This window comes from Cupressus sempervirens, chromosome 5 (assembly GCF_028749045.1).
Source record: "Cupressus sempervirens isolate cs-2001-9-10 chromosome 5, ASM2874904v1, whole genome shotgun sequence".
NCBI classification, from domain to species: domain Eukaryota; kingdom Viridiplantae; phylum Streptophyta; class Pinopsida; order Cupressales; family Cupressaceae; genus Cupressus; species Cupressus sempervirens.
In genome coordinates, this window is record NC_143122.1 from 943,097,243 (window position 1) to 943,241,421 (window position 144,179).

General features: G+C 36.0%; 1 protein-coding gene across 5 annotated transcripts; it reads right to left on the reverse strand.

Annotated features, from left to right (window-relative positions):
* Window positions 1-29,820: 29,820 nt before the first annotated feature.
* Window positions 29,821-114,583, reverse strand: LOC149559077 (protein XRI1-like). Of its 5 annotated transcripts, none has more exons than XM_089833037.1 (11): window positions 113,903-114,562; window positions 67,715-67,801; window positions 67,422-67,492; window positions 67,125-67,194; window positions 32,737-32,853; window positions 32,421-32,560; window positions 31,464-31,542; window positions 31,275-31,377; window positions 31,139-31,179; window positions 30,808-30,882; window positions 29,821-30,649 (listed from the first exon to the last, which is right to left on the reverse strand). In XM_089833037.1, exons 4-11 carry the CDS (start codon window positions 67,189-67,191, stop codon window positions 30,369-30,371), a joined length of 903 nt encoding a protein of 300 aa, XP_089689163.1. In that variant the 5' UTR covers window positions 67,192-67,194; window positions 67,422-67,492; window positions 67,715-67,801; window positions 113,903-114,562; the 3' UTR covers window positions 29,821-30,368. The 5 variants fall into 5 exon arrangements, with proteins under 5 accessions (XP_089689163.1, XP_089689161.1, XP_089689160.1 ...); XM_089833035.1 differs by having other exon boundaries at window positions 67,426-67,492; window positions 113,903-114,041; XM_089833034.1 differs by lacking the exon at window positions 67,715-67,801 and having other exon boundaries at window positions 67,426-67,492; window positions 113,903-114,583.
* Window positions 114,584-144,179: the final 29,596 nt, after the last annotated feature.

Sequence of the window (144,179 nt, forward strand, 5' to 3'; positions counted from 1 at the left end):
GTTATATTTTTGTGAATGTATGTTCATGGGATACAATTGAGCCAATAGTTTTATTGCATCATTTTGGTTGTGTAATCTTTTAATTTTGGTTTTTTCTATGGGTCTACAAATTCCACTAACGTACTTAGTTCGAGATGTGATCATCATATTATTTTTGCATAGCTTTTCATCTCACATGAGTGTACTTTTCGTGGCCTTGCAATTTGAGGACAAGTGAAACATCTTACGATCATTGAATTCCCATCGACGATTGTATCAATGGAATTAAGGAAGCACTGCTCCTATTTTTATTGGTCATCTACTGATCTTTTCTAAAGCTTAACTAGAAGACGTGTTGTTTCCATAGCTTATGCATGTTAGGATTTACTTTTCATGTTATTTGCTTAAATTTCTTTTTTCCCTATTTTTGTTATCTGCTTTACTAACCCCTTGATTAATTTAGGAATTCATATAGTTGCATTGTTAGATTGCATTCATCATAAAATAGAAAAATACAAAAAATATATTATTTTTGTGTGGTTATTCTTTTTTGAGATAGCAAGTAGATCATACCTCTTATCTAAATCATTTCAGAACTAGCAAAGGCATCCTTGTGAACATTCACATTTACCTTCAATTGAGTAGATTCCAGTAGGTCACAAGATCACCCAAAACCTTGAAGTTGATCCTCAAATTAGCTTCTCAAGAGAGGATTTTGAAAGGATTCTTGCCATTAAGAATCATGTAAAATGACAACTCAAAAATATAGAGGAAGGAGCATTTTTTGAATGGGATGTAGAAATGAATAAAAACTAGTTTAATCTTATAAATCCTCCATGCAAGTATGTTAAAGACAATAAATTAGATAGGAGAAACTCTAAATGGGAACTTCCTCCCACTAGGTGGTCTAAGTTAAATTTTGATGGGACCTCCAGAGGGAATCTAGGCATAGCAAGTTTAGGATGTATTATTTATTCTAAAAAAGGTGTATGTTTATCAAAAAGGGCCAAACCTCTAGGCTTATTATCAAATAACTTAGTTTAATTAGAAGCATTGATTGAGGGTTTAATTGTATGTAGCGATCTAGGAACTAGCAAATTGATTATTGAAGGGGATTCTCAAATCATCCTAAATGCATTAAGAAAAAAAAGATTCCCAATTGAATTCTAAATTCCAAGCTAGAAAGTCCTAGCCATAGTTGATCATTTTGAAGAAATAGCTATAAAACACATTTATAGGGAAGGCAATAAAGAAGCAGATGATCTAGCTACTAAAGGGGCAGATGGTGAAAATATTTTTATAAAATATGTTAATTGATGAAGGGTACACTTTGATACCATTTGATGAAGGGTTCTCCCCTTAATACCATGAACACATAATAGAAACAAAGAAATAATAGCAATTTCTAAGAATAAAATATGGGCTTCTTATTATCATCGTAAATGTGAAATTATAGAATTTTGAAATACAATGTACAAACCTACATGGGTGACTTCCTTACAATAATCTGTAACACAGAGCTGCAAACTATCACCTAGAGTTTCCACCAAGAGATCTTCTACAAGAAGAGTCTTCACACCAAAGAGCTTGAACCCAAAGAGCTTTACCAATAAGAACTTCCCAACTAAGATCTTACGCACAGAGATCCTTCACCTCCAAAGCTTCTACCACATGAGCTTTCTAACTAGGATCTTACAAGCTAAGATCTTTTTCCTTAAAAAACTTGATTATGAATGCTCATATGCCTTGCTTATATAGGCACTTACCACCCAAGATATTAAAAACACAACCAATGTGGGATAAAAGGTAAATGCAAGTACCTTACAAAAAATATTAAATTTCTACTCAATGACAACTAAACATCACCATGTGGTCCAATTAGAAAATTATATTACCTTTATGGATCACAACAAATATTAAATGCAGGATTTAAGGAACTTTCCACAAACTTCTAAATTGTCACCTACAAACCTCAATAAATGAAACAACACCTTTTCATATTTTTTCTTTTATTCCACTTATGCACCTTAGTAAATGAAATGCCTTTTTCCCTCTTTTTCCATTTTCTATTTTCTTCCCCACTAATTTTTGTCACTTTCTCTCTCCTCCATAATTTTAATAATAATAAAATCATGCCCCCTTTTATTTTTTATGCAAGATGATCCTACATAATCAATATTTAAAATCCCTATAGAATTCTTATTAGATAGGTATAATCGGATGCCAATAAATCAAAAGGAAAAATCGCAATTAGGAACCTTCATCTTTTGGATGGACAAAATTTAATTTGTTGGGGCATATAGGGGTTTAGGAGTTTTAGGTGTTTCAAATATTCAATTAAGAGGGTATGCTTAGCTAAAAGGGTCAAATCTTTGGATTTAATGTTAATTAACTTAGTTGTACTAGAGACCTTGATAGGAGGATTAATCTGATGAAAAGCTATAAGTATTTTTTAGATAATGAAGGGTATTCATATATAATTCTAAATGAGTTAAGAAAAAGAGAGACTTCTAAATGGATTTTTATTTCCAAATTCGAATAAGCCTTAATATCAATTGATAAATTTGATGTAATTATTATAAACTTATATATAAGGAAAGTAATAAAGAATTAGACAGTCTAACAAATAAGGAAGTAAAATGGTGATTATATTATTATGACATAAAAATTTGATAAATACCTTTTTAAATTTAACACTTTCTAATCAATTTATTTTAAATAGCCTCCCATAAGGATTATCTCCTTATCTAATTTATAATTAATAGCCTATTAATATTATAATATTTACTATAGATGGTAGGATCTTCATATATACTTATCTTACAACATTATCAATTAACTTAAAAATGCTAGGATAGAGCCTACAACACAACGGTAAATTGTAAGTCTCTTATGTGGGAGATCTTGGGTTTGATTCTAATCGAACTTAATAAATACTAATAAATAATTACAAAATATTATAATAATAATTAATCTTGACTTCAACCTCTTATCAATCAAAAAAAAATAGCTTAAATATATTAATAAAACCTTTTTTTTAAAGAAATCCAAAGTAAGATTAGTATCAATAACCTTATCTTCCCTTTTAATAATTAGATATAACTTATCTGTAAATATATTTGCACTAAGTAGATTTAGAGCTTAATCTACCTAAGTTGATATACATCTCCTAAAGATAATTAAGGCTTCCCTCTTATTATAAATCTTCCCTATTAGGACCTTAATGATACTAAAGTTAGAGGCATTTCTAATTGTTGAGTATTGAATTCTGTGAAGTTACCCATGAATGAGTAATGACCCATAAAGTTCTAGCTTAGATTTCTCACATCTCTAAGATCGGAATAATTATTTCGTAAGGTGGATTTCATCTCCACTAAAAATATTTAATTTTAGTTTTATCAAGAACCGTAGCAATCTTCTTTTTGCTTGAATTAGTACATCTGTCACTATCACCTGTTTGTCACTTATTGAAGCCTGATTTTATGAAATCTTTTTTAGTTACTTCTTGAGCTTTGGAATCATCTTCATCAAGTATCTTGCTTAGGGTCCCTAGGATCTCTAGTTTTTATGGTGAATACTTGTCTGATAGTGTCAATATTCATAGTTGGAGTTAGTACTTGTTTAGTAAGGTTTTGCATTATCGAGTGATGGACATTGGTATAGTTATTTTCCATCAACATGAGAACAATACTATGGTGTTTCTGGGTAGAGGGAAGCCAATACGTACTTCCATCAGCAACATAATTGGAGAAAAGAATAAATTCTGATTGCTTCCAATTTTCAAGAAGGAAACAATTGGTCTTCCTCTATTATCAAATTATGAAAATCACAATGCTTTCATATTTTGTCTCCCTTGACTAAAAAATCAAGTTATATGAAAAAGGTTAAGAATGAAGTAGCTTCAGGGCTAGGATCATTGGCGGATGGTGAAGATACAGATGAAGAGCTTTAACACTCTAATATGTGAAGGTTTTAGGTTTTAGGTTTCGTAGTTGTTTAGCCCTAAAATATTTTTTGGTTTTTTAATTAGATACCTTTTGAGATCTATTGATAATATGGACTATGGCGCTATTTTCAATTAAAGCTCAAGAGTTGTATAAAGACTTAGTAAATCCTTTAGGGGATAGGATCAGACATTGTATATCTTAATATTTTGGCTTAATTACTCTCCTAAAAAGTAAGTTTTTAGATTTGTCCTTTGAAGTCCTTTCAAGTCCTTTAATTTTTTAAAGCTTCAGTTTTTCTCATGTTGGATAATATTAAATTTGATCTTGAATTCATAAAATTTGGAATTATTTAGAATTCTAGTTATAGTTTTTTTGTAAAAGTAGAATCTATGTTTGATTCTAATACTAAATTTAGTGTAGATTCTGGGTTATATTCGAGTTTTGGTTCATTGGTAAATAAGTCAAAGTTTTGATAAGTAGGAGATAATTTCCACAGCAAGTCAAATTGTGATATTGTTATAAGAATAAAACTATGTGATTTTGAGCCAAACTCATTGACCCATGTTTCATGAGTAGTGATTCAACATGAATCCATCTCTCATGAGAATAAATGGAACACTTAGCACTCATTGGATCTAAGTGATGCTCAGAGGGGTGAAGCACCAAGACTTCCAGAGAGGTCACCCATCCTAGTATTACTCCAGCCTGAGTGAGTAGTACTAGGATGGGTGACCTCCCAGGAAGTCCTGGTGCTTCACCCCTGAGAGCATCACCTAGATCCAATGAGTGTTAAGTGTTCCATTTATTCTCATGAGAGATGGATTCATGTTGAATCACTACTCATGAAACATAGGTCAATGAGTTTGACTCAAAATCACATAGTTAAATCCTGATAGCAATATCACAATTTGACTTGTTGTGGAAATTATCTCCTACTTATCAATTGATGAGTGTGGAGGTCACCCATCCGAGGTTAAGCAAGCTCAAGCTAGAGTAGTACTAGGATGGGTGATCTCCTAGGAAGTCCTGGTGCTTCACCCCTATGAGCATCACCTAGATCCAATGAGTGCTAAGTGTTCCATTTATTCTCATGAGAGATGGATTCATGTTAAATCACTACTCATGAAACATGGGTCAATGAGTTTGACTCAAAATCACACAGTTAAATCCTAATAGCAATATCACAATTTGACTTGTTGTGGAAATTATCTCCTACTTATCAATTGCTGAGTTGAAGGGGCTTTCTAATGAATGGTTCATAAGGCACAACACTTGGTGAAGGTTTTACAAATGGGGTTGCAAGCTTTGGGTTTAACCATGGAGGAAACTTTGTAGTTAAGTGTGCATAGGCTGGAGTAGTACTGGGATGGGTGACCTCTCGAGAAATCTCGGTGCTTCACCCTTGTGAGCATCACCTAGATCCAATGAGTGCTAAGTGTTCCATTTATTCTCATGAGAGATGGATTCATGTTCAATCACTACTCATGAAACATGGGTCAATGAGTTTGACTCAAAATCACACAGTTAAATCCTGATAGCAATATCACAAGTCAAAGTTTTGTTAGATCACGTTTATCCCAATTGAATATCGAATTAGTGCATGTAATTAAAAATGTTCAATTCAAGTTATGGAGATTCAAAGCAATTGTAGAATTTATATTGGTCGTAGGTATATGTTAATCTATATAATCTGGTTTATGTTATTAAAAGTAATGCTTAATTTCCTTTTAGATTAACTATACAAATTGTTTATTTAGTTTCATTTTCTCAATTTTGTATTCTTTCCTATGATTGACAAATTTGAATTTTTTGTCTATTTCCATATGTTAGGCTTTTTCGGGTTTATAACAGTAGTAAGGTTTATGTAAGAGTGTTAGTATTTTGTTTAGTTTTAAATCTACAAAATAAAATGGTTCATTTATTTCAACTATAAATTGTTAATTAAGATAGTAGAAACTTAAGTCGGTGTATAGTTTCAAGTCTAGAATTATTTTAAAATGTTTGGATAACTTTCTTCTATATTCAAACCAGATAAGAAGCCTTTAAGTATAGAATTAAAAATATCATTAATTTGATTATCTTTGAGTTTTTTATCAAGTCTCGTTTCCACAAAGGATTCATTCCATCAAGATATGATTGTTGTAATACTATACTTGAGCTCTTGAATTTGGTAAATATAATTGAATCTGGTTCAAACGTGTTATTAGATCAAAATTTGTAAATATAACGGATATATTATGTTTGATCACATTAGAAATGCTAATAAAAAGATAGTTTGTTTTGATTTAATCCTAAGAGAATAATCTCAGCTTAGATTGCTTAATTTTTAAAGGCTAATTAGGGTATTATTTTTTAACTGATTTTGTTAACTATGTTCTAATTTATTTTCATTATTTTTAATATCAAACCCTAACCTAGACTTCAAAGAGTGCTTGTTGATAAAACTCAAAGCCTAATAGTATTAAATTTAGATCAGAAAGAGGGATTTACCCTTTTAGACAGTATAAATTTAAGATAGTTAACTATAAGAAATATATTATTTAAACTCTAAAGGCTTGATATCTCATAGAATAACTTAAAGATAGGACTCCGACCAATATAGAAATGAATCTACTTTTGCAACAAATGATTTGATCTTTCTTATTTTCCTATAACAAACCTCCTTTTTTGAAAAAAAAAATTATTATTATTAATCTTAAGGAACATTTCTCATCTTTCTTCTTGAATTTATTTTGTAAAGTTCTTAGTTAAAGTTAGATCTTGTCATGTAGTCTTGATCCTTTCCTTTTTCTTTGAGATTTTCTTATTTTTTATGGATTGTGACATCTTAGGTTTTAGCTTTTTTTCCTCTCCCGTTCTCAACCTAGTTTCTTAGCCTTCTAGATTTCTTTTGTATCTTGTCAGTTGTTTGTAAATGTTAGTGAACAGATTTGTCTTTTTTGAAAATCCTTCACAAATAAATCTTAAATTCCCAAACTGAAAGACAAACTATAAAACCAACAATTAAGTCACTTACAATTATTTTTTCAAGTGTTCTCTGAATTTTAAAATGAAGGTACAGCTCCCTCCTTTTGATTTATAGTAACTATTTTTCTGATATGCCTTTAACTAGAAGGCAAAAAAGGACCACTTACATTCATTCATCAAAATGATATGAATGTGAACTTTGATTCGAATAATTTAAGAAGAAATTCAAATATATAGCTCATAGGCTATCTAATCAATCTTCCCATTTACAGAGAAATAAAAGGGAGATTTGATATTCACTACATTTATGGTGCATAAAACCTCGAGATTTCATGACACACAAGACACTTGATAAATTCAAGCAAGATAATATTTTGAACGTGGTTAGAATAACCACAAGATCATTTCCAACCAGAGAAACATAAATTCAAACCATAGGATCTAAAAAGTAAATTTCCCTTCATTCCAAATATGTAAACAAAACAATCATATGATCATTTTTTCCTTACAACATAAACAAGTTCACAACTAAAATGCAATTCCTTTCCTTCCTTTCAATGTTTTAAATTTAAAAACTAAAATTGTCTTCCCTTTCCTTCAAAAATGCACAAGCATGTGAAACTAGAGAAGAACCCAGTTACAATAGATTTTGCCCTTTTTAAAGAATTTTCACCCAAGTAGTTCCTAACTACCCATAACACCCTTTATTAAAATCTATTTCCCAAGAGTTTCTCCCCGTACAAATTTTCCATAAAAGGCTCATGTTACAATAATAATTAATTCTTTTAAAGAATTAATTATTTTAAATTATTATTTTTTAATTGATCTTACCCCTATGAATTCACACTATTTACTTATTTTTATATTACAATAATGATAATTAATTCTTGGTAGAATTAATTATATGAGAAATTAGTATAAACTACAAATGGTTTCATATTTAATTATTTTGCATTTAAATTGAATGATATTTAATTCTTTAAAGAATTAAATATAATATAAATGCAAGATCATTTGTAATTTTAAAATTTTTTAATCTCTCGCATTGTTGAGTGAAGAGGGGATACTTAGGGCTTCAAAACCCTAGGTAACAGTGAATATTTGCCTACACTTGTAGTCTTTAGAAGATAGAATTTTCTAGTTTTAGGTTTTTCTAGCTTCTAAAGTTAGTTTTTTCTTTAATTTGGTTTTGTGCTTCTCTGGATTTCATTAGTTTTCTTCTCCAATTATGATGCAAGAGCATCCTAGGTTGACGTGTTATCTTGCTCATTTGTGTTCATTCTGCTAGTTGTTGCCAAGTTTCAATCATTGTCGAGTTGCATCAATCACTAAGTGCCAATGATTTTGTAGTTTAAGCCAAGTTGAGGTTATTCCACATCATGTTAACACTTAGGTTAGTGTGTTATCTCATCTCGCTCTACAATGTGTGCCAAGTTCTATAGTGTGTGCTAAGCTATCCTTCATGTGTCAAGTTACTTAGTGTATGTCGAGTGACCGTTCATGTGTTGAGTTTTCCTGTTTATGTTAAGCGATAACATTTTGGAGGTGATTTCTACATTTTTGGTGTCAGCCAACTTGCGAGATTTTTTATCGCAACATTTATGATAAGATCTTTTCTTGGGATGTGTCTAGACAGTTGTTGAGTCAACCTTTCTATTTGTAATGTTCTAAAATGATCTGTAAGTCATTTTGGCTAGTATAATTAGGTGTTTATGCTTAAAGTTAAGCACCGATCCAAGTTTTTAGAAAAGTTAGAGATTTTGGGTAGATCAATTTGGAGAAGAATTGGAAAGTGCGATTTTGAAGCTAAATCTTAGATCTTGAATGTATTTTGTATCTGGTCATAACCTAGAAGGCCTTACAGCTGGGCATGTATGTTGATCATTTGATGAAATAATAAAGAATATTATTATCTCTTTGTGTGGTGTTGTTCTCTTTGTGTGTTTGTTTCTATTGTGTTTACTCTGTAAGGTTGGTTAGGATTGTTGGGCATGCCTTTGGCCCTCATCATTTCTTTACCCTCCTTGCGGCAAGTGGTATTAGAACGCAATTTTTCCTGAATGTGCAAGCAAATTGCCAAGGTGTGAGGCATTTTGTACCAAGACTTTGGATCATGTAGAACCCTAATTCGGATTTGGTTGTAGGGTTACAAATCTACAGATTTGACCTACAACTTGTAAAGGGTTACTATCTTGCAAGAACATGATTTGCAAAGATGGTTCATGGTAGAGGAAATGTCGATAATGCTATATTGGATCAATTGAGACAAATTGCAGCCAAATTAGATGTTGTGGAGATAGTCCAAAGGAGAGGAGTGCATCTTGAGGATGTGAGTGATGATGAAGTAGTAGCCCCAAACCCTAATCCAAAACTAGAAGAGGATCGAGATGAGGAAAGATTATTGAGAGTATTATCAAGGGCACATTCGAAGCCTATTATAGAATTTGTTCCTTATGATGGAAAGTTGGACACCAATGTTGTGCTGGATTAGATCTTAGATATGGAAAATTTCTTTGAATATGAAAACACTCCTGATAATAGGAAGGTGAAAATTGCAGTTACTAGGTTTAAAGGCCATGCTTTACTATGGTGGGATCATTTGCAAACTGATAGATAAAGGAGAGGAAAGTAGAAGATTAGAACTTGGTCGAAAATGGTGAACAAGGTAAAGAACAAATTCCTTCCTGCTAATTACCAAGTTAGCTTATTGAGAAAGATGCAAAACTTGAGACAAAAAGACATGACTGTGGAAGAGTATACTGAAGAATTCTATAGATTGGACATTAGATCTGGACATTTGGATGATGATGTTCAAAAAATTGTAAAATATCTAAATGGATTAAGATATAGAATTCAAGATGAAATAAGTTTTGTGAAATTAGAAAGTGTGGAAGAAGCATATCAATATGCCTTGAAAGCTGAGGAGATCTTGACAAAGAAGCATGAACAAAGGCAAAGAGGTAGAGGTGGTAGATTCCAAAGAGGCAAAGGTAGATCTTATGGAGAAGGTGGCAGTTTTGATAGTTTTGTGCAAGATAAAAGAAAATATGAATGGAAGAATGATGACAAAGACAAGACCGAGTGGAAAGGTGGTAGTTCTTACGGAGGAGGTATTGATTCTTACCGAGAAAGAGGTAAATCTTATTCTAGAGGTAGTTTTTTGTTATTTGTTTCAGATGTGGTAAAGAAGCACATAAATTTTTTGAATGTAGATCCTCTAAAAGTGGGAAAAATAATAGAAATGATGTGATTCAAGAGGAAATTGAGAGTTCACCAAGTGGACTTGAGGCTGGAGAAAATCTAATGGTGAGAAGAACCTTATGTAATAAGGGAAGTGATGAGGAAGCTATTTTAAGAAGTTTTTTCAAGACTAGATGTAAGATGGCTGGAAAATGTTGCAAGGTAATGATTGATAATGGAAGTTCAACAAATTTGGCATCAGAAGAGTTGGTTACAAAGTTGCAATTCCAGAGGATAAAACATCCTAAACCATATCATGTTTCATGGATCAAAGATGAGCATAAGATATTAGTAAGTGAACAATGTGATGTGAAGTTCAAGATTTGACATTACTTTTATGAAGTGTTCTGTAATATTATGCCTATGGATTGTTTTCATATTTTGTTGGGTAGACTTTGGCAATATGATAGATATGTTGTGCATGATGGAAGATTGAATCAATATACTCTTTAGGTGAATGGGAAGAAACAAATATTGTTGCCTTTGATTAAAAGTCCAGATGAGATTAGTTGTATTGTAATAAAAGTTTGCATGGTTAATGGGAAACAATTTGAAAAAGAAGTGAAGAAGAATCAAGTTTGATTTTCCATAGTTCCTAGAGGACCGAGTGTTGGTATTAATGATCGAGTGATAGTAGAAGTTGGTAATGATCGAGCGCCAGCAGATAGTGGTAGCCAAGTACTAGAAGAAATTATAGAAATGTTGAATGAGTATAAGGAGATTTTTGCTGAGGATATTCCTAATGGTTTACAACCAGTAAGAAGTATAACTCATTGTATGGATTTGATTCCTAGAGCTAGTTTACTGAACAAAACACCATATAGATTGACACCTACAAAGAATGAAGAACTTAGCAGACAAGTGCATGAGTTGTTGCAAAAAGGACTAATCAGAGAAATTTTGAGTCCATATGTTGTACCTACTATATTAAAGCTAAGAAGAATGGAGAATGGAGAATGTGTACTAATTCCAGAGCTATTAACAAGATCATGGTGAAATATAGGTTTTGTATGCCGAGGATGGATGACATAATGGATTGTTTGAGTGGAGCAAAGTATTTTACCAAGATTGATTTGAAGAGTGGCTATCATCATATCAGAATCAAAATCAGAGAAGTTGATGATTGGAAGATTGCTTTCAAGACAAAAGATGGTTTGTATGAATGGTTGGTTATGCCTTTTGATTTAACTAATGCACCTAGTACTTTCATGAGGTTGATGAATGAAGCTTTGAAAAGATTTTGGGTAAGTTTTTTATTGTTTATTTGGATGATATTCTGATATTCAGCAAAACTAAGGAAGAATATCTTGAGAATGTTAGATAAGTATTGCAGAGATTGAAAGAGGAGAAGTTGATGATTAATCTGAAAAGGTGTTCTTTTATGCAAGAAGAGATTGTGTATTTGGGATTTGTGATTTCAGTTGATGGTTTCAGAATGGATCTTGAGAAGGTTAAAGCAATTTTGGAATGGCCTACACCTAAGAATGTGGGTGAGGTAAGATCATTTCATGGTTTGGCTAGTTTTTACAAGAAGTTTATAAAGAATTTCAGTGTTGTTTGTAATGCTATGACTGAGACAATGAGAGGAGATAAAAAGGAATTCAAGTGGACACATAGACCTGATAAGAGTTTTGAGACTTTGAAACAAAACATTGTTGAGTTACCTGCATTGGCTTTGCCTGATTTCAATAAGCTATTTCAAGTTGAATGTGATGCAAGTGATAGTGCAATAGGAGTTGTATTAAGTCAAGAAGGTAAACCTATTTCTTTCTTTAGTGAGAATTTTAATGATGCTAAAAGGAAGTATTACGTGTATGATCTAGATTTTTATGCTATTGTTCGAGCTTTGAAGAAGTGGAGACATTATTTGATTCCTAAGGAGTTTGTGTTGTATACTAATCATAAAGCTTTACAAAACTTGGGAAGTCAACATAAATTAAATCAGAGACATATGAAGTGGGTTGAGTATTTGCAAAGTTTTACATTTGTGATTAAGCATAAGAGTGGAGTTACTAATAGAGTTGTTGATGCATTCAATAGACGACATTCTTTGTTGACCGAAATGAAGGTTGAAGTTCTTGGTTTTGATGAAATGAAAGAGTTGTATGATGTTGATACTGATTTTTCTAAGGCGTGGAGAGATGTAGAGCACCAAATCTAACAGATCACATCAATAAGTATGATGAATATTTTATTCAAGAAAGTATGTTATTTAGAGGTTTTCAGTTGTGTATTCTTAGAAGTTTTATGAGGTTGAATCTGATTAAGGAAAAGCATAGTGGTGGATTGGTTGGACATTTTGGAATTGATAAGACCTTGAGTTTGCTGAAAGAAAAGTATATTGGCCACAGATGTATAAGGATGTTTAAAAATTTGTGTAGAGTTGTGGAGTTTGTCAAGTTGCAAAAGGAGTATGTTAGAATACTAGATTGTATACACCTATTCATATTTTAAAAAAACCTTAGAGTGACATTAGTATGGATCTTGTTCTTGGATTGCCTAAAACAGCAAAGGGGTGTGATTTTATATTTGTTTTTGTAGATAGATTTTCTAAGATGGCTCATTTTATACCATGTAAGAAGACATCAAATGCTGAGCATGTTGCTGAACTTTTCTTCAAATAGATTGTTAGATTACATGGATTACAAGAAGTATTATTTATGACAGAGATAGTAAGTTTTTTGGTTATTTTTGGAGAACTTTGTGGAAGAAGATGGGTACTAAGTTGAAGTTTAGTTCTACATTCCATCCGCAGACTAATGGACAGACAGAGTTTGGGCAATTTTTTGAGATGCTTAGTTGGAGATGAAACACATAATTAGGAGATGGTATTGGCACAAGTTGAGTTTTCATATAATAATTCTATGAATAGGAGTACAAGGAAGACACCTTTTGAGATTGTTACTGGAATGAAGCCTAGAGGAGTATCAGATTTAAGAAATGTTGCTAGTGAAGAGAAGAGACATGTTGCAGGAGAAGTATTTGCTGATTTTATGGACTCTTTGCATAAGGAAGTGAAGCTGAAGTTGGAAAAAATTAATCAAAAATACAAGGAGAATGTTGATAAGTCTAGAAGACATCATGTTTTTGAAGTTGGTGATGAGGTGATGATTCATTTGAAAAAAGGAAGATTTCCAGTTGGAACATATAGTAAGGTGAAGATGAAAAAGTTTGGACCTTATAAGATCTTGAAGAATTTTGACAATGGAAATTCTTATAAAGTTGAGTTACCTGATGACATGGATATATCTCCTATATTCAATTGTGTTGATCTATATAAGTATTATGAGTCAGATGATGAAGTTTTTGTACCTAATTATTATCTTAAGAAGCAGATTGAAGAGGTTAAACAAATATTGGATCAGAGAGCTGGTAAAAGTACAAGAGGAAAGGACTACTATGAATATTTAGTAAAGTAGAAGAACAAACCACTTGAAGATGCTACATGGATTTCTCAATCTGAGTTGGATTCAGCTTAGGTTGTGACAGTTGCATGATTCAAGAGAATCATTTCTTTCTACCTTGGTTGTCCGATGTAGGAGCATCTTGTGTTGACATGTTATCGTACTCATTTGTATTCATTCTACCAGTTGTTGTCGAGTTTCAATCATTTTTGAGTTGCAGCAATTGTCGAGTGCCAGTAATTTTGTAGCTTAAGCCGAGTTGAGGTTATTCCATGTCATGCTAACACGTAGGTTAGCATGTTATCTCATCTCACTCTATAGTGTGTGTCGAGTTCCACAGTGTGTGCTAAGCTATCGTGAATGTGCCAAGTTACCTAGTGTATGCTGAGTGACCCTTCTTGTGTTGAGTTTTCCTGTTTATACTGAGCGACGACATTTTGGATGTGATTTCTGCATTTTTGGTGCGAGCTAACTTACAGGATTTTTTATCATGACATTTATGATAAGATCTTTTCTTGAGATGTTTCCATACTATTTTTGGGTTGACCTTTCTATTTGTAATGTTCTAGAATGATCTGTAAGTCATTTTGGCTAGTATAAATAGGATGTTTATGCTTAGAGTTAAGTAGCAATTGGAGTTTTTAGAAAAGTTAGAGATTCTGGGTAGATCAATTTAGAGCAAAATTGGAAAGTAGGAATTTGAAGTTGAATCTTAGATCTTGAATGTATTTTGTATCTAGTCATAACCTAGAAGGCCTTACAACTAGGCATGTATGCTGACCATTTGATGAATCAATAAAGAATATTGTTCTCTCTCCCTGTGGTGTTGTTCTCTCTGTGTGTCTGCTTCTGTTGTATTTACTCTGCAAGGTTGGTTAGGATTGTTGGGTGTACCTTTGGCCCTAGTTGTTCTTTGCCCTCCTTGCATCAAATTGAGTCTTCTTGGTTTTCTTGGCTCTTCCTTCATTTCTTTGCATTTGGAGATTCCTTTTAAGGGACATTGTATGTTTGAAAACAATTTTTTTTAACATTACAATGTCCCTTAAAACATTTTTACTTCTTGTTCCTTTCCTTCATATCGTCTATCTTCTTTAATGGTGTAGAGATTTTTGTAGCTTTCAGATGTCATCTAGTTTCCTTTCTTTTGGCTTAGATTGTCTTGTTTAGTTTCAAGTTAGATGATGTTTAATTTCTCTAGTTTTGGGTTTGTTTTCTTATCCTTTCCCAATATAGACTTGGTAGTGCTCCAATTAATTTATTTTGGAGGGTAATTACTATTAATCCTAGTATTAGCATCCCATTAGTAGATTATGTAGAATATTTATTCTGGAAATAATAAAATCACTTTGAATTTAGATAATTATCTAATAAATTATAGCCCTTTTGGTTTAATATTAAATGACTCTTCATTTTCTAATGCCACAATCATTTGGGTTGTCTAATCCTTTGTCCTTCATATTCTGGATTTTGGTAGCAATAAAAAGGGCATATAGGTAACTAGATTTTTATAGGGTCATTGGCCTCTAGGAATAGATATGGAAAGTATAATCAAACTTTGTGGGCTACAATTTCAAAAAGCCTTCTATGGGCATATATTAGGCAGTGTGATTAAGGATGTGTTACTATCAATGCATTTCCTGGTAACAAGGGAAGTATATCAAATTTTGGGTAAAGAATTCATCTTTGATATAGATAGATAGAGAGTCCCTATAGATATTACTTCAATGTTTGTAGCTATGATCCACATAGTAGAAGCAAAAAAGTTTGCAATAGAATTGTTATACAAGAGATTGTTCAAAAATATATTCTTAGGCAATCATGAGAAGGTATTGATCAATATAAATTAAAATTGCATGATCCCTAGGCCATGCAATTATGATATAAATTTGATAGGAAGGAATAGTGTTCCTATATTTCCTACCAATTCAAAAAAAGGGAAGAAACATGGATTTTATAATGCACTTTCTTCACATCAAATACCCTCTTGGGAATGATTGGACGGACCAACTTATGAAGGAGGATCAAGTTGTCTTGTGGGAAGATATTGAGAATATTAACATCAAATATTTGAAGCCAAATCATCCTTTTTATAAAATTTATAATTCATAGTCCTACTTCCAATGGCATGTTTATTTTATTCTCAAAATGTAAAGAGAAATATGAATGTTGAATCCTTCTTATTTCCTATGATATATATTGGATTTTGGTAATGAATATAAGAAAGAAAACTTCCTTTTGATGAATGTGTATATAGAATAACCTAATTTGTATAATTTGAATCTTGAATATACTCGCTAACAATGTGATCTTAGCCCATTTTAATTGTAGGATTTTGAAAAAGAAAAATCTTTTAAAATAGAAATATAAAATAGAAGATAAAGTCAAAATATCATAAAGAACACTCTAAGGAGGATTCTCTTGAAGCTTTAAGTTCAACTAAAATGGATTTTTAATTCTCTTTGTTCTTTGGATCTTAAAGGTCTATATTAAAGTAAATTTAATAGACTAAAGATAGTATTTAAATAAAATTTAAATACAAAAGGAAATAAATTTATTTTATTTTATTTAATGAAAAGAAGAATGTAATAATATAGTCAATTAATAAATTCAGTTATAAAGTTAAGGAAAAAGATTAATAAGAGTTAATATTAGAGTGTGAAGGACAATTTTAGGTGTCTACACTAGCAGACAAGAATATGATTGGCATAAAGTGGGTTTTCATAAATAGATTAAATGTAGATGGAGAAGCAATCAGGAATAAGGACATACATGTATGCAAGGGATATGCACAAGAGGAAGGCTTAGACTATGGAGAGACTTTTGCACTAGTGACCAGACTTGAAGGGGTAAGGATTCTACTTTCTTATGCAGTCTATAAAAGGTTTGAAGTTATTCAAATGGATGTTAAGTCTACATTTCTAAATAGTATTGTAGATGCTTAAAATCATCTCAAACACTATATTAATTTATTTAATATTGTCTATGACATTATAATTGATTATTTATTAATTAATTATTATTGTCATATTCTTCTACTTATTTAAATAAATGGGTTCGCTTCCCTAAGGTATTTGAATTTAATTTAAATACATCCCTCTAATGTATTAAATTTATTTGATACAAAGGACTCCACAAATCCCCTTTTAAATAAATTTCATTCATTTAAATTCCCTCCACTTTATTAAATTCTCTAAACCCACAATTAAATTAAATTCTATTTAATTTAATCTTGATCCTACCTAAATCCTAGCCTATCACCCATCACTCTCATCCTCCTAAGGCTACCCACTAGCTAAACTCACTTTATTAACTTTAAACACTCTCTTAAATACCTTTTAGCACCTAAGTGTTTGCTTACAAATGTGTGATCAACTCAAAGCCCAAGGAGCCTCCTTTCATTAATTTCTCCAAAAAGGTACTCTTACATGTGTCCCTCTACTCCTTTCTCCAAGGTTGCTCACACATGTGTGAGCACACCTTGAGCCACTTAAACCTTTAAAGGCTTATTTTGGTTTATGTATGGCTTGTCCCTTAGCCCATGTGTCTCCCTTGTGGCACTTATGTGCATGCCACATGGATGCCACCTCCTCAAGGTCTCCCTCAAGTTTATAAATAGAGCCCTTGTCTCAAGCATTTTTCATCTCCCTTCATTACATTTTTATCATACTAGATTCATGTTAGAGCTTTCTATAAATTTAATGCATTATACTAACCTTTGGTAGTTGTTTGTATATTTTTCTTAGTTTCTTTTATTTTCATGGTAGCATTGCACTCTTAGCTTGATTTCTTGCATCCATTTCACTTCCTTTGAATTTTTTCATGAGTGGCTTCTTCTATAGCCTCCTCTTAATGAATTCTCCACTCATTTAGTTTAGCTTCATTCATCACTCTAATCATCTTGGGATTCAATATTTGTGTTTGGGGAGAACACATCCACATCCCTCCATCTTGAGCACACCAACAAGGCATCTTTGGGTGCTCTTGTTGAGTTGCTCTAAGGTTGCGTGGGACTTTCCTTCTTGGTTGCATTGCTTAGTGAAATTCAAGATTTGTTTAGTTGTTTCATTTGATATATCCATATATTTTACAACTAACATTTACCTTGTTTAAGTGTGCTCCCAACAGGTAGGTTTTTCACATATACATGTATTCTTGAAGAAGTCTACATAAAACAACCAGATGGATTTGCATTATCAAAAGACAAGGACATAGTGTACAAATTGTAGAAATATTTATATTGATTGAATCAAGCACCTTGAGCACAATATGAAAGATTGAACTTTTATCTTATCAAGATTGATTTCAGAAAAACTGGTGATGATAGCAATGTCTACTTCAAGATTGATGGTGACGAGTTATTGCTAGCTAACGTGTTTATAGATGGCCTAATCTTTGGCAGTGATGATAAATAGATTTTGTCATTTATAGAGGGGATGAAGAAAGAAATTGGAATGTCAATAATAGGTGATATTAAGCTCTTCATTATATTTCAAGTTATGTAACTATAGGATGGAATTTTTACCAGTTAGTCTAAGTGTGTAAAGGAAGTACTCAAGACATTTGGAATAGAAGATTTTGAAATAGTTGGAATTCCCATGGTGACTAGATACAAATTATCCAAGGATAAAAAATCAAGTGCAATGAATGAAACTATTTATAGGTTTATGATTGGTGGGTTGCATTATGTTGTTCATAGCAAATTGAATAGTTCTCAAGCAGCTAGGATGCTGACAAAATTTCATCCAAATCCTAAGGAATCCAATATGGAAGTGAAAAAGATATTTAGGTACTTGAAAGGAACTACAAAAAATGGTCTATGGTATCTACATGAATGTGGTTTTTCTCTAAGTATATTCATTGATGTAGATTGGGTAGGAAACATTGATGGTACTAAAAGTAACAATGGTGGTGCATTATTCCTAGCTGGAAGATTTGTATCATTGATAAGCAAGAAACAAAGTTGCATTTCACAATCTACTATAAAAGTTAAGTATGTGTTGTCTTCTAATAATTTTTCATGGTCCATATGGATGAAGCGAGTATTGGAAGGAATCCATGAGAAGGTAATTAAACTGGTGACAATGTTCTATGACAATACTAGTGCAATGAATATTTCTAAGAACTCAATTATGCATCCAAGACCAAACTTATTGCACTCAAATTTCATTTTTTGAGAGAGAAAGTGTGGATGGAATATGTGTCATCTACAGAAAAAGTAGTAGATATGTCTAACAAGCCACTACCTAAGGAGACTTTTGAGTATATGAGAGGTAAGTTAGGGATTATACCACAATTGGAATAGAAATGGATGTTGTTGCAACTTCAATCCAATGGACTCATTGCATATCATTCACATTGTGTTGATGTTTAGGGGAGTACTCCACAGAGGGAGCAATTAGAGGTGAATAAATTATTTATAGAAAAAGGTGACTTGTGTTGTATAGCACCTTTGATATTATTGTAAAATAGGGGGAACACCTGAGAAGACTACTAGGGATAAAACATGAAGACTAAGAGTGCAAAAGAAGAAGATTGCACAGGTTTAGAATGTAGATGAAGTGTCAACTAAGGGTGTCACTTGTTATCAAATAGTTTGTGGTATTGACATTTATGTTGTGATGTTTCCATCAAAGCCAAAGGCATAGATTTTTGGCATAACTGATGCAAATTGTATTAAGGAATATTGTTGTGCAAGTTTGGTGCCCAAGAGATTAGTTATTGTATTGTCATTAACGTCAACTAGGTTTGTGTTGGTTGAAAATTTATAAGGAGAAATGGTAAAGTGCAGAAACTGGTGAATTCGGTGTTATGACAATGTTAGAGATAGAATTGGAGTGTGCAACTCAAATGGGAGACTCGGAGATGCCTCTAGATGTTTTGTGTTAGATTTCATGAGCTAGAAACAAGTATGGATAGTGTTATGATCAATTGAAAGATGATAATGCAATCAGATGAATAGTCAGTGACAAAAGATGAATTATTTGATTGGTTAATCAAATTTGTGTTGACTTAGTTGTTGTGGTTCACTCTAATTTGTCTAGACTAATCTATATGATAATTATTGCAATTGTGTGATGATTAGTGTACTATAATCCATAGTTTCAATAGATTGAAGATCATTCTATGAAGAACTAACAGGGTATTTAGAACAGTTGATGTTAGATCTTAATTGGTGATGATTTTGGTACCAGTGAATCTTCTCATAATCAAGGTATCATGATGCTATGAAAGAATTATGTGTAATGATGTGATGGCCTCACATCAATTGTGGTGATTCAATTCCATAGATCAACTTAAGTATATTGGAAAAAATGAAAAGTTCTGAATTTTCTTGGTCAAATCAATGTGCAATTGAAATTGGAAGCTAGCAAAAATTGGAAAATGATGGATTGGGGTTTGGTAATACATTTGATGGGCTAGAGGTAAAATTAAAATGTAATACATTTTAGTTAAGGTGGTAAATACCCCAACAAATAAAGAATGTATGTATATTGTAGTCTGGTATATTTGTAAAGTTGTAGATCATGAGTGTGTGGTGTGGTCAAGAAGTGTGTTGCTTGTCTACAAAAGAAGTGGAATTTGTGATTAACTGGATCTACACAAGAAAAGGAGAAGTGCTACTCTTAGATCATTTCAATTTTGAATCCTAGCAAGTTCTCCAAGATAAACACTTTAACTAGGTCACTCCCAATAGGGTTAGAAGGATACTAACAAGTCTGAAGTTAAATCCTTTAACTGGGGGGCTCAAGCTTTAAATCCTTTCACAAAGTTACTTCTAAGAGGGTAAAGCTCTTGATAGATCTAGAGCCAAATTCCTTAACCAAGTGACTCTTAACAAGGTATGTTCTTAACTAGCCATTATTGTAAGCTCTTAACGGGGATAAGCCTTTAACTAGATGTACTTTAGAAGAGTAAAAATAATTTTCGGTACTAATTCACACCATGGTTTTTCCCTCTGACCAAGGGTTTCCATGATAAAAATATTGATGATCTTGTGTTGTATTTTGTGGATGGTTTTATGTGTTTTATGTCTTATTGATTCAGGTGTAAAATTTGGATGCATGTCATTGAACGATTAATGAATAGATCTTATGGATTTGAATATTTGAAAAAAGTTTGATTCTAATAGATTATTAATTCACCTCCCCACCCCTCAGTAACCTTGGGACTTATAATTCTTATACTGGAGCACAAATAGATGTGTATCTAGTTGTATTGGATATGTTATGACATATTGTAGCATGATTAGAAATTGTTGAAATGAACTAGAGAAGAGGCTGGCATACTAATGATGCAAGTAATGAAGAAGAAGAACTAGAGATGGATCAGATAAACGATACTCTTAAGAGCCCTAACTAGGGTAAATACCATACTACATTTAAATATACTAGACAATGGTGGTAAGTTAGATTCAAATGAATTGCTTGATTGGTTTATAGTGATGGAGAAATGCTTTTACTTTGGAGGTATAAGTGAAGATAAGAATGTGAATTATAATTGCGTAAAGTTGAGAGGGCATACACCATTATGGTGGGAACATTTGCAAACTAGTAGAAAAATGAGAGGTAAAAAGAAAAGAAAATCATGGGATAGGATGAATAAATTGAAGGGAAAGTTCTTACCTACTAATTACAAAGTAAATTTATCTAGGAAGTTGCAAAACCTAAAATAAAAGGCATATAATGTGAATAAGTATATAGAGGAATTATGCATGTTAGATATTACATTTGAACATATCAAGGATGATATTGAGAGAGTTGCAAGGTATCTTAATGATCTGGGAATATCTATAAAAGACAAGATCATTTTGATCAAGTTACAAAGTGTAGAAGAATCTTATCAATATGCCCTTAAAGATGAAGAAAATTTGAACAAATGCATAAGTAGAGACAAAATGGAAGAAGAGAAAGATTTTTAAGAGGTCAATTGTTTTCTAGAAGAAGAAATTATGTAGATCAAAACAAGAGCAAGAAAAAAATAAAAGAGGAAAGTTCACACCAAAGGGATGATAAAAACTTTCATATGAATGGTGGACAAAATGGATATAGGAGAAATGATAGGAGAATGTTTAGAGTAAATTGTTTCAAGTGGTGGATAAGGCCACCGAGCCTTTGGATGTATTCAAGAAAATTCAAATATGAGGATGGAGAACAATGGAAGAATCGCATTTTTTAGGAAGAACGCTCTAGATCTCTGAATCATCCTAAAGATGTAGAAGCTTTGATGTAAGGAAACCCCTATGTTAGAATGAGATAGAACAAGAACCATTGTAGATGAAAAAAAATTTCAAGACAAGATGCAAAGTTGAAGGTGTTGGAAATCTAATATAGAATTTAAGATACTGAGAGGGGGGAGGGTTGGGGGGTGAATCAAAATCTTTAGAACTTTTAACACTTCAAACATGAAACATATTTTATGTCTTCACATAAACTCACATTTAAACATTAGCCTCATATCAATGTAATCATTCACCTCAATATAACATTAGATCTAACTTCTAACTGCATGAAAGAAAAATCACAAACACATAACACATTAACACAATGATTTGGTAATGCATAAACCCTCCAAGGTGAAGGTAAAATTGCAGTAGGGATGACACCTACAAAATCTTCGCTACTACAACAATAATGTTGTATCAATTAAGGCTACAATGTTTTGATCACTTATGATGATCTAACCTATGAGGGGTCTTCCCTATTAAAGGCTTACAAGACTGTTAAGTCCTACCTTGATTAAAGGGTTTAAACATCACAACTAAGTGAGTACTTTGTTAGGAGATTTACAAAAGCCCGTTAAAGCTACTTTGTTAAGAGATTTAAACCCTAAGACACTTGTTAGAATGTTTAGTACCTGATCCTTTGCTTTGCACTTTAATGTTGATATTAGATCTCCTCTATGCAATGTATCTTCACCTCTTGGTGATTGATCTTCTATAACTTTTCTCAAAATTGTTTACTACATTGTTCGGTCACTTATGCCTTATTCACCTATCTACTTTGCATGCAACCAAAACTCTTAATCACATATGCTCCATACACACTCACACACACATGAACTTGGTCATAAACCCTTCACAAATAGTTGTTTGGGTGAACCTTCTAGATCCTAATCAATGATCTAGATTCATTCATTTTTTCGCTTAGTCCTTGCAATTTTCTAATTGGTGGATTGTCTTACATAGGGATCAATGATCCTCTATTAGACGTGTAATCAACTCCTTGATTAGCTCCTTGATCTATAAAACACGCTTCCAGCTCGACAAAAATGATTTACATAAGATTATGTGTGTCACTCCAAACAAATATGCTAAACTATCTTACTCCGCACTTATACCATACTGAAGCTCGGCATAAAGTATTTTTGTATGTTATCCCTCTACCTTAACTATACTCGGCATATACTAAATTGCTCGGCCTCTGTATCACTCTACTTCTACTACTTCCTCTAAAAAACTGAGCAATCACTGGAGTGCTCAGTGACCTCTGGCTTTCTCAATAGTAACTATCACTTGATACTTAACCTGAAATATATATAGGTCTTTAATACATGGCTCGGCCTATATAGGATGGGTCGGTTGCAGTGATGATTGACAAATCTTGCCTTGTAAATGACTAAGTGTTTAACATTAATAAACAACTTTTCCTTAGGGATCAACAGAAGGTTAGTGTTACAAAGTCATTACTGAGGGTGGTAGATTAAATAACCTAGCCTTGGAGGAATTGGTTACCAATTTGAAGTTGAATAGATTGAAACACCCTAATCCCTATAAGATAGAGTAAATTTGTGATGATCATAAGGTACTAACAAGTGAACAATATTTTCTTATAATTAAGATTAGATCTTATCAGAATGAAGTTCTATGTCGTATTATGCCTATGGATGTGTGTCATATCTTGTTGGGCAGACCATTGAAGTATAATTAACAAGCGTTGCATGATGGTAGAAAGGACATATATAGTATTATTTCAAATGGGATGAAACAAGTATCGTTTCCTTTGGAAGAGACTCCTAAGAGTGAGATTGTATTAGGGTTAGATTTTGTTTGGTTGAAGGACAGAAATTCTTGGATGGTTTGAGAAATGAGAGTATGTATTATGTTTTTATTCTTGAGAAGTCTAATTTAGGATCACATAGAAAACCAAAGGAGATTATAGAGTTGCTAAAAGGAAACAAGGATATAATCTCAAATAATGTACTTGATCGATTGCCACACATGAGGATTATTAGTCATTGCATGGATCTAATTCCAAGAGTTGGTTTTCTAAATAAATCAACACAACATATGATACTTGCAAAGAATGGAGAATTGAATAGACAAGTGCAAGAATTGTTAAAGAAGGGTTTGATTAGAGAAAATTTGAGTCCTTGTGCAATGCCTATAATATTAACACCTAAGAAGAATGGAGAGTAGAGAATGTGTAGTAATTCTATAGCTATAAATAGAATCACAGTGAAGTATAGGTTTCCCTTACCAAGGATAGATAACACATTGGATTTTTTGAGTGGAATCATATATTTCACAAAGATATGTCGGTGAAAAGTGGATATCATTATGCCAGTGTTAGAGAACATAACAAGCAAAAGACTGCATTCAAGGTGTTGAGTGGAAGACTGCATTCAAGAAAAACGAAGAGTTGTATGAATGGTTAGTGATGCCTTTTGGACTAACCAATCCACCAAGTACTTTCATGAGATTGATGAATGAGGTACCGAATGAGTTTTTGGGAAAGTTTGTGATTATATATTTGGATGACATTTTGATTTTTTAGTAAGGTGAAAGAGGATCATTTGTTGCATCTGAGGATTACTTTTGGCATTAGATTCATAAGGATGTAAGAATAGAAGTTTTGGCCTCAAATTCAAAAGGATGTAAGAAGAGTACATGAGAATCACTTTTGGCCTCATATACATAAGGATGTAAGAAATTTTGTGTAGAATTATAGAGATTGTCAAGTTGCAATAGGAAGTAGTCAAAATGTGAGATTGTATACACTTTTGATAGTACAAAATAGACCTTGGGAAGATATTAGCATGGATTTCATACTTGGATCACCTAAGACACAAAGAGGGAATGGTTCTCTACTTGTGGTAGTGGATGAGTTATCTAAGATGACACATTTCATACTTTGTAAGAAGACAAAAAATGCACTACATGGAGTGGACCTATTTTTTAAGGATGTTGAGAGATTGCACAGATAAACTAAGAGTATTGTTTCAAATAGAGATACTAAATTTGTTGGTTATTTTTTAAGGACAATTTGGAAGAAGATGAAGACTCGTTTGAAGTTTAGTTCTACATTTCGCCCACAAACAGATGGACATACAGAGGTAGTGAACAAAAATTAGGGGAATTTTTTAATTATTTGGCTGGAGAGAAAGTTGGAAGTTAGGATTTGATGCTTTCTCAAGCATAATTACATACAACAATCAATAAATAGGATTACATGAAATATACCATTTGAGATAGTCATAGGGATGAATCCAAAAGGAGTATCAGAGTTGAGAGACATTGGTCATGAGGATAAGAGAAGTGCAGAAGCAAAAGAATTTGCAAACCACATGATGTCATTGCATGATCATGTTAAATAGCATTTGGAAGGCATGAATCAAAAGTAAAAGTTGAAAATAGATGAGAAAAGAAGACATTAGGAATTTCAAGTTGGAGATGAGTTGATTGTATATTTGAGAAAGGGAATATTCCAATTGGAACAATCAATAAGATGAAGATGAGGAAGTTTGAACCTTGTAAGATCTTCAAGAAATTTGATCTAGGTAATGTGTATGAAGTTGAGTTGTCAGGCACTATGGATATATCACCTATATTCAACATTTGCATACCTTTATTAGTATCATGAAGTAGAATTTAGTGAAGACATTGTATCAAACTTGGAGCAGTGAGTTCCTAAAAAGCAATTATATGAAATTGAAGACATTTTGGATTGCAGAGTTAGTAGAAGCACACAAGCCAAACAATACTTTAAATATCTTGTTAAGTGGAAGGACAAACCATATGAGGATTTTTTCTTGGATTTATTAAGCTAAGGTAGACCGTCTTGGTTTTCCTTTAGCATCATCAAAACGAGAGGCTCACTTTTGAAATAACCCTACGCATCTCATGTAGGAGCATCCTTGGTTCATGGCAATCTTTCATCAACTAAAAATATTCGATCTCAATTTATTTCAATTCAATTCAATTTATGTGTTTCTTTCAACAAATTTTTTAGTTGGCTCATTTGCTTTTGTGAACCTCGTGGCACATTCCCAATATCAAGTTTGATCTTCATATAGATTCATATATCGAAGCGATTCCTTGATTTGTGAAGCTTACTGATGCATCATCTGATGTTTTTAAGCTCTAGACTAACATCCATACAGGATCTTGCTTCATTTCAAAATCTTGGCATGGAGTTCTTTGTGATTTAGGTCCTGGCCTATTTTTGGCATTATGTTTTACTTTCCTTGGAAAATGAAATCTTTCTTGGTCGACATGTTCCTTGTAAAGAATATATATCGATGTAAGTGATCCTTATTGGGGTGGTTTTTAGAAAGATAATGCTTGATGGTTCAAAAAGACAAACAAGTCAGGATTTCAATTTCAATCTTTAATTAGGCATGAATGCCTATTCTGTAAGTTTGTGTGTTGCTTGCTAGTTGTATTTGATCTCTTAAATCAGTGATAAAATGAACTTATGATCTTGCACTCTATCTATCTCTTGTTGGTATTTCTCATATGTAAATCTTATTGCACGACTTCAACTATACTCTTAAGGGTCCTCCTACCATGACTATGTCAATTATTATCTAATAATTATAATTATAAGATAATATTATATAATAAAGTATTATCTTATCATTATTGAAAGTTAATTAGAGCAATACAATTTTAAATAATTATATCTTTGGCAATTATAAAAGTACATATATATTTATTAAACTATTATTATTATAGTTGGTATTTTAGTTTAAGATTAATAGAATAATAGATAAAATAGTTTATATATTTTAAAATAAATTGTGTGACGCTTTGACATTTAATTGAATCTAGGTGGGTCCATGAGCATAAGGAACTATGATTTGGATCCTAGTGCTCCATTTGCTTCACTGTGTCTTGTTGCTAAGTGAATTGCCTGCAACTTCCAGGGTGATGTTCTGTGGCAGCTGTTAGTTTGCAACAGTATATCCATGTTGGTGCCATATGGCTCTTGGTTTAGTTTATTAAGTACTGTATGATAAGTTGATGTGTGCTCCCTATTTCAAATCCTGGGCCTCAGTACAATTTGCTTCTGTTTGGAAGGCGTGGCAACATTTGTCACATCTTATATGCATAGTCTTCTCAACATGCTTTTAACTCTTCCAGTTCATCTGTTTGCCAGAATCTTTTTTCAGTCTTATGACTTTCGTGCGGTTCGTTGCCGACATAGGAAAGCTGCCTGATTTGCAGATAAAAGGAATTCATACATTTTGTGATCTATGGATCTTTCATGTCTTTGGCTGGAAAATGAAGCAAACTTATCCTAATTGTCGTCTTCTTCCTACTGGTCTTATGCTGATTCGGGAACTTTTAACGCTAGTGTTCCCTACTCTATTGAATCTGATTGTAACGTCTTTTGTTCTTAACTTGCTGGGAAATGGCACTTTGTCAACTAAGTCCTGGTTGTCAAATCTGTCGCTTGCTGCAAAGTGGAATTTTGTTTTGATCTATATCTACTTGGTTGTTCTTAGTGCTCATTGGTGGTGTTCTGCTGATGCTAAGTAGACTAATCTACTAGGTTGGAATCTACTTCATTTAAGCTACCTCCAAGTCGACATTTATGTTTCCTTACGACTGCTCTTTTGCCCTGTTCCTTTTGCAATTTTTGAATAACTATGGAGGAGTGTTTTGATTATGTCCACGTGTGCGTTTGCCGTGGTCTGCTGATTCCTTTGCTTTTGCTACTATTTTCCCTTCGCAATCAGCTCTTTTGGAATTTCACGTTTCCTATGATGTGATTTTCAGAATCTTTTTGTTAACTTATTGTGCAAGTTATCTGGCGTCTTTGCTGCTTGCCATCTTTTTTCATGCTGTGTCACATTTAAAGTAGAATTCCGTATGTCGATTAGCTCGTTGTTCCCCTTCCAGTTATCTACTCCGGTATATAACAATACAGCAGGTCTCGTAAAGCTTAGGACTCGGTTTTCCCTTAATAATGACTCGGTTTTCCCTTAATAAAATCTCAATCCCAAGCATGCTGGTAACGGCTCATCAGTAGCATTACACATGCTGTGTTCAGTTGCATATTCAAGATTGCTTATACTTTTGTTTTTTGGTTTTGGTGCCTCCGGTGAACCTGATATTGACAATAAGCTCGAGGGTTAAGTTTGCCAAGCTGCTAATACCGGTCCCTGAGTAAATTGGAGTTTGTCGAACTTATATGTTCTTTACTAGAGTTGGGTATGTGGCAGTTACATCTCTTATGTCTTGATCCCGGAGATAGATTTATGCTATGTGGCATGGTAGACGGCTTCAATTTTGTGGTTCAGTGAAACAAGAGAATAATGTCTACGATCGTTGGATGATGTAGGCGAGCTTCAGGGAGATGTAACCCATGCCATGATTTTCATGATTTTCATGATGAATAAATGCTTTGTTCCAGCGATCCTGTGACTGACTTCTACAAAAAATGATATTACTTATTCTGTGTGCTTTTGCAGCCTATATCGTATTATTCTCTTGCTCAAGCATACTAAGCTTTTAACCCAAAAAAAAATCGACCTACTAGCCCCTATTCTCGGTAGTTAGTCAAATCAACTATATCCAACTTGAAACACTCCAATTAGGATGATTTTCTAAAAACATATATTATACAAGCTTGCTCAGGAGTTGTAGAGATTAGACTATTCCAAGATGAACTAAATATTCTCAGGTATTTAAGGATTTGGTTCCTAAAAGTGAAGCACAAAACAGATAATGATTTTGTTTGACAAAAACACCAGAAACATCAAGGTGGCAGTTTTAAGAGTGCCATGATTATTTTGGCAAGGAAAATTTGCCCTTCTATCAAAGATAAAGAGGAATAATTGAAAATGGATTCTAGCAGCAGTTTGGTTTTTGGGACTCACGTATTATCCATTTCTTTTTATTTGCATGCATATACAGCCTTGACAACCATTCTGATGGATTATCACCATTTTCTAATTTGTTTATACAAAGATCAAGCGAGTCTTGGAGTTGGTTAAGAGTGCTTAAAGAAATTTGAGTGCTATAAAAAGATGTGCATTTGGAACAAGTTACATAAAATTAATACTCAGGGTGTTGTCAGTATGTTGGTATCCTTGAAGACCTTGAGAAGATACTACGTTTTTAAAGTTTTACAGAGATGGTCAAAAGAGACTGTTACTATTTTCTCTGTCCCTCACTAGGTTTCTCCAAGGTAAATTCCTTGTATCCATTTATCTCTTTATGCGTTTGTTGTCTCAGTTGTTTGTTTGTTTCCATTTCATGCAACTGCCTCGTTATATCAAAATTAATAAAACGTGAGATATATATATATATATATATATATATATATGTTTAACTGGGTTAGATTTACTAATTTAGCACTTGTTCGCAACAACATATCATAGTTTTCCAAATCTTAGCAATTAAAACAATCAATAATTATTGAAAAATAAAATAGTTGCATGTTAGTAGTAAAATTCAATGGACATAATTGCAGAATGATTTAAAAATTTAGATAACAGCCACAGAGCTGTCTTAGCAATAATTTGTGGCCCCAGATAGCTTTTTCGGTAGCTTAAAGTTGGGAACAGCACAAAATAAGCAAATATATGGTGGCGAATTAAGAATTGGAATATCATGGCCAATTACAGAAAAAATGACATGCAAATTACATGAATTTGAATGCCCCGGAAGAATATCTCACCCCTTAATCAATATAAGGAAAAGTGTTTCTTTTTTTTTCTCAATGAACTATTGGAAAAGAAAACATCATTATATTCATTACTACTTTCAGAAAAAATGGTCCTCAGTATTATACATGCCTACCCAGAGTATAGATGCTTAGACGCTTAGACAAAAAGTTTGATACTGACATTTTGAAATCAACATTGCCTAGGTGCTGCCCTCTTTTTCATAAACAAGTTAATTAAGACTCTTCGTTCTTCTCAACTCTAATACTTGGACAAGTCACAAGGCATCGTATTCAGAATTCAAAATGCAAGAGAATACACTAGTCAAGAAAAATAAAGATAATTTTTTTGTACTGAAATTGCAAAATCAATATTATTTAGGTAGTTCCCAGTTACTTTAATAAATAAAATATTATTTTACTAAATAAAATAAAAACACGCCCAGCTCTTCTTGGGACTAAAACCTGGACAAAATATCATGTTCAGTATTTGCATATGCCTACCCAGAGCATAGACTAGACAAAAATAATATTCATAGAACTTTAGAACTGAAGGTTCAAACTAAATACCATGTACATGCCAACCTTCCCATAAAGAGGGTTTCAATAAATAAGAATCCAACAACACTCAATACAGCTTAATTTAGCTCTCCACAAAAGTCAATGTCATTAGATTAGCTATCATGTCTAGCTTTTATATCTAACCCTTCATCCAAAGACCATCAGAGACTGCCCAAGTTCTTGAAAAGCCATTATGAACTTTGAAAATAAAAAATTGAAGTACTGCATTCCAAAAAGTACTCTTGTCAGGAATTCAGATTTTCCATAATGGTTATTGCACAAAAACTATTTTCTTTTGTCTGTTTCTCAGAGATGCCAAACTAAGAATGTTGAGTCTTGCATTCAAAAGACTCCGTGCTCTTTTTGTCCCTCTTTTTCATTCATCCTTTTGTTCTCATGATAGTAATGCTCCCATTCCCTTCTGTGTGGATCTTTGTAAGAGACACTACCGCCTTCCCAGAGTATGCTGATGAAGAAACAGGCTGTGATGCCAATCCATCACAATCACTGCCATGTTGAATTCCTGAGTGAGGTGTAAGAATGCGCTGGTTGATGTCATTGAGTGTAACATCCCCTTGTACACCACAGGGCTTAAGCAGAGTGAAAGGGTAGGCCACTGGGGTTACCAGCCTAGTTGGAGTATGGTGCCTTATTTTCTTGCCTGACAAAAAAAAAAGATATTAAACATTCCATGTTTACATTTTAACTAGCTTATCTGACTGAGAAGCAACCTCCTTTCCTCTTACAGCTATTACAGGCTGAACTTCAGAAAAGAGAATTAAGATAGATAATATTAAATATTAAAAAACAAAAACTTACTGGGTAAGATAGCCTGTGATGGATCAGCAAGCTCTATTTCAACGTCCGATTCAGATGCTTGAAGTTGGCAAAACTCTATAAAATTTTATAACAAAAGAGATTGTATAAGAATTTATGCTATTTTCTCTAAGTTAAAAAAGGGTTAACAACATTATACAATCAAGTGGAACCATTGCTATATGACCGAGTTTCAAAGATAGCACTAATAATCTGGATCCCACCAGAACCAGGGCAGCTGTGAGTTCCAGGCCTCGTAGACAGAGTGTACAATTCACTTATAAAGACAATAACAAACATAAAAGCACTTAGCTCATAATTAAGCACAACTTACCTGATATGTCAATCTGGTCATCAAATTCAACTGCTCCTTCTCTGCATACACAATGTCATCTTTCAAAACTAAACCTATCATACAAAAGGATTCTATGGACAATATTGGTGTTGTTATTCGGTACTTTCAGACTTACAATTCATCTGACACTAATTGCAACTCCCCATCATTAAGACAATTTTCCACCCAACTTGTCGATTCGTGTTTCATGCTTTCACTCACCGAGCTATATGGATCTTCTGCAAGTAGAAGACGACCATTTTAAGGGTCAATAAAAAACACATAAAATAAGATGAAAGGATTCAAGCGAATTCTTATATGGCACCTGTACACAACAAGCCCTGTGAATTCAGCTCAGGGCTATGTACATCCCCACAATCATCAATAGTTAATTTCTTGCAAACCTAAAATCCACAACAAGAAACCAGTGACTTGTCATTAATAATAAATTATGTAAATCTGTGTTGCCTTGTATTCTTGTATAGGTTTATGGTTGCCTCAATTTTTGCATCTCAGCATATAAGCCATGTCAATAGCTGAATGGCTTTCTGATAACTCATTGTAATCCTAACTGGAACATGCATAATTTTGTGAGAATAAGAGCTATCAGAAAAAGTATATGGAAATTAATGAAATTCCAAAATATTGAATCCCAACACAAAGGAAGGTTTGAATACAGATAGTCATACACCATTAATTTATGTAATGTGTAAATTATAAAATGACAATTAAAAACTGCAAGACATCAACAAATTAAACCTGATAAAATGAAATCCAAAAGATGTCCTCAAAGGTTCTTTTAGAATTTAAAGCTAATTCTTATCATAGAGACCATTCTGGATTTGTTTATGTACCAAATCAAGGAGATGGATCATAACAGGTTCCAATGTGAATTCAACAAGCTGAAGCCTTTGAGAGGAACAAAGATATACTAGATTCTTCATTTGGTAGGAACTGGTAAGGTTGTAAGAATAGGAATATAATTAAAACAAAATATTTTTCTATGTATTTTGATGGGGTGTGCTTGAATTTTACTCAATGTGATACACATCCAACTTCTTGTTTATTAATAAGATAAAGAGACTATTTGCTGGGATATGTTCTGCTTTTGTATAACTATTCACGAGTTATATGATCAACAAACTGTGTCTTCCACAGGCTCACCTTTAGTAATTCATTTCCATCATCATCTTTGCTCCTTTAAAAGGTCTTGTGTTTATTCAAATTTGCAGGTTCGATTTTCTTCAAGGCACCATAGCACAAGCAAAAAAAGAAGCCATACCTCAAATGTTTCTATGCTGTGACCATCATTTTCATTACTCATAGTAGGATCAGAGAACTGAAGCATTCGTCGTCTTTTGGAGTGGGGACTGTCCATGTCTTCATGCATCCCAAGGAGCAGAGAAGATTCTTCTCCGTTTCCTGGAAGGCAACAAACCATTGTTAGGTCAGAGAAATATCATGTAGGCACGAAGGGGCCCACTTCCTAAACTATTTTCTGATACTGTAGTAGGCAACTAGTGCAACATGCTTCTGAAATTTAGCTTAACATAATACTGTCAATGATGGCCTTAGAAGCAATTGTTAATCAACAACACCTTGTTTATCCACAGAAGTCGGGGCAAGTTTTGATTCCATACAGTCTTTAGCTGGTGTCGACTCAAATAAATTCCTTGACTCTTCATTTAAATTGTCCCATAAGGTATGCGAAATGGCTGATTTCAGAAAGACAACAAAAAATAAAATTTAGCTCTTATCACAGAGTAGTTTATTGCAATCAGACATTTGTACTCCGAGAATTTTAATAAGGCCCTCTTCCACAGGCCTGTTAGACAAAATTAATTCCCCATCAACCTAGCAATGCAGGCTGTGAAACTTCAGATCATGTATCAGATGTTCGAAAAATAGAAGCTCTTAAGTTTGTATATCCTATATATCAGGGAACAATAAAACAAAGATTATTTGAAATCATGATAAGAGATGAAAAATAGCACACAACTCTTTTATTAACGATGTAATTTATGGGCACAGTCAGTTCTGGATTTAACGATTGTAAATTCGCATGAGATTTTAGAAATCACATAAAACAGAAACAGGATAATATTCCCTGAGATTTTGGAATTACCTTGGCAATCAACCTCAGATATTTTCAAACAGTTTATCTGGTTTAAAAGTATTATGGGTTTGTAACTTTTTATCAAAGCTTAAATATAAAAATTGGTGTTTAATTGTCATATTGGAATTCACATTGGCATAACAGAAGAAAAAAATGTGCAACATTCAATAGTAAATTATAAAATTGTTTCCATAGGATGTTACATTCAGCTTTCACTCTCCAGCACCCTTCCTCTGCCCCGCTGAAAACCTCCTAATGCCACTTCCTTCCTCGGATGCAAGAAATGCTCCCTCATTTCTCAGCATAGGAGAACCCTCCTGGCCTCCCTCGCTAGCTCCCCCAAATCCTTCTGGTGCACTCTCTTTCCTCGCTGCTCCCACCTCCCTCCCAAGCTAGATCACAATCTTTTGGTCTCCCATACCACTGAGCTCTACGATATCCCCAATCAACTCACCTTCCAAGTCACCCCTCCCCCACATTGCCATAAATTCATCTGCACAAATGTCAAGGAAGCAATCAGAAACATGACTAGCAGTAGAGTGACAAATGAGGAAGGGATCCAGAAAAAGCTCTTCAAGCTTGGGTCTCCCACCCTGGATTCCTACCTTACAAATCTCTTCAACCATGTGTTTGCATAAGCTTCCCTCCCTGTTGGTCTCATCACATCATCCATCTATTGATCCACAAGGTTGGGGTGGCCTCTAATCCCAACAATTACAAGACTGCCATGGTGGGACACACTTTTGCCAAGTTGTCTACAATGCTTCCCCACACTCTTCTTTCCAAGGAGTTAGATCTTCAAGGTATTTGGGCCAGAGGGCATGCGAGTTTTAGATCTGATTTATAGAGCATAAATCACGTGTTGACTCTTCATGCTATCATCAAGGAGGCTCGGTGTCGCTCCTCAAATGTCTATTGTTGCCTTGTGGATTTTTGTAAAGACTTGATTTCCTGCTGAGATCGGCCCTCTTCTCGAGACTTAGAGACATTGGTATTTCGGAGATCCTTGGTTGTCTCAACACACCTTACAGGCTTTCTGACTTCAACACAAGTAATATTAGGGTCAAGCATGGTTGTCCCCTTTCCCCGACTTTGTTTGGTATCTACATTGATGAGTCAGAAACTTTTCTCTAGTACCACTCTATGGCTAGCAATGAATGCCTCCACCAGGTTTTGATTTCTATCTTACTCTTTGTGGATGACATGGTCCTCTTGGCCTCCTCTCCCGAAGGTTTACAACATCAGCTGGATGGTCTTACCTTGTTCTACAATTAGCAACATCTCACGGTGAATCTTGGGAAGACCAAGGTTATGATCTTTAATAGACTCAATACATCTCAGCTCCACTTCTTTTTCAGGGGTACGGAGGTTGAGATCTCTTTAGCCATGGATCTCGAAGAGTTATGGTTCTTTGGCCCTACACGAGCAGCAGCATTTTCGACCTCACTTTCAGGACACCACATCCAAGATGAACCTCATGGATTCTCTCATTAGACCTACTATTCTCTATGGTTCTATTGTTTGGGGATCCTCACTTTTGGAGTCAGATAGGGCTTCTATGAAAAGGATTCAAGTTCTTCGACACATCATCAAGTGCAAGCACTTAATCCCGCATGATATCATTCTTCATCTATATCTTTCATCTACTTTGGTTTCTTCACTACCTCAGGGTTTCATTGACTCTAGTGAGGGACACAGTAGGTATCCCTTCCTTGCTCTCTACTCCTCGAAGTCTATTACTGCCTCAGCATCCTCTAGGAGGGCTCGTGGTTTGTTCACGGAGGTCGTTTCCCTTCTTGGTTCCATTGGTATCAAGATTGATTGTTTCCCCCCTTTCCAGTACTCCCTTGGGGCCCCTCCTCACCTCCTCCCCACTAGGCAGGAGCTAAACAAGTGCATCAAAACCAACAATTATAGACAGTTCATCCATACTGCCTAGGTTAACCCCCACAGAAGTGTTTACCGTACAAGGTAAACGGTTTATTAATGCATTCAGACAATAGACAAGAACATGTAACACAGAAGTATTCCTTTTATTATTCGCATGTATACAAAAGATACTACAATATTTGATATGATTGATTCCAATGATGATCCCAAAGTCCCTTCCAAACGGTGTACATATACTTTCCCGAAGGGGTGACTCAATCGTCACGCACCCATTCGGATACTATTCTACCCGTCAGCTACAATATATAATTTACCGACAACATCATCCCCCCAAAAAGTAAAGTCATCTCCAGATGACAATTACAAAATATCCGAGACAGATTAACAAAATAGAATACACTAACTATGACTAACTATAATAGGATAGATCTTTTTCCATTACATCACATTCACATTTCTCTTGTGCCTGCACCAAACTGGTCTCCAAAACACGTTGCATCTGTAGCCTCTGCTAACACAATATTGTCTCCTTAGCCAAGCTGACCTTGATAGCCACCCATGCTGCCTTCTCTGCTTCCGACTCCTGGGTACACTAAGCCAAGTGTCACTCTACTGCCTCCAACTGGATGATCAGCTCCTCCCGAGCTCTCTATGCATCCACCAAGACAGCCTCATGCCAAACACCTACTCTGAGTGCCTCAAAGTGTAGCATCCTTCTTGAAAGGCTTGCTCCAATGCTCTCTCCACCTTTGGCATACAAACACACCATGCCTACAGCAACTCCAGGTCTCATGAACTAGTCACACTTCCCACGACTGATAACTGAACTGACTGGGGGTCTAGGGGGCATCTCCCCCAAGCGGGTCAAGGGACAATGGCCTCGTGATGTCCTGGGGTAGCCAAAACTAAATTAGCACTCTCAAACCCACACAAAAGTCCATGGAATACACCATTTTTATGATTTTCTTCCAATCCCACACTCTTTCTACCAACTGCTTATGTTTTCTTCATTACCTATTTATGTTTGTCCCTCTAGTACCATATGTTTTCCATTCTCAACTGTTTTGATCTGTCGGTTTTTTTCTTTTTTCTTTTTTTTTGTAAACCTCCTATCACCCTTCTTCTGTGTTTACCGGTGTACTGCAATCTGCTTCCCTTCAAGTACGGTGATCTCAAACTTCTATGTTGTATAACCGACTATGCCTATGTCGTATGGTTGGCATCATACCCATACTCTATTGATATACATTGTCTTCTTTGTCCATACAGGGCCATTCTTCCTCTTATAGCCATATAGTGTTTGAATTTACTTGCTTTCGTAGCAATTTATCATCTCCTTGGCCGTACGTCTTTATCTAATGACAGTCGCACTCCTAGTGTGGCCATATGGCTATATAGTCAAGTTTTGCAATGGTGCAGCCGTACGCTAAGTTTCCTTCTGCTTGTGGCCGTACGGTCAGCGATTTGTTCTCCTCAAGGTCGTACAGAAGTGAGGCCATGCAGTTCACTTTTCTCCCTACTGTACGATGATTTCCCCTGCACCCAGGCTGTACGAACGTACAGGCTCTTACAAATTTCTTCCTTCAATCTCTTAGGCATACGATATATCGTGCTTCAATCCCCTGTTCTCAAAGTTCGTAAGGTATGTCGGCTTCCACTTCTATGTCTTCTTATATCGTATAGAATGACTACTTCTAGGAGTCCATACAGTGTACGGCTTTTGGTTCCACTTTCTATCTTTTATATTGCTTGTGCGGCCGTACTATCATCTTCCAACTCTCTGTTGTCTCAGTTATGTTTGTACTCTTTGTTTGGTCGTACGATCTTTGTGATGTTTGCTTGCTTTTATTTTTTATATGGGTTGTACATCATACTGTTTTTGCATTTCAGTTCCCTCCTTCCATACGAGTGTATGGTATGAATTGCCTGTCAAGTCATAAGCCCGTACGTTTCTTCTTCCTTACATGAACGTCGTACAGTATGGTTTGGCAATGGATTGTTTTTAGAAATTGTTCACCGTACGGTTAGCCTTTATCTATTGGTCATACAATGCTATTTCTTCTCTCTGTGTTCACTGTACAGCTACAATGCTACTTTTGTCTCTTTCCCCATATGGTGACTAATAATGACCATACCATGCTTTTTTTCATTGCTTTATGTGAATTCCTGCTTCTGCCAACTATGAAATTTTTAATTCTTATTTACACCTATTTACATATATACATTAATATTTATTATTTTTATACTGTCCCTCAGGTGTTTGTCCGCAGAGGAGGTGCATTATTTCTTTCTTGGTAGATTTTCAACTTCGACCCATTCATTGCGTACTTCGACCCATTCACTGCATCGGCCACTTCCTTTCCGTCTAGCATCCATAGTTTGATTGCTTTGTTATTGCCCACTTCGCGGGTTTTATATGGCTCGACCCACTTTATTTTAAATCTGCCCGGTCTGATCTCATTATGCCAATTATACTTCAACACTAGTTGTCCCATTTGAAATCTGTTCAACTTCAAGTACTTGTCGTGCCATACCTTTTGCCTGTTCTGTGTAACCTTCGTGGCCCATACCATGAATTCTGTTGGCTGCCACTCCTTGCCGTCAATAATTGTATTCTTGATTATAGAACCTTAACTTCGTACAATTGTAGTTTTTATCAAGCCCTTACTCTTTGTTTCCTATGCAGACTGTATGATGTGTTTTCCTTACCACCGATACCTTTCTACTAAATTCGTGGTGCGGCATAACATTTTCTTTCCACGCAGTTTGTTCACCGTGTACCATACGGTGGAATCTTTCCTTTTTTCTGAGTTCGTACAATATGTTCTTCCCTTCAACTTCCGTCATAACTGCCTTTCCTTCTTCCGCTTCTCTGTATTCTTTCGGACATTCATTTTTCTCTCCTTTCTCACCTTCGTCGACCCTTAACATATTACAGCTCAGAAAGAGCTCGTAGTGCTCCATCTACCAGTGGAATAGATCGTTCACCAAGTCTAGGTCATCATCATTCGACCCTCCTAATCTCAACACTCTTTTGTTCGATTCCATTCTCTTCTTTCCTTCATCGTTACCTTCACCTTCAAAATCTAACGACACCACCTCCTCACCTACCAACTATGTGTAAATCAATAATAAATCTCTGTCATTTCCATTGATAGTATATTCTTCTTCCAGTCATGTTTAACCTTTGCTTGTACGAGCCATCCTCGTCCAAGAATGGCATCATATCCCCTTCTTTTTAGCAAGATGACTACAAAGTCGAGCAAGAACGGTTGTGTTCCAATAGTTTCTGGTTGTGCCATATGGATCCCTAGAGGCTTAATGCCATGTTGGTCTGCAGTTAGCAATTGGAACATGGGTGGCCATAGCATCGGTTGTCCCAACTTCTTCCAGGTATCTTTTGGTAGGACATTTACCCTGAACCTCCGTCCACAATTGTGTCTAAGAGGATCGCTCCCAATATACCCATTTGTACAACTATCAGATGCCTTCTTGATGTGAGGGCTAGCAGCATTGGGTCTGTTGCACTTGTTCCGCTTCCCTTTGCCTTCCTAGGTTCTAGTAGTTTAGCAGCCGAAGCCATGTTTGTGAGTGTCATTTGTAGTTGGGGCATTGTGAGGATCAGATCATTTAATTTTACTAGCACTTCAATTTGTAATATCCGCCTTATGATGTTCTGTTTTGCCTAGTTCCTCATTGAGGTACCCGCAATGTCCTCCTTCTCCGTTTGTGATTTCTCTATCTGCATCCCCTTCTCAATTTTTGCCCATGCTTCTTCCAATCTCTTCTTTTCTTCCGTCAGGTCTAGGTACAGCTTTGCTTGTTTACGTGTAATTGCCAGGACTTCCTCTTTGTCTGTTCCCAATTCGATGCTGATCAAATTCACTCCTGATTTCGATTTCGGGCACTTGGCATCTTCATGGTCTCCAAGACCACACCATCTACATAACAACTGCGGTGTGTTCGTCATTGTACAATTTCATGCAAAGTGGCCCCACAAGCTGCATGCCCGACATTGAACCATTGGTCGGTCGTTCGCACCATACTGAATCCGACTGCGGCCCCCATTATTATTGTTATTGTTGTTGTTGTTGGTGTTGTTGTTTTGTCCCCTTTTGTTGTTTCTATACCCACCCGAGGTGGCACCATCATTGTTTGTGTTTTCGTTCCCTCCTGACGTGGATGCTTCCTGTATCAGGAGCACTTGTTGATGCCCTCTTGTTTTCATATTGAATGGGCATTCCTTTCTGGAATGTCTCGCAATTTGGCAGATATCACAAAACTAATTCTTAGGATAGGATCCCTTAGTGTGACCTTCTGTCTTGCATTCTATGCACCATAGCTCATTTTCTTTGGCCTAGCTATTCCCTTTTTGCATATCCTTAAACTCTTTCATCATCCTAATCATATCCTTTTGGAGGGCCCGAACCTTCTTACTGCTCTTTTCATCACCACTGCTATTCTCAGAAGATCTATTTTTCTTCTTTTTTGTCTTTTGTTCACTCTTTAAGTCCATCGCTCGATTGTACGCTTCAATGTACGTCGATGGCCATACAATCTTCATTTTCCTTTTTAACTACGGGCATAGTCCTTCTATGAACCATCTCTTTTTCAGCCCGTCTACTAGCTTACTTTCCATTTTATTTATTAATTCTTTTAGTTTTCTAGTAAATACATGGACTGTTTCATTTCTTCCTTGTTTTGTGGTGTAGATTTCTGCTACTATCTCATTGTCGTCTCGTAGTAGTTGAAACTCTGTAATAAATTCCTTCTTCATGTTTTTCCATGTGGTTAGCTTTGTCGGATCAATGTCCAAAAACCAATCGATTGCTACACCTCGTAAGGTGGCTGAAAATTGCCTTGCCCATTTGTCATGGTCGTTTTCTCCATTCGCTGTCCAAATCGTTTTGCAAGTTTTGTAGTGTCTGATTGGGTCAACCGTGCCATCCCCATCGAACTTTGGTTACTTTTCCTTTGGACCGGCCATCAGTACCCTCTTTTTTTTTTGTGCACTGTTGTCTGTACCCAGGTTGTTTTGTACTCCCGTACCACTCTAAACACCCATGTTACAGGCACCTACGTTCTCGAGTGGTGTGAAGGCTTCCTCAAGTACTTGGTTATTTTGACCAAACTGTATTTGCTTGTCAAGTGTATCAGGGACAAAGAGTTCTCCCCACGCTCGTGTTCCTTCGACACCCCAAGCCGTGTTGGTCCTTTCCCTTCCGTCTGAATTCCCCCTTGGCGTATACCAGTTTGCCAATTCTTCATTTGCTCCTTTAATCACCCTTCGCCTTTCTCGAGCTTCTTCTATCAACCTCTCCCTTGATCGACTTGGCGACTGCACTCCATTCTACAGTACTCCCGTGGTACCGTGGTCACCTCCTGTGATACCACTGTCATACCCTTCGGCAAGTTGTTGGAGTCTATGCCTCCAGTCGCTTTGTTGTGTGCAGTTTAATATTTCTCATGCCACACGTATGCTGTCATCTTCTGGATTCTTATTTCTATCTTTATTCAATGTGTTCAGCACTCATAGCACCCAGTCCTTATAGGCAACAGCACCAAATGTTTACCGTACAAGGTAAACGGTTTATTAATGCATTCAGACAATAGACAAGAACATGTAACACAAAAGTATTCCTTTTATTATTCGCATGTATACAGAAGATACTGCAATATTCAATATGATTGATTCCAATGATGATCCCAAAATCCCTTCCGGATGGTGTACATATACTTTCCCGAAGGGATGACTAAATCGTCACGCACCCATTCGGATACTATTCTACCCATCGGCTACAATATAGAATTTACCGACAATGAGAAGCCTCCGGGCCCAAGATGGCATTTTATGCAATGCAATTTCTAGAGATTCAGGAAAAGATCATTGTCCATCCCCGTAACCTGTTGGTTCCTTTAAGAGTTGGGTCTCACCAACTTCACATTGAGACAAATCATCAGTTACAAAGAGAGTACAAGGCTTGTTTGCTCTACAATATCGAGGAGCCCGATACTGAGGATCATTTCATTTTTCCTTTCTCCTACTTACTATGAGACCAAGGGGAGGTTCTACTGCCTTTTTAGGGAGTCTTGCGATCTCTCCACCTTCCTCAGCTACACGGATCAGCAATGTCTTGCCCTCTACATTTAAGAGGCTACTAGACTTCGGCACCACAAGCTTCAGCTTCAAGCTCCTACTCAGTCGCACTCATGCTCCTACTAGTTTGTCACTTCCTTCTTCACAAGTCTCCTCTAGGATCATGGTACTAAAAGTTAGCTTGGACCCCCCTTAGACTTCTCCAGATCGGATAGGCCCTACAAAAGCTCCTCTCAGCATCGACATACTTCATCCACTAGAACTCCCCAATGATAATCACCCCTCAAGACACCTCAAAGACATTCCAGGGATGGTCCACAATTTCTTTCATGGGTTTTTGAGTTCCTAGGTGCGGGGTGGCCCCTCTGTTTGGCTGCACGTTATTCCTATGGTTCTCATTTCCTTTGTTCAATTTGTTTTTCTGCTTTATTTCTTATTTCCTAGGGCATTGTTTGGTGCCCTTGTTGTGGGCTGGCCTACTGTTGTTTTCTTGGCAGCCCCGTTGACCTATTTTGCAATCGCATGTTGGACATTAATAAAGTTATCTTATCTACAAACATACCAAGAAATGAAATTTGGTGCAAAGATGGTGAAATTTTCAGCTAATTTACATAAATAGAATTTGTCTCCAGCTCACCAACATAAGTGTAAAAATAATGTTAATTTCTTTTAGGAATAAGCAAATCAGAGATTTCTCTATGTTGATGGACCTAAGCATTTATTACACACTGTAGATAGCTTAAATAGATAATTGTTTGATTTGGTTTCAATTTGCTTGCCCATTTTGAGTGTAATGTGTTATCTTCCTTAAAAGTTCAACGTCCTTTTTTGGAGACTGAGGTGTCATCTTGTTTCTTGAGAGTTGTCTCATGGAGAGTGAATTGTCATCCTCTTCGCTTACTTGTATTTTCTATAAATGCAACTTCATTGCATATACCATGCACACTTTATGAATCCTGTAACAACTATTTTATTGTAAATAGCTTTAGGAATCTATTTTAGGTAGAGATAATCATGTAATTATCTAAGATCTTGCATGGTATCAAAGCAAGTTTGCACTTAAGCCAGTTTTGTTTCCATTCTGTAGAAGGAAGCTAGTTTTTCTTGTAGGAGTTTATTTGTTCGGGCTGAATGATAGAGCAAGTCTATGATCACCATTATGTCCAAAGTATCTAAGAATGTTGTTTTATCGGCTTTTCATCTAAACTAGACACCTAGAGGACAACCTAACAAGGGTTAAAGTTACTTTTTATCTGTAATTTGTCTATAACTAACTTTGTATTAAAGTGTGCTTAAGTTATCCTAGCTCCCTCTTGTGTCCAAATTGGCCAAAAACCTAACATTGCCCACTATATCATCTATATCGAACTGCTTTTCTAGAAGCCCTAGTATTTCCCAAGGTTCAAGTCATATGATCAGCAAAGTACAAATTATATGACACAGTACAAAAATTGAAACTATGCTATGTGCAAAGCACAGAGCAAGGACACCAACACAACCAAGTGCTTATACACATGCTTATGCGGCACAGCCAAGCCCATCACACCAAATATTTCAATTTCTTGGAATATTCCAACAACCAGAACGAGTTTTGTCTGATTGCTCGTCCTCTACCCAAGCTTTCCCAATGCCACCACTATAAGAGCACTACCCAAATAGTGCTCAAATTTTTCGCTTTACCTGCTAAAAAAAGGGAATCCCCAATAGAGCATACCTCTTGAACCATAAATCAGATTTTGACACATTTTGTAACCTAGCTAATTCTTTTGCATAGAATCCAAATACTGCATCATATTTTAGTTATTTGCTAGCCTTTTTCTCAAATTATTGCAGAGCTATAAGTGTGTACTTAGGGAATTATATAATCACACCAAATTATAGTGTGTCAAAATCATTTTCATGAGGATTGTTTCAGGGGTACTTATCTGCTATCACTGTACTCTTGTGTTCACTGTGACAGATCAACTACAAATCCCTAAACATTTTTAACAATGAGAAGTAATTAACTCTACTATTGTAAGATAAAGAATTGCATTAGATAGCACAGGAACGAAAAAACCTGTTGCAGGTTCAAACAAAGCTAAGTTATTTAGTAAATGCAATATCTCCAGATCTTCTCTTGTACAATACAAATTTAGATACATCTAAGATATTTACGAAATTCCTACATCCACACCTTATTGTTTTTAAATTTTTACATTGAAAATAAATAAATTTACTATTGTGAACTAAAGAATTGTATTAGCTCAAAAAACAACAAAAGAACCTGATGCGGATGTTAAAAAAGTCAAGTACTTAAACAAATCTGATGAGACAGATCAATTCTTATGTTTATTTGCATCTCGGGGTCTTCTTGTCCACATTACAAGTTCAGATGCACCTGATGCAGGATAGGTCAACCTAGAAGTTTTATTTTAGCAAAATAGATGAAAAACAAGACCTTCAACCAGAAATGACTTTATTAGTCTTATTCAAAACAATTCTGAACACATTTAGGACTTCATTTCACAACTCAGATCACTGAGGCTACAACTAGAGAAATGTAAGAGCAAGAAAAAAGTTGATTCACACATGATTCCTTAAGTACTTTCAAAACACAGTCCCGTTTTTGTCTTTGTTTCTGCCTTCTATTCTGTTAAGGATGACTTTGATGCTACAGTTATCATGCCTTCCTTTAAGGAGTTTGCTTAAAGAATACCAAAAGAGAATGAGAAGTTAAATCAAATGGGTAGACTTAAGTCTTCTAGATCACATGCATTGATTGGGAATTTCTTAGGTAGTTTACATAAGAAACAAAAGGACAAAACCTTCCTTCTCTGTTTCAAAGGCAGAATCATAGAAATCAGGGGAGGTCAAATGTGTTTAATGTAAGAGGTCACAATGAGTATGTTTGTATGAAGAAATAGATACTGGTTCACTAATATCATCAAGAACATTGGTCTTGTTTATTCTTTTTCTAAGGGTTCTCCCTCTCCTTTTTCCAAATCTGACAAAGGAAAAGGTAAGGCTTTACTAGGAACCACTACTTCCCATTCTACTAAGTCATAGATACTAACTTCAGTCCTTCATATCAAATAGCCTTCTCCTCATTTAAGCCGCGAATTCTTATAGCCAAAGATTCTTTAGTGGATGAAAAAACTTTCAATAATGTTCTTCATGTACCCTCTTTCTCAACAAATCTCATTTTTATATATCAGATCAAATACAAAAGTATAGGAAAGAGTGTAGGATTGACTCTAAATTTAGTTTTAATTCAGGAATTAGAAGATGTGCTTCAGTTACAACTGAGAAGGTTGATTATAGACCCATATTGTAATTGTTTTAGCACTTTGTCCCTTAATCACCTTCCATTGCATATCTTAGTATAATGTGAGTAACTTCTGGCATGAGCGGTTTATTCATGTAAGCTACTACAATTTTCAAGAGGCAACATACATGGAGCAACATTAAAACAAATTGAAGATTCTTCTTTGATATGCAAACTTTAGAAATCTCACTACACTCTCAAACACCTAGGACTCGGTATCTAGACAATTTCCAATAAGCTGATGCTAGATATCAGTACTCAGTCTAATTGCAAATCAAAGAAGAACCTGTTTTCTCCAATGCAGCAGAGTGTTTAAAACAACAATCAACATTCAAACCCTCACACAAATCATTGAAACATCAAACACAATAGTTGAATGAATAGGGAAGCCCATGCAATAATCTATTTTCTCCTTAGAGCCCTAATGCCAATCCCTGATGACTCGAGTGTGAACAGCTAAGTTCCACGGCTGAAGAAATGAAGTATGGCTGCTCGCAATGGAATTCAATACAGCCTCTTGAGCCATACCAATTACTGTTGGACAATTATAAACTATATATGTTGATAATCTATGAGCACCCCTAACTATGTAACCTCCCGGAAACTCCTCAATGAGCTCTAGTTGACATCCCAATGCACTGGAAAGATCCCAAACTTTGAACACAAGCTTGCCAAGAACATCCTTCAACTTTTGCTATTTAACTTTGATCTCAACTTCACCATGCCCAAAGTGGTGAACCCAACCAATGAGACCTACCCGGACTGTAGTGCTAGCCCTATCATCACTTAGATCCCAAAGCACAGTAAACTCACATCCATTTGTACTGCAGAGATAAGACCATTTTAAGGTGTTTGTAACACGACCACAATGTCCATCCCTTGTTGGGCTCCCATGGATGTGTTGACTCTGCAAGCAATCCAACTTGCAACCACTAATCCTATCTACTGCAGATGGCAGATGCTCATCTCAAAAAGAATGGTACAACCTATCCACATTGATCCATCATCAAATCTTATGTATGTGAATCAATGAAGTAGTGATGATTACTCCTCCCTATGCAGTCAATTAAAAGCTCCCACCTAAGTCAAGCATTGACTGTCATAGCTCTAAATATAAACTTTGTCATCTGACTCGTCACCAACAATACCAGCAGTGGATGTAACCGAGAGAGAACTTGATGCAACATGTGGTTCTCTACAGCTCTCAATAGATGCACTCATCCCACCTATATCATATGCAGCTATAACTGTGATAAGTATGGCCACATCCTCAATTTGCTTACAACCATAACCCTTGAACATAGGAATGTCGCCAACTGCTGCTCTAGGAAACTGGATTGTATTTGCAGATGGTGAAAGTTGTTCTTACCTCAATTCTACGGAAAGCTCCTCAATATGTGAGTGATACTCATGAAAGGTCAACAATACTCTCTCCAATGAATCCATAGTCACTTTCGACTCTCGAGTGGGCTCATCTACCCATCTTCCTTCCCCCTCAGGGCATCATTGTAAGTGCAACCCCACTTGAAAAGATAATCTCTGCCAGCCAATAACTATAAATAGCTTTGTTCCATTATTTTGACAGCTTCTTAAATTGTATGAAACTCTATAAGGGAAAGACTACCATCGTAGAGCTCATCTATCACGGGAGTGCTTCAACCATAAGTGGCTAACATGTGGCAAGCAATGTCAAAATGCTCAATGGTTGTGGTAATCATACTATCATTCACTTCAAATTGCCCAACCAATTGATGTCTCTGAAATTCTGTAATGGCCCCTAATAGGACTTACCCCTCATTGACTATATGCAATGGATACCCCCAAATCTGCTTACAAAGTATTCACAGCTAATAGTAATTTTATCAAACACTTAGCTTGCAGTCCCTAATTTCCCATCATGTGCTACAACCCTTATGGCCATGAAAAGGTTTGTCTGTATTGTGTTCTGTTTGGCATGTAACATGAATATAGGAATTGAAAGCATAAGCATACATCACAGAAATAATCAGCACACTATATTTATATTGATTTCCAAATGAATAAACAAGTGCAATGCTGACTCACTAAATACTCCAGCAATAAACTGGAGCAAACATAGTTTACATCAAATAGTTGATGGCTTGGCCATTGCATTGATGTGCTGCAAACAGCATGTGGCTGCTACAGTAACACGGCTGCTACAGTAATGTGGCTGCTACAGTACACGATTGCTACAATGACATGGTTGCTGCAATACACGGTTGAAGGCATAGATTCCAAAGACCAATCCCAAGAATTGATGTCTAGACTCTAGAGTGATACAAATGAGGAGGACGTCCCCTGATGCCCAATACAACCTGCAAACTACGAGTACTTCAATTCTTCTTCTCCTCCAATCCAATGCCCGAACAATGCCCTCAAGCTCTCCTTTTATTCCCACTTTGTAGGGTTGGCCCACTTTTCACAAGCAAAGAGGGATTAAAATAAAATAAAATAAATAACATCTTATGTCTCCCTTGGGCATCCCAATATAAATAATATTAAAGCAACACTTTAATATTTTCACATTTAATTTAAATGCTACTTTAATAATATATCAAACTAGGAATGATAAGCCAAATCACTCCAAGATCCCTCTGAACTCTTCGCTAGCCCCTCCGGACCAATGCAAAACTAGGCTAGCGGCAACATAGCTGACAATTGCTAAAGAGGGGACATTACACTATAATCAATAATTCCTAATTTAGGGTTGAGAATAGATCTTGTGAATATTGTGGATAACTTATGAGTATGTTTAAGACCCATTTTTTCTATTATAATTATATAAGCCCATCTTGAAATGTGAGTAATCTGATTGAATATTATATATATAGAATGTTATTTTTTTATAAAAACAAAATATGTTTAACTTATACTCTTAATATCCTTGCCACTAGATATTACCTTTTCCTATTCTCTTAATTGATCCTCTCCACTTAATTATCTTGGATATTTCCTTTTACTTCCCATTTTATTAAATCCAATGCCTATGCTAATATCTGTAAAAGGTGGCAGTCCCTCTTTTAACTTTTCTTTATATTTATCTTAGCCTTTATTGGCAATATCTTCTCATCCAATTATGAACTGGTTAGTTCCCCTTTTGTTTGGCTTAAAATTGACTTTCCCTTTAAATACCTAAGTTCCCATTTCAAATTATTCGATGGAGTGCTTTGTCCTTAACATAACGATGGATATTATATTAATCTATGTGTATTTTCTTTTTAAAGGCTGATATGTCATTAATATCCTCTCTTTATTCAATGCTTTTATCACATTTTTTCTTTTTATTTTCCATCCTTTGTGGCTGCCTTCTATCTCCCTACTTGCAACTCCCAATGGTAGATATTATACGCTCACCCCTCCTTATTGGTGGTTATTCGCTTTTGCTGCTCCTTATGATGTTTTAATTGGTCTTCCTCCTATTTCGTATCCTTATTCATGTTTTTTGCTTGTGGTCTTTTATATGCCGATTCCTGTCCCCAATGTAACTTCCATGATGGGCCAACATGTTCAAGTTGCCATCCCTTTGTTTTCATGTGGGCCCCTTGACCAAAAGAGGCGGCTTGTACTAGTAGTTTATTATTGTTTTGTAGAAGACTCCACCATACTATTGTCCTTGCATGAAATGGTTTTTATCACCTGATGATATGAGAAAATAGGACTGTTGTTGCAAAAATCAAAACTGTTATGGGTTAACCTTTGCATGAAATCTTCATTCTACTGCAAGCTACAAGCTAGTCTTTGTTGTGAAAGCATAAGTTTTTGTTGGATATTATTCAAGATGCACTCAACACTTGGCTGCTTACATTTCTTTTATCTTCTTTTTTTCTTGCCACACTCTATCTGATTCTCCATATCGCAGTCCAAGGAAAGATCATTTCTAACCATTTGTGCAAGAACAAGGTACTCTCTATAAGAAACAATAACATCATCTTCAAAACCCATAATTCACAAGCGCATCAGGTTGTCGGCAAAAATGTATCAAGTCATCAAGAAAAGGGTAAACATGTGTTAGGTATGTAGTTAGTAACCAAAGGGGGATATGTTATGACGCAACGGTTGAATCGCACCCCTTTGGACTTTATTTGTACTCTCTCCATAGTCGGGAGATACCATCAATTGTCGTCTATCTTGTCTTATGTACGGAAAGCATTAGTGGAATATATGATTCTAGTTTCCTGAACAATTGAAGTTACTTTTTGTGTTATCTTTCTTATTAGTAGCATGTGCTAACCCAATTTACTGTACTTAGTAAACATTTGGCACCGTTGCTGATACAAATCTGGGAAGTAACAAAGATTAATGGCGTACGGAAAACAATGGGTCAGCCCATAGAGTACAGAAAGACGAGCCAAGTGCAAGAGGACAAGAACACGAAACTTTTCGAAGGTGAACGTGCCTTAACCACCAACTTCGCCTTCATGTTATAGGCATCCGTCGAGACGCACATTCGAAGGGAAGTTGAACGAGCAAACATGTCGGAGGATGTCATGTGGGATGCCCTTTGCATGAATTGCGCAGTGAACTGATTGTTGTCTCATTGCCTTCTAGAGCCGATTGGAGGTGAACTATGAAAACAGACAGCAAATCCTAAGGGACCGTTACTGCCAGAGGGAGGAGGAATGGGATGAATACCGTAAAAATGGGCACATGAGATAAACCCTAAAAGAAATCTGAATAAAGGATAGCACACTATAATGATTATATGCATATGGCAACATATATTATATACGAAAAAATGAATGAATAAAATTGTTCTTGTCTAAATTATGTGTCGTTTCAATTCCATGAATTATGTGCCATTTCAATTCCATGAATGGTGTCATTTCAATTCCATGAATGAAAAGTATACATGCCAAACCTACCAAACAAAGAACAAAGTAGAAAAGAACGAATAGACGAAAGTGAGGCTATCCAAAAGGTTTCATCACTACAACAAGCAAAACATAGAAGACGATTCAAGGCACGGCCAAAGGAAATCGAGGAGGTAGGGTTGGAGGTGAAGAAGCCCAAGACGAAACGTGCAAGAGGGAAGAACACCATCAGGAGTATGATAGACATTGTTAGGTCAGTGAGAGTGATTTAATATTAAGGAGCCTCTGAGGGAATCTAACCCCTACACCAAGGAGTGAGGTAAGGGAAGCCCGAAGCGAAGGGGAAGAAGAGGCAAGGGAAGTTGAGGACATCAAGGCAGCAAAGAGTGTCGGAGGGACATTGCATGGTGGTCAAAGCAACCTGTCAAGATCCAACCCAACTAGTTCAAGAATACAACCAACGGGAGGCAACAATAGTCAAAACTCAAAACAACCCATCAGGCTCCAATCAAACCGATTCACGACAAACAACTGAAGGAAACGAAAACATGTCTCAAAACTAGATACTACCAAAGTTCACTGGTGTTATGTCCCCTATTTTCCTCCAATAAAGTTTAAAACTAATAATAATCAATACTATCAAATCGAGAGATTGCATAGTGAAAACAAAATATTTATTCAATTGAACATTTCTATTGCTTATTTTCATTATTCACGTTAGAAGAACCCTAGAAGGAAAGATACATTCAATGCAGTTCATTCAAACTGCAAAGAAATTACACAAGAATGAAAAGGAACATGGTAAAGAGCATGGAAAATACTGGCAGACACAAGGATTGAAACATCGATTATACCTTTAAGGAGAAGAACCTAGTTGCCTATAATGATTACAGGGAAAATTAACGTTTTCTTAGAACCATAAGGCACCTGCATATATACTGGAAGGAGGCATCATTAATTACATATATTCTAAGATATAAAAAAAATTAATCTCACGAATCCTCAAGGATCTCTAATACAAGGAAAAGCACTCACAAATAATGAACAATAATTTGACAGCCCCATAATTCACATCAAATGATATAAAGGCTAATTGGATACAACTATTTACTTGAGACATAGCCCCTCATATCTCTGAATGCATGAACTTACAGTGTGAAACGACAACAATTTGTATTTTGTTCATGTTCAAAATACTTACCATAATAGACTTCACTATCATTTATTGAATACTCAAATCAAAATACGACCTCTTAATCTCTCTCTCTATACATGTATAGGGAAACCATCATCGATATACAATTCTATCAAAATATAATTTTGTATAAAATTAAGAGAATTAACCTTAGAGTTGCAAGTGCTTAGAGGAAGAGGTCTCTTACAAAATAAGGAACTTTGTCTCAAATTTGATAAGAGTAGAGCGGGAACATTACAACTGGTGATGGGAAGGAGGATCCTGTGAGACATTGCCAGACCCACAAAACTATCTGGATGGCAAACGAAGTTACAGATAAAGATGAGTGGGTCCAATAGTTCCCAGCAACCCTACAAGGAGTTTTCATTGATTGGTACTCCGATATGGACAAGTCAAAGATAAATACACAGGACAACCTAGGGAAGGAATTCCAAACAGAATTCAGATTGCTTCAAGATGAAAATGAAATAGTCGCAGAAATATATAGCTTGAAACAAGGAAGAAAAGAGACGGTAAGAGCTTATAATCAAAGGCTTAAGCAATTGTTTGGGAAGATGGAAACTCAGTCAGCCGACAAATTAAAGAATAGATGGGTTGTTGAGGGATTAAACGCCTCCGTCGGGAATAAGATGAAAATAAGGTCGCCTACGTTGTATGCAGACGCTTATGACAGAGCCATGAACCTCAAGAATGAAGATAAGACATCAAAGAAGAAAAGAAGCAAGTCCTCATTTGGAAGTGATGAATCATCTAGGGAGAGCAGCAATGACGACAACTCCAATAAGAAGGTGCAAGCTCTCCAAAAAGATATGGAACAGATGATGAGGGAAATTAAAACTATGAAGGGGTGCATGGGACGAAGTGATGAAGGAGAGATGTGGTGCACAGAGTGCAAGGAGAGCGGGCAGACAAAGGGGTCGTGCCTAAGAAAATCATCTTGCGCCATCTACCAAGTGATGGGTCATTCCACTAAGGAATGGCTATACAATATGAAGACCAGGAGCCAGCAAGTGTTCTTCACACAAGACCAACAGTCTACCTCCAAAACAACCAACCCTAACCAATGGACAAATAATGCATCATCTGGCGAGTTCTGAAACAACCGGCCTACAAGGAGAGGAGGTAACGATAATAGGATTAAAATACAATACGATACAAATAGACAGTTGATGATCCAATGTTGTGTGTGCAGCTAGTGGGGCCACTTCGCCCGAGATTGCCAAAAAGGCGAACACTACAAAAGTTGTGTTGATGGTGCGGCTCGAAGATCACAAATACGCTAACTATCCGAAGCTCGACATGAACCTTCTTAACATTGAAGAAGAAAAGGTATTTGTCGTCACCTGAAACCAAGTGAAACAAATGCTATATCCTGATCCCCGAATTGAGAAGCAGAGGGTATGACAGGCAAAGGAAGAAATAGAGAAAGCTACGAAAGTAAGAAAGCATACAAACGATAAAGCGAGCACTTTTGGGCAGATAGAAGCAAAAATAATATACTATAGTGGATGTTACAAATGGAGGTACCTGTTAAATTCAAGACTTCCTCCATACCATGCCTCAATTGAGGACAACATTATTAAATACTTGTTCCACACAGCCTAGCACCACTTCTCAACCCAGCACTGTGCAACAAATGCATGTCCTAGGTAGGTTGGCAATGAACCCTATTCTATTGGGGATGAATAATGGTCAACACCCAACAATTGTAGAAATGGACATTTTGGGAACAATTCTTACAAACACCATTGTCGATGGCGGATCAGGGGTAAATGTCCTTCCAGAAGAGACATGGAAGAAACTTGGGAAGTCTACTTTGTGGTCCCCAACCTTCAATTTATTGGGTATAGACCAATAAGGAATAAAACCGCTCAGGGCACTAATGGCCCAACAAGTTACCATTGGAATGCAACTGCTTGTGTTGAAATTTGTCGTGATCACACATAAAAAGAACAATAAAAGAAAGGGTATGATGTCATTTTGGGTAGGGGATGGCTAGTGACAACAAAGGTAAATCATAATTGGAAGAGGAATACCTTCTCCGTGGAAAGTGTCGGAAGAAAATTTGTCATTGACCTCTGTACATAGATGGTAAGTGAAGAAATTGCATCATCTTCAGGGTCTAAGTCTGATGGAGAGCATGGTGGAATGGATGAATGTAGTAACCGAATGGAACCCAATCAGGAAGGTGTCCTAGAACTAGAGGAATGTTTGGAGCATGACCTAAGCTCGATAAACGAACTCTTCCATTGGCAAATACAAGACTACGAGCTCTTCCACAGTTACATGTTGGGGGTGGAAGAGATAGAACAAGGGTAGAGCAATCCACCATGTCATTTGACTACTCATAACAAAATGTAAAGTTTTCCATTCCTTGTCAATTCAATACTATCCACTAGCCAATGGCCAAGTGGAGACAATAAACAAGATCCTGGTGTTAGTAATATACAAATCGTGCGGGGTAAAGCAAGCCAACTGGGAGGAAAAGCTATTGTTAGCACTATAAGCACACCGCACAACTTACAAAGTAACAACAGGACATACTCCCTTCCAGTTGATGTTTGAACTGGAAACCGTAGTTATTGCAAAGTTTGTGGTCCCCACCTCCGAAAAGCGATTGAAAATAAGCTTGGAGATATAGAAAGTCTTCGGGAAATATTATACAATTTAAATAGATTGGACGAATAGAGACTCATGACGCAATGGACCACGGAGGTAGCAAAACAGAGATGCAAGGCATGGCACAACAAGCACCTTAAATGCATTCAATTTACCCCAAGCCAGCTAGTATTGGAATACAATGGTAGAGATGAGATCAAACTTAGGAAGTTTAGGGTAAAGTAGCTAGGTCCATTTCACGTACAAGAAGTAGGTGACAATGATGCCATCAAGTTATGGACATTAGAGGGGGTGGAGATCCCAAAAGCCGTGAATGGATCAAGGTTAAAATCCTACTAGAAACAACAAGTAGGATGAGTAGGCCGAAGGATGACACTAAAGAAATAGCTTAGGAAATTTGAAAAGAAAATGGAAAACAATTTGGAGAACCATCATCACCGACGGTGGCAAGTCGATGTCGCTGACCAAGAAAAAACACTAAGGCATAAAAAGAAGCTACCGACGAGGGTATAAATACAGCGAGAAAAAAAAGGAACAAGAGCCACACGTAGGGAAATTACATTGCACGCCATAAAAGCATAATCCAACAACACACAGAGGGTAGAACACAGGTTGTCGCACAGCATCGTCGAGCACACAGACTATCCACCATATGTACAAACCATAAGGGCAGCATCATATGAAGAGGAGGATGCACAGAGGCACTCGCACAGTGCACATAGCATAGGAGAATAGAAGGACGCCAATAGTTAAAGCCAAAGTACACAAATCTAACCATTTTATTTCAGCATTTATTAATTTTGCAAGATACGGCAAAACACATGGAGAGCAAGAAGCAAAACTCAAGAAAACAGTTAGGCACTTCATCTTCCATCAACAAAGTTGCAACTGTGTTGCCATCGGGAGTAAAAATTGCAAGAAACATGGACAGCGGATGGAGTAGAAAGAAGGTGAAGACGTGACCAAAGGTGCAAACATAGGCTACCAAATAAGATTTCACAATGGAGACTGTCACATTCAAAGGTTTGAATGGTGTGGAGTGCAAGAAATGGTAGACTGATACACCACATAATGATCCCATATAACAACAACTAAGGCATGCACAAGTCAATTGGGCAAATCAAATGCTCATCTTTTGCATATGAGATTTCGAGGGAGTCTTGCATGTCATGATTTGGGCATATGGCAAGTCTCGGAGGCAGTGTGTATTCATGTATCAACACCACCAGATTACCATATCTTTTGGGGTAGCCAAATTCACAAAAGTGTTTGGGATTCCTGGTAGGCATGGAAAAAAGATTGATAAGGCACTGAAGATATCACCAGATTTCTGCAAAACACTTCTCTACTTGATGTGTAGAGATGACCTCACGCCCACAAAAAAGGAACAAATGGTCCATGCCAGCAAGGGCACGAATGTAAAGAAATCATATCCTTGGCAAGGTGAGTGGCAATGCATCCTAGATGGTTTGAAGAGTCACCTGACATGGGCCAACCGCACTAGCAATATTACCATTGCTCAATTTGCCCTCATGAACAGGCTTAGAAATGGCACAATATTAGATTGGGCAACTTTGTTGACTAACAGGATGGAGGGACGAGTTCATGAGACTTCGACACCGGACATTTTACATGCCCCACCATGCCATCGAGTTATTTTTGGAGGTTGTACACATGTAGATATCCCCTCAAATTTCACACCTGGTACCCCAAGGTCGAGTGCACTCAAATAAACCACTTATTTTCTACTAGTCACATCTAGATATGATGGGGCCTAGTGGAGAAATTCAATTAGCCAAGAAGCTGAAGAAGCAGCTAGTGGTCTCGGAGAGCAAGTACAAACCAGAAGGTGAGGATGATGGTGATAGTAGCCAGGAGGGAACAAAGGAAACATCACAAGCCATAGAGGTTAGGGCAGAGGAGCCCTTGGTGGCAGATGTGGCTACCGAGATAGAGGTAGCGAAGGAGGCATATGCTACAAGCACCTTCACACCCTCACCAATCGATTCTGCACCTGCACTTCTTGTTGGTTTGAGTTTAGTGCAACCCACAATAATAGGGTTTCCAGGATTTAGTGAGAGGAGGGAGCCTATTATCCTATCACCACGACCTATTTCAATGGCAGAGCCCATCGAGATGGAGAGATAGGAGGAGACATTGAGGTTTAAGAGAGTGGGCAGTCAGGTGAAGATGAGACTAGGCAAGATGGGGTGATAGCACTTGCAGGCAATGTGTCCAATGCTACCATGGACACTTGACTTGATCAATCTCAGTTGGCCCCACGAGTTCCAATGAACCCTACAATCCTTTCACCACAACGCCTGTTGCCACAACCCGAGGCCATAGTAGACTTGGCGGTCGAGATACTAGAGACAGAGATGATGCCACAAGCAACCCCTCAAGAGAGCGGAGAGAAGATACCCAAGGAGTTGTCTATGCAACAACTAGCAGGGTCTCAAGAGGAGGCACCTGATCTCGAGTTGGACAGGTACTTGGTGGAGATAGTTGCCACTACCCACCTGGTAGTTATGTCAGCACGATCTTGAGCTCATGAACGAGTAGAGGGCAAGATTGAGCAGCTCTTAGCCTTTTTCATTGATAGGCGTGTTGCAAAGATTGAGCGGTGTTTTCGAGCTAGCGGATGGCGGACTAAGGAGACACTTGAGATGTTGAACAATTGGCAACTTCCAGACAAACAGCAGGATAGTAACACTTAGGTTGTGCTTAGGTAGATTGAGCAGGTCTTCCAACAAAGGTATTATGAGATCCGGAGGACTAAGTATGTGGCTGACAAGGATGAAGCACAGGGGCTAGCAGCAGCAAAGGCTTGAGGGCAGATAGCTGACTTGGAGGCCCAGTTGGCTCAAGAGAGGAGTGAGTCGGCAGCAACCACAAGAGGAACAACTGAAGGACATGATGGATACTCATTTGGTGAGCATTATAGAGTTGGTAAATAAGAAGGATAAGGAGATCCTCAAGCCTGCTATGATGGTGAAGTCAGCCTGAGAACGCCAGATGATCGCAGAGAGAAATCTCAAGTTACGCACGGAGGTGTACCAGTTGCGGACACACATGGCAGCCTCTTCTCCTTCAGGGATGCTCCCTCCACCTAATCCCTCTTCATGATTTGCTATTGTATATAGTTGTCTCATTTTTGTTGTGCGTCGTCCCAAGACAACTTCCTTTTTTGGGGGGATGATGTTGTTGGCAAAAATATATTAAGTCATCGAGGAAAGGGTAAACATGTGTTAGGTATGTAGTTACTAACCAAAGGGGGATATGTTATGACACAATGGTTGAGTCACACCCCTTCAAACTTTATATGTACTCTCCATAGTTGGGAGATATCATCAATTGTCATCTATCTTGTCCTACGTACAGAAAGCATTAATGGAATATATGATTTTGGTTACCTGAAGCATTGAAATTACTTTGTGTTATCTTTCTTATCAGTAGCATGTGTTAACTCAGTTTACCGTACTTGGTAAACACATCAAACTAACCCTCTATTCTAAATTTAAGTAGCTTCCCCCAAAGTTTGGCAAGAAACTGCTCTAATATCATTGTGAGAACCCCTGAAAGTTCTAACTCTTCCAAACCACTAATTTGTTATGCAAATGATAGATATAACTGATTTTTGAAATAAATATGCAATTACTTGAATTGTTTATCAAGTGTTGCCAAGCAAGATAATAACTTTGCATAAGAATAATAACAAATGAATTCAAATTCTTATTTGCAAATCTAGACAATTTACAATAAGTTGATGCTAGATATTAGCACTAAATCTAATGGTAAATGAAAGAACCTAATTCCTCCAACACAGCAAGGAGTTTATAACAACAATCAACATTCAAACCCTTACACAATTCATCGAAACACCAAATGCAATAGTTTAATGAATAGCGAAGCCCAAGCAATGATCTACTTTCTCCTTAAAGCACTAACACCAAATCCTGATAACTCACGTGTGAACAGCAAAGTCCCATGGTTGAAGAAATGAAGTACAGCTGCTAGCAATTGAATTAAATACAGCCTCTTGAGCCACGGCAATTACAGTTGGGCAATTACAAACTATATTTGTTGATGAACTCCACAAATCTGATAGAAACCCTCACCAAATTCAACACATTGAAGCTCTGTAACGGCCTCTGATTGAAACCATCTCTCCATTTGCACAATTCATTAGGTCTCTCACCAATTCAAAGTGTCAGAACTTGAAAGAATTTACAATTTCTCAAGCTGATAAACTGAAACCCATGTTTCACTTTCTTCTTCGCAAACCAAAGAAAAAGCATAAGTCATGAATGAATGAATTTCTCCCATCAATTGGCTTCTTATAATTCACAAGAAAAATTCAATCATAGCTTCTTTAATACACTTATCATGACTTACAAAATATTTAGCTTTCATTGCACTTGCTTTTGATGTATTCGAAATATTTATTTAATTTTATTTCCCTCCATTTGGTGCACAACAAAATAACATAAAGTATTTTTTGATAATCACTTATACCTCCCTTTAAATTGGCACTTTACATTATTCCTCTGCACTTTATAATTTGACTAGATGATCATTAAATAACCCTTTAAATAACAAAATCAAATAACATTTAACGATGTGCAATTTTAAATAGTTATTAATAAAGTATTAGTTTATTAATAATTAAATTTCATAACTCCAAAGGAACTCATTATTTCTCGATCCTATCAAAACTAGGAGGTAACCCACTGCATTCACTACTAACTAGGGTGCCTTACTAAAAATAGTAATGGTTCATCTCTATTAACCCTTGATTTACTATAATTAGTAAATCCTTAAATACTAAATCAACAAAGGTGCTAAAGGTCATCACCGTAACTAAGGTTGGTCCAATTGTCCTACCAAAGATAGAAATGCTAGATAGATGACTTACTATAAATAGTAAGTGTACCAAATTGAGCCAACTTACAAATGAGTCAATCTTTGTGCATACCATGAGTCTAAGTGTCCTTGCCAAAAATAGCTATGACCATAAGTCCCCAACTAGAAGCTTTGTCAATGTCACAAAAACTCCACACTGCTACCAAACTATCCAAGTGCCCTGCTAAAGATACAAAATTTCTTTCCCAAAATAGACACTTACCATAAATAGTAAGTGTGTCAATTTGACTCGAACAAAGAGCAATCCTAAACAACCCTAACCTCTAGAGTGGGCAATGGCCTCCAACTCTGTTAACTGGGCCCTTAGAAAAACTCAATTAACCTATGAGGATTAGGAAATAGGCCAATCCTCTGAAAGTTGACAATCACAAAAAAGGGGACATTACATGGCCTTTCGCACTCTTGGGAATCCTTCATTCAAGGAACTAGTGGAAGAGATGAACTACCCAAGTTTGATCGGTTGAGAGCTGATTGCATTCAAGAGGAATGCAGATTCTAGAGGAAAAGGGCATAAATCCACCATGAAGAAGATCATGTCCTTGCTGCGCATATTTCGAAGAGGGAAGGAAAGAAAGGACATTTTAAGAGGCACAAAGATAGGAATTTTGATTCAGCTCCTGACTAAAAAGAAGGATCTCTCTAGAATCTAATGCTTCAAATGTGACAATGATGGTCAATTTGCTGGAGATTGTTCAACAAGACCCAAGCATCAATGCTAGAGATTGTTCAACAAGACCCAAGCATGAAGTTGATGCCATGAATATTGAAAATGCTTCTCCACTTAGAGAGTCAAATGAAAATTAAAGGGTTTCTTATTTATTTCTGCTCATTCAAGTAATGTTCCTACTCATAGTGATGGCTTGGAGCTTCTCACCATATTAGAGGTTATCGTGAGCATCTCTCTAATCTGATAGAAAGGGATATTCATTTACAAATTATTATTGGTGGTGATGCTTGCTATTTTGTGAAGGGTGTTCAAACTACATATTTTCATTTAGATTCAGAAATTCCTTCATTTAAAAGTTGTGTTGTTCATTCCTAGAATCAAGAGAAATCTGATTTCTATTTCAGCACTGGAAGGATACCAAGTTGCATTTGTTAAAGGCAAAGTTCTTGCATGGAAGAAGAACATTAGCATTAAGACAGCCCGTGAAATTGGTGTTCATCATGAGAGTCTATATAGGTTTTAAGCTCGTCTTATCCAAGCCTTAGCACATGATTCCATGAGTGCTTGTGGTTTGTGGCATAAAAGATTCACTCATCTAAATTTCAGCACTGTTTTCTCCATAGAGAAGATGGTCATTGGCCTTCCAAAGCTAAATCAAGGCCATGCGGATATTTGCAAAGGTTGTGCTCTAGGTAAGAACATTAATAAGTCCTTTTTATAATAGGCAAAGTAGAGCAAAAGAAATCCTGGAGCTGATTCATTATGACTTGTGTGGTCCTATGGTTGTTGTTCCATTAAGTGGTTTTTGGTACTACATTACCTTTATTGATGATTTCTCACTTAACTCATGGATTTATTTTCTGAAAACTATAGAGTTCGATAAGGTGTTCTCTAGATTTAAAGAGTCCAAAGCCCTTGTATAAAATTTGTCTGATATGAGGATCTAAGTTTTAAGGTCTGACAATGGAGGTGAATGTAACTCTGGTATATCTCAAAAACATTATACTCAAGCTGGGATTAAGAGGGAGTTTTGTGTCCCTTATAATCCACAACAAAACAGAGTTACAGAAAGAAAAAGTGGATCTATTGTTGAGGCAGCAAAAGCCATGATTCATGATCAAGGCCTTCAAATGTTTCTTTGGAAAAAATCTTGCAAGACAATAGTTTATGTTCACAATCATAGTCCTTATCGAATTCTAGACAATGTAACTCTTGAAGGAGCATTCACGAGTACTGAGCCAGATATTAGTCATCTTAGAATTTTTGGGTGTCCAGTTTACATACACGTACCAAAAGATAAAAGGTCTAAGTTAGAACCTTCAGGAAAGAAGGATATTTTTGTTGGTTATAGTGAATCATCAAAAGTTTACAATGTCTACATTCTTGGTCAAAAGCATATTGAAATCAGCAGAGATGTTTCATTTGAAGAAGGTGTAGCTCGCAAAAAATCTATAGGGACTGATATGGAAATTGATCGAGAAGATCTTGAGCCTTCTCAAGATATGAATATTGCTGCCTCTGAGAGGCAGAGGGAGAAACCTGAATTAAAAGATCCTATTGATCCCGTTGATCCTATAAGTATAGACTCTACAGTTGATGCAAGTAATATTTCATTTGACAAGAAGAAAGCTTTGTGAGCCAGGCATACTATGCGAGAGGCTGAAAAATATGCAGCCGGGCGTGGCACATCCAGAGAAAGTAAATAACCTCATAAGTTTGCAGGATATGTTGCTTTGATGGGTCATATTATTGAATCCAAGCCTTCAAGTTCTGAGGAGGCTTCAAACAGCAAGTATGGAGAGATGTCATGATGGAAAAATATCAATCCATTATCAAGAATGATGTTTGGTACATTGTTCCTAGGCCTAAAGGTAAATTTGTTGTTTGTTCTAAGTGGTTGTTCAAAATTTAACATGCAGCTGATGAAAGTGTTAAAAAGTATAAAGCTAGCTTTGTAGCTAGAGCATTTTCTCAAAAAGAAGGTATAGATTATGAGGAGACTTTTGCTCCTATAGTGCAGTATAGTTCTATTGGAACTATTATTGTTGTTGCAGCAGTTAAAGGATGGAAACTACATCAAATGGATGTAAAGATAGCATTTTGGAATGATGTAATTGAAGAAGTATCCATTGAGCAGCCGAAGGGTTTTGTGATTCATGAGAAGGAATCATATGTGTACAGATTGGAAAAGGCTTTGTATGGACTTTGTTAATGTTTGATAGCTTCAGTTGAATAAACCTTGAGATAATACTGTTGTAGATATATATACATATATTTATTTATTATATGTCACATATAATATATATATATATATATATTTAAGTATCATTATGTAAGAGAACTTAATATAATAATAATTCATGAAATTTTATATATATATATAAACTATAATTAAAACTTATTATTATATTAATTACCTAATAACTAATAGACATGTCCCATGAAGAGACATGTCTCTTCTGGCTTATTCTCAATATATAAATTCAAGGATTTGTTGCCCTTGAAAATCACATACCTTAAATAGGCAATGCTATTACATTTGCAGCAAGCCTCTTCTTCAACATGGTATCAAAGCTAGGTTGTAAATGTGAAATCATAGAAATGATATGGAGAAGAATAAGAAAATGGATCAAGTTTATGGAGATATCTGAATTTAGTAACAAAGTATTATAGAGTCCCTCTAGGAGATGGAGCTCCAGTCAAGCTTGAAAATTAACATCCCAGTCTCAGGCAAGTATGCAAATGAATCGAGGAAAATGAAGAGAAGTTAATGAATCATACTCTCCATAAATAAAAAGACGGTTACGAAACATTACCGCCAGCATGGAGAATTTATAATATAAAAGGGAGGCACTTTACATAATACGGACGAAAAGGAAGGAAGAAATATACAAAATACACAATTTAAAGGATGACAACCATTGGTGATTGGACCCATTAACGCATGGTGTAAGAAGCATTTTTAGCCTAACATTATCATCGAAGGAACAAATAAGAAAATTTATAATGGAGTGATTTCCCATCGGTTAGACGAAAAACTATATATTGTAAGCAAAAACAGTGTAAGGGGGAACAAAAACATTATAACAAGCGAATGATACTACTATAAAATACCCCTTGATCGGCGGGCAGAAAAAGACAGCTCCAAAAATCGAGAAATCAAAACAATGCACATACATCAAATATACTCCTATGATGTCATGGGGCACTCTTGAAAGGAAATGAGTGGACATGATTAAATGTATCAAAATTATTCCATTGCTATGATGGGTTCAATCTATGGCCCACAGCTTTGTTGGCTATGTTGATAGCAACCGTGGTGATATGATGTACTTCCCTGTCAACGGTATTTGACAATTGGCAAGACGTCAGGGAGAATTCACTAACATAAATGTAATTCGCAAATATTACAAGGGTAATATCAAACAACGCCTTTCCACATCTACAAAGGCTTTAGTTTCAAAATGCATTGTCAGTGATGACTATAAGGGAAGACATAGTATTGAAAGTGACAAGGACCCCATCATATAAGGTAAGTATGTATGTTATATTATTATTATGAAATATTTATACTAGCATGCTTATCTACTAATATTGATCTATTAACATATTTTGTTATTATGAATATTGAACATTCAAATTACCTATGATCCATGGTTATATTTAAGAGTTATGTAGAGCATTAATTAATTAATTAATTATCATAGTAGAATTAATTAATACAATAGTTTTCAATTAAAATACTAATGTCTAATGGAATGAAAGATTAAATAAAAGGATATTGATGTGCAAATGAGTGTTTATTATCCTTGAGTATTTTACTTATCTAGTCACTGTAGTCTCTCCCTTATTTGCATTTCTATGCGAGTTGTTTGCCTTGATCTTTGTCGAGGATGCTCTTGCAGGAAAAGGAGGATTGATATTAGATTCAGAAAGAGTCAAACACTTCTTTAAAGCCAACTTTGGATGAGGAGCTCAGATGATTGATATTCAGAGGGAGTTCAAAAGTCCATGTGTGACTATGATTTTTAATGGACCTGCCTCATGTGTACATCATGAGGAAGTGACGACTTCCAAATGATTATCACTTGTATTTGCAAAAGTTATTGGAAGGTGATGATCTTACAGTAACTCAAATCGTGATATAAATTTAATGTAAATGTTGAAACAAATCATGATAAATTAAATCTTGTAAATCAACAACTAAGTGTTAGATGTCATTCACTAGACGGTCTACGAGTTGATCGATGGTAATTGACGAATATCATGTGTTGATATTCTACAAGCCATTACTTAGAGTATTTCGTGAATATCATATGTTGATATTATGGAGGCCAATACTCATAATATCAAATGTGGTATCAAAATGGTGGAGATCTTCTAATCAAAGATGTCCTTAAAATTGTGTCATTCTTAATATTACCAATGGTGTAATATTTATCAAACTCTTTATCCTCCCTAGCTAAGAGGGTGTGTTAATGTTTGATAGCTTCAATCAAATAAACCTTGAGACAATACTATTGTGTATATATATATATGAGATATAAATTTATATATCTATGTATTATTATGTGAGAGAATTTAATATAATAATAATTCATGTATATATATATATATATATATATATATATATATAACTAAAACTTATTATCATATTAATTACCTAATAACGAATAGACATGTCACTTCTAGCTTATTCTTAATATGTAAATTCAAGGACTTGCTGTCCTTGAAAAACACATACCTTAAATAGGTAGTGTTATAACATTTGCAGCGATCCTGTTCTCCAACAGACTTGAGCAAGCTCCATGTGCATGATATGAAAGAATTGATCATTATTTATTGAGCTTGGGCTTCCCAAAAAATGATGCAAATCCAAATTTCTATTTCAAAGTAATTGATGATAAAACATTAATCTTAAATGTTATTGATGATTTGTTTCTTACCAGACAGGATGATCTCATTGCTAAATGGAAGAAAGGGTTAGCTTTTGAATTCGAGATGAAAGATCTCAATCTTATGCACTGCTTCCTTGGACTAGAAGTATGGCAAAGACCAAATGAGATCATTCTCAGTCAAGGAAATATGTTATTGACATTTTGAAAAGATTTGGTATGTTAGACTGCAAGTCCATGTCAACTCCTATGGCAGCAAGACTGAAAAAGTTACATGAGGTAGCATCCAATTCAGATTTATTTGATCCCTCTATGTATAGGAAAGTGATTGGATCATTAATGTATTTGGTTAATACTAGGCCTAATATATGTTGTGTTGTTAACACTCTCAATTAGTTCATGTGTGACACTAGACAAATTCATCTTGTAGGAGCAAAATATATTTTGAGATATGCACATGGTACAATGGGATATGGTCTAAAATATACTTCTTGTGAAGGTTTGAACTTGCAGGGTTTTTCTGATTCTGATTGGACAAGGTTTTTCTGATTCTGATTGGGCAGGGTGTCTGTCTGATAGGAAGAGCACTTTCAGTTGTTGTTCTAGCCTATATTCAGCTATGATTTTCGGGTGCAGCAGGAAATAGTCATGTGTGGCTCAGAGTACAACAGAAGTTTAATATGTTGCAGCTTGTGTGGCAGCAAGAGAAGCAGAGTGGCTTTAAAAGCTTCTTGCAAGACTGTTTGGGCAACCTTTGGAGCCAACTATGACTCTTTGTGACAATCAAAGCAGTGTGAAGCTTTCGGTTAATATTATTTTTTATGATAGAAGTATGTGGAGATCAAGTATCATTATTTAAGAGATATTGTTCAAAGGAAAGCATCTGAAAATAAGTACATTCATATGGATGAGCAAACAGTGAACATTCTCACCAAGTCACTTCTTAGAGTGAAGTTTTATTATTTTCGAGATAAGCTTGGTAATGTGGAGAATGATACTCTTGTTGAGAGAGTGATTCTTATTTCATGTTGTTAATGCATTCTTCTCTGTGAGAGAAGTTTGAGGTGCAAGCCCTTGTAATGCTTTTTTCTCTGAGACAGATATTTGAGGTAAAAACCTTGTTGCGCTTTCCACTCATGGGAGTAGCCATGGTGAATATCGTGTTTGGCAAATCCATGATGCTATCACATCGAGAGAATCCCTGGTAAATGTTTGTTATCAACACATATGGGTGTAGTCATTGTATTTGTCATGTTGAGAGACTCCATGACATGAAATCTGCAAATGATATCTCCTTCGCTAAGAGGAAGTGTTAATGTTTTTTATAACTGCAGGAAACATCATTTACCTGTGATGGCTGTGCAAACTCTTTGATGATATTCACCTTGTTCTCAAGCTTATCAGTTCAGCTATGCCTTGCAGCGATTTTATTATTCTGTTGATGTTAATAAGTTTATTCTTTCTCTTCTGTATCCATTCTCAGAAAATTATTGTTGCCTTCACGTGCACATCTATTGGAACAGCTGTTCTTGTGATGACATCTCTTCAACTTCATGTTTTTCCTTTCGGTAGCCCTTTTGTATGTTGCTTCAAATGTTGTGAAGATGTATCCTCTTCCTTTTGCCCAGCTAGAGACATTGAGCTGTTCTTTATATCATTGTCGAGTTCATTTGACAATGGTTTTCCCTTCATTGTTGATATTCAGTATGTGTTATGTCTTGAGAATGGGAATGAAACAATATCGTAGCATGTTTCTCCTTAGATGTCCGGTTGCACATATTTGTGTGCCATGTGGATCATGCCCCTGTGTGAGCTGGAATTGCCATTGTATCTTTACTGCAAGTGATTCATTATTAACAGTTGTGTCCCTTGGAGTTCCACTGCTTAGACTTTTTGGATGGGGTTGAGCATCATTCATATCCACCTTGGATGCAGACAGGGCATCGTATCATATTTGCTTCAGACAGAACGACAGGAGTGTGTACAGATGTTAAGTTTTAGTAACTGTAGAGAGGGATTATCATCTACTACAATGAGCATTGTATATGACTGAATTTCTGAATGATCAATCTATGATCATACTATTAGTGTAAACCATTCTCATTGTTTAAAGTATCTGTAAGATACTTGCAGCTCTGTATGTTTTGTGTATGCATGGTAAAAGTAATCAAACTGTGAACAAGGCTTATTGGTTGACTGTTAAGAGTTAACAATTATATGAGACATCGTATTTGTTTTGAGTATTTAATAAAGGATCTGTATTTTGTAGGGCTTGGTTTTCCACCCTCAAGTGGCCGGTTTTCCCACGATAATCTATTGTGCCATTTGTTATTGTGTTTCTGCATATTGTATTATTGCATTCTTGTTTTAAATTTAACAATATGGTTGTGTATTTTGCTATGTTATTATTATTAGCATACTGATGTATTTTGAACTTGATTACTGCTGCATGTAAGTATATATTTTTTAATTTTATATGTTTTTGTACAAAGCAAAGCATACTCCAAAAAAAAAATTTGACCAAACCCATGAACCCAAACCCAAAACTGAGCCCAAACCAGAACCGTCAACTTCGATTTTTATGTGTACTTTGTAGTATTATACAATAGATTAAACTTGGATAATTTGTTCAATCAGGTTTAGTTACACTCGTCCTTTTTGGAGTGTGAGGTGTCTTCCTCTTCCTTCTGAGTTGAACTTTCTTATTTGAAGAATGAAGTTTATCTCACTCTTTGGGAGTCACACTTCTGGAAGAGAAATGCAATCCTCTTCTCCTTGTATTTTTTATAAATGCATCTTCATTAAATTTGTTGTACTGATACACACTTTATGAATGCAATAGTTAAATTTTACTCATTGCTTTTGAGTCTATGTTATTTCCTTGAGTAATTAGGTTATTTTTTAAGGCATTTGTTCCCAGTAAGAGATCTTCAGCAATTTTTTTAAATCTTAAACCGAGTAATCGTCCCAAGCATCCAAAAATGTTACAATGATTCTAATATTGAAATATATTTGAAGCATTTGCGAAATTAAATAAATTATGCCAATTTTCTTCTCAATCTGAAATGAAATATCATCATAAATCTGGAAATGCCTACATTTAAACCTTAAAAGAAATATTAGAAGCTAACAATTTTCCTTCAAACATATTAAAATGCAAAAACCTGTGTAAAGTTTCAGGTTCGGAAATATGAGATTACATGGGATTTACAAATATCCACAAAAAAGAGATAGCAATCTAGGAACTTACTGATCTCCCCTAGATTAAAGCGAGAATGTAAGTAACCAACAAGACCATCTTACATCTCAAAACAAAAGTTAGGATATAAGAAAATTACCAAGAAGCAGGAATTAACATACAAGTGCGCAAAATCTGCAAGCTTGACAATCTTAATTAGACTGTGACGCAAAATGAGTTGATGAAGTTTTCGCCAAAGCAACTTACCCAGAGGTAAATCACCATCTAGCTGAAATTCCTCCCCTTGCCATTGCCAAGATTCATTAAAGGACATCTTCTGAAAAAATCAGAATGAACTATCAAAAGAATTGCCCCAATATTTGTTGAAAACAGAAACTCATAAAACAGCTATTGTGAATAGCAGATAACTACAAAACTGATTTTAGGACAATCTGAAAGCAAAAATTGTGCAACAAGAAATGTTTTTTTAATGAAATTTGCATGCACTCTACAAAGATCTTTGCTTAAAAAAATTAAATACATAGAGAGAGAGGAATTTGTCACCTACATAGTCTGTTCACAACTGGGACGATAAATTATTTGTCTACCTCTCTCCCACACGTTGCCACTCAAGACTGAGAAAAGAACAAGTCGGAAAAAATAATGAAATATGGAATCATTTTAAGTTGTTCTATTAGAAAGAAAAATAGCAGTACAAATGAAACATATGGAAAACACCAAGCTCAGATTTTGAAGCTTGGGAGTCTGATCAACAAAAATCACACACATTTGGAACCTTAGAGTCAACCTTTGCTATTTAGAAAATTGGAGAGTTTGTTCAAGAGAGGATAGAATACCTCTTGTATTTTATTCACTGTTGTCCATGTCATAAAACACACACCAATAGGTTCCAGAGTAAAAGCTTAAGGAGAAGATTCTAAGAGCTGTTCATGAATCACCATTAGCAGGGCACCCAAGATATTTCAAGACATATAGACAATTTTTTTATAAGATCTCATGGAAAGGCCTCAAGCATGATCTGCTACAATTAGTCAAGAAGTGTCACACCTACCCCTACCAGCAAAACAAATAAGAGCATGCCTTTTCGACAGGATTGTTACAAACCTTACCCATTCTATTTCACAGGTGGGAGAGCATCTCAATTTATTATCACAAATTTTCAAGGTTCAGTGCAATGATTGTATTTACATAGTAGTTGACCATTTGACCAAGCATGCCCACTTTTTTGCCACCCTGGCAAAGTCTATGTGGAATTGTTATTTCAAGAGATTTTCAGGTTACATGTGCTTTCAAAGAATATTGTCAATGATAGAGATAGTAGATTCCTTGGTGCCTTTTGGATGGAGTTTTTCAAGTTCGCAGGCACTGAGCTAACTCCAAGCACCAATTACTATCCTCTAACAGATGGACAACCAAGATTGTAAACGAGTGGGTAGAGAACTACTTGCAAAATTACGTGGCAACACAGCAAAAGGCAAGGATCCATTTGGAACATCTAGGGGAATATTGTTACAACACCACCTATCACATGTCAATTGGGATGTCACCCTACATGGCACTTTATGGCTATAAGGCTGCTTTATTTGAAGATTTGGCATTGGGAGACAGTGGTGCACTCAAGGTGAACGATTGGCTTCAAAAGAGTTAAGATATCCTTAGATCCATCAAGATAGTTCACAACAGGCACAGAATCAGCAAAAGATATATGCAAATCACCACGGAGTGAGCGTCATTTCGAAAAAAGAGTTTTGGTCTATATTCACTTATAGCCCTACAAGCATTCTTCTTTGAAGAAAAGCGGTGTGCAGAAGCTGAAGCCCTAGGTTTACGGTCCCTACAACCTGATTAGGTGGATTGATGAGGTGGCATATGAAATGGAGCTTCCTCAAAAAAGTAGGATACACAATGTATTTCCTGTCTCTTGCCTTCAAAGGGCTATTGGGAAGCAAGTCACTGTTTCGGAGGAGCTTCTGCCACTTGATAATGAAGGAAAGCTTGCCTTCGAGTTAGATGAGATCAAGATTTCAAGGAGAGGAGGGTAAGGACTTGCTCAATAAAGGAGTATCTTGTCAAATGGAAGGACTTACCAATCGAGGATGTTACTTGGGAGAGTGAGAAATTTTGGAGCATCTTAACATAAAATTGCTTCTAAGCAAGCAATTCCAAGAGGGGGAGACTGTCATGTCCCCTCCTTTCTAATTGGGACCTATTTCTCTTTGTACCTTGTAGCTCATCCTTGTCGCCATGAGATAAGTGCTAGGGGACCCTCTGTGAGGCATGTCCTTGTTACCACTCTTGATACAAATCTAAAATCAAATTATTTCTTGGCACCATTCCTATGCTTTGCCGACATGCTCAATTGAAAGATGTTTGGCCCATTGTTCCATGTCTGCAAGTCATGCAAGTAGTCCTAGTCGTCAAGCCAAGCAAACCTGGCCGAGTTTTTGTAACTCAACCTAGGTCATGGAATATGATATATAATTTCATATAAATAATTATAAAAGTATATAATTTTAAGGATTCTTTTAGTTTTTCCGAGTCATTACCAAGTTGTTGTCGAGTCATAGGCAAGGCACAAGTCAAGTCTGCCTTGCCAAGTCTGAACAGAGCCCAAGTTTGGGAACTTCGGCTAATAATGAAGAAATCTTGCTTGGGCCAACATTAGTGGAGGTCCTTCGGCAGCAAGAATAGATGGATCAATTGGAAAGAGTGTTGCTCTCTCAAGCAGTTGATGAGGATGTTTTGGTCTTCAAAGATGAAAAGAGTAACAAGGATGATCTAATTCATCAAATAGAGCATTGTGATCAAATAGGAGGTTCCCTTATGCATCAAACCCACGTGGAGTATTCCAATGCGAGCATTTTGAAATAGCTATTTCAAAATGTCAATTAATGGCTTTGTTTGATTTTTTCTTTCCTTGTAATCACTTTTACATAGTAGAGTAGATTTTCTGAAGATTTCCAAAAAGTGCAAGTGCATAGCTATTCCCTCCTAGAGATAGCAAGTTTTGCTTTTTTGCAGGGTTACGGATATATATATATATATATATATATATATATATATATATATATATATATATATATATATATATATATATATATATATAGTGTTATTATCACATTCTTAATCATAATAAACAAATGTTATTGATAACTAATGAGATTTGAAGAGACATGTCTCTATGGAGACATGCCTCTTAAATGTCATATACATATGCATTGAAAATGTAATTTGGAAAACATAGAAATTACAAACAGTGTTAGTACATTTACATCCTCCAGGAAACTCAACATGATATCAGAGCAGGGTTTCTCTAGGCCTGTGAGTTTTTTTTGAAATACTTTTCAAATCTACAATATCAACAAAGAGCCTTGCATTCCTGTTAAATAATACCAAGTTGGCCTTTTATCGATTGCATCTGTTAACTGATTTTGGTTGTTTCTGAATTATTTGTCATCGGGTTGTCTGTAATTGAATTTACAAACTGATTCAAGATGGAATAATGTTCATTCAAGCTTAGTGGCTTAAGTAGGAAACCCAATTCATGTCATGACAGCACCCTTTGGTTGTTTAAAAATAATACAAGATCAGTATCAGTTTCCATTGTTATTGTTTAGGATTCATGATCAATGGTTTTGAGAAAGTATATGATTCAGCACCCAATGAATGAGTCATTTTACTATTTTGGAGACCCGATTCACAAACCAGGACATCAGAACTGTTTGGTTAATGAATCGGTTATAATTCGGTTATAATTCCATTTTTGATTAATCACTCTGTATTTTGATTAGATGGTTTAGCCTCATTACCATTATCAGGTTCAAATCATGTCAGAAACTTCTTTGTTTTGCACTGCTGCAAGAATGGGTATCGACTTATGTAATTTGATTTTGTACTGCTGCAAGATTGTGGAGTACGAAATTGAAGGTGAATACTGAATGCTGGATTATAGATGATGTTCTCATATTGCATCTTCCTGTCAGTATTATGACAGTAATTTATGTATGAATATGCAGATTTGGGTTTTTATCTCTCTGTGTCTGCATTACGAACCCAAATTCAAGGGAGGAAATACAGATCCACAAGTACTAGAGGCAACAGTGATGAAATAGTTGATGCATGCCAGAGTGTCTGACCTAGCGTGAAAGACAAATTTGATGCGCAGTTAGTAAAGAGTAGTTTAGAAACACCATTTATTACATAAGCTAATAATATATATTAAACATGGTCAAATGCATATAGATGTAAGAGGTCTCGGGCACCAACCAGTCACAGTCAAATGGGGCAGGTTGAGGGACGGCGGAAGAATATATGAAAGAAGATGACAAATAATGACAAAATTACAAAGGTGGAAAAGATTTAATGTAAGATATGGCCATAAAACCATACAAAGAGAAAGGGATATATACCGTGCTGAAGGAAGGCAACATAAAAAGTATGAACATTGGAAAATAATGGCATATTGGCCCCTAAAAAAGTTAAGTACATGTAACTAATCAAATTCACCCTTGGTCTAAAGTCAATACATTTCCCTAGCAACTGAAAAGGTGAATTAGGCCACAATCGAGTGCTAGATGCGTACGTTTTCCCATTGTTTATTTATTATTTTTATTGAGAATAACATTGATTAAAGTATCATAAAAAGCCAAGTTACCAATTCGGCCTCCTAGAAGCTGGATGTGGAAGCGGATGTGGATGGATTCTGAAAGCGGATGGGTGCACTATGGGTGCCACCTAGATGCCACTCACAGGCACTCGGATGTGGACAGATGCCCGTCTCAAGCATCCGGACACATCCGAGTGCCTGGGAGTGGCATCCGGATGGCACCCACAAGGCACCCGGGAGCATCCACAGACTTCCTCGCCCAAAAAAGAAAGACAAACATTTTTTAATATTTTTTGAACATGTGGCGTGATTCTATTAGGCTTATTAAATCATGAATAAAATGATTAAAATAATTAAACAAATGTAATGAAAGATAAGCTATAGGATAGATTTGAACAGCAACAAGATATTGATGCCTCAAAGAAACTCTTTGTGGGTGAAAACTTCAACCAAATAATACTATATGTTGAGTGCTTAAAAATGGCTTACAAAACTGATTCCACAGCTCCTTTTGAATTGCAATAGGTTTCTTTGCAAGGGTTTCTTTTGGGCTGTTGTCTAATGGATTTGCATCTAAACAAAATACTTGAAAGAAACAATGTAGATCATCTTTTGAACTTGAAGGTAAGAATACAAGACTGAAATTACTTATCTGATTTCTTTGCATATATATATATATATATATATATATATATATATATATATATATATATATATATATATCCGCATCCCCCCAAAAGAAATCCTGCATCCCATATCTGCTTCCTAAATCCACTTCGGAATCCGCATCCGAATCGGTAACTTAGATAAAAGGTATTTTAATTATATAAAAAGAAATTTGTATTTTTATATATATATTAAGCTAGAGTAACATAGAAGCATGTTAATAAAGAATGATCTTATATAATTATGTGAAACTACCCTTGAGCATTATTGTAGTCTCTCTCTTGCATATTTCACTATAAGAGCTATTTGTCTTGATCTTTTCTTCTGAGAATGTTCTTGTAGGAAGGGAGATTGATATCAGATTCAGAGGGAGTCTAACACTTCTTTCTCAAAAGATTGATGTTCAGAGGGAGTCTGACACATTCATCTGAAGGAGTAGATAGAGGATATGCTTCAGTTGATCTTCGAAGTTCTTGATCATATCAAATTCAGAGGGAGTATAACACTTCATCAAAGGCAACTTTGGTTGAGGAGCTCGAATGATTGATTTTCAGAGGGAGTTTTGAAAGTCCTTGTGTGTGACCATATGACCCTAATGGGCCTACCCCCTGTGTATATCATGAGGAAGTGACGACTTCCAAATAATGTCACTTATATTTGCAGAAGTTATTGACGATCTTACAATAACTTACTTTTCTATAATGATAGATATCTTACGATATCTATGTAGAGCATGATAGATTATTCTTTTATGTTGGATGTTTATATGGTAAGCATTATGAGAATGCATGTGCACATACCTTATAAACATTTTTTTGTACATGGTGAGTGCTTGCAATTGATGTTTTGGAAGGCCATTACATAAAGTACTTGGTTAACATCATGCGACTCGATGTTCTAGAAGGCCATTCTCACTATACTTGGTGAACATATTGCATCTCAACATTCTAGAAGGCCATTACTCAACGAGTATTCGGTGAATATCATTGCTATTCTGGGAGACCAATACTCGTGATATCAAATGTGATATCAAACACTTTTGAGTACTTGGTGAATATCATTGATATTCTAGGAGACCAATACTCATGATATTAAATGTGATATCAAACCTTATTTGAGTACTTGGTGAATATTATTTGTTTATATTCTAGGAGACCAATACTTATGATACAGATGTGATATCAAATCTTATTTGAGTACATGGTGAATATCATGTGTTGATATTTTGGAAGACCAATACTCATGATATCAAACGTGATATCAAAATGATACTTAGACTATCTGGTGAATATCATGTGTTGATATTCTGGAAGACCAATACTCTTGATATCAAATGTGATATCAAAATGGTGTGTTGGCTTGGTTTTTCACATGTTAAAAATTTCTGAAATATTCCAGTGAAAATCCAATTCCTTTTCAAATTTAGGGTTGTATGTTTTTGAGTCATTGTTGACCCAAGAAAAATCTCTAATTTGATGTTATTCCAATGCCAAATTTGCCCCAGAAAACCCTTGAGATAGGTTTACATGGTGTGCATTTTAAAGAAATGCGCAGAAGAAAATCATTTGAAAACCCCTTTTCATTTTCTCGGGTACCTTTTAAATTTGTTTGTGTTGCCTAACCTTACCTTAAGTCTAAATTTGAAATTATAACCCAAGCTTTTGTTTTAAATCTTTGCGGGTATTGTTTTATATGTGAAAATCAACTAAGTTACGATGGCCATTGATCTTACTTAAGATCAAGGGTTGTCGCTTTGTCACCAAAGGAAGTTGCAAAGTTTTTATCCTTGGCGACATAGCGACAAGGTGACATCTATCTGTAGGACCTAGTAAGAAGGCGAGGTTTCAAAAGTAAGATCTTCACTATAGATCAAATGGTAGATCAACGAACCTTGCATTGTCACCAAAGGAAGTTGCCTGTTATTTATTTATGACAACATGGCGAGAACAAGACACGTGGAATGTAGTGCACCAGCCCTCGCAGAAAGTGTCGCAGGTTCCAAGTCATCAAAGGGTTTGCAGCTATCAATTTTCATTCCCCATAGGGATATACATTATGAAAGCAAGATGTTTGGTCCGCACCATCAGATCTTTTTAAGACCGACAGAGGTCGCTTTGTCGCCATAAAAAGTTACATGGTTTTTGCCCTTGGTGACATAGCGACATGAAGACACATGTCCGACAGGCCCATCTCAGTTGTAATATGGTTGTGTTTCCTATCGTCAAATGCAAGATTAATCAATGGATGTCGCTTTGTCGCCAATGAGAGTTGCAAGGTCTTTACTCTTGGCAACATAGCAAGAGATTGACACGTAGCATGGTGGCCCACTTTCAAAGGAGTTCTGTAGTACCATCCTTGATCATCTGATTCATAAGAGATCAAAGGATGTCGTTATGTCGCTATGGGAAACTGCTCGAACTTTGTCCATAGCAACATAGAGAGAGCTCGACATGTGTTCGGTTACATGATTGAATAATATGCAAGTTGCTAGCAAGGTAAAAAAAGGGTACATATGTCAAATTTCAATTGGATTGACAAGTTGGAAGGTTGAAGCCGAGTCAGACTGCATTTTATTTCTTGATCATTTGGATTTTTGTAAATCGGCGGCCTGTTTTCAAACTCAAAGGGGAATGCCACTTTGTTTTTCTCTACAACCCATTTATGGAGATTAAAAGCTTCTCGTGTGAGCTAATACAAGGAATTTAGTGAAGAAGCTTGAGAATTTTATCATGCAAATAGATTTTTTGAGTTCCTGAACCCTGAACCTATTGAAAAAACTAATATTTCGCCTTGTTGAGCCATGAAATTTTCTATATCAACGATCTATTGCAGTGCTCAGAGAAGCGAAAAAGCCAAGTATTTTCATCTACATATAATTAAAGAATTCTGGTATTTTTCGCATTATCCTTTCAATATGCCTCCAAAGAATGGTTTTTCTAGGAAGGTCGAGTATGCCAGTAGGAATATTCACGATGATTTCTTAGAGAAATTGAATGAATCTACCAATGAGTCCGCCCAGATAAAGAAAATAGTTCCAGTAAACCCTAGGCTCTGAGTTGCAGATGGTTTATTTGACAAAGGGAATTGGATTCGAGATGCCATGACTTCTAAAACAGTGTTACAATTATTCAAAAAATGGTTTCCAAAGAGGAAATTGTTTGCCCCCCATGGAAATATCTGGAATTTTGACCTAGGTGAGTTAGTGGTTCCTGGAGTCTTCATGGATTTAGACCTCCTCACTGCTATATCTTGGAATTATGATCCTGTAGCTAGGATGGTGAGGAGAATAGATGGGGAATGGCTGGTGAAAATTACTATGGAAGAAATACAATAAGTCTTTGGAATGGATCCTACAACAGTTTATCATGAGGCCATTGATTTTCTGGGATTGGAAAAGGAATACTTGTCCCGTAAGGATCAAATTAGGCAAGGAGCACTAAGAGGACACTTGGCCACAATTGGAAACTTAACCTTTGTCACAACATCAACAAAAGAGCCTTTTAAGAAATAGTTCTTCAATTCTGGGGCTATAGATATATATATATTTATGACTTTATGCAAAGTTTTCGGTGAAGATGAGCAAGAATTTGTGCCAATAGAGTTCATGTATATGATGGTACAGATTTCTTCCTTTGGAGTGGATATTATTTTTGATTTTGCATCTTTTCTAGCAGAAGAAACTCATATAGGTCTGATTGGAATTACAAAAGGGAAAATTGAGAAAACCTTTGGTTTTTACTCTTTGTTAATGCATATGTTTTTGTATAAAGGGGTCACATTTTTTGAGAAAGACATGATATTAACAAGAGAACATGATGGAGAATCTCTACCAATCCAATTATGGAGTGCAGATATGACTTGGGATGTAGAGGAGGCTAGTTTTGTGAGATTTGACAAATATTTTGCATCTAGACTAAAGAACCTATTATTGAAAGAAAATCCCAAGATACCCAAGGCATTGTTAGACTTCATCAAGCCTATGGATAACCCTAGCAATTTGAAAGTGTCCCATAATTGGGCAGATATTATACCCTATCCAGTGTCAACAGTATTCAGAGTATATGGATTCCAAGGAACTCCACATGTGCTTCCCTACCAGGTACCTCTTAAGGTAGGAGTGGCTGAGATGTTATGGCAAATAGGTGGTTTGGAAGAAGCAAAACTGACTGGTAGGTCAAGAGGCTCTATTTTCCCATCCTACACAGCAGCTCATCAGTTTATAATCACAAAGGGTGGTTGGTTATTTTTGTACAAGATTTTAGACCCATATAAAATGGCAGTCGCCCATGCTAGATTTAATGATAGTAAGGGATTTTTTGATATGTTCAGACAAAGGGGTAGGACTAGTGCTCATAAGCATCAATTCTATTTCCCCAGAGATGTAATAAGAAATGAATTCTCTCCCCAAGAGCAAGAGATCAAGAAAGAAAAGTCGAGAGTTTATTCTAGGGTATTAGAATTCATTAATTGTTTTAAGAAAGATTATAGCCCTTCGAAAGATGCAAAAACATCAACAGACAAGTTGAACAAGTTGATGATCACCTTCTTAGAAATCATGGATACAATGAATGAAAAGAAAACTCTTCTTATCAATACTTATCCTGACAGAGAAAGGGAGGTAATGAAGAAGTTATCTTTTACTCTTGTTGTAGGATCAGAACAATTGGTCATCTAAAGGAGGTTTGGCTATAACATAATCAGGAATAGAGAGCATACAGCTGATAAAGGAAAGCAAATAGTTAGATCAACTAGTGCTGCTTTGCAAGAAAGGCCTAAAGAACCAAGGTCCAAGAGGCAGAAGATAGAAGAGAAGCAGATATCACAAATAGAAGATTACACACCTTCTCAATCTCCCTTGCATATAGGGGAGGAGCAGCTCACTAGAGAGCAAATTGAACAATCAAGATGCCAAGGGGGAGTGTTTATCACTACTACAGAATTGGAGGAAGAAAATCCCAGGAACATCCCATGCATAGCCTTGAACTAACTATTGCTTATTATAGAGGGAAAGAATTAGACCCTATAGTGGAGCAAGCCAATCATGAATTTCTTTTAGATGACAATTTTGTCAAATCCAGAGCTTTCTATCGATTTGCTTGGAGAACTAATATTGAGAAATTTGAAGAATGATGTAATAAGAGGAAGGTCGAGCATCCAGAAATGGAGAATGTAGTTGTGCAAGATGAAATAAAGGATGAAATGATGCAAGAATTCAAAAGTTTGACTCCTAAAGAGGGAAGAAGAACGATAATATCATCTGGAGTTTTGCTTTTGCCAGATTGGGATATAGCAGATGCCATGGCTTTTAATACTGTCACCAAGAAATTAAGTGTTGAGGAAAAGGTGAGAAAAGGACTTAGAGGTGCTAAGTTCAGTGAAGATCATGCTGCTTTAGTAATCTAGTCTTTAAGAAGAGGATCAAGAGCTAGGTTTTCTCAACCTGATGATATTGGATTGGTTGGAAATTTGATTGTTAAGAGGGTAGAAGATACTCCAAATGATGATGCTGTAGAATTCAATGTTGAAACAGCTAACCTCACATTAGCCACTGTCAAGAAGGAGAAAAGAAAAAAATTGGAATTACAAGAAAAATATGAACAGGTTCTAGATGCTTACAATAAGGAAGTACAAAAGAGGATTGAGCTCGAAAATAAGATAGTGGGATATAAAGGACAATCTAACAAAGCCAGGATTATTTATCCTCCTCGTCCTTTGGTTGAACCTTTCAAGTCAACTCCCCTAGTAGAAATACCAGCTACCCCACAAGGACCCCAATTATATACAACTGAAGAGTTTGAAGAAGAAAAGAATAAATTGTGGTCAATGCATGTTGAATTAGATGTCCAATATGAAAATAAACTAAGAGACTCCATTATGTATCTAGTAGATAGGGTAGAATGGCTTGTATTCTATGGACAATTGTCAAAAGTAATGGATGTGTGGAATGAGTTGAAAGATAATGAAAACATCTTGAAGCCAATTGTCAGAAGATGGAACAGTAGGGATAGTGATATCACAATTTTATGTTGTTCAGTCATTGGTCTTTCTTGTGAGCAAACAGAGAAAAACTTTGACATGACTAACAACCTCTTTGATTTTGAAAACAAGAGAATTACATTACAAAGGAGAAACTTTAATTATTTTTCAAAGTATCTTAATGAAAGTTTTGAACTTTTCCCCCATGCACTTAAGGTTGTGGATAAATTGAAAGGTAAAGAGGAGTGGGCTAAAGAGCTAGATGAATTAATGTATTTCAGATTGAATAAAGTCATCAATGAAAAGGGCCACATATGGTTTGCTAAAACAACTGAAGAAGTTGTTCGGGTTCAAATTTTTTCAATTCTTTTAAAAGGGATTTTGTTGAAACTGAGAAGTTGGGAGAAGAAATCTTGAGGAAGCAACAAGAAATTTTGAAATTTAACTGGCCAAATGACTCATTGTTTAACAAATGGATGGCAGATCTTGCCCAGTCAAATCAACTAATAGTTGATGAAACCGATGAAAGTGGTATTGACCCAGATGAGTTACAAATAATAGATGCACCAAAGGAAAGAAAAGAAGATCAACCAGTTGCACAAAATGAGGCAGTTAGTCAAATTGATGATGTGGCAGCAGAAAAACCAATTGTAATTGTTGGCTTGTCAATTCAAGATCATTTGGAGGGAGATCCACGAGTTATATTGAGTTTCCAAATATCAGAACCAGATATGTAGATCAAGTTACCCCGTGGTTGGAAGAGCAAAGATAACAAGAAGATGCAACAGAATTGGCCCCACAAAAAGAAGATTCATGATGTAGACATTTTGTTGCACAAATTTTTATCTTATTATGATAGTAATCTTTTGTTTGTAATATCTTTTTGTCTTAAGGACAGCTGTCATTCTTCTCTAAGCCTAAAGCTTGTTGGATCTCATGTTATATAAATGAGATCCCAAGGCTAGAGAAAGGCTCCGAAGTTTGTATAAATTTTAGTATTATGCTAGGCTTGCATTCGGCAGTCTCTGTGTTAATTTTGTGATGTATTCTTCTTTGCATATCTAAGAATATTAGAACATGGAAGGATTAAGTGTTTAGCCTTGAGTTACTCTGAACTTAATGCCAGTAATATATTGTTTTCAAGGGAAATAAATACAAAGGAATGTTCTACAAGTTTCTGTATCTCTGAATTGTCTCCAATTTCATATGTCTGAAGATTTGAGAATGAATGAATAATGTTCTTTCATTTTAATGCAGCTTGGATGGGTTGTATGTCTATTCATTGATTGCCTTCAATTCAAAGAATTAAATAAATGCTTTCATAAAACTGATAGGTTTTCTAGTTGTGTGGGAGGATCTTCATAAGAAGAAGATTTAGAGTTTACTGATAATTTCAATTGTAAAGCAATTGAATAGATCAAGTTGTATTAGTGTGATTTCTATGTACCAATGGATAAGACATTGATCACTATTTAGAATGCAAATTGTTGAGTTCATGGGGTTGCATGGAGCACAAAATATAAACCAAATTAATCTTTACTTTCTTGTATGAAGAGTTACACTGTTGGTCAGCACTTATTTGAAATAATCCCTTGTATGTCATTGTTAGTTGTTGTTGTCAAGGATTAGTTGTAAAGTATAGAAGAATTGTGACCATTTTCTGCTATAAGGGATAGAAGTGAAGTAGAAAGCATGATGTTAATAAGCATATGTTGAATTCAAGAACCATAAACCATTTATATGCCCATATATCCCTTAGGTGCACCCGCCTTGGTTTTGCAAAACCTAAAGAGTAGAGAATCCCTGTGATTCTGTTGAAGCTGGGTCCAAATCTGAAGTTTTCTTAAGTTGATCATAGGAGGTTGCTAACCCTTAGACCAAGTTGTACTTTCAAAATCCCAGCATCAAGTTTTTTGTTGCTTGGTAGTTTTGAAACACCAACATAGTGGATACGTTCTGATCAAAGATATCCTTGAAACTTGTCATTCCTAATATTACCAATTGTGTAACATACGTCTTGTGGTTATCCTCCCTAGCTAAGAGGGGAGAGTTAATGTTTTGTGCCTTTTGTCAGATAAAACCTATTGAAGATATATATATATATATATATATATATATATATATATATAATCACATTCTTAATCATAATAAACAAATGTTATTGACAACTAATGAGAGTTGAAGAAACATGTCTCTATGGAGACATGCCTCTTAAATGTCATTTACATATGCATTGAGAATGTAATTTGGAAAACACAGAAATTGCATATAGTGTTAGTACATTTACATCCTCCAAGAAATTCAACAACAAAGGTTGCAAATCTTTCATGAGGTTATAGGTGGGCTAATGCATCATTCTCTGTTGTTGACTTCTTGCCCAATGGATTGCTTTAGGCCACTAATCTTATGCTTAGTAGGCAAGCATCCCCTTTGAGCCGCCAGAAATGTTGGCTATTGTTGCCCCAATCTATCCCATCATAGACAACCAATCTGAGAAATTTTCAATGGGTTGGAATATGTTACAATAGGTTAACAGGTCATGCTATCTGTGACCAACCTTCGAGTTATCCCCATTTCGCTATTTCACAAGGTTCCTTTTTTCCACTTACGAAATGGCAAAACCAATCAGGGTTCGCCATGTGGCTTCATTTTGTTCAACAATGCAGGCCAGTGTTTTCCTAAGTTTAAAGGATGGTGCATTTCAATTCTTCATCAACGGTTGTGATTTGCCCTCACCATGTCGCAATCAGATTTCAATGAGCAACCTAATGAATTGGGCGATCGCAAGGGTCAACAGGATAACGCTATGTCACAGGGTTAGCTTTAGTGTTATCCCATTTCACTATTTTGCAAGGGGTCAAAATGGCAGTTCGCGAAATGGAAAAACCTTTGGCCATTTCACAAGTTCTTCTAATTGTTGCGAAATTGCACCAACCATTCAATTTAAAAGCTAATCTCCATCTACAGTTGTGTTTTAATCTTTGATTGGGAGACTTTGCATTGAATCTTGGTCGTCCATTTAGATTCAAAAATAATTCATCGCTGACTTGTGTAATTTTCAGTGGCTTGAAACTTTTCCCATGCATGGCGTTGTTACTTACAAGCGAGATAACATGATGTCTTAACTACCTCGACGATTTTCTAGCAACATCACGATTTGACTATTTGTGGCCACAACACGTTTCCAAAGCTAGTTATTTAATGCAAAGTGACTTCTTTTGCTTTGAAATCACAATGCCAATGCATCTAATGCCTCTTTATTGATTTGCAAGGATATTTTGATCCATTACTATCTGACGAATGTATTCATTTGGCTTTTCTTGTCACTTCTATGAATCAAGTTGCTACACGATAAGATTTCATGTTGATATTCATTATTGTTATCCTCTGTAATTTTAACTCCACCGTGGTTAGGGTTTGAACTTCAAAGTTATTCTAGCTCTATAAAAAGCATTCTTGTAGATATTTTCTTGGTTCTTTTCTGGTTCACTTCTAGCAACATTATGCTTTGAATTTGTAATTTATTTTTGCCTTATATTAATGAAATTCTCAATTTTTACGTTTTCTTACCATTCTACTACCTTGTGCATTTCTTTTGCCTTGTGGTGAATGTTTCTTGTCTATTTTCCTAATTTGTATGTTGTGTTTAACCTACTCATGAATGTTGCATTTTAAATATGTTTCCTTGCAGCTATTCATTAGTTTTAACCTACATATGAGTTCTTGAAGGGTATATTTAAAGTTAAGATCTATGTATTTGGGTGTTCTATTAATATATTGTATAGATATAGGCAGAGAGTAACCATGTTCCAATTTGGTGCATCACCCATTTTCCCTTTCAGCATTAGAATTTCATGCTTCTCTTCTCCCTTTTCCGTCAAAGCAATAGTTTAGGTGCATAATGATTGTAAGGAAGCCAACCTTCTCTGGAGATCCAAGCTCAAAGTGCAAATCTTGCACTTGGAGGTTGTTTCCATACACAAGTTTGTCTAAGGATAACACGTCGCGCATGGGTTGAAATTTTTATGTTAGCAATTTTTGGCATTCCTAGTGGAACAAGATTTCAAGTTTGTTCAAGAAAACCTACTAGTTGGACGGTGTCAAACAAAGAATTACAACACTCATGCTAAGTAATCAATGTTGCTCTTAGCATTTCAGCATTAAAGAGGCTTACATTCAAGCACTTGGCAACTCTATCTTTACGTTTTGGTTATGGTGCAGTACGAATCCGGATGTACCCCAAAATGAGGTGATCCAGAAACCAGCAAACAAACACACAGCAAAAAATGAACAAGAGGAGCGAGATTCAAATCCAAAGAGAGAATATTTCTATTATTCAAATCAAAAGTTTACATCCAACATGCCCAGCTATACGGCTTTCCGAGTTACGGCCATTACAAAGAAGAATACATCTTTCAAAGAAGAACAAATCTCTAGACTCAAATGCGACTTCTATCTCCAAGATCTACATCTCTAACTTTCGCAATTATCCTTTCTCGAATGCTAATCCCTAAGACTCTACCCAAGACCCCTTTAAATACTTGCCAAAACAGCATACAGAAGATTCTAGAACATAGAGAGGCCACAAGTCGGCTTAATGCAAATAGAGGTACGACAAACACAGACATTTCTAGTACCTAAAAAATCCATACGGCAACTGGGACATCCTGTGGAAGTTGGTTACAAGCAGTCACATCATAGGAACGGTTGGTACAGGTGGCACATAAAAGCAGTTAAAGAAGAAGCAATAAAGGAGATGGCAAAGGGCAAGGGTGAGACGACAAAGGGTAGCAAAAGCATTGGCAGGTTGTGGCTGCCACCTCTCATCAATGGGAAGTAGAAAAAGTGGCCATGGAGGAAGCCTACAAGATAGAGGAAACTGATCCAACCACAAGGATGTCCTCCCATCCCTCTTCTTGCACTCAATGTTCTTTTTTGTTGTTTTCATGTTCAGCAATCGTCTGGAAGACGACTTCTTTTTTGGGGGGATAGATGTAGTCGGAATATAGTAACTATTATGTTAGTACTTGTTATCAGGTTGGGTAGTTAGGTGGTAAGGAAATGCGTTGGTTGGTTTCCAACCAACCGACCCTTCTATAAGAACTTGGATGATTGTCAATGTAAGGGTGTGGATTCTCTGGTATTAATTAAAAAATCATTTCCTTGCCTACTGGATTGTGGTATTACTAGTACATTCTATGTTTTATGCATGCGTATATCAATTGTGTTATTTGGTATCTGTGAACTTGAGTGATATTACCACTCTACACCAACTAATAAGTCCTTACATTAAATACATAACCAAGCCACAAGTCGGCTCTCAACAAATATTAAATACCCATAACTAAATTAAATGCATGAGAGGTCGGCCCGAATTGGAACCACAGATAACTCGGCAAATGAAGACTCCACGAAATACTGGCACTCGGCACCCAAAGGATCACTCAGCATCAATAGGAACTCGACAACCAAAGGATCACTCGACATCAACAGCAACTCAGCAACCAAAGGATCACTCAGCATCAACAGGAACTCGGCAACCAAAGGATCACTCGGCATCAACAGGAACTCGGCAACCAAAGGATCACTCAGCATCAACAGGAACTCGGCAACCAAAGGATCACTCGGCATCAATAGGAACTTGGTTAGAACTATCAATTTAGTAAACTCATAAACTCAGTCAAGTCTTCCACTCGGCCACCACATCCACTTGATAGCTACTGCAACTCGGTAAGTACTGTTACTTGGCGACCTTTGACTGAAAAGAGAAGGAAAGATAAGAAACCAAGGATGCCCCTACATCATTCTACCAGGGTAAATAGAAAAGAATTCAGATGCTCCTGCATCAGCCTCCCTAGGTAAATAGGAAAACATGTCCCACATTTTGATCCCAAAAGAAAATTCCATACTTAGCTTCATCTTTACAAAAGGTTTCAACTCCATCAAAGAAAAGAGATCAGATCTGAAAATCAACCACTTATGCTTCATCCATTAAAAAATCAAAATCTCATCCAACCAATCAACATATGAACTCAACTGAAAATAACAATGTTCCATCTGCAACTTAACATCAGCATCATCCATAACAGCATCCTCATACATGAAAATCAGATCAGCAACAATATATAAACTCAGATCTATCATAGCAAACGCATATAAATCCATAATACAGGAATCCTCCACCAAATCAACAACAAATGAATCCATATCAGAAACATGCAACAATAACCCTATGTCATCCATGCTCGTAACAATATATATTCATTCTTCCAGCAACATGTAAATCAGCAGCATCATCAAAATCCACATTAGTAGTAACTTCCATATCCTTCAGCATCTCAGCAGCAACATATAAGTTCAAATCCATATCAGTAACAACAACATCATGTAAATTCATATCAATAACACCTTTGAAACCCTCAACCATATTACCAGCAAGTAAATTTATCTTCTTACCACAAGCAACATCCATATCAACATCATTCGTGACAGGATGAACAGATAACATAAGTGAAACTCTCCTCTTCAGCGACCTCATTGCACACAACAAGATGCTCTGCAATTTCCATGTCAGATCTATCCATCTACTCATGAAAACCAAAAGATATTCCCTCCATTTTCAGCAAAATCATCATGTACTTCCACGATCTCATAATTTCTTTAACCGGCCAACAAACCTTCTTTCTAATCCTTAGATGCCAACTCAAGTCAGGCTTTTCTAGATCATCAATTCTTTCATGTAAATCATCCCAAAAAGAATCATATTCATCACTCTCAACCTCATGAAGATGTCTTCCACAATTTTGCGCTAACTCAATAGCTTCTACTCTAGCTGCAAGTTTCCTCACCATGTCCAATAATTCTGGATTGACAGTCCTCCTTCCTCGAACCATTTTTACAAATGACAATCAAACGTTCAGTCCTCTGCAAGTGCAGGCCAAATCCACAAATCTGCCACCCTACACCTAAATTGCCAACTAGCTAGGGCTTCTGAAATCAAAACCCTTCTCTGATAAACTTCGCCCAACCAAGGCCCTGGTACAAACTGCCTCACACTCGATGATCTGCTTGCACACTCAGGAACAACTAGGCTCTGATACCATCTGATGCAGTACGAATCTAGATGTACCCCAAAATGAGGTGATCCAAAAACCAGCAAACCAACACACAGCGGAAAATGAACAAGAGGAGCGAGATTCAGATCTAGAGAGAGAATATTTCTATTATTCAAATCAAAAGTTTACATCCAACATGCCCAATTGTACAGCCTTCCGGGTTACAGCCATTACAAAGAAGAATACATCTTTCAAAGAAGAACAGATCTCTAGACTCAAATGCGACTTCTATCTCCAAGATCTACATCTCCAGCGTTCGCAATTATCCTTTCTCGAATGCTAATCCCTAAGACTCTACCGTAGACCCATTTAAATACTTGCCAAAACGGCATACAGAAGATTCTAGAACATAGAAAGGCCACAAGTCGGCCTAATGCAAATACCAACTAATAAGTCCTTACATTAAATACATAACCAAGCCAGAAGTCGGCTCTCAACAAATATTAAATACCCATAACTAAATTAAATGCATGAGAGGTCGGCCCGATTTGGAACCATAGATAACTCGACAAATGAAGACTCCACGAAATACTGGCACTTGGCACCCAAAGGATCACTCCGCATCAATAGAAACTCGGCAACCAAAGGATCACTCGACATCAACAGGAACTCAGCAACCAAAGGATCACTCAACATCAACAAGAACTCGGCAACCAAAGGATCAGTCGGCATCAACAGGAACTCGGCAACCAAAGGATCACTCAACATCAACAGGAACTTGGTTAGAACTATCAATTTAGTAAACTCATGAACTCGGTCAAGTCTTCCACTCGGCCACCACATCCACTCGGTAGCTACTGCAACTCGGTAAGTACTGTTACTTGGCGACCTTCGACTGAAAAGAGCAAGAAAGATAAGAAACCAAGGATGCCCCTGCATCAGGTTCTCAGACCAGACTTGCTACATCCTGTGCCTAGGATTCAATCAAGCGAGTCTTCTAGAGGTAATTTTCAATATAGCCAACTCTCATTTTCAAGCTCTAGAAGAAGAAGTAATAGACTCTTTATCACCAAAAAGAGGTATAGAAGCAACCATTATGTCCCCTAGATCTCTTTCTACTAATCCCATTGGTAATTTACAGCCTAGAATTCCATCGATTCATTTGAATAGACCATTTTTTCATATGGATGTCCCAAGAAATTAGGTTTTTGCTATCTTTAATAGTGGCAGCCCTCTCCTATTAGCTCAAAGGCAAAATATACCAATAGCTGCACTAAAAAGTTTACCAAACTTCACTGGTGAAACCACTACTTTCCATATGGAGCATATTCAAAAAGTTTCAAATATCTAAAATATTCATGGTATCATTGAGGATGATGTTGCTGCTAGACTTTTGGCATCATCGTTAAAAAGAAAAGCATTGCAATGGTATAGAGTAAACCACACAATTCCATTCATAATTGGGATGAGTTAGGTGAAAGGCTGTGCAAACATTTTGATAAAAAAAGTGATCATTTATCAGTTCTAGAGAAATTAGCTACTACCAACAAATACAGACAAAAGAGTGGAGATACTCTACCAGTTGCATATGTTATAGCCCTAAAGGCCGAAAATTGTTTGATACAAGCTAGGAAGCTAGCTCCAAGGCCTCCAATGCCTTTATTTCTAGATATTCCTATACATCAACTTACAGTAGCTCCCATTCCTATTACAACTACAAGCCAACCTCCCACGGCTGCTTCACTAGCCTCTACATCTTCCAATGAGTTGGAGGAAATAAATAAATATGATGAAGGTTATGATGCAAACTATAGATAGGAAAATTCAAGATCTAAAGTCTAACATGGACAGAAAATTCCAAGATCAGAGCTTAGAAATGAAAAGTATTAAGCAAGATATTGGCCAACAAAATTCATTCATTCAGACCTTAGGGAATGAGGTGACAACGCTCAAGAGGCAACAAACTCAAGGTAATGAGCCTTATGAGGTGACAACCATAATAAACCCTTGAATAATACACCCCCTGCAGCTCTAAATCAGATGGCACTTGTTCCCCAAAAAACTATTGCTCAAGAACAAGAGTGGTACCAGCCTGATAGCTAATCTCATGATTAGAGTGCAACTTCTCAAGCTCTTACTATGCAAGAGGGATCGACATGTTCAGGACAGCAGTATGATACAAATCAGTCCAAGTTAGGAACATGCTCTTTATATGACAATCACCTAATTGGGAAGCAATTCTCACTAGAGGGCTGATTTGAGAAGAGTTTCTTCCGAGGGATTGGGAAGGGTAGATGGGATAGTATTTATACAGTTATTTCAATATTTCTAACATAATCTTATACATATTTTTCTATTATACAGACGAATTGTTGCAGGTTCCAGCATTCCATACAGGGACCAAATAAGGGGGTCATTACAGTGGTATCAACACATAATCCTGCCACCCTGTGGATAAAGGCTTATGCAAACTTACGAGAGAAGAACAAAAACTACAATGAACGATTTAGCAAACAAAGTAAGATCATATATGGAGCAAACTAACCAAACCAATTAAACTCTATTAAACCAAGTGGAGAAATCAAGTCAGGCCCTCCTGCAAGCCTTACAAAACAAGGGAGACTCAATCAATAATTTAAGAAATCAACAAAGCATAGGGAGGGAAACTAGTTCAATCCATTCTGAAAATAATAATATAACTTCAAGTTCAAGTCTGCCACAACCTACATTTCTGCCTAGAAGCCCAAACCTAAGAGAGGACAAAGGGGTAGAACAACCCTTAAAAAGCACCGAAGATATTGCAATAGCTTATGCAGCCCTAGAACCATACATCCGAGAAGCAGTCTCTTTTAGGGAATTTTGTGCAGATAAAAGAAGAGAAAGGCCTAGAGGTTATGCAAATGAAGAACTCAAATGCAAAGTAAGCAAGGTCACAATCCCAACCTTTAATGGATCAAAAGAGATGACAGCCCATCAATGGTTAGAAAAACTGAAAACATTCTTTATCCTAAATCCCATGACAGAAGAAGAAGCCCTCCAGTTTGCCATAATTCTCTTGGGGGGAGCAGCACATGATTGGTGGACCAAAGGGCGTAGCTCATTAGGGCTATAGGATGTGAAGTCTTATGAAAAATTTTCCTAAAAACTCATGAATAGATTTGATGAGAAAGACACTAAATAGTACTTCCAAGAGTTAACACGCCTTAAGAAAACAAGGGCATTACACGTAGATGTTAAACAATTCCAAGAAATTTCAGTCACGATTCCCAATTTGTCCCAAAAGAGACTCACACGTATGTTTCTGGAAGGTCTTAAAGAATCCATAAAAACCATGGTGAAACCCCACGAGCCATAGAACTTAGAAGAAGCCATAAGAAAGACAAAAATCATTGAATCTAATAATAAGGAGAGACCCCGAACTTTTCCCTCTAAAACATTATCCCAGAATGAAGCAACCGGTAGGGATAACCAAGATAAACCATGCTACCTCTGTAACAAACCTTGGAGCATCGGACACAAACAATGGGAAGAATTAATCCAAAAAAATGTGCTTTTAATGTAGGGAACCCTAGGGACGGGGTCACCGATGTAAAAGGGGACAAGTAAATCAAATTGAAGAAACAAACAAGAAGACCGGGATAGAGGAATCGGGACTGGGCACTTTGCGAGTCATATCACAAAAAGAGAACAGGCCTTTCCGCACCAAAGGCGTGCTTAAGGGACAGAAGGTAATTGCGCTAGTGGATACAGGATTTTCTCATGACTTTATCAGCAAACACTTGGTAGCCAAAAGAAGGCTAGGAACTCAAGATTTTGAAGGGTTTAGGGTCAAATTGGCAAATAGCACCCTAGATTATTGTAGAAAGATGGTTACAAAAGTGGAAATCGTCACTAGCAGACATGTAATTAAAAGAAACTTTTATGTAGCGAATATACAAAATGATATCATCTTAGAAATGCCATGGATAAACTCCCTAGGACATTTCATCATGGATGGACCAAATCTGGAAATATGCTTTCAACATGAAGGGATAGACATAAGTTTGAAAGGAATGCCCGATGGAGCAGCAAAGGTAGTATCCTGTAATAAAATGGAGAAAATATTAAAACATGACCAAGGAGAGATGATAGCCCAATGTATGATCTTGGATAATAATCCCACTAAAGAGAAAACATTCCATGTAGAGATTCAACCCACCCTTAAGAAGTATAAAAAGGTGTTTGAAGATGTACCTCTAAGACTTCCTCCTAAAAGAGGTTTTGAACACACCATTGAATTGGAAGAAGAAGCAAAACCTGTAAGCACCACACCATATAGAAATCCCCACAAATATAAAGAAGAAATAGATAAAACTATCGAGGAACTCTTAGAAATGGGACATATACAACCAAGTAGCAGCCCCTTTGCATCATCAGTACTATTAGTTAAAAAGAAAGATGGAACTATGAGAATGCGCATCAATTATCGGGCATTAAACAAGAAAACTATTAAAATAGATACCCTATCCCTAGAATTGATGAGCTGATGGATGAATTACATGGAGCCTGCTATTTCTCCAAAATTGATTTAAGATCAAGTATCATCAAATTAGAATGAAAGAAGAGGATAAATTGCATAACATCGGAGACGCTCACGACCACCATTCGCGAGAGACCAAGTTATCATCACGTACAACTCGTAAAGATGGGGGATAAATCTGAAGGTTGGTACCGGTAATAGATATAATACTCAATGACTGCCATTTACAAACGAATGAACACTCATAGACCGGCACCAATTAGATAGCAGAGCAAACAATTACCGGGTGATCAGAGTAAAATTCAATTAAGTCTTACAAACAGAGGTACGGCATAAAGCTTCCAATGAGAGCTCATATTCTTAGAGATCGGGTGAACTTTGGCAGGAGACATTAGAATGAATGTTTGTCTCTTGTAGAGGACATTCATAATAGGATGTCAGAATTCCCATGTAGGATTCCAGAGAGGCGATTTTACATAGAGAATCCCTTAGAGGTAGTATATATATTGTAGTGGTCAAACATATGCATATGCCAGAGACAATAGACTTGGTAGACGTGGGATCTCTACCAAGTAATTAATTAGAGATCCCAAAAGAAGCCTTAGGAAGATGCTCTTTATATGACAATCGCCTAATCGGGAAGCAATTGTCACTAGACGGTTCGTGATTTGAGAAGAGTTTCTTCCAAGGGATTAGGAAGGGTAGATGGGATAGTATTTATGCAGTTATTTCAATATTTCTAACATAATCTTATACATATTTTTCTATTATATTGACAAATTGTTGCAAGTTCCAGAATTCTGTACAAGATCCAGACAAGGGTGTCATTACAGGATACCAACTCAAATTATAATTTTTTATATAAAACAAGAGATTGGTAGCCTTGATCTTTGGTGCTACTCTGTTGGAAGCAACGTACTTGTGAAAACTAAGTTTTCAAAAATTAGAAAAAATCCCTTGAAACGTTTTCTTCAATATTAAGCTAGTGAAGTTGGGCATTAATTTGAAGTCCCCTAGTAGAGTCATTATTAACGATTTGCCGTATCTCTCAAAAAAAAAGTAAGTATAAGGAATGTCAACAACTCTCAAAGCTTCTTGACATTCTTCAAGCCATTGTCCACCATTGTTAGTGGGTCTTCAAAGTTCCAAACCCTCCACTTGAGAATGACCATGCTCTCAACAATGCATTGATGTTGTCACTATCAACTCTCCATTTTGCGATGGGCAGCATGCAACCAACTTCTTATCAAAATGACCTTCATTGGGTATTTTGCAGTATGGTAAATGACAAAGCTCCAAGATGTGAAGGATTTCCTTCCAAATTCTACAAAGCCTTGTGGAATAATAATGGTAATGATATTAAGGGTGAGTGAGTAAACGAGTTGGTGTAAAGGCAAGGCGTGATGCATAGTGTTAGGCTTATGATCCCGGTGCTACGCATCGGCCACAGTTCGATTACACTAGATTACACTAGAGAAGGCTTTATTATCAAAGATAACAATGGGGACCTCCTTGCACTAGGAGGGAAAAGACTTCAAAATGGGACAAATAATGTTGTAGAAACAGCCTTATTCAAGATTAGAGCTTCAAAGAAACTGAGGGTTACCAAGTTACATGTGGAAGGTGACACACTCATTATTATCAATGCCATCATCAAAGGTACCATGGAGGCCTAGCACTTACAAAATTACAATTATTGACATTAATCAAGAATTGGCCACCCTAGAGGATTTCATAATCACACACATCAAAAGAGCAAGCAGCACTAAAGCAAATAGAATGTCAAACTGGGCACTGAATCTCAACATGTCTAAAGTAGTTATTGAAGACTTCAAAAATGTACTATGGAATGATTTAACTCTACCAAACTCCTAGGCCGAAACCCATATTAAGGCACATCCCATAACTCATTAATGACCATGTAGTAAAGTTTAATGCTTAGTGTGCCAAATTCAAGAAAGAAAAGGTGTATGTGACAAGTATTTATGGCAACACAACGTGCCACCCTAGCTGCAGTTTTTTAACCTCTCTGAGTTAGCATTCTCAAGATATTTTTCAGTAAAATTCAGAGCATTCGTAGGGTATTACAATGGAGTTGGCCTTCACACTGAAGTGCATAAGGCAACAAAATCCTTTCCATGGTGTAAGTGGGAAAGCAAGGATGGACAACATGTTCAAATTTGTTCATCCTAGACTTACTAATGTTGTGGAGTTGCTTCTGGGGGAAATGTTCTTCCTAGTGGATAATTGAAATTGCACAAACACATATCTATATTCAATGATAATGACTTGGGCTCTGCAGGTGGGCGAGTCTAAATACATTGTGCGATATTTGATGCAGCAGCTACTGCTAGAACAAGCCCTACTAGAATTAGAGGAAATCCTTGCCACCTTTGTTTCTGGTTGAGGAATCAATTCTGGAGAGAGAAACAGGAATTGAGAAAATCCCTAGTACTAAGCTTACCCCTTTCATGTGGAGATTTGTAGGGAGCCAAAGACATAAGCGGTTTAGGCATGCTAAGCAAGGTTGGTTTGCCCTAAAATTGGTAGATCAACACATAGAGCTAATGAAGGCAAAAGTTGGTTGGACTCAAGAGGATGAGGCCAAACTTGATGAACAAGTGGAAGAGAAGGCAACAGCGAACCAAGGGAACCAAGAAGACAACCGCTGGTCTGGGGTTAAGCTGAATGCAATGTTGCAAGAAAGAGTTGAGGGCTTTGTTCTGCGAGCCCTAAGATGAAGCATAATTGCTTCTAAACAACCCATAAGTAGGAATGGTGTGCGGGGTGTGTGTGGATGGATGGTTGTGATTTTTGTTGTTTTCTAATTATTGTTTCAAGTTTTAATGTTTGGTAATTACCAGGAGAATGATGACTTGTTTTGGGGGTGTTGGCATGCTTTCTCTCACAGCAAGGCATTGCCAAATGTCTCGTTTTTTTGCCCCTTTTTTGATGGTTTCTTCCTAGAAGCTTTTTGTTAATTAATTTCCTTTGGTTTTCCTGCACTGCTCCTGTGGATAGTATGTAAATGTAACTGGGCAAGTAACAGTGTAAAGAATTATTGGTTCGAGTTTACTGTTGCCTTCATGGTTACTAATTTAGGGGTGTAAAGGGCATTTTAATGTACAGAATCACAATGGTAGGATTGGTGGTCAATATTTATAATGCAAGCTTTTTTGGATTGTTTAACTCAGGGATGTCTTTTTCAGAATGTTACTAGTGCACATGTTTTAGCTTCACCAAATTTGACAAGGTTACAGAGAAGCTCAATAGTTTTATATTTCATTGGCAGAAGAGTAATTGGCAAGAATCTTTCTCTGTGTTTTCTCTTGCTAGCATTTTGAAGTGTTAAGACTTCAATGAACACACTTCTTTGGGTTCTTGATGAAAATGATATAATTTTGTAGTTCTTTGTAAATCCCTACAAGGACAGTGGCAAAGCCCTAAATGAGTATGCAAGGCTGGTCAATTGATTAGGGTTTCTTTTGGATAGATTGGTCAACATAAGGACTCCATAGTAGAAATTTCACATTTATTTCAATGTACTTACTTTAAGTTATGTTTTTACTATTTTAATAAAATCAAACCTACTACCGAGAAAAAATGGTAATGATATTGTCTATGCTTACCTAGAAGCTTGCCATTCAAATTCTCTAGGTATGTTATGAAGAAAAGATATGTTAAGTCCATACCTAAAGCCTATGATCTATAGGATGTATTCAATTGGATATTGATCACATTGATGAATGTCTTCTCTAAAATCATTGCTAAAAGCAAAGAACTAGCTCTTTAGCTGCACAATATGTTTTTTCTCATTATCTAACCTAGACGAATAGGATCCATCAAAAAAAAAAATATTTTGGACAATATTATTACTATTTGGAATAATGAAATGGACTTGTCATTCTTGCTAATCAGAATCAATTTTACAACCCTATGATCATATTGAGTGACCCTTCAAATTCTCTAGGTATGTTATGAAGAAAAGATATATTAAGTCCACACCTAAAGCCTATGATCCAAAGGATGTGTGCAATTGGATATTGATCACATTGATGAATGTCTTCTCTAAAATCATTGTTAAAAGCAAAGAACTTGCTCTTTAGCTGCACACTATGTTTTTTCTCATTATATAATCTAGACTAATAGGATCCATAAAAAGAAAACACGTTTTGGACAATATTATTACTATTTGGAAGTAATGGAATGGACTTGACATTCTCACTAATCAGAATCAGTTTTACAACCCTATGATCATATTGAGTGACCCTTCCATTCTACCATGCTACAGGTATTAGAGTTTGCAACTAACTTTGTATGTTATGTTCATATGTTTTTTCTAACACCTTCAATTGCCTTGCCATTAATAGTAGATAACCTTTGATTCTTCGTCATTTGAGCTTTTTACATCTATATGCTGCTCTTACTTTGCTTGTTGCTAAGGGCTTTGGCTATTTAATTGCAATTGGTGTGTTGCACAATTTAGTCAAATGCATCTTTCTTCTTGATTCTTCAACTTGTTATGATTCTTTTCTCACTCTCCTAAAAGAGGATAGTGTCAAGAAAGACCTGCAATCTCTTAATATTTTCTATTTAGCTTGTGATTCTGGCATTCAATGCCAAAAAACACAATGTTATATGTAATATGTAATGTCCCCAATTTTAGTAAAGTATTTTAATTATTAATGGTCCCATAATTTAAATGATAATATAAATTGACCTTTAGTTAAGTAATAAAGAGGCTCATTTTTATTTTATTCTTCTTGTGTGTTGGCCATCTCGGCACATATTGTAATCCTTTGGGAAGCTTCCCCGAAGCCATTTACAAGGCCAATTTGTAGGTGGTTATACATATGTGAATTTGGTATTTTCTTTGTATTTGCAAATTCCTAATGGAGTTTTGTTGTTTGCCATTTTGGACATGAAAGATCCTCCCCTTTTGGTTTTGCAATTTCATTGGGAGAACTCTATTGGCTGTAATAACATCATTAAGGCAACTGATATAGTTGTTAGGAAAACACATGTACCAAGAGTTGCAACGGTTGGTTCTCGTAACCAACAAGAGCACTATGTGTAGGGATCATTGTGAATTAGAATGGTATGGTAGAATTGGAAACTCTGGTATTGGTAATGTAATTCCTTGGTACAATCAATAAAGTGATATTTTGCCATCCCTATGTAATGTGTTCATTATGACTATTGGTACAAGTATTACATTAGCATTAGTATTTAGTTTTTTCCATAATTAGCATAGGAACCTCTCAATATCCGGCACTTATCTACCTCCATCCTTAGTAGGAGACTGTTACATCTGGCAAATAACATTTCTAGCGTCATTGCCTAGTACAAACCTAAGGTCTAAGTAGGTAGGGGGGAGATGGAAGCGTAATGGGCCAACCTTTTGACTAGCAAAAAGCGATAATTGATAGCGATATTGAGGAAGAGGAAGTTACAAGAGAGGATTAACTGACACAAGATCTGGCTCATGCATGGGACGCAGTGGTAGACGAGTACGTACGACAAGAGGCAAAGCAGAGGGCTCTCCCCACCGACACAATACAGGCCGAACCCACGATGAATGAAGTTGTATACGATCTCCTCGGGAGACTTCCATGGCTACTTGCACGAAGGCTAATAGAAGTGGAGGAATAAAGAGAGGCTATCTAAAGGGAGCAAAGAAGGCAACAAGTACTACAACGATTTTACGAAAGGACCCACCTAGAGGAAGAAAAAGTCTTTTGCCAACTCCTTCCTCGCCAGCTATAGATTTCCCCCTTATCTTCTCAATCGTTTCCTTGCCACCTCCGTAAGGCCTTCTTTGTCATTCGTAAGCCCTTCACTATTGTTCGTTCATAGACAACATACTAGAGGAAGTGGTTGGGTATGAGATGTACTCATTCATGGACAGGTTCTCAAGTTATAACCAAATCAGTATTGCTGAGGAAGACAGATAAAAACCACCTTTGTAGTAGAAGACGGAATCTACGCATACTACAGAATGCCATTTGGATTGCACAACGCCCATGCGACATTCCAAAGGATCATACTTCACATATTTGACAAGATGGTAACAAGCAATTTCAAGGCGTTTCCGGATGATGGGTTAGTGTTTAGCGGAAAGGAGACTCACCTTACAACATTGGGACAGTGTATTGAATGATGTCGAAGAGCTCGTCTGGCACTCAATCCATCAAAATGTCGATTCATGGTACATCAAGGAAAGTTGTTAGGACACATTGTATGCAAGGAAGGGTTAAAACCAAACCTAGATAAACTTAGAGTGATTATGCAAATGGAAGATCCAAAAGATGTAACGGGGGTAAAGTCCTTCCTTGGCCATGTGGGCTACGATCGACAATTCATTAAAGGATTTGCAAAGATATCATTGCCACTTAAAAAGCTTACAAGAAAAGAAGAACCATGGTACCTCAAGGAAAGTTGTCGGGACACATTGTATGCAAGGAAGGGTTAAAACCATAGTAACGAGACTCGTCACGAGTTGGGCAAGTCTCCCGAGTTAGCGAGTCAGTAATGGCTTACCAGGTCAAAATGACCCATGACTCGGGCTTGGCGGATCAAGGAGGGTGAATTGTCTGACTCGCGGGTCACAACTTGCTTGACCTAGCCGTAGTAGTCTACATCTGGCAAAGTGAAAACATAAAAAATTGCTTCTTCTTCTTTTCTTTTTTTTAAATTATCCTCAAGACCCTAAAAGGGCTTTCATAACACTTTATTGTGAGAGAGAGAGAGAGAGAGTGTGTGTCATTGTTTTGCAACCAGTTGAAAGGAAGAGGAGAAAAGCTTGCATTTGTGACATTGGAGAAACTATACGCTTGCATTTAGATCATCAAGGAGTTTATAGGAGCTCTTCTCAACACTTCTCAACTCATTTCAAAGAGGTAAGAGTTGATTTTTTGGATTTTGATTGTTTTTTTCTCTATGCTTATGGGTTTTTTGGATGAATTTTTTTTTGTATGTTTATGGGTTTTGTTTTACTTTAGATCTTCATAAAATACAATGCTTAAATGGTAATATTTGGTCTAAAATGTCTTATTGTAGCAACTTTGACATTTTTCCTTACTCATAATTGTTTACTGTACTAGTAAAGAAATCAACGCATACAGACAATGGAACAGAATAGCAAAATTACATTCGCATATGCCAGACATACATTATGCTTCATAAGATTAATGATAAAAGATGATTTACAACGATCTCAGACGGGATATAAATACTATCCGTCGAACCTTCCCGAAGGAGTCTGTCGGCCACAAACATTATGTCCGCTACAAACTATTTACTCGTCGACTACAAAATACAAAACACCGACGACATCATTCCGTCGGCTACAGAAACACCACCAAGACCATCCAGTCGGCTGACACCATCCCCCCCAAAAAGAAAAGTCGTCTCCTGACAACTAACAAAATGTCTGAGACAAATTAATAAACAAAATACATTAACGGACTAATTACAACAAGATAAATCTGCTTCTGACACATCATTGTCACCTTCGTCCCGTGCCTATAGCCTCTGCTAACACAACACTGCCTCCCCAATGAAGCTGACCTTGATAGCCACCTGTGCTGCTTTCTCTGTTTTCAATTCCTCGGTACCCTGAGCCAAGTGTCGTTGCACTGCCTCCAACTGGATGATTAGCTCCTCCCGAGCTCTCTACGCATCCACCAAGACAGCCTCCCGGCCAACACCGATTCCCAGTGCCTCTGGTACACAGAAAGTCCATGCCTACAGCAACTTCAACTCTTCTCAATTGGTCAGACTCCCACATCTGATATCCGCAATGACTGGGGGTCCAAGGGGCAATGCCCCCGCGAGGTCCTGGGGCAACACTTCGAAACCCACACAAAACTGCACGGAACACACCATTTCTGTCATTTTCTGCCGATTCTACACTCTTTCTGGCAACCACTGATGCTTCCTCCTCCCTTTGGCATCATCTGCTACTCATTCCGAACAGCTTGAATTTGTCGTCATTTTTTTTTTTTTTTTTGAAAGAAAACCCGTCGCACTCATCTTCTACACAGACTCGAATACTCTCTCCTCCGCAAATGAGAAACAGAACTCCAACAATCTTTCGCTGAAACATCTCCTCCGGCAATGAGAAACACAAAATTCTAAGAATCACAGTGGATGTATTCTAATACTGCTCCTTAGATGGCGCCCTCAAAAACAGAGGAAAGCTTCCTCGGCAGGAATAGCCCGAATGTCACAGCCGGATTCCAAAATCCTTCCTCCGGAAGCCCATGGCTAAGGACATAAGTTGTGGTGAAGAGAATAACGGGCCAAGCTCATCCGAGGGTGTTGCCAAATCTTTTCGTCTGCCGGAGACTGGTTTACATCCGTGGGAGGCTGTTGCATCTAATAAACAAAAGAATTGCTGTGTGAATACAGCAAGAAGAGAACCCCGCGGACAACCTGCGACGGACAGGTGCCTGCAGAGCACCTCCCGCGGACAGGTTCCTACGGACAGATGCCCGCGAAGCGATGCTCGCAGAGCACCTCCCTCAGATTTTTTTTTTTAAAATTTTTTTTTTCAAAAATAAAAATACAGAGGTACCTCAATTTTGCCTCCAAGCGTCGCCATTTTGCAATGACGACAACGAAGGAGCCCTCAAAGCATTCGGCGACGACTTCTTCAGTGACGGCAACAGCGTCGAATCATTCTGCAACGATTCCTTCGACGACAACAGCAACGGTGATGAAATCTTCCGGGCGCAGTATGTTTTCAATTTGGACCCGTTGACTGCCTGAGGGATCTCTTCCCCGTCCAAGGTTGACAATTTAATTGCTCCATTGTTGCCAACTTTTCGGATCTGGTATGGTCCAACCCATTTGACTTTGAACTTCCCCGGCTTGATTTCATTTCGCCCGTCATACTTGAGTACCAGCTGCCCCGATTGAAACCTGTTGAATTTGTCATGCCACGCCTTATGTCTGTTCTGTGTCACCTCCGTCACCCACTGTGCCTGCGATCGTCGCGCATCTAACTTATTTCCTTGTTGTCGGTACCCTTCAAATAATTTTATGGTGCGATGCGTTCTTTGCTTCTTGTGCGGTCCGTTCACCGTGTACCGAACGGTGGAATTTTTCTTTTTTCTGGATTTGTATTGCATGTCCTTCCCTTCTTCAGCCGTAACCTCCTTTGCGTCATCTACTTCTCTGTATTCTTTCGGACACTCATTTTCCTCCTTTTTCTCACCTTCGTCGACCCTTAGCATATTACAACTCGAAAAGAGTTCGTAGTCTTCTATTTGCCAATGATAAAGGCCATTCATCAAGTCTAGGTCGTCGTCATTTGATCCTCCTTCTAGTGTCAATACTCCTTCGTCGTCTGGTTCCATTCTCCGCTTTCCTTCATCGTCATTTCTTTCGTCGTCACTATCACCTTCACCTTCTGAGTCTGACGATGCTGCCTCCTCACCTACCATTTGTGTGTGCAAATCAATTATGAATCTTTTGCCTCCGCGCTCCATTGATAGGGTATTTCGTTTCCAATCATGTTTTACTTTTGCTTGCACCAACCAATCCCGTCCCAGAATAGCATCATATCCTTTTCTTTTCAATGGAATGACCACAAAATCCAATAAAAATGGTTGCGTACCAATGGTTACCAGTTGCGCCCTTAAGATTCCCAACAATTTGATCCCATGTTGGTCTGCCGTGAGCAATTGGAATGTAGGTGGCCACAGCGTCGGCTTTCCCAACTTCTTCCAAGTATCCTCCGGCAACACATTCACGCCGAACCCTCCGTCGATAATTGTGTCTGTCAAAACGTTTCCCAAAATTCCCATCTCAACGACCGCCAGATGTCGTCCGGGCGTGAGTGCCAGGAGCATTGGGTTTGTTGCCGTCATTGGACTACTATCCCTTCTTGTGTCCTCCGTTGCTTTCGGAAATGGTGCATGATTCAGAATGGTCGTCCGTAACTGGGGCATTGTGAGAAGGAGGTCACTTATCTTGACCGGTATCTCCGTTTGTAAGATCTGTCGTACAATGTTTTGTTCTGCGAAGTTCTTTGCCAAAGTGTCGGTGATGTACTTCAACTGAGATGTCCCTACTAACGATGCCTTTCCAATTTCCGCCTGCGCTTCCCCCAATTTTCTTTTTTCCTCCGCTTGCCTCCGTGTAATTGCCAGAACCTCCTCTACATCCATGCCGACAATGATCAAGTTTACTCCAGACTTTGGACACTTGGAATCTTCGTGATCGCCGGGTCCGCACCATCTGCATAAAAATTTCGGTGTGTTTTCCGTTGTACAATCCCGCACAAAATGACCCCACAAATTACATGCTCGGCATTGAACAATTGGCCGTCCGTTTGCATCATACTGAGTTCGACTTCGGCTCTCATTATTATTGTTATTATTTGCATTGTTGTTATTTTGCCCTCTGCTATTATTCCTGTATCCTCCAGATGTGGCACCTGCACTATTCGTATTTCCGCTACTGCCCGACGGGGAAGCCTCCTGTGTAAGGAACACCTACGGAGATCCTCTTGTCTTCATGTTAAAGGGGCACTCTTTTGTCGAATGGCCCATGATCTGACAAATGTCACAAAATTGGTTCTTTGGACACGATCCTTTAGTATGACCGTCGGTCTTACACTCCGTGCACCATAGCTCACTACCTTTTGGCTCCTTTTGCATGTTTTTAAACTCCATCATGCGGATCATGTCCTTCTGTAAAGCGCGGACCTTCTTGCTACTACCTTCATCGTCGCTGCTATCTTCTCCGGCAAGCTCGTCGTCATCAGAATCAGATGAGCTAGTGTTCTTTTTCTTTGTTTTCTGCTCACTTTCGAGGTCCAATGCTCTGTTATAAGCTTCCGTGTATGACGACGGTGGCACAATTTTCATTTTCCTCCGCAACTTTGAGCGTAGGCCTTTCACGAACCATCTTTTCTGAAGTCCGTCTGCCGGCTTACTTTCCATTTTGTTTATCAAGTCTTTTAATTTCCTACCGTAATCGCGGATAGTTTCGTTCTTCCCCTGCTTAGTATTGAAGATCTCTACTACAATTTCATTATCATCCCGCAACAGTTTAAATTCTGCCAGAAACTCCTTTTTAATGTTATCCCAACTGTTTAGCTTTTGTGGATCTGTATTAGTAAACCAATCAATTGCTACGCCTTGTAGGGTGGTTGGAAATTGCCTCATCCAGTCATCTTCATTAGTTATCCCATTTGCCTTCCAGATCGTTTCACATGTTTTGCAATGTCGAATGGGATCGGCCGTACCATCGCCATTGAACTTCAGCAGTTTCTCTTTTGGTCCCGCCATCACAATTGGTTTCTGTAAACAGGCGTTGCTCGGTCCTGCAACACTAGCGCTCTTCACTCTCACACCGGCGATCTGCACTCCCACACCGATAGTCTGTACTCCCACACTAGCGGACTGGTCTCCCACACCAGCGGTTTGCACTCCCACACCAGCGGACTGGTCTCCCACACCGGCGGTCTGCACTCCCACACCGGCAGATTGCTCTCCCACACCGGCGGGCTGCACTCCCACACCGGCAGACTGCTATCCCACACCAGCGAGCTGCACTCCCACACCGGCAGACTGCTCTCCCACACTATCAAACTCAACAACTGCGAACCTTGGTGAAGAAGGGTGTTCTGAAGTTGTCCCCTGCTTGTATATCTCGGACGAAGAGTTCACTCCACGGTTTTGCTCCGTCGGCACTCCGAGCCGTGCGAGTCGATGCTCTTCCGTCTGGATTCTCTTCCCTCGGCGAACACAAATTCAAAAACTCCTCCCGTGCTTCTTCCACCAATTCCACCCACTGCTAAGTCTCTTCCAACAATTCTTCGGCGCTCCGGTTTCCATCGGCAATCTTCTGAAATCTCCGTCAGCATTCAGCTTGCTGTGCCAGAATTAAATTCTCTTGCGCAGTACGAATTCCATCTTTTCCCTTGACCTTATTCCGACCCTTGTTAAGCTGATTTGGCATTAATCTTCATTCCTCCCACCTTCCAGGTTCATAAGGCAATGGCGCCAAATGTTTACCGTACTGGTAAAGAAATCAACGCATACAGACAATGGAACAGAATAGCAGAATTATATTCGCATATGCCAGACATACATTATGCTTCATAAGATTAATGATAAAAGATGATTTACAACAATCTCAGACGGGATATAAATACTATCCGCCGAACCTTCCCGAAGGAGTCCGTCGGCCACAAACATTATGTCCACTACAAACTATTTACCTGTCGGCTACAAAATACAAAACATCGACGACATCATTCTGTCGGCTACAGAAACACCGCCAGGACCATCCAGTCAGCTGACAATAATGGCTCCTCCAACTAAAAAACCCAAGCTCTCTAAAAGCAATAAAAAAGATGAGTGCTAGAAGTACACCATAGAATTTTCAAGTACAGGTAGAACTCAAACAAAATGCCCATTTTGTAAGCTCGTGAATAGTGGGGGGATAAATAGATTAAAATACCATATTGCTAGCATATGTGGTCATAATGCTGAGCCTTGTAAAGTTGCAACTCTTGAGGCTAAACGTTTTTTTTATGTTGCCTTAGAAAAATATGAACAAGAAAAGGAATTAAAACAAAAACAATTAGCAAAGTTAGCTCAAATTGGTTCCAATTCCCTTCCACGCTCATCTAGAACTGCTTCTGTATCTAGTTTTACACCCCTAGTTTCAATAGGTTGTGTTGGAGAAGGTGCCTCCCTTCCCCCCTATCGTCCTATTGCTTCTGCTAGTTGTACTTCTTCTACATCTATTCCTTGTACTACTAGTGGCGCTGCCCCTACTAGTAGTACTGGCATTACCTTTGGTCCTAGAGTCAGAAGATCTAGGTTGGACAATATTTTTGTACCACATTCACTCCTAGTGCACAACCCTCACTTGAGAGCTTGGTCTAGAATAGGGAGATCCATGAAGCTGGAAGGAGCAATTTGCAAGTTTTGGTATTTCTACAATATTCCATTTATAGCATCCAAGTACTTCAACTTCATTTATATTTGATTGTTTTACATTTTAAGTTTTAAATTCAATTTTTAAAATAAAATTTTATAATTTTAACTTGAGGTTGAAATATGCTAATTAAAATCTTTTTATAAATGTAACAGGACTCCTTATTGGCAGTGGATGACTCATGTGGTTTCCATCTATGGTGCGGAGTTTAAACACCCCACTGAAGATGAGTTGAGTGGCCCCCTCTTACTAGAAATGGTTAAGGAGATAAAACTTGAGTTGGAGGATCATAGAAAGATTTGGAGCCAAAGGGGGTGTACCATTATGACAGATGGATGGACAGATAGGAGGAATAGGACTCTCCTCAATTTTCTTGTTTCTAACGGAGGTAATTCATCATCCTCTACTTCTCGAAGTCTAAAATTTAATGTATGATTAAATAACTAAAATTTTGTTTTATTGACTATTCAATGATAATTATTTTGTTTGATTTTCACTTTCAAGATCCACCAAGTTTTTGAAGTCTATAGATGCTTCCTCACATGTCAAAAATGCAAAATTCTTATGTAAGGCTATTGAGGAGGTCATAAGGGAGGTGGGGGAAGAGAATGTTGTCCAAGTGGTGACTGATAATGCAGCTAATTATGTTGCTACAGGTAAAATTTTAACTTCAAAATTCTAAAAAAAAAAAAATTTAGTTTTTCATTAAATTTTGAAAATTAAAAGTTTTTTAACACATCTAAATTTTTAATTGTTTGCTAACTAATTTAAAATTGCTGCAGGAAAACTTTTGATGGAGAGATGCCCAAGAATCTTTTCGACTCCATGTGCGGCCCACTGCCTCGACCTCATGTTAGAGGATATTGGCAAGCTTAAAAGGGTGAAATCATGTATTGCTAAGGCCAAAAACTTTGCAAGTTCATCTATATTCATGCCTTGGTCCTCAGCATTATGAGGAAATACATGAAGGAAAAGGAGTTGGCTCGTCTCGATATCACAAGATTTGCCTCTAACTTTATCACACTAAAATCTTTGCTGAGTTCAAGGTTAGCTTTGAGGTGCTTGTTTGTTGGTCTACAATGGAGTTCCTCTTCCTTTGCCACCACCCCTGCAAGGATAGATGTAACAAAATGCATTTATGATGAAGAAGGTTTTTGGGAGCCATGTAAGGAGATTGTGGAGGTAATTTAAATTTTAAAAAATTGAGTCTTAAAATTTTATAAATTAATTTATCTCATACATATTTTTGTTTTATTTCATTGTGTAACTTTGCAAAGTTTCATTGTTCACTAAATTGTTTTTTTGTTTAATTGTTTTGTAGATCACTGAGCCCTTTGTAGCCCTCCTACGAGTTGTTGATGGGGAGAAGCCCACTATGTGCTACATATATGAGAGCATGGATAGGGCCAAGGAGGCTATTAAGGCCAAATATGTAGGAGTTGATGACAAGTATGGACCTATTTGGGACATAATTGATAGGAGATGGCAAATCAGCTTCATAAACCCATCCAGGCAGCAGCCTATTACCTCAATCTGGCATACCGTTTCCGTGAAGATTTCAAAACAAATGAGGAGGTTCTTTGTGGCCGATACACTATGATATCAAAGATGGCCACTAATGCCACAAATATATTGCTTGAGATGGATGCCTATAATAATGCAATAAGGCCCATTTTTTCAAGTCAAATTTACAAAGGTCGTCGTACAAAATTGCAGCCAGGTAAAAATTGCAACTTAAGCCTTATACAATCTAGTTTCTAAATTTCTAGATTTAAAGTTCAAATTTTGAAATGAGACTAATATTTATTTCTTTTCTTTTTTTCAAAATTCAAATAGATGGTGGCAAATGTTTGGACCTTCAACCAAAAACCTTCAGCAAATCGCCATCTACATAATGAGCCAGCCAAGTAGCGCTTTTAGATGTGAGCGCAATTGGAGCATGTTCGAGCACATCCACTCGAAGAAGCATAACAGGTTGTCTATGGAGAAAATGAATAAGCTAGTCTTTGTGCATTACAACTTGCGGATTAGGATTAGGGAGATTTTGGATAGTGACACCTCTCCAACTACTATAGAGGAGGTTGATCCAGAGTCTAAGTGGATCATTGAGGCTACTGATCCTGTTTTTGATGATGAGGACCTAGAGTGGGTTGATGAGGCAAACAAAGAGGCTGAGGCCGTGGCTATGGCAGCAGAGGACCAGAGAGCTACAGTTGTTCCTAGTGGCACCTCACAGGCACTAGCAGAGACTACAATTGATCCTAGAGGCACCTCACAGTCTGATGCTATGGAAAATCAGTCATCTAGGACCTACCTTAGACACCTTACAAAGAGGTATTTTATAGATTATACTAAGCCTAAGGTTGAGGTTGGGAATGAAGATGAGGATGACGATGAGGACTAGGAGCCCTAGCTATAGTCTTGTTTTAACTTTTTGTTTAACTTAACATATGATCGGAATATGGAACATTTGACAATGATTATTGATGTGTTGGATTTCATGGATTTGATATACATTTTGATGGGTTTCATGGATTTATCATTTTATATATCTATGATTCTATGTTTTACTTTTCTATTTCCTTCAACTACTATTTAAATTTTAGTATTTAGAAATTTACCTTTGTACTTATGTAATTGATGTATGTTTAACTTTTGAGTATGTGCATTGTGATCAAATTACCTTCTATTTCATGATATTTTTTATATTTAAGCTTTATTCAATAATGGGTGCATGGAATTTCTTTAAATCCTAAAAAATCTCAAAATTTTGAGGTTTTTTCACTTTGTCGAGTCACTGGTGAGTCCGAGCCGAGTCACGAGTCAAGTTACCCTTGTCGAGTCTGAGTCAAGTCCGAATCGCATTACTTTGGCTAAAACCCAACCTAGATAAACTTGTGATTATGCAAATGGAAGATCCAGAAGATGTAAAGGGGGTTAAAGTCCTTCCTTGGCCATGTGGGCTACTACCGGCAATTCATTAAAGGATTTGCAGAGATATCATCGCCACTCAAAAAGCTTACAAGAAAAGGAGAACCATTTGTATGGGGGACAGAATAGGCCACTACATTGAGGGAACTAAAAGCAAGGCTAGTAAAGCACGAATCCTCTTCTACCCTGATTGGAGCAAAGAATTCCACGTCCATGTCGATGCGATTAACTTTGCCATTGGGGCAAACTTGGCACAAGCAGGCACGGAAGGGTTAGACCATCCAATACACTTTGCTAGTAGGCTACTCTCAAAAGCAAAAAGAAACTACAATACAACTGAAAGAGAAGCCTTAGGCATGGTGTATGCGGTACAGATATTTTGACAGTACCTCCTCACCACACCTTTCACCTTCTATGTGGATCATCAAGCATAGCTATACCTTGTCAACAAACAAATAATACATGGCAGAGTCAATAGATGGCTCCTCTTGCTACAGGAATTCACATTCAACATCATTGTACAACCTAGTAAGAGCCATGTCATGGCAGACCATCTGTCAAGAATAAAGTTGGGGGAACCCGCGGTGGAGTTAACGAAGATTTCTAGACAACCATCTTTTAGGATTGCGGTTTTACTAGCTTGGTATGAGCACATTGGGAGATATTTGTCTGCAAACTCATTTCTGTCAAGAATGCCAACCAACGAAAGGAGGAAACTGGCCTTAAAAAGCAAAACATCCCAACTCATCCAAGGACTTCTATATAAATTAGGACCCAACCAAGTACTTCGTAAATGTGTAATGGAGGAGGAGATCTCTAGCGTGCTACAAAAATCCCACGAAGGCTTGGTAGGAGGACATATGGGGTCGGACGCCACAGCTCGAAAGGTACTTTTGGCAGGACTATGGTGGCCAACACTTCATACATACACAAAGGAGTGGGTAATGGGTTGCAATACATGCCAAAGAACAAGGAAACCTTTGAAAAGAGATTTCATGCCCTTGTTCCCTTCACAACCCTAAGAACTATCTGAAAGATGTGGGCAAGATTTTGTGGGACCCTTAAGGACAAGTATGGCTAGGCATCATCGATATATTGTGGTAGCCACAGAGTATCTCACCAAGTGGGCAGAGGCAAAGGCACTTCTAGACAATACGACATTGAGTACCGTCGAGTCGTCAAGTTCCTGTATGAACATATTGTCACCAAGATCAGGATCTGAATTTCAATCACTAGAGATAGAGGCGTACATTTTGTAAACCAAGTGGTACAAGAAATAACTAATGGACTATGCATATTACAAATTTATCTAGCCCATACTATCCATTTGCGAATGCACAAGATAAAGCCAGCAATAAAATACTTGTATTGAAACTTTATAAAACCTGTGGTGTGGAAGAAGATGACTGGAAGGAAAGGCTACCTGCAATACTTTGGGCTTATAGGACTACATACAAAGCAACTACTAGACATACATCATTTGATACATCATTCCAAATGATGTACATAGTATCAAGCCTTAGGGTGGCAATAGAAAATAGATGAGGAGAAGAAGATAGCCTAAAGGAACAACTAAAATAACCTAGTAAAACTAGAAGAAAGAGGAATGATAGCTCAGTGGGCGGCAGAAGTGGCACAATGTCGGAGTCTGGCACAACAAACACCTTCGAAAAATGAATTTCCGAGTAGGACAGTTAGTTATAAAATATAACAGTCATAACAAAATCAAACCAAGGAAATTCAAAGTTCGTTGGCTTGGAACATATAAAATCAAGGAGGTTGGCAAGAATGGAGCAATGGAAGCAACATTTGATGACAAATCCATCAAATAACCAATGAATGGGTCCAAACTAAAAGTTTACCAAGAAAGAACAAGTGGTACAATAGGAATCAACGTGTTGGAATATGCTACTAAAGGCAATTGGACTATTTACCAGGACAAAGAAACAGAGGAGGATCCAATTATTACAGAGGAATCCTACAGACCTAATGAGGACTAGAACAAAACCCTACTGAATCCAGAAGAGCAGTTGGTTAGAAAAAAGGTAGAATGAATAGTGATTCCAAGGACCCACAAGCACCTCAGGAACGCCAAGTTTGGGCCACCGGCGCTCTGGGTAAGAATTAATGCCTACTAGAAACAAAAAGTGCCCTAAAAAGGAAGAAGGGAAGGATTCGTGACCTATGACATTGACAAGAAGGCAAAAGAGGTATAGTAGAAGCAACAACGAGAAAAGGGCGGAGGGGAGGAAGATGCAGAAGAAGTTAACTTAGAAGATTATGGTGCAACATTAGGACCACCTCTCAAGCCTATAGTAAAAACTGATGACCTGTTCATATGCAAAGGAGCATTTGAAGTAGGTTAAAGAAATACAAGAGTAGGGAAGAAAACAATAGCACAAGAGAAAATGGCCATGGCAAGCAAAAGCAAGAAAAGTAAGGGCAAGACAAAAGAGGTTTTTGCCGCCAACATTACTTTTGAAGGAGTTGCAGGGATGGAATGTAGGAATTGGTGGGAAGGGACAGATCGCCAGCATCCACTGAAGGTAGCCCTAAGAAAAACTGAGGTAGATCTAAAGGATTCCACAAAAGTCTTTGGATTACCAAATAGAGGGCATCAAGCAACCAAACCTCCTAAAATAACTATGGAGGAGAAGAAACAATTAATGGAACTGGTGTGCAAATAGGACTTAATGGAAAAGCAATGAGATAGCATCTGGAACAACAATAGAGGAATTAAGAAAACATTTATTTCTAATGTGGAGCGGATGTCCATTGTGGACTTGATAAAAGAAAATTAATAGGTGGGAGCCGAACTTCAAACATTGCCACTTCCATGCTGCCATAGGTAAATGGCCTACACTGTGGCAAGGTTTATAATTGGGCACAGTTGCTTAACACACAATAATAGGAATTTCTATTGCAGAAGCACAAGACATTTAATATGCCACATCATGTTGTAGCCTTGTTTCTCGTAGCATTGCACACACAAGTCGCACCAAAACACCGGGGCAAATTTATTCCAAAATAGAGTAGAGCCATACAAGCCCGCCATGTTCTACTAGTAGCATTTGGACACTATGGCAGGGGGAAGTACAAAGTCGTGCAAGAAAAGGCTCAAGGCAAAACATACTAGCTAACACTCAGAACATACAAGAAGGCAATGTTGAAGAAGAGGAGAAGACGAAACGAACATCACTTGGAGAAATAGAAGAATCCAGTTAGGACGAAGGGGAAGAGTGTCGTACTTCCAGGAACATGAGGGAAGAAACATCATAAGACATGGAAATGGTACAAGATGTGGAAGGACCACTTCCAAGTGTGGAAAAACAAAATTCATAAAGGGTTGCAACTATTACAGATACAGGCATTTGTACAACAGCACGTATGAAACCCAATAGTAAGAGCAGCAGGGAAGGGCATACGAACGACAATGAGAGTCGTACAGATAGCAAAGAAGACCATACGTGAATTGGCACAGAAGGCCATATGGATGGCAATGAAGGTCATACAAATGGTAGAGGAGGTTGTACGGATGGTAGAGGAGGTTGTAGGGGTGGCAGAGGAGGTCATACAAACAACAATGAAGGGTGTGGGTGTATGAATGGCAGAGAAGGTCGTGCACCCTTGCAAATTCCACCAGCAACCCACTTAGTCCTTGTGGAATGAATTCCAAATACTAAAGTAGTGAAACCAAGGACAACAAAGGGTGCAACTCAAATGGTACGCATAACAACATTGCAAGGAATTGAGACTACACAGCGAATTGCACTGTACTTGCTACTCAAACTACCTTGACACCCGCACTACTACAGATCATTCCTTCAACACCTATGCCTATAGTGGATATAGGACCTTGGCACCATGGATACAGAAGCGGATAATCTACTCACCAAGTTTCAACTCGAAGTACCAAATATACCACCACCTTCCCCAACTCTGATGGGGGAACCTTCCTTAAATGTGATGGAAAGATATGAGGATATATACTGACAAATGAAGCCTGCAGCAATGAAAGGTGGGAGTCTTCACATGGGAGGAGGAATGGCCACACAACCAACGCCCTTTAAAGAATGCACTCAACGGTTCTTGGCTGAATTAGAAGCCATGACTAGGGCTACACACGAAATAAGGAGAGAAGCTAAGGAGGCTGATATAACAGCAGCAGTTTCGGCAACCAAATCCCTCCTGCACTTCATGAAGGAAGAATGCCACACAGAGTTCAAAAGATTATTTGCAAAGAAAGCATGGCCTATTGAGGAGATGGAAGAGCAGACTCACAATAGGCAAGGATCACAGATTATACTGACCACTCTATCTCAGATGGAGGAGAATTCCAGATCCATTACTAGGGACTTACAAAAAGTGAGCTAGGAATTGGCAACAACAAAAGGTGATCAGATCATTTTTGGAGAGCAAGTAGAAAAACTTGAGACTCGGCTAGGATAGGAAAGAATTGTGCATGTAGAGAAGTTGGCGACAGCAGAAAAAGACAAGACGGATGCTCTTAGACTTTTCCGAGGAGCACAAACTAAACAACTCATCGCAAAAAGAGATGTGAAACTTCTCAAGCAGCTGCTAGCACGGCTCTCAGCAACCCCAGGAATGTCTTCTCACCCATCCCATTAGTTTATTGTTTTGTTAGTCGTCTTGAGGACGATTTCTTTTGGGGGGGATAATGTAGGCCATAATAACGTCATTAAGGTAATTAATAGGAAGACACATGTACCAAGAGTTACGACAGTTGGTTCTAGTAACCAATAGGAGCGCTATATGTAGGGATCATTGGGAATTAGGATGGTATGGTAGAATTGGAAACTCTGGTATTGGTAATTGTAATTCCTTGGTATAATCAATAAAGTGATATTTGTAATGCATTCGTTTTGACTATTGGTACAAGTATTATATTAGCATTGGTATTTAGTTTCTTTGTGTAGCTTCCGTAATTGGCATAGTTACCTCTCCATATTCGGCACTTATTTACTTCCATACTTGACACAACACTCTGCCATATCTAGTAGATAACAAACTCCTCACCTTAGTCTCTTTTGGGTCCAATCTTTTTATATTGAACATCTAATTAATGTAATTAGAAGTTCTACCCTTATTGGTGAATATCCTCTTGCATGTGCATTTCCATCTAAGATCTATCTTCTTGTCATTAACGGTCTAATCCTCAACTAGCATCCCTTACCAAGTACAAATAGTGTAGTATCCATCGTGTAGAGCTGGTACAGATTTAGTACAGAGCAGGTACGAAGGTGGTATAGTGCTAGTACGGTGGCAATGCTATCTAGTACGGTGGCAATGCTATCTAGTGCGGTGGCCAGTGTTATCTAGCAAAGTGGCAATGCTGACTAGTACAGCAGTAGTGTTGTCTAGTATGGTGGAAGTGGCAATGTTGTCTAACGCATTGGCAACATCGACTAGTATGATGGCAGTGCTAACAAGTATGGTAGCAGTATGAACTAGTATGGTGGCAATGCTGACTAGTGCTGAGGCAATGTGGACTAGTACGGTGGCAATGTATTGTTGAGTAGGTTGGTAGGCCCGTACTATTGAGTTGTGCCATTTGGGATATTACATGATACTTTGTTCCTTTCAATGTTCGGCTTAATGCCTTTCGATGGAAGTCGTAGACAATGGTGACTAACTTAGATCTCTGAGAATTCCTTTGGCCTTTCATGCTTCTTCTCCATGGCATTTTGTTGTTGCTTCTTTTGCAAAAGAGTTGGTCGATTGATAACTACACCAATCTTCGTTGCTTAAGTTTTTCTTGGGGGCTTCTTCAAAACAACACTAAGATTTCAAACACATTGTCTAGGATCTTTATTGTGTTTCTAGTATAGTTATGGCCTTGGTCTCATACATGTCTACCATTACAATTTAGCTCTTGGTATTAGGTGGACAATCAAAGCCCATGGAGAAAATAAAGCATTTAAGACTTTACTCCACTATTATACTTCATTTGCTCTTTAGGGAGCCACAAAGCTTAGAGAAATCTCAGTTTGCACTTTGTTCTTGTTAAGAAGATATCTATAAATCAAGGCACTTTTGTGAATAAAAGTATATAGTAGACTTGAGAGGCTATCAAAATGTAATTGATATGAAATGCTAATGTTTTTCACAATGGATGCTATTGGTAGTCTCTTGTGATTACCAAAATTCCATGAATCTTGTGATTTTCAGAAGTGCCTCAAACATTTCCAGCCTCTTTTAGAAAGTTGCTAGAAATTTGTTTGCTTGGCCTGGGGGGAAAAAGAATTTTTGACTTACCAATCAATATTGAGTCTTTCTAATCCTTTTGTGTATTACCCTAGAAAAACTTCACAAATTTGAGGTTAGATCTAAGAGAACTTGGTGAAAAGATTGGAAATGGTATATTGACATCAGTTTTGCTACTATAGACCTCATAAAGAATATATGTGGCACTCTCTACATCTGCTTATGGTTCAAAACCTTGATGGTAGATGGTCTTTAGAATGCACAACTAGACATAGGCACAAAGGATTTGTTGGCCATTCTTGAGTCTAAACTTACTCACTTTGCTTTGTGCTTCTCTACAAGGGCCTTCCACTTGGGGATTGTTTCTCATTGTCCTTTTTGTGGATAGAATGAAAATCTCAAGCATCTCTTATGATTTTGTTCTAGAGCTCAGGTTGCTTGAAACTGGATTCATGGTTTTCTTTCAACCATACAATCAAGCCTTTTCTTGGCCTATGATACTTTTAGGGAATTGGCTCAAACTTGATGCTTAATTCATCTAATTATGGCTTGCTATTTCCTCTAAAAATATTTATCGATGTTCATTATTCAATTTAAGAGTAAATCTATAATTTGTTCCGAATATAATTTACAAATTCAAGAACAACAGCGGTTATTCCTTTATCATTGCTCTTTGAAGCAACACTCTTTGCATGATTGAGTGGGTCACACCAACCTTAGAATCTCGTTGGGGACATTCCCATCCTCAAGGACTTCGATGAAGATGCAATTACCATTCTTGACTTTATGAACAATAATTCTCATGGTTCTCCTTTACCTTGGCTGAAAGTTCTTGGATGGCCTCAACATACTCATCTACCCTTTGTCACCTCACACCCCATGGTAGGGTGAGTCCAGCAGGCTGATTCTCAGAAATTTCCAAGACTGGCTTTAGCCATTTCTTCCACGAGGAATGTTAGTCCTCCCCTGCATGATGATCACCAAAAGCAAGCAAATGAAGACACTTCCATTGTGAGATGAGAACCTCCTTCTAATGGCCTAGATCTTCCGCAATAGATAGAACAAACTTTGGGACTTTGTCATCTCATAGCTCTTCCTGCTTGCCTAATTTTTTAACCACATTTTTTTTCGCTCATTTTGGTGTTCTAGCCTTCTAGCCAATGCCTACTTTGGATTTAAAGGTGTGATCCCACTTTTTTCGCAAACATGGTGAGCATTATCTCTTTTACTAAGCAATATTATAAACACTGATTCGTCACCCCAAAAAAAAATTGAATTTGCAGATTGTTTTTTAAATTAATTTTAAAATGGTTACAACACTTATAAGTTTTAACCATAGAAGATATGATTTTCCCACAGTTCATATAAATGCGCTATGAGTAAGTTTCTTCTGCCCTGATATCTCAAACCAGTGTCAGTGTTCCATTGTCAAAATGATAAGAGAAATGAGTAGACTGCAGAATTAGTTAATTAAATACCAGGTGCAGTCAGAAGAGATGACATGAGTGCACAGTAAACAAGACACGAAGTAATAAGGGTTTGCAAGGTGGGGCAGGGGGGAAACAAATAAGATTGATTGCAAGTTTATTATGCTCCAGCTACCATCTCACCCACCCTGCTTTTAATTGGTTGGTTTTCGATGATTCGGTTTAGTTTTCAATGGCATTATTTCATCAAAAAAAATTACTCTTTTAACGTAGGTTTTGTAATGCTGGTATAACTAGCATGTGACTGAAAACAAAAAAAAATCTTCAAGTTTTGGTCTAGTTCTCCTATTTCTTCTCAGTTAGTTTTTATTTGTGCATCTACTTTTTCCTCTAGTTCTGCAGGCTCTAGTTGAACTTTTACTTCAGTAGTCGCATCACTTACAAGGAATTCCCTATATTTTTTTTGGAATTTACTATTATTTTCTCTGTTTAGCCTCAGGCAATTAAGATGCTGTTTATCTTTGAGCCAAAACAATCGAGAGGATTTATATTCTTAGCCTGTAAGGCCCGGCCATTGGGGTCTGCATAGCATATTCAAAGTGCCACTAATCTTATACCTTAGATTTTGCAAAATAAAATATGCAAAGAAAACTATGCACCTGAATTAGAGTTTGAAAACTGGGCCCCAAATCGTAAACACAGCCAAATGATGCAGCTCCGAATCACAAGGAACTGAAGAGAATTGTTATGCTCACTCCCTGCATTTAGAGCAATGGGCTATCCAAAATTGAACCCAGGGAGGACAATACGTGTGGCCTCTTCAGCGAGAAACTGAGCGCCAAAATTAAATGTATTATATGTATTGGGATCTAATCCCACCTCTTGGAACCAAATTCATCATCTTTAGTATAAAATTCAGGGAGATGAAAAAATCAGAATGCAGATTGTGGCGGGCATGGGCAAACACATAAATCCAGTAAAATGAAAGACAATGTAGGTAAGTAAGTAGTTCAGTTAGATCTGGGTAGAGACGGATCGAGAGCAGGAATGAAAGGATGAGACGCTGGGGCCCAAAAAAATAAATGGGTGAAGCAGGAGAGCGTTTAGCGATGAAAATGTTGTATGACAGAATAAAAAGCGTAAATGGAGGCGATTGAGATGAGAGCAGGAGAACGGATGCATGCGAGCCCCGAAACGTCAGCGATATTCTGCATTCCTGCACAACAATGTCTGACGATGGAGTTATTGATGTGTTTGATGCAATTGTTTGTGTAATAACTCTATTCCAAGCTTTTCAGCCATCTCGCCTTCTCGGCGGGAATGGAATGAGGAGGGTTCACATCAGTTTGGATTTTTCGTTTTTTTGGATTTTGTACAAATAATGGTACAAGAATTCGAATACGTATTGATGTTATTTGCATTATTGTTCAAAGTAGTGGATTTTAGGTATTATGTTTTTTTAATCACAGATATTTCTACCATTTTAAAATAATAAAAATATAAAGTGACGATTGTAGATTATATTATGGTATTTTATGAAGTGATTGAATCTGATAAAATTTATATTATTTCATTTTAAAATTAATTATACGTTGATAAATAATATATTGTATTATATATTATTTAAAAATTAAAAATTACATATTTCTTATTTATTTAAATAGAATGTATAATGGAGAAAATTATAGTTATTCTTAATTTTATTAATATTAAAATATTATTATTTATTTTGTATATGTAGATTTTATATTTTATATTTCTTTATTCAAAATTATATTTAATTTTTTTTTATTATATTTTGGTGGTCTTTTTAAAAGTTGATTTGTTCTTTTTTTTTTCTCTTTTGTTGTATATAAAAATTTTATTTTATTTTATTTTTTTTGTATAATATTGATGATGGAGATTTTGAAATCTGATTTTTTTTGCTAACTTCTTCACATATTAAGATGTGATTTTTGTATTTTTAACATACAAAGTTCAATTATTAGTATTGGGAGATAGGCATATGTTATTGTAATCAATTTGGTTTAACGAGTTATTAATCATAGTGATAAAATAATGAAAATAATTTTTTCCTTCACTCTCATTGGCTAATAATTTGACATCTTATGGATCTAATGATTTTTAAGCTAATTTGTCATATTGATTTAATCTTAAGATACAATGTTGATATATTAAAAAAAAAGAAAATCAGTAAACGGTCGAGGCCTTGTATTATATTGAATAAACATTGAATTTAATTTACAAAAGTCTTCATTCAAGTAGTCACTGGTAGGAAAGAATAGAGCAAGAAAACCTCCAGTCTTGCCTAGGACCGAAGTCCTATATTATACAATTTAAAAGGAGCATACCCCAGTTTATATGATACCCCAGAAACTTCATACAAGTTAATACAAAATTTGATGAAGCAAGTAATAACATATAGACATCCTTAAAAAAGGGAACATAAAACTAGAGAGAGGTGAGGTTCCGAACAAAATTTAGCAAGGATACTGCCATGAAGAACTAATCCATCTATCATCTACATAACAAAATGCAACTATCTTCCAATATGGGATTAGCATCAATACAATGTGATCATAAAAATGAGAGGGGTAAAGAGACCAATCAACATACTGAAGACTCTCCATACAATAAGAATCCTAAATTGTACCAATAGAGTTAACCATAAGATTTTATAATATGCTTTATGTGAATCTTTATCTAGAATCTCATCCCATTACCTGATTAGCTTATAGTTTATAGATAGAGTGGATTAGATATTCAGGGTCCTTATCTAGTTCCAATGAATAGATTAATCAAAGTTATATTAGCTAAATTCAATAATTTTAGATGTTCATTGATTCTTCTTATTCTTATCGTATACTTATGAGTTTAATAGAAGAATAATTAAATAACCTCTCCCCAATTTCCTAGGAGATTACAAACCTATAAACATCATCTATCGGGTTAAGGATCTTATTCTACCTCTCCTGTTTGATAGCCCCTCCTGAACTTCATTGTCCTCGCTTCTAGAGCATGAAAGAGGGCAATAACAGACTCCATGCTCACAGAGAAACAATAGGGTTTGATAAGAAAGAAGAGCCATAAAAAGATTTAGTATTCTGAGTCTTAAATAATAGATGGCGACTCACGGGTTGTTAATCATTGATTGATGCCTACTCATATATGTGTGGAATTATTGAGATACACTAAAAGAGACTATGCTTAATATTTCATGATTGTTTCTTAGATGTCTTATAAATGTAAATAGATTTTCTTGCTACGAATGTATGTCTAATAATTACTTCTAATAAAGGTGCATCATATTTCTACTAAATTATCCTTTGCTCTAAACTTAGTATTTTGCTTAACTTAATTTTGTTTTGCTAAATATATAAAGTCTTCTCCCTCCACTTCTTTATTTGCCAATTTATCAGTTTCTAAATTCCCTTCACAATAAATATGTTGTATTGTAATCTCCTCAAATTTCTATAAGATTAACTACACTTTTTAGTTTAGCATTTAATATCCAATTCGGCGTTTTGTCGCTTCCTAATTATATTTAAGATAATTTGTGAATCACCTTCAATAATTAACTTTTTAATATTTTTTCATGCTTAATTTTAATCCTTCTTTTAATGCTTCCAATTCAGCTATATTATTAGTTACATTACCTAATGGTTTAACTTGTTTTAATATCCAATCTCCCTTTTTTTATCTAACTATACAGCTCAATCCTGCTTTCCTAGGATTCCCTCTAGAAGCTCCATCAAAGTTTAATTTCTTCCATCCTATCAGAGGTACAACCCATTTACATTATTTCCTAGCTATATTGTCCTTTTTAGGATAAACTAAGGAAGGATTAATCGAATGAAGCTAATTTTTCTCATTTTCTCATCACATGCTGAGAATGTACCTTCTGCCTTGGGTGTGTTCTTGAGATAGCAATTCACAGCTTCTATGATGGCTACCTCAATTTTATTGAAAAAAGTTATCTTATTGAGTTTTAAATTTTGAAATATTCATCTATTTCTTTCCTTCCATATTTCCCACATAATGATTGCAGGTATAATATTCCATAATTTCTCATAGACACTTATCTTATTCTTAATTGGCCAACCCCTAAGAAATCCCTCGATATCCTAAGGTAAGGGGGAAGTCTAATTCAATTTATTATTAACCTGAAACCAACAATCTTGTGCAAGGGGGCACTTAAACAAAATATGTTCCATATTTTTAGATTCATTTTTGCATAGTTTGCATCTAGATGGTCCTTCAAATCCCATTTTAGAGAATCTATCGGCTGTAAGAATCTGATTCTAAATTGTCACCCAGAGAAAGATACTAGCCTTAGGTAGGCATGTTGAATCCCAACATAGATCCAAGGGTATAGCAATATTATCCCATCTCTTTGAGTTAATTATAAGATCATATCTTAGCTTAACTTTGTATATTCTATCATTAGATGCTACCCAGATGAGTTTATTTGCTCGATTATTGTGAGTCACAGATCTACCCTGAAGGATATTTTCAAGGATAGTTTTATCTATACTTGGAATATTAATATTATCCAAAGATTTCCATAACAAAGTCTCAATCTCATCAATCTTGATAAGTGTTTTGGCATCAGAAAGCTTGGGTCCCCAAATATCAGTGATGACATTGATGTTGTTTCTAGATATTCCAGAATTAATAATCAGTGGTTGACCATCCCATGAATCATCCCAGAATAATGTCTCATCACCTCTACCTAAATCCCAAGTAAGATATTTGCTAACCAGAGACCTACATTTCACCATAAAATTCTTGTTTTTTAAACCTCCTGGTAGATTTATGATTCTAAAGAGAGAGGAAGGATCTAATGGATTAAGACATTTATTATAAAGTATTTTTGCCCATTTTTTATCATTTTCCTTATATAAGCACCATACTAGCTTTGCTCCTAATGCCTCATTCTGCCAACTGAGATTTTTTATGCCCAATCCTCCTTTATTCTTAAGCCTACATATCTTATCCCATTTTATTAGTGCTTGTTTCTTTTTCTCTTTTGTTCCACTCCAAAAAAATATTCTAAGTTTTCCTTCTAGTTTTTTATTAACATTATTTGGTAATGGAAGGCAAGATAGAGGATAAGTAGGAATAGCTGACATAACAAATTTAATTTTTGTTACTCTTCCAGCTTTAGTTAGCCATTTTCCTTTCCAAGATTTTGTTTGTTTTTCTACTCTTTCTAATATATTGTCCCAACCTTTTTTACTCCTAACTCCTTTTTCTAGGTATATCCCTAAATATTTACATGGAAAGTTACTCTTTTTGTATCCCATATAATTGCATATATATTCTTCCATGTTCCTTGGTGTATTTAAAAATAATTTTTTTAATTTTTCTTCATTAATCTTTTGTCTCGACGTTGCTGAATAATCCAATATAATTTGTTTAAAAGCTTTGATTTCTTCCTTTGTACAATTATATCCTAGAAGAATGGTATCATCATTGAACTATTGATAGGTAATGTTTGGAGCATTCTCAGTGACAGTAATGCTTTTAATTAATCCTACACCTTATGCCTTTTGAATAGCTCTACCAAATGCTTTTGCCATAATTATAAAAAGAAAATGTGACATGGGGTCTCCTTGTTAGATACCCCTTGAAATCTTGAAGAAACCTTGAGGAGTACCATTAATAAGTAGTGAGGATTTTGGAGTAGATATACAACTATAAATTATATTTATCCATTGTTTGGAAAATCCAAAGTTTTCTAGGCATTTATATAAAAACCTCCAATCTACTATGTCATATACTTTTTGTATATCTAACTACATAAACATTCAGACTTCTTTGTTTTTAACTGCTAAATATCTAGCTTCCTCAATGATGGATATTCCATCGAGAATCAATCTACCAAGTACAAGTCCAGTTTGTTCTTCTGAGATGATTTTTGGAAGCAAAGTTTTAATCCTATTTGCTATTGCTTTAGAATAAATTTTATATATTGTATTACATAATGCTATGGGGCAAAAATCTGATGATGACTTTGTCGAAGCTTTTTTTGGTGTTAACGCTAAAAAGGTATTATTAATTTTAGTTAAGATTGATCCCCCATTTCTAGCTGCCTCTATTGCTTTCCATAATTCTTTCCCTAAGATTTCCTAGCATTTTTGGAAGAAGAAAACTTGGAAACTATCAGGCCCTATAGATTTATCTAGGCTAAGCTTAAAAAGAGCTCATTTTATTTCTTCTTTTGTAAAAGCTTTATTGAGCTCCTTGTTGTCAAATTCTATGATAACTTTAGGTATACTAATTAGCATAATTTTTTGTTTGGTTAAATTGGATGAGTCATAATTGTTTAATACATTCTCATAATATGTGATGAATGTTTAAGCAATTTCTGCTAGATTATAGATTATTAATAGTACTACCATTATTATCTTTAATTTGAGTAATAGTTTTAAAAGCTCTGTTGTGTATTGTAGTATTGTGAAAAAATTTTGTGTTTTTGTCTCCTTCTGCTAACCATTTTTCCCTCAACTTTTGTCTCCAAAAGACTTGTTCTTTTGCTAAAATGTCTTCTTGTATGATTAATAGTTCTTTCTCTTTAATGCATTTTTCATTGTCCATACCTTTTTTAATGATTTCATTATTTAACTTTTTAAGATCTTCTTCATTATTCAGTTTGTCTTGGAATATATTATTGAAATGTGTTTTATTCCATTTTTATATGTTTATTTGAGCATTTCAAGTTTTGATACAAAACAATACATTGTTGATCCTATAAACTTTCCTTCATCCCACCATTGTTTAATATTCTCCATGAATGTTTTATCGAAGAACCACATTTTTCACATTTAAAAGGATTCCTGTTAGGTTTTATAGGTTTGTTTATTTTATTTTAGCAAGATAATGATCTGATCCTACAATAGGCTAAATTGAGGCAGTGATTATGAAATCCACTTCTGCTAGTTCTCCTTTGAAAAATAATCTATCCATTTTTCTGCAATATAACTGAATTCTTTTCTTTTATTATTCCATGTGAGTACTCCATTACTGGTTGGTATTTCTACCAATTTATTAACTCTGACCCATTCTCTAAATTCCACTATGTTTCTTGTTAAGATCTGAGAACCTCCAAATTTTTCTTTGAGTTCAAGTATGACATTGAAGTCACCACCTATGATCATGTTTGTCGCATAATATAACTCCATAAAGGTAGATATATCATCCCAAACTTTTCGTTTGTCCAAAGTTTGTATTGGGCCATAAACATTAATTAGAACGAATTGGAGATTATACTTAATGCTTGAAACCATACTCCCCATCTAGTTGCTTTTTGATATTATATTTTTAATGTTTGCTATCTTGATATTCCAAATTATTTCCATTCCACTTGATGCTCCATCTGATTCCTTCATTTCTACATTCCATCTACCTAGTATTTTTCTTAGTTTTTCCCCCTTCTTCTTTGTTAAGCTTAGTTTCTTGTATCGTAATTATATTTGATTCGAAGAGTGTTAGGTTAAATTTTAACACTCTTTGTTTACTAGGAGTCTTCAGGCCCCTAGTGTTCCATGTTATGATCCTCATTGCTCTTCAGGAAGGCACTTCCCCTTCCCAGAATTAAGAACCTCAAATATCTTTTTTTGTTTATTGTCTTGACCATTTGCTTCTCTTAATTCCTCAAGTATTTTTCTTCCTCTTTTCAGTTTTGATTTATCACATTTTGGAGTTCTAAATCCTTCTTGGTTGATTGAAATACCCAAATTATCTATACTTATATAGTTATTATTTTCTTTTGCAGTTCCTTCTTTATCTTCTTCCTCATTTAATAAATCTTCTAATATTTGCTTTATTATTTCATTTTCTTCTACATATGTATCTGTATCCTTTTCTGATATTTTTGTGGTCTTGTTTAGTACCCCAAATTCCTCCCAATTCTGTGACACTACAATAAGTTCAATCTCTGTGATAGGATCTTCCTAATTATACATTTCAAACTCCTTTAAGAAAGCTTCAATTTCTGGAGGGATACTATATTCCTCTATTTTATCATTCACCTCTATAAATTTAATTCCAAAGATATCTTTCCCATCTGTTGGTGTTTGCCAAAATTTATAACTTTACTTTTTTTACTTTTTTCCTAATTGTTATATTACTCCATTATTTTGATTCTACTATTGGAATTATATATTCTTCTTCTTAATCTTTTGTATACTCTATTGGCTTTAAACTTTCTTCTTCTGTGGTTTCCTTTGCCAAGTCTATTTGTTGGTTCATATCCTTGTTAATCATCATATCTTCACCATCCCAATGTATCTGACTAGTGTCATCCTCAGATAATTTATTTCTGATCTGTTTACCATCCTATTGTCCATATTGATCCCAATTTCTATCTTAGTATTATAATTATCCTTCTCTTTTCTTTGATCTGTAAGTTGTTGTCTTACCTCATGTTCCTAATGAAATTGTTCTCCTTGCATAGTCTGATCTTCAATGTCCGCATGTAATTGTTTAATCTTATGTGTCATTTTATACCATTCTTTAATGCTTCTTTTTGTTTCTTTCACATTCTCCTTTTGACAAATTTTGCATTCTTTCAACGCTGCTATTGTTGTCATTTCCTTGTGTATACCTTTGGTTCTATGTTTTGATACTTCTAAACATTCCAATTGATTTTGTTCTTTACTCTTTTTTACTGTAGGTATATTTTATGTTTGTGTACTTTGCTTGATATTTTTCCTTTCATCTAATTTTCTATCTTCTTATATTTGTCCTTATTATTTTTCTTAATCTTTTGTTCCCTCTTCTTCATTCTAATATTTCTGAAGGATACCTCTATGGTCGAAGTACTATGATCAATTTCTAGATTTTTTTTGATAATATATTTAATTTCCCCTTCATATTTCTTAAATTCAATCTCATAAATGGGTCTATTTTTTATAATCTTTTTTCTCCTAATCATTTTTTGATTTGGTTCCTTGTCTATTAGAAATTTAACATTACTGATTTTGTCATACTCTGAGTCTATACCTATAAGTTTACCAATTGATTTGCCTATTCTAAATAATGTATATAAATGTTTAATTTCTACTAAAATATTACTACATTCATACCAACTTGGTAACACATGCTCTTTTTCATCATTCCAATTAGGTATCCAAGTTTGAAATTTAACTACATGCCCTTTATAATAACATTTTGATATAAAAATTATTTTATTTCTAATCTCTTTGCTTTTACAATGAAGATAAATTGATGATTTTGAGGAACTATTAATACTTACCTGTTGTTCATAGATCTTCTCTAATTTCTTTGTCAATTTTGACAAATGCTTGTCTGGTCCACTCTAGTGTACATATACTCCTAACTCTGAACATTCCTTCCACTTTTTTTCTATATACTTGTCACTAATTATTAATATATCAAATCAATCATAACAATTAGTTTCCTTTACCTTATCTAGTGGTGGAGTTGTTGTATTGCCTTTCTGTGTTGGCAACTTTGCATTATTTGAAATACCCTTCTCCCTTTTATGTGGTGGTATATAGATTTTTTGATTTTTCTCAAAAACCCTAAGTACTTTTTCTGAGTCTACTTGTTGTTTCTGCCCTAGCAGAATACAGTTAGCTTCAAAAAAATTGGCAGGTATATATATATATATATATATATATATATATATATATATATATATATATATATATATATATATATATATATATATATATATATATATATATATATTGCTAGCTTACTATTTTTGTCCACTTTTGTTGGGAAAGTAACTGATTTTGCCATTTGCTTTTCTTCCTCTACTGGTTTGATAATTTGGATAGACTATTTCTAAGGATATTTATTTTCTTCCATCATTAGTCTCTTTTTATGCGATGCGTTTCTTCTTCGATTCCTGTTTGAAATTACAACTTGCCACCCATTGATATTTTCGCATGGATTTTTATTTAGCTTTATCATCTTCCTATCCATAACTTCATGTTGTTTAACTAGGGCACTAAATATGTTCAACTTTGAATGATCATTGTTTAAAGCTTCAAATTTGTTGTTGTTTGGAATATAAGGGATCGCCTATTTTCCTTTTAGTTTATCTCCTTGTTGCTTATATGTTGACTAGGAAAAAGCCAAACCCTTATTAGGGCCAAATTTATTTTTCATTGATCATTGATATCGATGTTGTCCAGAATAGGAATGATTTACGAATCTAGGAAATATTGATTTATTCGCTTGATTGCTACTTCTATAATTCTTGCCAATTTTCAAAGAAGTCCCTTTCAGTTGCACGAATAGTGAATGAATTTGCCTTGGAGGTTGGGAGCAAACTAGGTTTAAAAATCTGTCATGCCCTTTTTTTGTTAATGTGAAGTGATTCTCTAGATTTTGCGAGAGCGACTAAAATTTATTCTGTTATGAAATTTTGCCCTACTCTTCAAATGCAGATGACAATCCGCTTAATGTATTCACCAAACTAGCCTCTACTTATTGTAGATAGATATTTGAAATTTTTGATTTTCATGGTCAACAATAAACAATAGGATTGATCTCCCACCTAATACACTTCTCGATCCCTTTTTGGCTCTCTTTATTTTTTGTATCAATCTTAACTAGATTGCAGCGTTTTTGAAGTTGATTTCAAAAATAGAAAAGCAATCAAACCTGCAATCAATCAAGCCATCAAAAACACAACATTAAATAGAATAGAAAATCACTCTCCTAAAGTAATTAGCATCCAACCGAGTGAATCCAAAACTACTAGAGGCCAAAGAATCCAATATGGGATAAGTGTAATCACAAAAAAATTGAGTCCAAAGAAAATAATACAGACTGCTACAAAACTGAGCCAAGTGCTTCAAAGGTATACTGTGGTTTCTGTAAAGAAGCAAATACGCCTTTGGTGCCTATGATTTCTAGGTAGCTTCAATCTCTTCCACCCGGCTCAAACTTTTGTTGGCAAAAAATTGAAAAATTTGTTGATGAAGCTTGCTCAAACTTCTGTTATGGAAAAAATGAAATATTTGATTTGTTGATTAAGGGCAACACATCTAGTTCCAAATGTGATATACAGACTTGCCAAAGTCATAGATATCTAGTCAATTTTGGATACCCAAAGGCAGGCTATAGGCTCAATGGTGACATCCAATTTTTTAGTGGATATGCAGCTCTGCAAATGGATATATAAATTTTTTAATACATTGAATAGTTATGTTGACATACATACATACATACATACATACATACATACATACATACATACATACATATATACATACATATATATATATACATACATACATATATATATATATATATATATACATATATATATATATATACATACATATATAGATATATACATACATATATATATATATATACATACATATATGCATACATATATATATACATACATACATATATACATACATATATATATATATACATACATATATGTATATATATATATATATGTATATATATATACATACATATATACATATATATATACATATATATATATATACATATATGTATGTATATATGTATGTATATATGTATGTATATATATATATATATATGTATGTATATATATATATATATATATATATATATATATATATATATATATATATATATATATATATATATATATATATATATATATATATATATATATATATATATATGTATGTATATATATATATATATATATATATATATATATATATATACATACATATATATATATATATATATATATATATATATATATATATATATATATATATATATATATATATATTATTAACTAATAATGATTAATCATGAGACATGTCTCTTACTCTAATATTTATAAGAGTTTGGGATTTGCATTTGAAAAATATTAATTATAATGACAAAATTATTACATTTGTAGAGATCCAAACCATTAACATGTTATCAAAGCCAACTGCAAATGTAATTTGAATATTAATTAATAGTGAATGTGAAGGAGGTGGTGATTATATAGAGAAATATACAATGAAAAATACTAACACATTATCTCCATTTAGAAAATACTATTAGAAGACCAATTATTATATGACAATCCAATAAAACAAAAGAAAATAAAGTGATAATAGTCTAAAAAAATAAATGTAGAGGATATTCATTGGTGACATGTAGTAATCAAGTAATAGAGATCGTGGGTTACACATGTGACATGGAGTTATTACCAACAATAAAGATTCACAAAGGAAGGAGGGCATCAACAATACAAAGAAGGACTATTAAACTTATGTAGTTGATTGATAAGGATAGAAGTGCCAATGGTATTGGGCATCAGTTCCTACCAGTGTGTACTGGAGAAAGACAAAATAAATTACAAGCCAAGTGACAAGGTGGGTGTTACGTATCCCTTAGATTACAATGGAAGAAATAAGGATTGAATAGGAAAGTGGAAATAAAACAACAGTTTTGCATATTCATTTATCAACTGATACCTGCAAGGGATTTCATTTTATACTTTGCATGGAATGTATATTGACCCACACCATTGGACTTTTCAGTGTACAAGGAAGGTGGAATGGGGGCAGTCACCACCAAGAGGCCAAAAAAGAGAATACATTACAAACATGGACTAAAAGAAGGTATGATGTGGAAAGATATGCAACAACATTGTAAATGATTGAGAAACGTACATGGCAACACATGTTTGAAAGGACAGACACATGTTGTTCCCATGCTACATTTAAAATTTTCCATTAAACATTAGAAGTGCCTAACACTTGAATAAAATGCACTCCTATGTGGATTCCATTGATAAGGAGATAAACCAGTGCACTTGTATCCTTTAAATAAAGGTATTTATGAATATCACTTGCAAAAGGGAGAAACAATTTAAACAAAGGAGCTATTGGAGTGCTCACTCCATTGGTGGCCAAATCAGAAGGAACCCACCATGAATTGGTAAATAAAGAGAATATTTGAATTTAAAAGGTGCCCATGTGAAAAGTACAAAGTGGAATGTCAAAGGTTTATTGCAACAACATATCACCCAATGCATATAAAGAGAAGACCCACACATATATCGCTCAATTGCCAAAAATTGTTGAATGTAGTTGAATTCCATATTGTTCCTTCACATGAGTATAAAAAGTAGTAAATATTAAGTATACATGATTCACAAAGGCTATATGCATTCATCTTAAAGACTGAAACAAAAAGAATGTGGATATATACCATCATATCAAGTTGCGAACAAAGAATGCAGATGGGTAATCATGTGGAATTATTTTTTACAAAATCATCCTATTTATGAAATCCATAAGTGACAGAAAGTTTGGGATCCTCTCAAAGTTCCTTTCTCACAGCTTGGTTACAAATCACATGACAAAACTATACCATCAAACAGTTGATGTGGAAGTCTTTCTTTAATTGCTTTGCATTGTCAAGCTTACTAAGATTGATGAGGTAAATCTTAATGTAGTTAAATGATTACCTATTGTGGATAGGAATAATGTTTGTGAAGTTATGTTTGAGAGTTAAGGAAGAAATCTAGCCTAAAACTATTGAATGGTATAGTTAACAATATCTTTTGGAGGGTATTGTCCATGATAGTGGTCTTGTAGAGGCATACAAAGCACCAAATAGACAATCTGTAAGACTTCATTCATTTTTCATAGCATCATAAAGTGACATATATATGTATTTATATTAAAGGAAATTTATATATTGGGCTTTAGCACAACAATAAATCTTTTGGAATAAAGAAATATGAGTTTTTTTCAGATCATAGGAGCCTGTAGATTACATTTTGTATGTATACGTTGGATAACCTCAATAAAATCATATTGATCTTTGTATGATCAAGAAAACCACCATACTAATAGCTACACACAACTAGAGTCATTGATGATATTTTGAGAAATGTTATTAAAGAAATTGAAAAGAAGGATTACAACAAGAGTTCTATGTATTCATGGAGGAGTTCTATGCAAAAACTATTATTCAATATCCAGGTTGTAATTTAATTTTTTAATATGCAAGGAAACTTTTTCTAAGTCAAATCCTCACTTAAAGTTCAACAATTACCTAAATTAAATGAAAACCAACCGTCTCTAAGAGGATACATCTAATTATAGAAATGATGAGAAAGATATTCCTCGTCCTTACAACCCTCACAAACAAAAAAGAGAGAGTGTCTTAAACAAGAGAAGTTGAGAAATAAATACTAGGAAGAAAATGATGTAGGGATCTTAGGGAATAAAATTTGATTGAAATTGTCATAGAATATATTCTTGGTCTTCGAATGGAGGTCAAATAGATCTCATTGCATTCTTACTAGCAACATATTGATTCGACCGTCATTAGAGTCACTGTTGTCACAAAATTTTTGCACCCTTACCTAAAGTTTTGACCTAAAGACAACCTTGTGAAACATGGAAACAATCTCCAAGTCGTAGGACTTGAACAATGAGATTGAGTCTCCAGAGAAGGCTGACTTCCTTACTATTAGGGTGCACCTAACTATTTCTTGAGAGGAAAAGGGAGAAGGAAATGCATGAAAATTAAACTACCTAATCTAATATAGAGGGGTGATACACTAAATAGTGTGTTCAATCTTATCTCTACCTAAGAAGGCACAATTCGTCAATATAATCTCAAAATATATAGATTCAATCCTTGCTTAACTCAACAATTATATGTAGATCAAGGACCAAAATTGATGTTATAAGGAAGGAGCTTCACTTTATATCATTGAAAGGCCAAGTAGATACAATCACACAATTTAAGAATAGAGGCAATACATCAACATAAGGCAAGAAGGTATTGCATAGTATATTAATAAAGGAAAGAGATACAACAAAAGATGATATTCATTCAAAGGTGAAGGAAATTAATATAGTAGAGAGTGCCATACAACTACTACATAATTAGAGAAAAGATCGACCCTTGAAAGGGTTACAAAACTTGCTTTTATAGTTCAAGCATAATTGAGAAACTTTCAATGAAAGCCAAAACTTCAATTATTGCCTTAAGGTTGTAAAGGACAATTACTACTAACTTGGGAAGATTTGATCAAATGTGCATCCATATGTAGAAATTTGATCTTCATGCATGCAAATTCAAGCCTTGAAGAGATAGAAACAATGACCATAATTGCATGGCTGGATAGATGGATCACTATAGCAGTGATAGAATGTCTTTTGCATTTACTAGACATGGAAAACATCAAAAGGTGGTTACAAACATTCAAAGAATCGATTTTCCATTAATGAGTCACTTTTAATTGCATTCTCAACATGCTATGTCAACCATGTTAGTAAGTTGACTGAATTCAACCATATGCCTTTGCCACGTGATCCTATATCTTTTAAACATTTTGCCACCTCGCCCAATTTTCTATCTTTATGTTGACCTACTAATTGTCTCTATTTGTGGCTTCACAACTGATTTTCCTCTTTAACTATTTAACCATGCAAAACCATTATGTCTTCATTTAATGTCATATCACTGCTTTGCAGCCTAAAATCACTTTAGCCCATAAGTTGTTGCAACCTTGCGATTGCTGTTTTGATGATTGCCATCTCTGATTTTGCAAGTTCACAGCTAAAAATTGCAACTATGGGTAAAGTCTTACAAAGCTGTGAAGATTATTAACTACTTCAATATTTCCTTGTTCATAGCTTCGCAACATTAAATTGTCTTGAAACCCTTTAGCATGTGATCCTACAATAATCACATAATTAACTACCATCGCACCTTCACAACTTAACTCATTAACTCAACCATTGACCTTGCAAAAGTGAGAACAAGAGAAATCACATCATCACAACCTAAACCAGGGGTTAACCTTGACTACAAGTGGAGACGCAAAGACTGTCAAACTTGACTGCTTCCTTAAATCGCAACATCACAACTTAAAATAATTTAAGCCTGACACTGTCTATAATGATGCAATGAAGGATCTCATGAATTAGGGTTCACTGAGACATGTTTCTACTACTTAGGTTTTTGCTTTGGCTACCTTTCATGTGACTTTGAAAAGCATGGAAGCAACTAGTGTTGATTTGGTGGATCTAGTAGCAGGAAATAATAACTGTTGATACGTTGACTTTCGCAAGTTTGCAACCAAGATCCATATCTGCAAATGAACCCTTGCAAAATTTTGCCTAACTACTTTGCTCCCTTGTGACCCAAAACTAAATGTTAGCCCAAACAATTACAAAGCCACGCTAATAATAATTTTGACTCTGTCACACTTTCGCAGCCCATCTGAAAGTTAAGTCATAAACTAGAGCGATAGAGTGATGAAGAAAAAATTGCATCATTGCAATTCAAAATCTTTTGTTCAATGTAAAGGGGGTAAGAGACTTAGGGATATAAGGAAACATTCAAAGTTTTATGTATCCCTAATATGCTTGCATGGCAATAAATGAATGATTTAATGAACATAGACATGGCAATCACCCTAGATGTTCATGAGACTGGCAATGTTGGAATTTCAAGAATGGGGGCAAGAATGGCTAACATTTCTAGCGACTCAAAGTGGATACTTGCTTGCTAAGCATGGACCTGTGACCTTAAGAAATCCATTGGGCTAGAGCCACAAAAAATGAGCCCTACTTTGTAACAAAATTGTGACCTCTGCAATTGCAAAAACTTTAAAACTTTCCCTCTCATAGAGAAAAGCCTATGCTCGTGTACTTATAAAAAATAGGAAAACTACTTTATTATATACAGAAACCCTTAACCTTCTCTAGAATCAATGTTTAAGGTAAATTCCATTAACTGGAATCAGCATAACATCACCATTAGGCCTAGATAATTGACAAAGCATTGGCCTCTTTGCAATTGGTGAATATATATTGGCCACTCCACATAGCGTCAAACTCGAAGTACCTATCTGGTTTAGCTCTATCTGAATCCTACTTGAGAACAAGATCTCCTTCTCTAAAAACCCCATCCTTAGCTTTCTTGTCAAAACTTCTTTTGACCTATTATTGATGTGCCTCAAGTGTCTACATAGCCTATTATCTTTTTTCTTCTAGTTCCATTAATTCTGACATCTTGACTGTCATGGCAGTATCTTCAATTAGCTATAATTGATGAGCTAATTCTAGGGAGGGGAACCCATGTGAAATAGAAAACCTTGCTTCCCTTCAATACACTAGCATGAAGGGTGAGTTCCCAATTGCTCTCTTAGGTGTAATCCTGTCAGCCCAAAGGGTTGTTCTTAGCTTTGAATGCCAACACCTTTGATTGTCCTCAATTGTTCTCTTGATGATTTTGATCAAGTTTTTGTTGGAGGATTCAACCAAGCCATTCCCTTGGGGATAGTAATTTGAGGAAGTGCAAATAGATACCACGATCAAATGCCCAAGAGAAAATGTGAGCCCCAACAAAGGATTTGCCATTATTTGATATTATTTTTGAAGGAATACCAAACTGGATAATAATTCCATCAAGGAATTCCACTACTGAAGTTTCTATGGCATCCTTCAAGGCTACTACTTTTGTCCACCTTGTAAAATAATCTTTTGCAACTAACATCCACTTGTGACCAAGGCTGGAAGGTGGATTGATTAGACCAATTAAAATCTAGCCTATAGTGAGCAAATGGTTGATCAACCTGAATAGGATGAAGAGGAAGAACTGATAATCTTTGTTTACCTAAAAAAAAACACACTTCTTACATTTTCTCACATGTTTGTGGTAGTCATTGAATAGAGCTAGCCAATTAAAACTAGCTCTTATTATTTTCATGGTTATTGGTCTAGCTAAGAAGTGACCACCATCATGGCCATCATGAAACTCTTTGCTCATTCTATTTGTTTGATCAGGGTTAATACACCTTAATATGGTTCCATTTAAATTCTTCCTAAAGAAAATCCCATCGACTAGGAAAAAGAAATAGACTAAAATCTAAATTATCTTCTCTTGCTTCTTTCTAATCCTTGTGGATATCCTCCTCCCAATAAGAAGGTTTTCATGTCATGGATCCAATTGTTTAGATTTTTGTCCCCTATTGGTTGTTCATCTATTAATACTAGTGCAACCTCTTTAGTCATCTCCTGGGATGAAATCATTTGCTCACACAATCCCTTGCCTCTATCAAGCTTAGTGATCTTGATATCAATGTCATATTCCATGACCTTGGTGATCCAGCCAACTCTTTTCTCATTGATATCTTTGTTCAAGAGGAACTCCTTCACTCTTGCATGTGGAACTAGGAGTTATACCTTGTTGTGTAATAACATACGTCCAAATTTCTTTAAAGATCTTATGACAACAATAACTTACTTTTCCACATAGCTATATTTATCTTCATAATCTTTTAGCACTTCACTAAAAAAGGCTATAGGTTATTCTTCATATGCATCATTTAATTATGTCATGATAATTGATGTTAGATTGTGGTGATTGATCAAGGAAGTACTGTACATACTTCATGATTCCTCGCCAAGGTTTGGGGTTGGGCTGAGCCCCGAGCCCCCAAATATTTTCTTTTGGGCCCTATTTTATCAGGATTTTCGGCTGACATGTAATTATTAATTGTAATCCTAAAGCAATAGAAATACTTGTATAAAAGGGCTTAGAGTTAAGGATTGTTATATAGTTGTGATGCAAAAATTGGTTCTTGCTTCGATATTGAGATGGAAGGGATTACAGATTGTAATCAGGTTTCAATCATTGGATTGTAATAATATCAAACTTGCCATTTGGTGGACATAGCCCAAGGTTTGAGTGAACCGCATTAAATCTTGGTGTCTTGTGTTCTTTTCTATGCAATCTATTATTTTCTGATATTGGTTATATTTGCATGTAATTGTTATATATGTCTGTGGTTTAATCCTAACAAGTGGTATCAGAGCAAGGTTGTTTTTTTAGTTATCCTCTATAGGAAAATATCATGGTTGAGTGGGAGTGATGGCAGATGAGAGTAAGCAGAGGGTTGATAGGTTTAATGGGCAAAACTTCCAATTATGGAAGATGCAAATGGAAGGCTATCTTTATCAAAAGGATTTATAAAATCTGTTGGAAGGTAAAACAAAGAATCAGGGATCTATGTCAAATGATGAATGGGATCTTTTGGATAGAAAGGTACTTGGAAGCATTCAATTATGCCTGGCACCATCGGTGGCATTTAATATTACAAAAGCGAAGATAACAAAAGAGTTGATGAAAACCCTAGCGACACTGTATGAAAAGCCCTCCGCTTCAAACAAGGTATTTCTCATGAAGCATTTATTTAATATGAAAATGGCAGAAGGTGGATCTATTGCAGATCATTTAAATGAGTTTAATACTACTACTAGTCAGTTATCTTTTGTGGGTATCAATTTTGATGAAGAAATTAGGGCTCTCTTGATTTTGTGTTCTTTGCCTGAAAGTTGGAATGGCTTGGTAATGGCTGTGAGTAATTATGTTCTTGGATCTAGTACTCTAAAATATAATGATGTGATTGGTGTTATTTTGAGTGAGGAAACTCGTAAGAAAACCTTAGGTGGATCTACATCAGAAAGTGCTTTGAATGCACAAAGCAGGGGCAAAATGACTGAAAGAGGAAGTAATTCTAGAAATAATGGAAAATCAAGAGGAAAGTCAAAGGGGAGGAGGTCTCAATCGAGAGGACCAAATGACTGTTGATACTATGGGAAACCAGGGCACAAAAAGAAAGATTATTGGAATTGAAAAAAAAATGAAGGAGATAAACCAGATGGAGACAAGGAGGCAAATGTGGTAAGTAACAAATCTGAAGAGGATGCTTTGCTCCTATCTTTAGAAAATGTTGATGATTCCTGGGTTTTAGATTCTGGTGCTTCATTTCATGCTACACCTCATAGAGGTTATTTCATTGATTATATCCAAGGGGATTTTGGGCTTTTTTATTTGGGGGATAATGAACCCTGTCGGATTGTTGGAAAGGGAAAACTTAAGATTAAGTTGCAGAATGGGAATCATTGGCTACTACATGAGGTAAAACATGTTCCAAGACTAAGTAGGAATTTAATTTCCATGGGACAACTTGGTGATGAGGTTTGTGTAGTTACTTTTAATGATAAAAATTGAAAGGTTTCAAAAGATTCCCTTATAGTAGATGTGAAAGTAGGCACCTTATATCTTTGTATAGGTCATATTCTTCCTTCTACTTTAATTGTTTAAGAGAAAAATGAATGTTCAAGAACAGTTGCTGCAGTTGAGCAGGGAGAGCAAATAGCTGTTGTAAGTTCTGATACAACGTTGTGGCACAATAGACTTGGGCACATGAGTGAGAAAGGTATGAGAGTACTTCATTCAAAGAAAGTTCTACTAGGTCTGAAATGTGTTAATATGGATTTCTATGAAAGTTGTGTGTATGGAAAACAAAAGAGAGTGAGTTTTGTGAAGACTGGGAAGGAAAACAAAAAGGAGAAATTAGAGCTTGTGCATATCGATGTATGGGGACTGGCTCAGGTATGTTCCTTTCATGGTTCTCATTATTATGTTACATTTATTGATGATGCAACTAGAAAAGTATGGGTTTATTTCCTTAGACAGAAATCTGATGTATTTCAAACTTTTAAGAAATGGAAATGATTGGTTGAAAATGAGATTAGTAAGAAATTAAAATATCTAAGATTTGATAATGGTGGTGAGTATTGCAGTCATGAATTTGAATATTATTGCTCTACTAATAGTATTTGTAGACAGAAAACTATTCCAAGGACTCCATAGGAAAATGGAGTGGCTAAATGCATGCATAGGACTACAATGGAGCATGAAAGGAGTATGAGGTTACATGCTAGGTTGCCCTTACACATGTGGGAGGAGGTTGTCAATACTACTATATATTCAATTAATAGGGGTCCCTCTACTTCTTTGGGTTGTGGTATTCCAGAGGAAGCATAGATTGGTAAGAAGGTGAGTTATTATTTTCTTTAAACCTTTGATTATGAAGCATTTGCTCACATAGATTCTGAAAATAGAACCAAGCTAGAAGCTAAGTCAAAGAAATGTGTATTTGTTGGATATGATATTAATAAATTTGGTTATAGGCTTTGGGATTTTGAAAATCATAAAATTGTAAGAAGTAGGGATGTCATATTCAATGAGAAAGTGTTGTACAAAGATCAGTTGCAACAACATGAGAAGAAAGAAGATGATTATGTAGTGTTGGATGATACTCCAAAAGCTAATGTTCCAGTCATTCCTCATGATGTGTAACAACTAAAACAATAAATACCACACACACTAGTGAATGTTAGATAGTCAACAAGGTAAATTAGACCTCTAGAAAGATTTTCTCCCTCTTTGTATTCTATTTTATTAACAGATGCCGATGAACCTGAATGTTCTGTTGAAGCTGTGCAGGTGGATACTAAGATTCAGTGGGAGTCTACAATGAAAGATGAAATGGACACTTTGCTGAAGAATAAGACATGGGATTTATGCAAGTTGCCTATAGTTGAAAGGGATTTACAAAATAAGTGGGTTTATAGGTTAAAAGAAGAGGAGGGAGGTAAGAAAAGATATAAAGCTAGGCTAGTTGTAAAAGGATCTATAGAGAAAAAGGGCATTGATTTTGATGAGATATTTTCTCCTATTGTTAAGATGACTTCTATCCATACTGTTTTAAGTATTGTGGCTACTGAAGATTTGCATTTAGGCAGCTTGATGTTAAAACAACCTTCCTTCATGTTGATTTGGATGAAGAGATATATATGGCTCAACCATAGGGATTTGAGGTCAAAGGTAAGGAGAACTTAGTGTGAAAATTGAAAAAAAGTTTATATGGCTTAAAGCAAGCACCTCGGCAATGGTATCTAAAATTTGACAATTTTATGCATGAGCATGGATATCGTAGGTGTCATTCAGATCATTGTGTTTATTTTAAGAGGTTGGATGATGACAACTACATTATTTTATGTTTATATGTTGATGATATGCTTGTAGCTGGGTCTAACATGGATCATACTAAGGGGAGGGGCTAAAACGTCAGTTAGCACATGCATTTGCTATGAAGGATTTGGGGGCAACAAAACAAATCTGTGGTATGAAGATTTGCAGAGAGAGGAAGAATAGATCATTGACGCTATCTTAGGCTGATTATGTGGAGAAGGTGTTGCAACATTTCTCTATGGAGAATGCTAAATTTGTCAGCACACCTTTACCTGGTCCTTTGAATTTGACTAAGGAGATGTGTCCCAAGATACAAGAAGAGGAGGATACGATATCCAAGGTACTCTATGCTTCAGTTGTAGGAAGCTTGATGTATGTCATGGTATGTACCAGGCCAAATATTGCATATGCAGTGGGAGTTGTTAGCAGGTCTATGAGTCATCCAAGAATTGAGTATTGGAATGCAATTAAGTGGATTCTTAGATATTTGAGAGGAACATCCAATAAGTGTTTACACTTTGGGGGTGTACTCTTGATTTACAGGGCTATGTTGACTCAGATTTGGCAGGGGATATTGATATTAGGCAGAGTACTATAGATTATGTCTTTATTGTTGGTGGGGTAGCCATCAACTAGGTTTCTAGGTTATAGAAGATTAATGCTCTATCCACTATAGAGGCAAAGTATGTTGCTGCTATAGAGGTAGCCAAGGAGATGATATGGCTTCAGTTCTTTTTAGAAGAATTGGGACATCCTTATAAGTATAATTATTTTTTTATAGATAGCTAGAGTGCCATTCATCTTGCTAAGAATTAAGCTCTACATTTAAAGACCAAACACATACAGTTATGGTACCATTTCATTCAGTTAGTTTTGGAGGATGGATAATTAAAGCTAGATAAGATACATACATATGACAATCCAACAGATACGTTGACAAAGGTAGTAACAAGGGAGAAGCTAAACTCCTCTTTAGCTTTAGTTAATCTTCTAGACTGAACATGAATAAAAGAACAACAAGGTCCAGGGTGGTTTGATCCAGTGGGAGTCTCATGGAGTAGCGGCATAGCTACAGGATCAGTCTCCAAGTGGGAGATTTTTGTTTAGTGTGGAGCCTGATCAGTCCCCAAGTGGGAGATTACTAGATTGTGGTGATTGATCAGGGAAGTACTGTACATACTTCATAATTCCTCATCGGGGTTTGGGGCTGGGCCAGGCCTCAAGCGAGGGTTTGGGGGCGGTAGCCCTTGAAATTTTTTTGGGCCCTATTTTTATCAAGATTTTGGGTTGACATGTAATTATTAATTGTAACCCTAAAGCAATAAAAATACTTGTATAAAAGGGCTTAGAGTTAGGGATTGTTATATAGTTGTGATGGGAAAATTGGTTCTTGTAGTGGTATTGAGTTGTAAGGAATTACATATTGTAATTAGGTTGTAATCACTAGATTGTAATAATATTAGACTTGCTATTTGGTGGATGTAGTCCAGGGTTTGGATGAACCACATAAATCTTGGTGTCTTGTGTTCTTTTTTGTGTGATCTATTATTTTCTGATATTGGTTATATTTGCATGTAATTGTTATTTCTATCCATGGTTTAATCCTAACAACTGATATGCTTGACTCACCCCAAGGGTATAAAGAATGAAATCCTTATCAAAGTTAGGGTTGACAAGGGTAGGGACTAATGCTATTACTACTTTGATCTCTTCAAGACTAGTTCTTCCATCCTTTTTCCAAGTGAAAACCATATTCTTCTTCAGCATGGTTGTAAGAGGCTTAACCATGGTAGCAAGATTAGGAATAATCCTTCTTACAAAGTTGATTCTACCAAGGAAGATTTGCATCCCTTTCTTATGACTAGGAAGTGGAAGAGAAAGAATTTCCTTTGTTTTCTCTGGATCAATGGTTAAACAATCCTTGGACACAATATGTCCTAGCAACTTTCCCTGACTAGTGGCAAACACACACTTGCCTAGATTTAGGGAAACACCATATTCCTTGCACTTGATGAATACTTGCTTCAGATGGCCAAAATGGTCTAGCAAATTCTTTGAATAGACTATTATATCATCAAGGTAGACCAACACAAACTTCTCAAGAATACTCTTGAAAGCCATTTCCATTTCTCTTTGGAAGGTAGCACCTACATTAGTTAGTCCAAAAGGCATTTTTCTATAGGCCCCACTTAGTGGTGAAGGTTGTCTTGTATCTATTTGATTTTTGGACTAACACTTGGTTATATCTTGAAAACCCATCCAGGAAGGAAAATATTTCAGAGCCATTGAACTTAGACAATATATGTTCCATGGAAGGGAGAGGATGGTGATCTTTGAGAGAGGCCCTATTCAAGTCCCTAAAATAAACACATAATCTAATTCCTCCACTCTTCTTCCTAACAGGAACAAGGTTGGCTACCTAAGAGGAATTCTTAATAGGAAAAATAATGTTAGCCTCTATGAGCTTGGATAGTTCCTTTCTCATCATGGGCTCAATCTTAGGATTGATTGGTCTTTGCTTTTGTCTACCAGGCTTTGTATCACTATTAAATCTATGGTATACTGAAACAAACTTAGGTCAAAACCCTTTAAATCATCATATGTCCATACAAATACATCATTGATTTCTTGACATAAATGAATAAATTTTTCTTGTTCGACTTTAGAGCATACCTTTCCCAAACTTAGAACCTTTCCATCAACAATTGCAACTGGTATGTGATCATCCTTATTTGCAGCTAGGTTTAGGCCCCTACTCCTTGCTTGATCATCATGATTGAAAATACTTTCTAAGGTGATTAGACCCTTAGGAAACTTGTTGGAGCTGAGGTTCATGATCTGATCACCATATTGGTTTTGTAGCTTAGATTGTTTCCTATTAGAAAATTTTGCCTGCAAAAAGTTGATAATTTGTACATCAAAGTCAAGCACCTACAAATTGGCATGGTTATCTCAAACTAAAAATCTTGCAACCAATTTGATGTGTTGCTCTCTTTTGTCCTCAACATTCTCTAGTACATCATAGTGAGCACCTATTGCTGCAAGTCTATTAGCATGTTTGTTTTCTCTTTTAGGAACACTCTGGACATTGAATGCTTGAAAGCCCTCAAGCAAATCCCAAACTTTGTGTTTGTATGATTTGAGAAGATTATTCTTTGTAATGTTTTTGCTCCTTACTTGGTTAACCACCAGCTCACTGTCTCCAAAGACTCTTAAGGATTTGATTCCTCTTACTTGTGCAAGTTGGAGGCCTTGAATCAATGCTTCATATTCTGATCTATTGTTTGAGTAGTTGAATTGGAGTCTATAGGAGAAATAAAACTTCTCCAAACTAGGGGAGACAAGCATCACACTAGCCCCTAAGCCATTCTTGTTTGATGAGCCATCAAAGAACATGCTCCATATTCCATCAATGTCCTCTTTTGTTTTTCATGAGACTAGGAATAGGAGTACCTTTCTCCAATATACAATATGTGCTAAGGCCTATCTCTAGAGCTTCTTGTGCTGGATCAAACTAAAATTTAGTGCCCCATTCATCTAAAAGATAATCAGGCATCTCTCCTAAAGAAGTGGTAGGTTCATGGGTCATGCCATCATCATTTATCTCATGAATTGTATACTTCAAGTTTATAGGATTAGGTGTGTAGGTCTCTATGTGATTAAGGGCCAGAGGTTTTGCCCTTAAAGAAGCTCTTGTCCCATATCTTGTCCTCCAAAACATATAGAACCAATCTATTGCAATATGACCACCTATCTGTGTAGTGAAGTCTCTAGAAAGATAAATGGAAAAATGTGGATCAACCTCGACTACTGATATGTCTTGAGTGATAGTACAACCATGGCATACATGCAATGTTATTTCCACATTTTTTTGGATCCTTATGGTTTTAATAGAGCTACCATCTAACTGGAGAACATCTTTGACCATTGGCTCATACTTAATATCAAGGAGGTTAGCTATACATTTAGGCATCATAGAACTACTACCTCCTAAATCAATCATGCAATTATGGATTGGTTTGTCCCCTATAATAAAAGAGACATAAAAAGGAGGAGGCCTAATTTTCTTACTTGTATCTCCTTCTTTTATTGGTTGTACCAAACTTGTTACATTATCTAAGGTGACTGGTTGATTTGACACCCCAATACTCTTTAACCCTTGGTGTAGTAGCTCCTTCTATGATGGCATAGTGGCAACAACATCTTGCATAGAGATATTAATAATAGTCATTTTCATTTGATCTACCACGTTGAAAGGAGAACTAACTACTTTGATTGAAGTCTTGGGAGCTATAGGAACTAATGATTGAATTTGAGCAACTTGAGGTTCAGTAGACTCCTTGTTGCTTATGTTATATTTTTGTTGGGGAGCAACATTTGGTTGTGCACTTGTAACTTGAACCTAAGGAGCAACAACTGAAGCTAAGGCTTGATTTGGTGGAGGAGGTGTAGCATCCTGTAATATCCCCATTTTAGCATACAATAAATAAATATTATATATAAAGTAATATTAATAATGATATTAAAATAATAATATTTTATAAAGTAATATTATATTTTAATCATATAATAATATCATATATATTTTATTGTAATAATAATATAATATAATTATGATTAAGATATATTTTAGTGTAGCAACATGTTATATTAATAAAGTATTATAATCTAGTGATCTAACTAATATATTATTAAATTAATATATGTTATAATGTAAATATTAATATACTATATTTTGTATTAATATAAACTAAGCTTATTAATATAAATATATAATTAATATAATTATATTATTATTAATATAGTATAATTATTATATTGTGAAAAGGTGTGACTCTTAGAATTGAAATATATATATTGAATGCAAATTTCGGTAAGGGGAGGATAATATGGGAAATAAAATGAAAAGATTATATGATTCTATACTCAAAATATATCATATTAAATATGAAGGGAAAGGGGACATTACAAATGGTATTAGAGCAGTGATCTTTCCATCCTGTGAAGTTGTGAAAAATAAAAGTTTTTCAGAAGTTTTATCACAAATATTCAGTGATTCCATATGAAAAAATAATAAAATATAATTAACTACACTCATATTATGTAATTGGTTTCACAATATTATATCTATGGAATAAATTATTCCTCAGACATATAATATTGGTGTTCAATTAACTTTGATCAATATTTGGGCAGCCACACGCCTATCAATATAGGGGTATTCACTGGATTTTTCTTTATTGCTAGAGGTGGAAACACAGATTCCTATCATTTGCCATCCTTAGTGCGAAGGCTTCAGGAGATGTTGGATAGAGTTACAAAAAAAAATTGTTGAAGGAGTAAACAAGGAATCCAAACTTATCGATTTGCATTAAGTCGAAGATCATGATCAGAGAAACTATTCTTAAGAATTATCAAGACATGTACAATTATTATAGTAGTTGATGCTGCTACAGTGCCGCACACACTAGCTCCTATGCCAATTATAACAAAGAAAGAGTACAACAATAAGTGCCAAAAGGTTCAAGCTCATCAAGATCGGTGTTTGAATTACTACAGTGATTGCTGTGTGTTGTGCAAGTGCATTCCAAGCAGGCAGTATGGAAACAAGGATGAGTTCCCCTGTTACGGAGATAGAAAGAACTCCAAGAGCTATGCCAAGTTCCCTTGAGACTAGTGTTAAACTCGTTGTCACCTAGATTGATGCATGGGAAGAATTCACAATCAAAATATCACACTTAAATCTGCATTGCAATGCCACAGAACCATAAAAATACCATTGGGATGCTACTATGTATACTAACAACTTGTTCATTAGAGGTCAATCACACTTATCAACAAAGAATTCAATCACACATATATACTATACCAACCAACCCAAAAACATTCATAATCTGCATTTCATGTTCAACGACAAATATTTAAAACACTTGTGTTCTTAATCAACAAGCACAAGGTTAGTTACAAAGATGCAAATTTATGATCTTTGTTTAAAGTACAATTTCCTCATTTTACAACTGAAATCCTTCCATTCTAAAATAACAGGACCGATTCTTTATAAGCCTTGATTAGCCTGTCTAAAAGTCTAATGAGCACTAACAAAATTGATCCCATTTCACTTTGTGATGAATTGGTTACAATAAACATGCATGTCATTTGGGCACTCAAGACCGAATTTAGTATCATTAAATAAAAAGGTTCATTGGTAATCATTTATCTAAATCCCATGGCATTTAACCAAGAAAGTATGATTCCCATTTATTCACAAGAATCAATTTAAGGCAACTAATTCAATACCATTTCAAGAATCCAATTTCATTCTTGAATGATCACACCATAAGCCAATCAACCAATGTGTGAAAAAGAAGGAAAGGAAGTATGAAGCTGACATTATTTCTTGTGAAAGAGAATTTAGTTCTACACAGTATCATAAATGGTTCAGAGGAAGAATATTGTCTTAAGAGAATAGTCATCAAATAATTTGAACTCAAGATAAGTTCATCTTTTAATTTGTTTTTAGAATATTAATTAGAATGATATCAAATTCTTTTAAATCAAATTAGTTAATATATTGAGATTGTGATCTTAAGGTCTAATTATTGTTTTAGGATCAAAATTAAAGGGAGATTCCATGTATATTCAATATTTTAAAAAAATGGAAAAGAAAGGTTATAAGTTGCAACTTCGATGAACAAATGAATTTGGGATTATAAAGAAAGGTCTTAGAAGGGGATATTATTCAAAATATTTGCAACTTATTACATAATGGATAGGGAGTGTGCACAAGGTGAGGAGTAAATTGGTCATGTTGGGGGAAAAAAATCCTAATATGGATTTTAAGATCTGAGGGAGCCCCAACCTAAGTGTGTCCAAACTCAAGCAGTAGTAAACCTTCCATCCATAATGAAATTAAACTTGTTCACCTAGTGGGTAGGGAGTGTGCATAGGGGGAGGAGTAAATTGGTTGCATTGGGGTGAGAGAATCCCAAAATGGATTAAGATCTGAGGGAGCCCCAAGCTAAGCATGTCCAAACTTGAGAAGCAGTAAATCTACCATCCACATCAAAATTAAACATGTTCTTAGTGGGTAGGGAGTGTGCATAGGTGAAGGAATAAACCGGTCATATTGGGGCAAAATGAATCTCAATATGGACTAAGGTCTGAGGGAGCCCCAAGCTGAGCATGTCTAAACTCAGAGTTGTAGTAAATATACCATCCACTATGGAATTATACACCCTATTATAGTACTAGCTATAGAAAATATGCATTTTCAATCTAACTAGTTATTTCAAGATAGGAGAAAGGAGCATGACATTCACGATTAAAGTGGTAAAACATTTCCTTACCCTTTTCTTATTTCAATTTGCAAGTTAGATTCTAACATGTATACTATGTGTCTACATCGTATCTTCATGCATTCGTGTCTACCTTGTGTTTGCATTGCATCTTCATGCATTAATGTGTCTACTTTGTCTCTTCATTCATATGTTCTTGTACATGCTATTATATACTAACATGTCTACTTTGCAAGTGCCTAACACATATGTAGGAAAGAGAATTAATCCATACTATGAATTAATAAGGATCAAATCAATTGCTTGAGGACAAGCAAATTCGAGGGGGGAGGACTATAATATCCTCATTTTAGCATATAATAAATAAATATTATATATAAAGTAATATTAATAATGATATTAAAATAATAATATTTTATAAAGTAATATTATATTTTAATCATATAATAATATCATATATTGTATAATAATAATAATCTAATATAATTATGATTAAGATATATTTTAATGTAGTAACATGCTATATTAATAAATTATTATAATCTAATAATATAACTGATATATTATTAAATTAATATATTATAATGTAATTTTTTTTGTCAATAATAGGTGTTTTCTAATATAAAAATAGTAACTAGGTTAACCTTGGCTCGAATCAGTAACATAAAAAGCCGGGGGGGGGGGGGAGGGGGAGGGACAACCAACCCGAAGAAAATCAATACAAAATGGAGAAACTACATCTTAAATATGGGTTAGGAGCTATATCTTTCCTTTACCTCAAGACTGAGATTGGAGGATCATCTCAAAAGGTAGGCTTGCCTCCCACTTCTCTTTTTTGCTCTTCACAACCTGCCATCCATCCTCCAACTTTGTTGCTTTCATCTGCCAAGCCAATTCCTTCTGTGTAGGAAAATCCACTTCATTATCATTTCTTAGTAATGTCTCTTGTGCTATAGCATGTGCAGAATGCTTTCACTTCTCTCGTCCTTCAGGTGTATCTGTGCCTTCATAAGCCTATAGCAAACATTTTCCACCCTTTGTTGAAAATTTACTATTTAGTTTTGGGGGCTCATTCGTAGCTTCTAGAGATATCCTTTGCAGAGATTCTGTAACAATTTGGTAGAAACTCTTATGTTTCTCACCCCCATCCACATTCTTCAAAATCGTGTAATGTTGTACCTTGCTATCTTTCCACCAAGATGCTTCCCACTGGATTCTCACTTTTGATCAGTTTGTAGCCACATGTCCCACTTGATGACATCTCCTACACCTAAATGGAATGCTTTCATAATCCAAGGGTTGAACCTAGCAACCCTTCGAGGTTTTGATCTCAATTTCTGTCGGTAGCCTAAGTGAAATATTTATTTCAATTAAAACCTGAGCATAGGTGGCATGTAAAAGGTTTGAATAACCTTCATCTACCATTAAAAATTCACCTAACCAATTCCCAATAGATTCCAAACAGGAATTAAACCATAAGTGTAAAGGAAAGTAGGGGAGCCTTACCCATATAGGGATCTTATTAAAACCTTCTAAATCTGGTTTGAAATTTGGGTGCCATGGTTTTAGCATAAGGACATTTTGGTCCTCCCAACACCAAAAATGATCACACATGACCATCTTTTTATCTTGGGTGTTCTCAAACACAACAATTAAAAACCCTTTAGCTACGGGATAAATTTGGACTGTTCCTTTTAACAAGTGTCCCCAATTTTCTAAGATCCATTTATGTAGCTCACTCAAGCTTGGCCATAACCCACTAAACCTTCCTATTAATCCAAACTCAGAAAAACTA

Coding starts and splice junctions, on each gene's coding strand:
- LOC149559077 (XM_089833034.1), bottom strand. CDS start 67,191: ATGTCCTTTAATGAATCTTGGCAATGGCAAGGGGAGGAATTTCAGCTA. Junction 32,854..67,124: donor AGATGGTGATTTACCTCTGG/GTAAGTTGCTTT, acceptor TTCTGAAATCAG/CCATTTCGCATACCTTATGG. Junction 31,543..32,420: donor ACAGCATAGAAACATTTGAG/GTATGGCTTCTT, acceptor TGTGGATTTTAG/GTTTGCAAGAAATTAACTAT.